Genomic DNA, 144,179 nt, shown 5'->3' with positions numbered 1-144,179 from the left:
AAATTGTGTACAATGATTTTAATATTGCTCATGCAATACACTTTGAAGCTATATAACAAAAAAGTCCCCCGAAAATACGAATAACAAAAAAACATAATTATCCTATGAACGTTAACCCATCCCGCCCCCTCTCCCTATCTAAAATACCGATAAAATATCCATTAACTCTATAGGTAAACTAACAATTAAATCGAAATTATTAAAATCATTTTCACAAATGTATAATGCAAAGCAAATTTATATAAATCCTTGCTGTATGTTTGCATTATACCAACGCATTATTGTTCCCAAGTATTTGTTCTTTGTACACGGAAAAATAATTGTTGCAATAGTCACTAGACAAAATAAGGCTTTATGTTGTAGCGCAATCAACCTTTGAAGTAGTGTTGTCTTTCAAAGTACAGCCATGACACTCATGCCTTTATAGTTTTCAAAATATAGTAAGAGACCAAAATTATATTCCATTCCCTTCCAGTCCCTTTATATCCCCCCCCCCCCCCATTAATATGTCAGTGGCCACAAAAAATTATGATAGTATATCCTTTACATAATGACTTTTGGCATTCTTTCTCTACAAAATAATATCGTATTCTTTCTTTCTGTGAGTTCTCGTTTAAATAAAATTGCTCACCTCCCTTGAGCAGGCACCAGAGGCAAGCTCTGTGTAAAACCGTACGTCAAAGCGATTGTGATGTAGCGTCAAATCCTTCAGTCTAGGGAGGTTGTTCAAGAATCTTGCCAGATTACGTAGTGCATGCTCATCGAATATTTCCATCGATTCAAGTGATAGTCGTTCAATCTATAATGGCGATGAACACATGTCAAACTTTTTTTTCTTTCTTTTCAATAACTCTCATACAGTCATGTACACAAACAATAGAATTATGTATAGGAATTCCAATTAAAATGCAAAATTAATCAACAATAACAATTTGTTTTCTTCTATGAATATCAACTAGAGAATTACTAAATTATATGGAAACGTTTGCTTGGATTTGTCTCATAAAAGAAGTTGACCACGAACTAACTCCCACACAGTGTTGAGTGCAGGGGTCGTGGGCCACTGGCTTCATCGGGCAGGTAGTTCCATAATGTGAATGGGTGAATTCTGACAACAATATGCAACCAATCAAAACAAGTTTAATACCAGAAGAAAGCTAACGATTAGTATATTCATTAGCCGCTCACCCCAAAGCCGCCAGACCACAAATAAACAGTGGGGGTATGCGAGAGCAGCCGAACTGCAATTGAAACTCGCTTTTTTGCCCTTCTCCACGCAAAAAGAGACTGGATTACTATGTTTTTTTTACGACAAAAGTACAGAGAAATTGCATATTATTTCTTTATTTTATATATTTCAAAAAGTTACCAAAGTGACTCCCGGGCATCCTAATGTTAGAAAGTAACGAACTTTTTTTAAACTTCACTTTTTATGCAAAAATGCTCATTTGTTCTACGCACGCAAGTCAGATTGAGCGGATGTCACAATGTTTCCATATGAATATAATATTTCCTTTCGTAAAGAGCGATTTGAACATTAACAACTAAAGTTTGTACTATCCCATTCCATAAATGCGGATAATAAAAGAGAAATATATTGTAAAGATTTGACCAACTAATACATTGTAAGAATGTCTGGAGAGGGCCGTTGGAATCTATGTTTATGGGAACAAAACAATGCCTTGCAACCCCCCCCCCCCCCCCCCCCCATTTTCAATCAACCTTTGAAGTAGTGTTGTCTTTCAAAGTACAGCCATGACACTCATGCCTTTATAGTTTTCAAAATATAGTAAGAGACCAAAATTATATTCCATTCCCTTCCAGTCCCTTTATATCCCCCCCCCCCCCCCCCATTAATATGTCAGTGGCCACAAAAAATTATGATAGTATATCCTTTACATAATGACTTTTGGCATTCTTTCTCTACAAAATAATATCGTATTCTTTCTTTCTGTGAGTTCTCGTTTAAATAAAATTGCTCACCTCCCTTGAGCAGGCACCAGAGGCAAGCTCTGTGTAAAACCGTACGTCAAAGCGATTGTGATGTAGCGTCAAATCCTTCAGTCTAGGGAGGTTGTTCAAGAATCTTGCCAGATTACGTAGTGCATGCTCATCGAATATTTCCATCGATTCAAGTGATAGTCGTTCAATCTATAATGGCGATGAACACATGTCAAACTTTTTTTTTTTCTTTTCAATAACTCTCATACAGTCATGTACACAAACAATAGAATTATGTATAGGAATTCCAATTAAAATGCAAAATTAATCAACAATAACAATTTGTTTTCTTCTATGAATATCAACTAGAGAATTACTAAATTATATGGAAACGTTTGCTTGGATTTGTCTCATAAAAGAAGTTGACCACGAACTAACTCCCACACAGTGTTGAGTGCAGGGGTCGTGGGCCACTGGCTTCATCGGGCAGGTAGTTCCATAATGTGAATGGGTGAATTCTGACAACAATATGCAACCAATCAAAACAAGTTTAATACCAGAAGAAAGCTAACGATTAGTATATTCATTAGCCGCTCACCCCAAAGCCGCCAGACCACAAATAAACAAGTGGGGGTATGCGAGAGCAGCCGAACTGCAATTGAAACTCGCTTTTTTGCCCTTCTCCACGCAAAAAGAGACTGGATTACTATGTTTTTTTACGACAAAAGTACAGAGAAATTGCATATTATTTCTTTATTTTATATATTTCAAAAAGTTACCAAAGTGACTCCCGGGCATCCTAATGTTAGAAAGTAACGAACTTTTTTTAAACTTCACTTTTTCATGCAAAAATGCTCATTTGTTCTACGCACGCAAGTCAGATTGAGCGGATGTCACAATGTTTCCATATGAATATAATATTTCCTTTCGTAAAGAGCGATTTGAACATTAACAACTAAAGTTTGTACTATCCCATTCCATAAATGCGGATAATAAAAGAGAAATATATTGTAAAGATTTGACCAACTAATACATTGTAAGAATGTCTGGAGAGGGCCGTTGGAATCTATGTTTATGGGAACAAAACAATGCCTTGCAACCCCCCCCCCCCCCCCCCCCCCTTTTTCAGATAATCCTCAGTCCAAGTCTCTGTGAGGATTCTTCATACCTTTGACGTCTTGACTTCACTCTCCAAGGTGCCATAGAAGTCGTCATGGAACGCCGTGCCATTGAGTTCCAATGCTGTTAATGCTGTAGATGAGCAGATGACGTCTGCCAGGTCACGGGAAACTGTCGGACCGCATGATCTTCTACTCACTATCAGAGTTTCCTGTGCATAAAATAAAATGTGCTAATACAAGTTCTGTACGTCTAATTATTTTTGCAATAGTTTGTTGGAAAAGTAACATCAACATTTATAACACAGCTAGAGTGTCATTAAACTAAAAGAAAGAATCAATTCCATGTTTTTCCTCATGCATTCATTTCTTCCATGAAGAAGAGGTATAATTTCAGACTCATCAATTAAAATGGGTCGGTTGCATTTCTTTGATTGTTCCCGAACAATGTTCCGGAAGCACATATACAACCAAAATAATATGTTTTTATAAGATGGGTAGAAGAATCCCTGCAATTTGATTGGTCAATTACCATGTAATTATTTTTACTGGATGCACGCGATATCGGCGATCGATACCACCGATATCCTTTTTTTATAATAATTCTCTATTTTTTTTATATTTTTATTTTTTTTAATAATTTTTTTTTTTTTTATAAATTTTTATTTTTTTAATGATTTTTTTGATAATTTTTTTTTTTTTTTTTTTTTTTTTTTTTTTGGGGGGGGGGGGGGGGGGGGGTAATCATTATTTGTTTTTCGAGTTTTTTTATAATTATAATCTGTTAAAAAAAAGAAAAAAATCTATAATTTTTTTTTTTAGTTCAGTTTACAGTTTAATGTGCACTGACAATTTTTTTTTTTTTTTTTAATTTCATGATAAGTTAAAAATCATGCGTCCGGTAAAAAACATCAACGGACGCATGATTTTGCCATGCATCCGGTAAATCTGTAAAATAACCAAATTTCGTATTTTTGACAATTTTTGGGGCCCCATCTTATAAAACAGATGATGCACAGGTTTAATTCGTGGGTCGGTGGAATTGTGTGCACGCGGTACCTTTGAATTTGGTCTAAAACCATTCAAATGTACCTTGTGCACACAATCCCTACCGACGCACTCAAACCTGTACATCATTTGTATAATGGCAAATGGATTTCCAAAGGAAAAAAATCTCGAAAAATGAATCATGTATACATGTAATAAAATATGATGTTTTATTATAATCATGTTACAATACTGTCTCGTTTTAAGTTGTGGCATTCTTGAGCAATTGTTAAAATCTCGACATTATTATCTTCACCATTATGAAGAAATATCCAGACACAGTGTGCGCTGACATGTTGTCGTTGATTTCTAGTGACTTTTGTTTTGCAAATATGTACTATCCGACCATTTTCGTCATTCGTTTTTATTTAAGCAGTTATTTTAATTTTGTTCGTGATTTTTGTATGATACATAAAATGAATTATTTATACAATTAAATATTATTTTTATTATTTCATTTTACATTACTTTTTCGGTTGTGGAATTTTCGAGCAACTAATCAAATCTCACCATTGTTAATTTTTCCATGAGGAAAAGATATCCAGACACAGTGTGCGCTGACATCTCGTCGTCGATTTGTAGTGACTTTTGTTCTGCAAAGAGGTGCTGTCCGACCACTTTTGCCGCATCTCCATCATACGCTTCGAAGGTGACATCCACTAGAATATGTCTATACAAATGTCCAATTTGAATTAGCCGGCTAGTGACATCAGTAGCGACGTTCTTCGTTTGAGATGCAGTAAAGTATAGAAGGTAGCGAAACTCTTCTGCTCTCTGAATCACATAATTCATATCCTGTTCAAACTGCTCGTGATCAGACTCAAAAAGAGAGGCAAGATAAACACCGGCGAGGTATTCCTGGAATAACTTGTGAGGGAAGAAGACATTTGCTTTCACAAGATTCGTCAACTTTGTATGTCTATCTTGTCTACGAACTAACCGAATTTCATGACTGAGTACTCCAACCTTACAGCATGTCTCCATTGATTCTTCACAAGAACTGAAATCAACTTTTTCAAAAACTAATTGCTTGTTCCTGATGCCATGTAATGCAATTTTCCCAATTTGTGAGAAACAAAAGTCGAGCTGCGTATAATGTGTAACAGTTTCTATATCAAGATCTGTGACCTGCTTGGAAACGTAGTGGTCTTTCAGGGATATGATGATTTCTTTGAAAAGCTGAGAAAATGTCTTTAGTCGGCTAATTATTTCTCGTTTCTTGCTATCAGAATCCCGCCATAACATACAAAGCATTGCGATATAAATTGGAAAGGGAGCCATATTTTCTTGAATTACATCATTATCTTCAATGATTTTGATCAAATCCCGACCTGCCGAAGAGTCGTCTGCAAAATATTTGTTGATGTAGATTGAAATATGTTTTTTATCAAATCCGGCCACGGCAATAAAAGCATAAGTTTTCATGAAATTTGCGTTTGATTTGATTTGGTCTGCTTTCCAAGGCCGTGTTGTAACGAGGACCCTACATTCCTTGAACTTGTCCGACCCGATTATCTTAGCAATGTCGTTCCCTTGTTTGACAAGATCACCGTCGTACTCATCCAGCCCATCAAGTATAATGAATACCTTCGAGGGATTAGCCAATATGTATTCATCGATCTGGTGTGGTTGTACCGAGTTACTATCTGAGAGATATGTCTTTGCGATATCCCCTACTGTTTGATTCCTTTCGATGTCACGCAGAGGAATAACAAGAACCCAGACAAACTCTTGAAAATCGTCAGCTTCATTCGTCCAGTCCCATGCCATCTTGGTACAAAATGTTGTTTTACCTGCTCCACCTTCGCCTTCAACCATGAGACGTTTTGGTAGTTCCCCGTTTACCTTTGTTTTGAGAAGTTCCTTGTAGTCTAAGAGTATCTTCTTCATCGTTCCCTGTTCGTTTCTGAGGAGAACTAGGTCAGTATAAATCCTTTCGAATTCTAAAACTAAGCGGAAGTCAAGTGGATCTGTCTTGATCTTGAACAAATTTGTTCGGTAGTGAGTTTTGAAATCATCCCCACAACGGGTAACCTGTTCAGTTGTGAGAGGATCTTTTTCGCTCGCCATGGACACTGGTGGAAAAATTATCATAATGACGCGTTATTTGTCTATACTGTATCACCCAAACAACATTTGATGTTTAGGGTGTGTCTTATGTACGTCTTCGCAGTTCAATTTCGTTTTGTTTTAGTAATGTACAGATCAAAGACAAATGAGGACAAAAATGAACATTTCACAATTTACAAGATCATTTCTTTGAATTAGGATAATATATAGGGTGTAAATAGCAAAATTCACACTGTTTAAAATGTCATACATGAATGTGCAATTTTGCTTTCTGATGTAACTTTTGTTATAAAGGACAGTCTAATCACCATTTTGTTTTAAATGATGGTTTTAGTATCTACTGTTTTTAGTAGCTATCAATAAAGGAAATTCGAAATGCAAACTTTCGGAGTGAACTATCGGTTTGTGTTATTTCACCTGACACGTGATTACATAAATAGGCCCCTGCACATTTAGCGATTAAATACACGATACTCCAGTCTAGTTTTCAGCATACTATATACTAAGAAACCGAAAACGTTGAATCATGTAATTAATTACCACTGATCTGAGACGAATTAAAGTGGAGCAACTTATAATTACAAAGACACTGCCAACATACGAAATCAATGTAACTCAACTCATTCGAGTTATAAGATATTAAAAGTGATGCTTACCAGTTGGAGCTGTTTCTTGCGGGAGATAACCAACTGTTGGAAAAATTGGCACAATCGTGTGTGTTTTTTCTTACTTGTTATTACTTTGTTATTTGATGATGTCCTTGAACAATGTTATAACACTTCAGCGAATATTTTTCCCCCAAATGTTTTAAGAAAATATATGTACTGGGAACTGGGAAGGAAATTCTAAATAATTTAGCTAGTGGTAATACACAATTGTTCTGTAAACATAATACAAACAGCAACGCCGTTACATTCCACTATTCCCATGAAGCCATAAACGTTGCATATTAGATGTTGCTTGTAAGTATCGGTTTGTATGGTGATGTAGATATACAGTAGGCTTGCGGGTGCACCATGTGAGGGGGTAGGATTGGGGAGTCCTGAAATTGACTGTTGGTAATCTTTCTTCAGCTTATATTTCTAATGAGAATTTTAGAGCCGGTAGGAGAGGCTTAGTGTTTCGAATGAGTCGACTATCCTTTTTCAGGACTACACATAGTCAAGAAAGATTACCAACAGTCCTTGTCAGGACTTCCTAATCCCCCCCCCCCCCCCCACCCTCTCTCTCTCTCTCAAGGTGCAACCGTAAGCCTACTGAATATATTGCATATTCTTTGCCGTAAATATCAAGTGCATCTCATTTTCCTTCTCACCTTAAACGTGAATTTGATTCATTTTTACCCATAGTTTAAATGCTCTTTATGTTCTTTAAAAAAAGAGCTTTCGGTTTGGATTTTTTAGAATGCATAAAAAGTAAAATATTAATAGTTGTTTTTCCTGGGAAGTCATATCAAATTTGTAAACAAACAGTCTATACATTTTTTCATTAGGCTACATGCCAAAAGCACGATTATAAAGCGGCAAAACCTACATGAAAGTTTTGAACACTACCCACTACCCACTACACTACTGAAATGTTTCCCTGACCTTTCTATTTCTACACCAATAGGTTAATCATATCATTCATTGGAAAATATGATACATTACGATCAATAGGAGTCTTAAAAAAAGTGAAATCCATGGTAGTTGTGCCTTTGAATTTCCAATTTTCTTCAGGATTTGTAGAGGAAGACACCTGCAGTGTCTTATTCTTGCATTTTGGCTTTAACAGTTACCTTCCCCATTTGTCAGCTTATATAGTATGCTTGCCCCCAAGGAATTGACAATAATGCATGAATAATAAACATAATTTAATTAAATCCCACAGAATATTATTTAATACCATGAAAGAGCCGTTAAAATGCATTTCAATGAAACAATAACTTTACCTCCGGATAATTTGTCACCGAGTGCGTCCAGGTTAACAACACGAAGCGCCGCAGCAATGCCATTACGACAATTTGTGCCATCTCTCTGTTTGTTCTTCCATTGACAGAAGATCTGAATAAGTGATTCTGTGAAATCCCAGTGACGTTTGTCAAGAATGGTTTGGCTCTGATTGTAAGACACACCAAGTGCAATGCACAACTGTGTGTATTTCGATGAAGGAACGTCGTACGCCAGGTTTACCAGTTCTTGTTCTTGAATATTCGCTGATCTGAGTAAATAAGAAATTGGGAAGATAACCTGAATTTGTTTTTGTGTGTCTACTGATCTGTTTAAACAAGAAACCTGTAACAATGAGTACTCTTTAAAAAAATAAACATATGGAAAAATGAACAAAATCATGAAGCGGTATATCTAAGCGTTACGTGCAGCGAGTAGGAAGTGACCCAACTAGTGTTTTCGAATGGTTTCACTCTGCTATCAAAAGTTACTTTAATATAGAAGGGGTGAGATCTCTAGAAGCTAAAACTATTTTTCTTCCAGTCCCATTAGGATCCATTTGGGTCTTTTATGGCCGCTATTTTCTATCTTTGAGCGTTTCATTTTTAACAGATTTTTGAATTTATACTGCAATTTGGCATGGCTGAAAGCCGGAACAATGGAGCCTGTATTATAAGGCCAATAATAATAATTATGATAATGATAACGATGTATTTATATCTAGCAGTTTTCATCTACATTATCGTTTATGTTATTAACAGAAGAGGCGATCTTTGACACATTTTTTGAAGGCATTGAGAGATACCTCTTAAAGAATCACTTTTCATACAAAGAGATGTTTAAGAAAATATGGTATTCCAGTGGATGGACGTTTGCGGTTAACAGAAACCTTCGTTTGATTGTGGTAAATCACCAAGAGAAATGGTACAATAAGAAACCATCGGATGTCTTAAGTCCTGCCCCTCCTCTCCCTCCATCCCCCCCCCCCAACAAAAGAGCAATGCGTCTACCTATCGAATGGACCTGGATTAGACTCTACATCTCCAGCCTTTACCAGGATCATCTCAGGGAGGCAGGTGCTCTCTTGCATGACAGGGTCATCAGTGATTCCTTTCAGGCTGTTTTGAATCTGACTGGAAATACTGTGTTTTCCGTTTGAAAGAACCTATACAAATTCGTGGAATGGTTAAATGAATCTACAATTAGTATGTGCATTTATAGTCTATCGTAACTCAAGAAAGTAAATATGAATATATGGACAACGAAATATATTTCTAATTTTGAAGTAGAAAGTGAAAGTTTGTCTGATCTGATAACATTTCTCAGTACTACAACATACAGTGTAGAAGTTGAGAATTGTTTACATGCATTTCTACATATATTTATTTCTTTACTTGCCTGCAAACATGTATTTGGTGCGGCAAGGGGTGATACAAATGTTTGTTTGTTATTACAAAAGAATGAAATCCGAGTCGATGAATATCACCTCGTGAAAATGGATACATACTCTTTGGATTCCGGATCGTATGGTATATTCTGCCTGTGCGATGTTCACTTTCATGGGTTGATTGTTGTTGTCTTCAGTAGGAGCTCTAGATGGAGTGTTGTTCTCTTTAATACCAGATCCATTTGTAGTTTTGCTGTCTTTGAAAGCAGATTCACTTGTTGAGTTGTTGCCTTTGATTGGAGATTCAGTTGGAGTGATGTTCTCTTTGATGGTACGTTCAGATGGCGTGTTTGTCTCTTTGATGGCGTATTTAATTGTAGTGGTGTAGTCTTTGGTGGTAGGTTCAATTAGAGTCTTGGTGTCTTTGAGGGTAGATTCATTTGAACGGTTGTAATCTTTGATGGTAGATTCAGTTGTGGAGTTTCTGTCTTTGATGGTTGATTCAGTTGGAATGTTGTTTGCTTTGATGGTAGATTCAGTTGGAATGTTTTTCTCTTTGATGGTAGATTCAGATGAAGCGCTGTTCTCTTTCATGGTAGATTGAGTTGGAGTGTTGCTGTTTTTAATGGTACATTCAGTTGTAACGTTACCGCCTTTATTTGCAGATGCATCTGTATAGTTGTTCTTTTTTATGGTCGATTCAGTTGGAGAGTTGATGTCTTGTATAGTAGACTCAGTTGTAGTGGTGTTTCCTATCATTTTAGATTTAGTTGCAGTATTTTTGTATTTAGTGATCTTTCTCTTTGATATTTTTCTCTTTGATAGTTTATCTTTGATGGCGATGCTCTCTTGTAGGGTTGATTCGGTTACAGAGTTGTTGTACTTGATGGTAGATTTAGTTGTGTTCTTTGTTTTAATGGTAGATTCAGTTGATTTGCTGTTGTTTTCGATCGCAGAAGCGCTTTTTTTGTTCATGGTAGATCCAACCGAAGTGTTGTTCTCTTTGATGTGAGATTTGTTTGCGCTGTTTGTTTCTTTGGTGGTTTGACTCCATGATAGCTTTCTCGTTGATGATTTGTCTTTGGGTGTAGATGGAGTGCTGCTTTCTTTGATGATAGATTCAGTTTTAGTATTGTTGTCTTTGATTGTAGATTCAGCTGGAGAGTTGTTATCTTCGATGGTAGATTTAGATCGGGCGTTGTTGTCTGTAATAATGTTCGATTTACTTAGAGTTAAGTTTGCTTTGATGGTAGATTCAATTACAGTCTTTTTCTCTGTGGTTGTTTTTCTCTTTGATGTTTTTCTCGTTGAAGGATTGTCTGTAATGGTAGAGGGAGTGTCGATATGGCATTCTTTTGGAGCGATGTTCTCTTTGGTGTCGGATTCAGTTGGAGTGTTGATGTCGTTGATGGTAGATTTAGCTTTTGCGTTCTCATCCCTGATTAGCACTAGATTTTCTTGCAAGTCCTCATTGTAGTTTATTACGTATGGCAAACCACAGCAGGCCAAACTGCAGCACACGATTATTATTATCATGAGACATATAATCCTCCAGGAAGATTCACTACAGTAACTCCACTTCAGAAAGGCCTTGTAACTCGCTAGCAAATTTGAAAAATCAAATAAAAAGAAGAAGATCAAGGATAACATTAAAGAGAACAACCACAGCAACAGCGTGAAGAAGGCAGGGAATGTATATTCATCTCCAATTGTAGATTCACTTCTACCCGTCTCCTCTGTGTGAGAATCATTTGTGGTGTCGGTATTAATGATATTAGATTCATTTTGGGCATTGTCCACTTCCACACTCAAGTCGTTTGGCCTGGACTCGCATTCATCTTCTAATTTGTCTTTCTTTTCAAGGAGCCTCTTTTGCAATAACTTCAGTCGCCGGATTCTCTCCATCAGCAGCTTTTCTTTTCGCTCTGTTATAACATACTCCCTGACCGAATGTACGAATCTTCCTATCCTCACCCGCCATTCACCAAGTGAAACAGGCATGTTGGATTCGTATGTGAATCAAGCTTCTACTGAAGTGGTATTTCGTTACCTAATGACAAGAAAAGAGATATAAAATACGAGTTAAACTTATCAATTATTTTTTTTTAATGACAAAAGAACAGTGCAATTCCTTTTTCTCACCTATATAACCGACCATATCAGTTTAGTATATATGATGAATGTATTAGTTGATAGCCCTACTAGAGCTTGAATCAGATAAATTTGAAATAAAATGATATATGCATATATAATTCAGCTTCCAGTTAGGATATTAATGTAATACTATAATGCGAAAGGAAATGTGAGAATAATGGCTTTATAGACCTTTGCGTAGACATTTGTTTTACAGCAGTTTCTTTTTACCTCTACAAACATTTCCAAAAGGGAAAACAGTTATTGGCAGCGTGGCCCATTTCGTTTTATTGTGTTACGTTAATGATTTACATGTATTGATCTGAAAAAAAAACAGGTATGATCTTTGTACAACAAGGGTCATGTTTTAATTTTATATGGTTATGTGTGTGTTTTGTAGGAACCCCCCTCCCTCTTTGTTGTTTTGTTTTTATAAAAAAAAAAAAATTAAACAAATTGTGGTAATGGGTGGCCCAAAAAAGCTGACCTTACCCTCCCCTCCCCCCCCCCCCCGAAACGAAATATCGATCGGCCAAATTTTCGGACAAACACACAACAAAAAAAAAAATGTGCTGTTACCCCCCTCCCCCCCCCCCTCCATAGTTGATATGCGTATTGAAATGGAGGGGGGGGGGTAATTAAGCCAACAAATTATTGTTTATATTTACAAGAATTAAACCTTCTTTTTAAATGATCGGGAGTCCTTTCTCACATTTGGTTATAGTAATAGATCTTTAACACGAAACAGGAAATAATATTTGTGCAGATTATGGCTTAGAAGATTGAACTTGTTATAAAGTGTGTGTGTATTCCCATACACCCATTTTTGTGTGCGCGGTGCATGCGATCTTCAGCAAGCTCCGGTTTATTGATAGCCCTAGTTAATTTCTATTCATGTCATTACAAAATGTCAAAGTAAATATCAATAATAATGTAGGCCTACTTCATAATCAGCGTTTTGTCTTCATTTCTTCCAGACAGGTTCTTTAGCAGTGTATTTGCATTTATAAGCTGAACTCAAATTCAACTTGAAGTAATATACAATTTGTATTAGGATTTTTAGTTGGTCAACTTGTATCCAGTATACGTTTTATTTAGATGCTCCATTTGTATGAACATCAATTTTTAAAAGATTATTAGGTCCTTGGTTATGGAGTAACCTTTCAAATCGTTCTCAGAACATTATATTCCGACAAAAAGATGTCCTGGATCATTTACTAACATACATGTGTACATAATCATTTTTAACACGAAAAACGCATCTGCGCGCTGTGTGTGTGTGCGTGTGTGTGTGTGTGTGTGTGTTTGTTTGTATGCGCGGGTTTGAGGAGGGCAAAAGAAATTATCAAAAAAATATTCTGAATGTTTGGTTAAAACTAACGAACGTGGTTATATGTGGACCATGGTCTATATACCTTTATAAATCTTCATAGTTTACCAAACAAAGTGTAAAAAGCGTTTGTAAACGAATATTACTACCACCTATTAGACATTAAGAAAAAAAAGTGCATAACAGTTTATAATAAACCAGCCAAAACGTGATTAAAAAATAGAGTTTGGCCGGCATTATTGGGTAATGCATGGCATCTATACCCCTATCTTATTCTTTAGTTTTAATGCAAGAGTTTGAGCAGGTATTCAATACATGGAACCCAAAATACCATGGATTCTTTTTCCAGAGCCTTTTTTGTTTATGTCTGGCTAGTCTATACTATTAACAATGGATCAATACAAAACCCCTTTGTAAATCCCGATCATTAGATGTTAATTAAAAAAAGGGTACAATCCTTCACATAAAGTGGCCGAGAAGGCTCCTGTACTCCTTCTCCTAATGTATTACATCCTCTGTAATGTAAAAGTCTTAAGAAAAATATATTTTAGGTGGAAATGCAAATGCATAATAAGTTTTAATTTTTCGCAATTGCTGTATAGTTTCCTGCATTGTGATTGGTTAAATCCGTACAGCCATAGAGCTGAATGGATGTATTGTTGTTCGCAATTATGGCATTTCGGCCCGCAAACGTAACAACCGTACATGCGTTCTATAGCTGTATGGTTGCATAGTCGTTTAGTTGTATAGTTGTATAGTTGTACAGTTTCCTGCGTTCTGATAGGTTAAAACCTTACATCCATTAGATGGATGTATAGTTGCATAGTTGTCTTCTTTATGGCACGATCCGCCCGTCATAGGCGCCTACACTGGTACTATACATGCGATGTCGCCGATGTGTATCTGTAATTGAATTCAGAGTGAAAAAGCCGTTGCAATGCTACATTGCTGATCGATGCCGTATCACCCTCCTGAATACTCTCGTTTCCCCTGCAAATATGAAGTATGGGTAAGTCCTAGAAGATTTTATTTACTAAATGTACATAAATCTATAGTCTCGGTTTTCGTTCTGAAATGTATGATCTGATGTCAGTGATAGTGAGCTCGGACTTTCAACACCTGCTGACAAGATTTGAATGGTATGATCCCATCTATGTATTTTTATGTAGGGTCTTGATAGGATGCATGGGGCACCATTTAAAGCAAAAATGTTTACTCATTTGCCTACACATGGGCTACATGGCTTTAAAGGGAGCTAACTCGAACATACAACTGCTCTAAAACTAAAAGAAAGCAGAAAAATAAGAGAAGCAAATTGAGGAAGAGAATATATATATATATATTTGGGGGGGGGGGGCCCAAAAATTTCGCAACGAATTAGCCAGCCGCTGAATAGGCGGGGGGGGGGGGAGGAGTAAGGGGGCATTTATTGTTGTGTGTGTGTGTGGAATAGTTAGAAAATTCGGTCCATCGGTATTGGGGGGTGGGGGGAGGTTTGTCATTTTTTTTTTTTTTTTGGGGGGGGTCCAAAAATTTCGCAATGACTAAGCCAGCCGCAGGGGGGGGGGGGGAGGTAAGAGGGCATTTATTTGTGTGTGTGTCGAATAATTTGAAAATTTGGTCCATCTGTATTGAGGGGGGGGGGAGGTCTGTCATTTTGGGTCCCCAATTAGGTTTTTTTTTTTTTTTTTTTTTTTTTTTTTTGAGCAAAAAATCTCTTCGAGGGATACATTTTATAGGATTTTTGTTAAAGAAACGTAATAGTATTTTTTTTCTTTCTAATCTTCATTTGTGGCTGACGGCTGTGTGACAATTTTGTAAACGAAGCATATAAATGATATACATTAAATATATCATACCAAAAAAAATTGCAGGGGGTGCTGTGCCCCCCCCCCCCCGCTTCCCAGGGCCATGTTTACTGCAGTGCTAAGTCACACCAAAAGACGGATAATACATGCAGTCACGCGCAACACAGTGTGAGAGTGTCTACTTTATTCCAAGCAATACTGTAGATCTACTACTAGTTCAGAATCATATGCAGACTTTTTGACCAGTGACCCGTAAAACGTACCCCAAATAAAGCAAATATTCATGAAATGTTCAAATAATGCTGGTCATGATTTAAAAGTCGTTATGTTTGTAACCTGTTTCTGGTCAATTTTCTTATATCGGGGGGAATATTTTTCGGAAAAAGGTTGTTATGAGTATACACTTTCTCACAGGTTGCACGGCAAACCGCTGCACAATAAAAGTGCATACAGATAGAGGGTTGCGGGGGCACGTAAGTCTGCTTGAAGTTATCTACCTCCTCATTATACGGTAGATAACTTCACACAGGCGTGCGCCCGCCCGCAACCACCATCGGTATGCACTTGTAATTTGCAGTGGTTTGCAGTGAAACCTGTCTACCGGCCCGGGCCCAGATGTCTGGAAATTGAGCATTGCGTGTCGATGCGTAGAGGAATAAAGCAGTGTTGTGTCACATACATGTAACCTTAAACAAGTTGTTTCTATAGTCCTTAGACAGCAAATTTATCGTATAGGCTACCGTATACATACAGAAATCTTTATCTGGAAATAATAGACCCGTAAATGGTAAACAAAATTCTTTTCCCACAGTCTGTTCAAAAAGTTTATAGTATATGTGTTGCACATGCATACATTATCAACCATTCCGTTCGTTTTAACTTTATTTATTTTCTCATTAATTGTAGGCATCCTTTTTTAACATCTCTCGTCAAAGCAGTGGAATCAAAGCACAATGGTTTTTTTTACCCTTTAGCATAGGTCAAAGAGCTTTCATTCAACCCTTATCAGCAAACTACAGGAATGCCAGTTTTCAGGCAATAGCCTGAATTCAGGCCCTGGCGAGTTATTTTCACACCATAGTTTAGTTTTTTTGTGTACAAGCTAGCTCATTCATTATAGGTGATTTTTCAGGCCCTCTGATCAATTCTAACTGGAATCCCTGAAACTAGAATTGTATTGATAATATACCAAACAAAATCCTGAATCACGTTTTGCATTGCCCACAACTGTTTAAAATCCAAAGATGTGTTGACTTTATGTTTGTGAGCAATAAGAAATTATTTCTGATAAATCTTACCAAGCAGTGCTTTTCTGACAGAATTCATTGTTTACATTCCAGTTTTAGAATATGTGAAAGTTTTTCTTAAATTGTATTCCTTTCTTTTTGCTTTATTCATGCATTCGAATTCCTTGCATCTATGTTCCCCGGATCTGAAAGCAGTGCATAATGCAGGAGACTCCACCCAAAAGCTAACCCACGAGTCCAAGGTAAAGAGGAATATTTCCAAAATTAGATCTACACTTACCCGATAGCTTTACTGCTAGAGAAAGATTATTTTTTTCACTTCATTATACTTTATAGAGAGAGATTGGGGGAGGGGGAGGGGTGAGGGTTCCATGACACATGCTCCGCCGACGATTGCTCCGCCGACATTTACTCCGCAAAACGCGACAATTGCTCCGCGACATTTGCTCCGCGACAGTTGCTCCGCCGACAGTTGCTCCGCCGACATTTGCTCAGCCGAGAATTGCTCCGCCGACATTTGCTCCGCCGACAATTGTTCCGCCGACAATTGCTCCGCCGACATTTGCTCCGCCGACAATTGCTCCACCGACAATTGCTCCGCAAAACGCGACAATTGCTCCGGTGACAAATGCTCCTCGAACGACAGTTGCTCCGCCGACAATTGCTCCGCCGACAATTGCTCCGCCGACATTTACTCCGCCTGAAGCGACACTTGCTCCGGTGACACCGACAATTGCTCCGCCGACATTTGCTCCGCTAAAAAAGTGCCCCGTAAAATACAAAGGCTACTACGACAATAATTGTTGCTCCTCCCCAAAAGTACTCCGCAAAAGACAATGCTCCACCGACAATTAAATTGCTCTCTGATCCAAAAGTGCGGCCTCGTGGAAGACATGAATGCTCCTCTGGCAATTAGAGCAATAAATGCTCAGCCGTTTTTTGCTACTCCCCATAATGTTTGATTTAAAAAAACATCAAGTTTTAGCTCCTTATGCAAGTTCTCCGGCGAAAGATAATTACTCCGCTCAAAATCTGTTTCATTTATTACTCATTAGCCGATCCAAATCTCAAGGCTATCTCTCTCTCTCTGTCTCTGTTTTGCTCTTCCTTTTCCTTTTTACACCCTTTTCTTGTCTTCTTAGCTCTTTTCTTTCCTCTCATGCTATTAGTATTCTTTCATTTTCATCAATTCTTCTTTTCTTCCCCTCTCGTGAAATTGTAACGTAATGTAGTACATGTAGTACATTCTTGTTTAGAATAGTATTTTCAATAATATCCAGTCCGTTTTCTATAGGTTTCTTTTCTTCAGTTAAGTGTATGTAGCTTTACTATATATATATATATATAAAACACCCCGTCTCATTCGAATTCTTTGTTTTCACTGACTTTACGGGACTCACGGAACCACCGGAAGAAGAGCAATTGGCTTATCGTGAAGAACTGAAAACAAACTGCAACAAAATGATTTGTATAAATGGGAATAAGCAGGAAGGCTGCCATCTAATTTTCCCGTCTGAAAGGGTTCTCTTCTTTACGTATAAGTGCCCTTCAAAGCTTATTTTGATCCCTCCCCTGTTGCTTTCTAGAACTTTCACGATGACCTAATACATTGTATCAGGGGCGTCGCTAGACCTTTTTAAGTCGGAGGGGGGGGGGGGTGTAGAGGCCAACGATTACCGACAAAACTAGCCACCAATTACCGACAAAATTAAGTGTCTCAATATCTACAAATAACCCTATAAACCCGGGGCCGAAGGCTAAATTGTTTTTCCTATGGACTATCTATAGTACTTGCGAATTAATGATCAATTTCCTCGACGACATAAATATACGAATTATTTTGTCAACTTAGTCAACATCATAGCTATATATTTAAATGCATTTTAATTCTTGTTTGAATCTAGTTTCCCTGAAAATGTTAAATCTCTGATTTCTTTAGCTGATATTATAGGAAAGTGAAACTTCGAGAAAATACAAGTATTGTAGTTGTAGTCACTCTCGAAGTCGTCACAGCGGATACAAAGTCACAGTTCGTAGGGAAAAAAATTGTCGGCCGACCTACAATATACATCTCACCGACTTCAAACTTCTGCATTGATATAGTACACGAGGATCGAGCAAAAATACCGACACAGCTGACCCGACACAGCAACATAATTATTTAACCGTGTCTTTTTGCTTCCTTGACGAGACGACTCCACCCAACGACCCCCCCCCCCCCTTTCTTTTACACCCACTCCTGCTTTCTCAGGCTCTTACCTCCCCCCTCCTCTCTTTCACACCCCCCCCCCCCCGTTTCTTTTGTTTCCCTTTTCTCTTTTTTCCTTTTTTTCCTTTTCTTTCTTTTCTTTCTTTTCCTTTCTTTCCTTTCCCTTTTTTTTTCTTCTCTTTCTTTCTTCTCTTTTCTTTCCTTTCTTTTCCTTTCTTTCCTTTCTTTTCCTTACTTTATTTTCTTTTTCTTTTCTTTTTCTTTTCTCTCCCTTGCCCTCTCTTTTCTCTTTTTTCCCGACGGCAGCGCAATTTTGCCGATAATATCCTGAGAGGTGGGGGGGGGGTGTCGCACCCTCCCCCCCCCCCTTTGGCGACGCTTTACTTAATGCTTTACTTGCAGATGGTTTACCTAGTAAGATGCATGTGCTTGCTTGCATTGAGGTCATTTCAGGTCTTACATATTGATGAGCTGTTTGAAATTAACTAGGAGGTATGCGCGTATTGGGGAATGTGGCTTGCTGCTCTACTTTTTAAAAAAAAACTTCCCACGCCATGGAATGAGTGTTCAGTGTACATCATATGGGACGTAGAGTGATAGATGGACAGTTATTTCAGTATATTCGAAATGACGGGTCAATGTCGCTGTTCATAAGGACCGCTATTCATAAGGTTCGCTATTCATAAGGTCGACTATTCTTAAGGACCGCTATTCATAAGGTCCGCTTTTCATAATTGGAGAAAAGGGTCATTATTCATAAGGGTCATTATTCATAAGGACCGCTATTCATAATCAAAGTAGAGGGTCGCTATTCATAATACGAAATCGGGGTCGTTATTCATAAGGGTCCCTATTCATAATATTACACAAAGGTCGGTATTCATAACACAGAAAGAGGGTCGCTATTCATAATACGAAATGAGTGTTGCTATTCAAAAAATGAAATGAGGGTCGCTATTCATTATTCATAAGGGTCATTGTTCATAATCGATGAAGAGGGTCGCTATTCATAATATAAGAAGAGGGTCGCTATTCATAATAGGAGTAGGGGGTCGCTATTCATAATAGTAGAAGAGGGTCGCTATTCATTACAGGAGTAGAGGGTCGCTATTCATAATACGAAATGAGGATCGCTATTCATAAAAAGAAATTATGAATAGCGACCCTACTCATATTATGAATAGCGACCCTCTTCTCCTATTATGAATAGCGACCCTCTCGTGGTATTATGAATAGCGAACCTCATTTCGTATTATGAATAGCGACCCTCTACCCCTATTATGAATAGCGACCCTCTTCTCCTATTATGAATAGTGACCCTCTTTTCCTATTATGAATAGCGACCCTCTCTTCCTATTATGAATAGCGACCCTCTTCTCCGATTATAAATAGCGACCCTCTCGTGGTATTATGAATAGCGAACCTCATTTCGCACTATGAATAGCGACCCTCTTCTCCTATTAATAATGAACCTTATGAATAATGACCCTTATAATGAACCTTATGAATAATGACCCTTATGAATAGCGACCCTCATTTTGTATTATGAATAGCGACCCTCTACTCCTATTATGAATAGCGACCCTCTTCTCCTATTATGAATAGCGACCCTCTTCTCCTATTATGAATAGCGAACCTCTCGTGGTATTATGAATAGCGAACCTCATTTCGTATTATGAATAGCGACCCTCTTCTCGTGTTATGAATAGCGACCCTTACGAGTATTGAACCTCATTCCGTATTATGAATAGCGACCCTCTTCTTGTATTATGAATAGCGACCCTGATTTCATATTATGAATAGCGACCCTTATGAGTAATGAACCTTATTTCGTATTATGAATAGCGACTCTCTTCTCACGTTATGAATAGCGGTCCTTATGATTAACGAACCTTATTTCTTTATGAATAGTGACCCTCTTTTACCATTATGAATAGCGGACCTGCAGGTATGGGAAGTTACACGTTATGAATAGCGGTCCTTATGAATAGAGGTCCGTATGAGTAACGGTCCTTATGAGTAGCGATTGGACCCCGAAATGACTTCTAGGTAACTTCTTTTTCCTCCCACATCCTTATCCTTTATTCTTTCTCTTGCGTTTAGAAACATTGTGTGAAGCGCATTATAAATGTAATGTATTATCAGGTGGGCTGTATATAATACTGATCACCTTGTGTTTTCGTTAGAATATTTTTCTTATTTCTAACCACTTTTTTGTTAGCACGATAACTTGAAAATGGCTCAATCAAATGCCTTGAAATATGGCACACATATGTATAGGCATGAGGAAAGAGCACAATAAGGTTTTCAACCTTGAACTTGATTGATAACGTCATCCAGGCGCAATTTTGTGAAAATCAAAATATGATCATATCTTCATAACGAAAAGACATTTCTCATTCATATTTACCAGGATCAAGGTCAATATCAGTCCGATCAATTTCACGTCAAAAAACGCGAGCGTACGCCATTATTAGCAAAAGCATTTCATACAGAATTGCGCGCGTTTTCGTTTGTCACGGCCGAACGCAAAATAATTCATCATGAATTTTGTTTTGACACAGTATTCCTCATGTTTTACCAAACAATTTGATACCGTGTTTATCTCTTTATGACCATTAATAAGAGAATGAGCGTCCGTTCAAGATAAACGTCCGAGCACTATCTAGCTTATTTGTGCTCTATGTTCTCCCAAATTTTGGTATGTTATAGCTGAGACTATGGGCTATAAAAGTTGTGTTTTTGTTTGTTTTTTGATCAGATGGTGGGATCATGTCGAAATTTTCAATTGAAAGTTAAATTCGCAAATTTTGTAGAACATTATAGGAATTATGCATATGTCACGTTTGTCCTATTTGTGAAATATAAACGTTAGCAGTTTTCTAGTATTCAAATCAAACAAGAAAACCCCTTTACTTTCTATACTTTACTGTCAGACACTATTGAGTGACTGACCATTTTTTTTCCTCTGGTAATAAAATACATTATATGAGCTTAAAGGGTACATGAGCATTTGTCCACATCAATAACCCACTTCTTGTAATGGCCCAAAATAATCCGATTGAATCTATGCGCAGCACAATCTAGGTAAACATGACGGGTAGAGCATTTTATGGAAGAAGATGAAATTGTAAAATGCATTCTTCGTTTAATATGTCAATTAGGGTCAAAGGTGTAACTGCTTATTGTATGGGGTCAATTGTCATTTATCGTCTCAATATATCTTCCATAGATCCATAATGGTCAATATACTACACAGTTGAAACTTTTCATATGGATAGACCTTAAAGGTAAAGACCAGTTATGGTCATGCGAATGCATTGTGAAAGAAACGTTGTGGAATCGATCAGAAAAGGTTGATCATCTAGCATATAAGTATTGGTGTGTACTGCAAGGTTTTGGAATCATCAAAATGATAAGAAATTTGGCCCAGTCTTCGTAAAATTACAAGCACTGTACACAGAAACATGTATATGGGACTATACGCACACGTGTGCGACACGTGCGTTTATCTCTCACAGACCATGTAGATAAATTTACAAAACATATCAATTAGTAGGCGGTTTCCCGACAAAATTGTTATCATCATGTATTAGTCAAAACATATTCTTTCACATGATTGGTAATAAGAGCTTCCATTTCATTTTTTGAAATTGGGGCGTTTCCAATACTGGTTTTTACCTTTAATAGGAAGAGCATTTTAGAAGGTAATATAAAATCGTGAAAATACATTCTTCATTATTTAAAACATTAGCATACGTATAACCTAAATTGTCAAAGTGACAAATTCAAGTTATTATTATTCCCATTCATTATTCTGCCATTAATTTGTTCGCAGGATATCTCATGAATGAATAAAGCCATGAAACTTGCCATGATGATTAATATTAGCATAACTTAGAATTGTGACACTTTTCAGTAACTCAAAATCATCGTGACGTCATCCAGGCGCTATTTTGTGGAAATCAGCTTTTAATCATCTTCATAACGAGTCAACAAAACTGAACCATATTTAAAACACATGAACTTCAGGTCAAGGTTTGACATAACATCTCATCAAAATCCGCGCGCGTCTGAATTTTTAAATGTTTAAATTCACTTTTTAATCAAAACAGAGATTGTTCTAGGCCATAATAAAGAATTTCGAAAATTTTGCACGCGCGTTTTTGCGTGTAACGCCATTACACAACAAAGAAACGCAATGTTTTGTTCTTTCACGATATTTCATAACGGAATGCGCGTCCGTTTATTAAAGATAAATTGCCGTGCGCACAAGCACATGTAATACATAGCATATATAGGCAAAAACATGATTACACAAAATTAACATGACTACAAACAATATTCACTTTGATTAATTTTGTGTATTATGTTCTTTAGCACTCCATACTTGCTACAGAGTTTGTTTTATGACATATGAACTAATCGGTCTTTATTAATAGATTTGAAGTAATAGGTTTATGCACGTGTTTTGTATTATGTCAGAGTATACCTTAAATGAACTTTGTCCTATTTCTTCCATTCATTGTGCCATTACAATGATAATAAATCAAAATTTGGTTAAAAAAAGATAGAGCCAGAGCCATTGATCAATTATCTTTGAATAATTTGCATGTGAGGATCTAGGTTGTGTTAGTTGGGTCATTTGCGTTCTAGCATACAATACAAGAAATACAATTCAAGATGGCAACATGTCCTAAATGATATACGTCCATGCATCCTGTGTAATCACAGCTCTTTGGATGCACCTAGACCCCTGATTGTTCTTTTATTTTGATAATATGAGTCGGAGATATGATTTCATTTCTCATTTGGCCATTAAGTACATTTTAACGTCATCATAATGGCCTTGGAAGTCAAAATACGAATTTGCATATTATGACGTCAACATATTTACAGAAAATGATTGTATCTCTGCAAATATCGATCAATTTTCTTCTAAATTTTGATACGTTGTAGCTGAGACAATTCTTCACAATATTATTACCAATATTTATTCATTTTGATGACGTTATTAGATTGTTTGCTTAATATGAGTCTCATGCCTATGGGAGGTGAATGATACTACATTCCAGTCTAGACTTGTTCATTATGTTGCGTATGTAGTGCGTCGAAATATCAGTTCAATGATTAGTAGGCTCTGCAATCAGGCAAAAATTTGAGCTTGTTTAGTAAATTAATCATATAACAATTGTCTATCGAATACCTGAAGGGGGCGCTATACCACTTTTAATCATTGTCATCGTCATTTAAAACAAATAAATCATCATCATCAATATCTTTATTATCGTATTTATGAATATTATCATTATAGATCATCATCGGCACACTTTCATGATACAAAAATAGCATACGTATCACCTAATTCGTCAAAGTGACGAATTAAAGTCTAGTTATAATTGTTAATCATATCATTATTATCATCTGTATTATAAGCATATTCTACAATGTCAGTAGTATAGTATAGTCATGTAGAAGTAGGCCTAGTAGTAGAGGTATCATTCTGATCCTTATTATCCTGATTATCTTTTGCAATACGTCTATATAGACGATAAACTCACGACAATTTACAATTGTCATGAATCATTGTCTTTGAGCTTACCATTAAATGCATCTGGTTCGAATTTTGCTTAGGTATTTGGTACGTGATGATTTAAATGGTAGAAATTAACTTGTGTCCTATTCATTCTAGTCTTATTCATTTGCATTATGTTTTATTCATTCAAGTTCTAATGTTTCTGACTGTTTTCAAGACAATATCTTTTGTGTCGATCATAGTTCTATGTAGCTTGATATCTCACAGTAATTTTGAGAGAAAAGCAATGCAGGCAATGATTTCTGAATTGTAGCGACAATCGCGTTCGCCTTTGCTGTTCTTCAATAATATTTGACAAGCAGTATTAATTAATTTTTCAAGAACTCATGATAAATTCGTTTAACAGTTGATTACCCTTGGTTGATTCTTTTGTTCGGATCATTTGGTGGGGAAAATAGAAGTGAATGTATTATTATTCTTCTTTGTTCATTGTATCTATGATGCTCTTTGAATCAAAAACAGCTTTTAGTGTTAGGCTTCCTGAAAGAAATTTCAATTGTTGTTAAGAATTATTTTGGTTGCACTCTGTAGATTATATGATGTGTTTGATCTTTTTTTCAATACAAGATCAAACACATGATGAAAATCTACTGGCTGCATGCCAATAAGTTATTGACAACAATGAGACTGTTCACACCGGCAGAGATAGCGCGCGCTAGCTAGACCGCGCTATCTCTGCGGTTTGGAAGGTACAACGTCGTTTCGGTCCGCCCAACAGCGAGCCACGGCGAGCCAAAACGGCGTGCCACTGGAGCACCTCTTGGGGGTGGTCCACGAGAGATAGCGCGGTCTAGCGCGCGCTAGAAAAAAAGGGGGTGCTACGATAGACCGCGCTATCTCATTGCGGTGTGAACAGCCTCCATAACAAAATGTGAGCTAGTGGTATTCGGTGTGGCGTACACATGGCAATCAAATGGTAGATAAAATTATGATCATCAGTACTGGGTCAAATAAATTAAAGAGAACTGAATTTGAACCCGGGCCACTGGCTACCCCTCTCGTTCTCTCTCCCTCTCTCTCCCTCTTTGTCGCCTTACTTTTCCCTCCCTTACCTCCCTGTGCATTAATTTTGTATGCCTCGATAATACAAACAATAAACAATAAGATTCTTCCTCTTCCCCTCCTTCTTCCTAGTACATGTAGTAGAAGTAGTATTAGAAGCAGTATCACAATTATCACAATAATAATGACAACAATGATTATTATGGTTGGTGGTGTTACTAATGTTATTTTTGTAATTATTATGTTTGTTATTGTGATTATTATCCTTATCATGATTATTATCGTTAAGATAAGTTATTATTTTAATTATTATAATCATTATTATTGTTATCATTATGATGAATATGAACATGATGATTTTGATGACGATATGTATAAGTATATAGTATTATTATAATTGTTATCATATCATTATTATCATCTGTATTATCACCATAATCTACAATGGCAGTAGTGTAGTATAGTACATGTAGAATTAGGCCTTATAGTAGAGGTATCATTCTGATCATTATTATTCTGATTATCTTTTGCAATACGTCTAGACGATAACCTCATGACAATTGACAATTGTCAAGAATCATTGTCTTTAAGCTTACCATTAAATGCATCTGGTTCGAATTTTGCCCAGGTATTTGGAACTGGATGATTTAAATGGTAGAAATTAACGTGTGTCCTATTCATTCTAGTCTTATTCATTTGCAATATGTTTTATTCATTCAAGTTCTAATGTTTCTGACTGTTTTCAAGACAATATCTTTTGTGTCGATCATAGTTCTATGTAGCTTGATATCTCACGGTAATTTTGAGAGAAAAGCAATGCAAGCAATGATTTCTGAATTGTAGCGACAATCGCGTTCGCCTTTGCTGTTCTCCAATAATATTTGACAAGCAGTATTAATTAATTTTTCAAGGACTCATGATAAATTCGTTTAACAGTTGATTACCCTCGGTTGATTCTTTTTGTTAGGATTATTTGGCGGGGAAAATAGAAGTGAATGTATTATTATTCTTATTTGTTCACCGTCTCTACGATGCTCTTTGAATCAAAAACAGCTTTTAGTGTTAGGCTTCCTGAAAGAAATTTCAATTGTTGTTAAGAATTTTTATGGTTGCACTCTGTAGATTATGATGATGTGTTTGATCTTTTTTTTCAATACAAGATCAAACACATGATGAAAATATACTGGCTGCATGCCAATACGTTCTTGACAACAATAACAAAATGTGAGCTAGTGTTAATCGGTGTGGCGTACACATGGCAATCACATGGTAGATAAAATTATGATCATCAGTACTGGGTCAAATAAATTAAAGAGAACTGAATTTGAACCTGGGCCATAGGCTATCCCCTCTCGTTCTCTCTCCCTCTCTCTCTCCCTCTTCGTCGCCTTACTTTTCCCTCTTTTACCTCCCTGTGCATTTGTATGCCTCGATAATACAGAAAATAAACAATAAGATTCTTCCTCTTCCCTCCTTCTTCCTAGTACATGTAGTAGAAGTAGTATTAGAAGCAGTATCACAATAATAATGACAACAATTATTATTATGGTTGGTGGTGTTACTAATGTTATTTTTGTAATTATCAGGTGGGCTGTATATCGTACAGACCACCTTATAATTTCGTTAGAATTGCCTTTGTTTATTTATTTTTTTTATTATCAGGTGGGCTGTAGATCGTACAGACCACCTTATAATTTCGTTAGATTTGCCTTTATTATCAGGTGTGCTGTATCTTATACAGACCACCTTATAATTTTGTTAAAATCGCTTTTATTATTGTTTATTGTTAGGTGGGCCGTATACCGTACAGACCACCTTATAATTTCGTTAGAATTGCCTTTATTATTTATTTATTCATCAAGTGGGCTGTATATCGTACAGACCACCTTATAATTTCGTTAGAATTACCTTTATTTATTTATCAGGTGGGCTGTATATCGTACAGACCACCTTATAATTTCGTTAGAATTGCCTTTATTTATTTATCAGGTGGGCTGTATCTAATACAGACCACCTTATAATTTTGTTAAAATTGCCTTTATTATTAGGTGGGCTGTATCTAATACAGACCACCTTAAAATTTTGTTAAAATTGCCTTTATTATCAGGTGGGCTGTATATCGTACAGACCACCTTATAATTTCGTTAGAATTGCCTTTATTATTTATTTCACTTATTTCAAACCACTTTTTTGTAAGCACGATTACTTGAAGATGGCTAAATCAAATACCTTCAAACTTTGGCACACATATATAGGCATATGTACAAAACACAATAACGTTTTCAACTATGACCTTCACTGATGACGTCATCTAGGCGCCATTTTGTATTTTTTTCTGAAAATCAACTCATGATCATATCTTCATAACCAAAGGCCATTTTTGATTCATATTTATCATGATTAAGGTCAATATTCGTCCGGTCAATTTCAGGTCAAAAAACGCGCGCAAACCGGTCTAAGTTGGTAATAGAGAAAAATTGAGTGAGGTAAATGCAATACAATTCGATTCCATATACGGCATGTGAAGTTCGTGAACCTCCAACAAATTTAAAAAATGATGCAGTTTGGTTTTATGTTTAAAGTGAATGGCAACAAAGGACCTACCGGTACGTGTCTTTGACTGTTTTGGACTGCGCGTATTCAGTGAGCTCTTTTTGATAATATATACTATTTAAAGCATATTGAACTCTATGTCAACATTAAAAAAACTGTGATTTTGACTGTTTTGCAGCATCATATCTGAGCAAGCCTTAAAGTGACTTGGTAACATTGTTCAGATGAGAGAAAATGTTGCTATTAAAGTATTGACTTCAATGCTATATGTACACTTAAAGTTAATCTGAAAGTTTGAGTGAGAAAAGACCATTATTGATGATAAAAATGAAAACAACTGACCTGATCGATTCCTTAATTCTCCAAACTATATTATTATAATTTAATTAAATTTTAGGTGAATGTAAATCATCACAAAGTAAAGAATTGGCTCTAATACCTTAGAGTTTTAAAGGCCTGTTTTATATCTTATTTTCATGGGAAAACGGTTGGGGAAAATTCAAAAATATGCTGGGAGAATTAAGTGTTAAAGAGTGACACACAGTGGCGCCTTCAAAGAAAGCCATGAATATCTTTGTGGTTTGAGAATTTTTTGGTAGTTAAAAGTATTTTATTCTTGGATTGTATCTGTGATTTTGAAAGCACAATATGGCTTACCTTTATTGAATTCGCTATTAAAATTTAACTTAAATTTTAATTTTTTGTGAAACTCCCCCCAGGAGTTTCAAACTTGCCAAATGAATGTTGTGACATTAGCAATGGAATATATCTCTTTGTGCTAAACTTTTTCAGCATGTTTGCTATTTGATCTTAAACTTGGAAATATCTTCCGAATAATTATTGCACAGTCACCTTGGAACTGCCCAACAGAGCCAATCGTACTGGTGGGAATGTTTTTTTGATAGAAATTGTATTTTTATACTTGAACTTCAGCTTCTGTATTTGCAACAAAATGTTTTTTGATGATATTTATAAGTATGAATGTTGCCACTAATGCCTTTTTGTGTTTAAGTCATGTGCCAGTAAGAAGCAGGTTTCTAGCACAGAGAATAGGTATAGTTGAGCTGATTTCTGCACAGTTTTCCAATATACTGTATCGCCAAATGTGAACATAATGGTTTCAACAGGTAAGCAACCATCATCAGAAAACTCTGCAGGTATCAGTGAAGCTCTCCCTGTTCCCCTTGCTGCCAACTTGTTCCTTTTGAGTGTAAGAAATAACTTAGCTAAGCCACGTGTTTATCATTTGTGCCATTTTTCTCTTGTGTGTGATTTAGATTGTATAGTTTTGTACTTTATACTGAATTCTTGCCATAAACTTAGATATTCCCCTTGTATGTAACAACAAGTATTGATCTTTCATGTTCAGGTATTGTTTCCAACAACCTTTTGTTTTATGTGATAGTCTTTATTTGCACTACAGTCTTGGGGTGGTTGTGAGGAGCAGTTTTGCAGCGTGGAGACGAGGTAGAGCTGCACTGATCAATGCCCAGCTTTCCACTATGCTGTTTTGCTGAATATGAGGAACTTCCCCGGTCTGCTGTTTGCTTGTCTACTAAACAACTGCGGGTATCAGTGTAGCTTTACCTTGTCTCTATGCTGCTAACCTGCTTCTCACAACCGCAAGAATTATTAGTTAAGCCAATATATGTTTTAGTTTCCTGTAACCAAATTAAATCTGAAATGAAGCAGCACAATTTAAACAAAAACAAATATCTTTGTGATGGCCTGTTAACTTTCTTAAAATCAATTATGAGACTGACAGAAATACACTAGGTATTTTTATACAGCATGTTTTGGAAGAAGTGTCAGGATGGTGATGGGAAGATTCTGTATGTATAGAAGACAAGTTAGATAGATGACGAAGGTATAAAAATAAGTATTCTATTTTTTTGTTATCCATTTTCATACCATATACATGTACATTAAAAATATGAATGTGTTCATGAAGTGACGTTTACACTTTCTTCCTTGATCAGGTGGTCATATAGGTGTCATTTAGAGGACAAAAAGACGTAAAGATCATGTAAAGATAAAAGGTACATTGAAATGACCTGTAAGATGTAAATATCACGTCAAAATTTGATGTCCATACAACGTATTCACGTTTCTTGGACCAATAAGACCTTAAAAAAAAAGAAAATATGACGTCCATACGACGTCTTCCTATGGTACAAGTTGACGTCTTAAAGCTGTTTTTCTATGACTAACAAGACGTAAAAATCACGTCAAAATACGACGTCTATACTACAAATAATTATGACGTCCATATGACGTCTTCCCGATGTCCTCCACGGTACAAGTTGACGTCTTAAAGACGTCTTTAACTAATAAGACGTAAAAATCACGTCAAAATATGACGTCCTCACGATGACGTAAAGTTATGTCGTCTTAAAGACGCCTTTCTTTAACTATAAGACGTAAATATGACGTCCATACGACGTCTTCCTATGGTACAAGTTGACGTCTTAAAGATGTTTTTCTATGACTAACAAGACGTAAAAATCACGTCAAAATACGACGTCCTCACGATGACGTAAAGTTATGTCGTCTTAAAGACGTCTTTCTTTAACTATAAGACGTAAATATGACGTCCATATGACGTCTTCCCAAGGTACAAGTTGACGTTTCTTTAACTAATAAGACGTAAAAATCACGTCAAAATATGACGTCCTCATGACGACGTACGCGGGTGCAAAATCATGTCTTTTTTGACGTCGTGTTATGTCGTCTTAAAGACGTAAATAAGACGTCAGGGTTGCCCCCTCCCCCGGCCCCATCCATACTCTACCAGCTATTGTCTATGCCAAAAAAGAAAGAAAACGAACTATAATGTCTCAAATTATGCAAATACTAAGTTGCTCAGTTGGAAATACACATAGAAATAAGTTTCAATACAAAATGTCTCTCTGTCTCTCTCTTTCTCACTTTCGGCTCTCTTTCTCTCCACCTTTTAGTATTAACATCATTCTATCCCCCTTATTCTTTTCCCTTATATTAGACACAGGTTAATTAATTAATAAATCAATAACAAAGTATATAATATTATCTTCATCATTATTATTACTTACAGCTACTACAAGATTAATGTGTACAGTATCTTTCTATATGACTCTCAAATACAAATATTTTGTTTTCTAATATAATCATGTAAAACAGTATATGAACTACTCACGTTTTGTGTATATCAGTAGGATTTCCAATCCGTGTTGATATTCGAAGTAATAATAATTGAGGAACAAGAAACTATAAACTACTGGTTGACAAGTCTAACGATATAGTCCCATATAGTCAGTAATGGCGGTCTGTGTAGAAGAATTCCTGCTGAACATGGCGTTGCGTGGGGTTCAAATCTAAATTTAAACAAGAGTCTATTGTAACAATTCTAGTCTTTTGACACAATTCACGTCAATGTTTTACTGTCCAGGTTTGCTCGCATTGGAATCACATAATGCGCTTGATTAACATAATGCTCCATATAGACCAATCTTTAGCAGTCCATGAGAAATAGCATCGTCAGCATATTCGTCAGCGAGTCCGATCAACCGGCGGGATCATATCGATATTTGTGACGGGTTTCACTTTGATGGTGACGTCATGAATCTCGTTACCCAGACAGTAGGTGGCACTTCACTACCTAGAAGGAAAAACCTGTTACCACCAGTTGAAATTTCCAACTGGTTCCAGTTAACTTCAACTGGAACCAGTTAGATTTAACTGGAACCAGTTAGATTCAACTGGAACCAGTTAGATTCAACTGGTTCCAGTTGATTCTAACTGGTCCATGATGCACATCAAGCGGATATTTGGTGCGACTGCATTTCATTTAATTGGAACCAATCCTTATAATGACCAGTTACACCAGTTGATAACTGGTCTGTTTGCATACTTCCAGTTGCACCAGTTGATAACTGGTCTGTGCATGGCATATTTCCAGTTGCGCCAGTTGATAACTGGTCTGTGGGCATATTTCCAGTTGCACCAGTTGATAACTGGTCTGTGGGCATATTTCCAGTTGATAACTGGTCTGTTAATTCCAACTGGACCAGTTAGAATTTGACCAGTTGAATTCTAACTGGACCAAGTAGAATTTGACCAGTTGAATTCCGACTGGACCAGTTAGAATTTAACCAGTTGAATTCCAACTGGACCAGTTAAAAATCTGACCAGTTGAATTCCAACTGGACCAGTTAGAATTTGACCAGTTGAATTCCAACTGGACCAGTTAGAATTCAACTAGTCAAATTCTAACTGGTCCGTGTACATATTTCCAGTTGACACCAGCTAATTTGCATAATGGATATGGGGTGCGTGCATATCTATGTTTCAATACAATTTATCTGAATTTACAGCATATTCCTTAATTACTGCTAATTTAGTTATGTGCAATTCATTTTGAAAATACTACAAATACAAATTGCCAATTATTAGGACATTTGATTACTTCGTGTAAATAACATTTAATTAAACATGAATTTGGGAAAACATTAACTATGAACTAAAATAGATTCGATAAAATACAAGTATATTCAAAATGTTAGTTAGTATAGCATGCAGATGCGCAACTCCAGCTGTAACCCTTTCTTCCTTGCATGTCCCCTCGCATGTGTATCCCTTTCTGCTTGCTCTTTCCCTCTCCTCTCATCTCCTACTCCTAGCTGTATGTACTGGTAGCATCCAATCAGTCTACCTTTCCATAATCGCCTCTCTGTTTGTAACTCAACCCCTACCTCCTCGTGGTACTGACTGGATACCTCAAGCTTTGCGGCCTGAGAAACCAACAGGGGCTCTGGGTAGGGAAGGAAAACCTGAAATAAACCACAAGGTGGAGGGTGGTGGCCTCTACCTTGTTACAGCAGAACATCTTGCTGCACCCGGCTGGGAAGTCAGCGGCCGCGTGCACAGTTTGTATACAGGCCACACCTCTACGAGATATTATTATGATTGTTATGAAAGTTATTCCCCCGTTACGGCCCCGAGTCCCGGTGGCTGCTTGCTGGCAGCAGAGAGGCAGGGGTGCGAAGAATCTGCCGGATGATTTGCTGCCAATTCCACAGGTACACAACGTAGCAGAGAAGAATTCAGGAAAGCGGAGTACATCGACAGAAGAGAACACCATGAAGAAGAAGAAGAAGAAGAAGAAGAAGAACAATGCAAAGGGAGTAACTGCACCCTCTAATAGTGTAAGTACCCAGAAAAAGGATAACCATCGACCTCGAACAGATAAAGTACATGACATGACTAAAGCTGCCACCTCACAGTCCTCTCACAACACAAGGAAATCTGGTGTGCTGAACATCGGAACCTGGAATGTGAGAACACTGAAGAAAGCAGGGCACTGGGATATACTCCTCGAAGAAGCTCGGAGATTTGACCTGGATATTCTAGGTTTGGTGAGACACACCTGACTGGCACAGAGACGCTTATAAACAAAGAGGAGTACTCAATCCTTTTATCAAGCAGGAAAGATAACACGAGTCGGGAGGGAGTCGGCATCATGATTTCCCAGCAAATCCTGCATTGCTTGGTGAGCTACGAAGCAGTCTCACCGAGGATCATCACAGCGAAATTCAACATGAAAGAAGGGATCATGAATACCATCCAGGTTTACGCCCCTACATCTGCACATAGTGAACAAGAAAGTGACCTTTTCTATGATGCACTCCAGTTGCATATCCAGAAGGTACCTAGGAAGGAGAACATAATTGTCATAGGTGACCTTAATGCGAAAGTAGGAGCAGACCATGGAGTATGGGCACCAACTTTGGGCAAGTATGGATTAGGTCAGATCAACAGAAGAGGGGAGAAACTTCTTGAGTTCTGCATGTTACACGGAATGGCAGTGTGTAACACCTACTTCCAACACAAAGAATGTAGAAGGGCAACATGGACATCCCCAGGTGGGCATTACAGAAACCAGATAGACTTCATTATTACCAAATTAGAAAATATAAAGACGTTCCAGAACTGCAGATCGTACTGCTCAGCTGACATGGGGTCAGACCACAATCTAGTACTGGCTAATGTGAAGTTCTCACCCACAAAGACCAAGCGAATGAAGAGCCTCCCGAAAACCTATGACGTGGGCAGATTTAATGACTCTAACATTGTAGAAGCATTCAAAGCCAGGATTGGAGGTGCCTTTGAACCACTACTTCAGCTCCCAGACACAGATGTGGATGAGCTGTGGAAGAAATTCAGAGATACAACCAATAATATCTCAGAGGAAATTGTAGGCTTCAAAAGGTCGAGACAAGTTAAAGGTCTCCCAGAGGAGGTTTGTAAGGCCTGTGAACAAAGGAGGAAAGCCAGAATCATCATGATGAACAATCCCTCGGACTGCAACAAGAAAAGCTACACAAAACTCAATAAAGCAGTTAAGTATGAAGTGAAGAAGTGGAAGAAGAAAATTCTTGACACGGAGGTGGAAGAGATGGAATTAGCTCACGCGAAGAACAACAGCCATGAGCTCTTCAAGAAGGTGAAGAAACTATCTGGTGAGAGACAAAATGCAACCTGCCGTGAAGAACAAGGACGGCATCTTAAAGACTGCTCCCGCAGATGTGTTGAAATGCTGGGAAATACATTTTAGCGTTCACCTCAACACGCAATTTCCAAGGGACGAAAATGCTCTTCTGACCATACCTGACCCACAACCTACAGATAACCCAAGTGAACCTTTCACAATTGAAGAAGTAGAGACGGCAATAAAACTATTGAAGAACAACAAGGCCTGCGGGTGGGACAAAATAGCTGCCGAAACTCTAAAGGCTGGTGGACAACCAATGAGACAACTCCTGCTCAAAATAATAAATGCAGCATGGTCGGAAGGTGTAACCCCGGAAGACTGGAGCAAGGGTCTTATCACTCCAGTGTTTAAGAAAGGAGACAAGCTGGATCCATCCAACTACAGAGCTATAACTCTACTCTCCATACCCGGGAAAGTTTTCTGTAGAATGGTCCTCATTAGAATACAGGGAACCATCGAGAACCATCTGACTGAGGAACAATGTGGATTCAGAAGTTGTAGGGGCACCACAGATGCTGTGTTTGTCGTTAGACAAATCATCGAAAAGGCCAGAGAAAGAAGAATACCAATCCACTTGAACTTAGTTGACTTTAAAGCAGCATTTGATACCATATGGCGAGAAGCTCTCTGGAAATGTCTGCGTTCCATTGGAGTGGACAAGTCCTTAGTTGACCTCATAGAGAGCATGTACAAACAAACCAAATGTTCTGTTATGGTGAATGGAAAGATAACTGAATGGTTTGATGTCATAACTGGGGTAAGACAAGGCTGCCTCCTCTCTCCAAGCCTCTTCAACCTATTCCTGGAATATGTGATGAAGGACATCCAACAACTAGATAGTGGAATACAGATGGGTGACATGCGTATCAACAACATCAGATATGCAGATGACACCACCCTAATGGAACTCGTATTTGAAAACCTCCAAATCTCAACAAATGAACTGGAGAAAGCATGTAGAAGATGGGGTATGAAAATCAATGCAACAAAATGCAAAGTCATGACAGAGGATCAACAAGATATTTCACTTAACAACACCAACATTGAGAAAGTGGAAAAATTTGTCTTTCTCGGCAGCACAGTTCCATCTATAGAAGAGGACGTGAAGAGACGTACAAGACTTGCTGCTTGGGCATTCGGAAGACTGAAAAGTGCCATCTGGTCCAACCAAGATATTTCTAGGAGACTCAAAGTCAGGATCTACAGAGCACTTATCCTCCCTATTGCCACATATGGAGCAGAATCCTGGACTCTCCGAAAGTCTGATAGAAATAAGCTTGAGGTATTTGAAATGAGGTGTCTCCGGACCATCCTTGGAGTTCACCTAATGGACAAGATAAGGAACGATGCGATCAGGCAGAGACTGAATGTCCCAAGCACCATATGCGAGGAAATAACCAAACGTCGCTTGAAATGGTTTGGCCATGTTTTACGCATGACGCATCACCGCCTACCATACCAAGCATTCCAAAATGACTTTCATGGACGCAGACCACGGGGACGCCCTCCAAAGAGATGGAAGGACCAGGTTCAATGCGATGTGGGATTATCCACACAAGAGGCAGAGCAACGAGCCCAGGACAGATCAGACTGGAGCATGATTTCTCGCAGGGGAGCAAGGGGACACACCGTCCTATGCACCTAAGTCAAGTAAGTCATATTCAAAATATTTAGTTAACAAGTCTATCTATAACCAATGCCTTTACATTGGAAATTGCAGACGATCTAGTTATACTGGGTTGTTGCCAATTGGCAAAATTAATTAGTACAAGTGCTACTTATGCCTTTAATTACTAATTACGTTTTCAATTGGTAGTTGATTGGTCCAGTTAGACCAGTTAAATCCAACTGGTAACCCTGGAAATTGAAATGGGCCAGTTGAATTCTAAGTCAAAGTCGAACTCAGTCAAATATAAATACTATAAGCATGCGTGACCAAAAAAAAACGCGTATTTAAAGGGTGCTTTTTGAGATTGGAAGCGGTCCGCTCGGTGCTGCATTTGGGCCATTTTCAGGAAAAAGGGTAGGCCTAATTTTTTTTCAAAATGGTTCAAAATCCAGCTGAATGCGCCGGTATACGCGTTAAGGGGTATTTTGTTTTGCTCTCAGGGCCAGACTGACCGAGGACAAAAAAAAAAAATGGGTAATAACGCCAAGGCGCGGATCCAGGGGGGGGGTGCAAAAAGAGAGAGAGAGAGAAGGAAAAGAGGACAGAAAGTGAAAGAAAGAGGAGGAAGAAGAAAAGAAAAGGGGGAAGAATGAGATTGTGGGAGGGGCTAAAAGGGCCTTTCCTCCTGGGCTGTTGCCTCCCCCCCCCCCCCCCCCCCCCCCCCCCCCCCCCCCCCACCATCACAAAAATAAGAGAGAAGGAAGGAAAGGGAAAGAAAAAAGGAAAAGAGGAGATAAAGGGAAGGAAAAAAGGAGGGAAAAGAAAAGAAAAGGGTGAAAAGAAGGGGAGATCAGTTGCGGTTAATCCCGCCAACATCTGTTACTCGGGGGCCGAAAGGCCCTTGCCTCTGCCCCCCCCCCCCCCCGCGCATACCTAAAAGAGAGAGAAGGAAGGGAATGGAAAGGGAAAGGGGGGGGGGAAAGAGAAAGAAGAAAGGTAGTTTCCCGCCAACAAGATGTAGATGTAGACAGGGGCGTAGACAACGGGGGGGATGAGGGGGATGCATCCCCCCCACCTCACACGGTGGGGGGGATGGCATGTACAATCATCCCCCCCAGGTTTTGGGGAATGATATTTGCTTACTTAATAAGTTATAATGATGATAATAATAGTAATAATAATAATGATAACAATTATAATATTAATAATAATAATAATTATGATGATGATAATAATAATCCTCATCATTATTGTAATTGTGTTTATTGTTATTAGCCGCATTCACAAGGTGAAAGCCAATTCAGACGGTAAGAAAAAGAAAATCTTACAAGTATTTTGTGGTTATCTTGTGGTTTGGAAACCACAAGATAACCACAAGATTAAACAGGCGCGGATCTACGGGGGAGGTTTAGGGGGTTTAAACCCCCCTTGGGCGGCCCAAAAAACAAACAACAAAAAAAAGGGAAAAAAAAGAAAAAAGAAAAAAAAAAAGAAAGAAAAAAGAACGCACGCTGGAGAGAAACCCTTTCAAGTGCAAATATTGTGAGAAGATATTCAACTCATCTGGTAACTTAACCAAACACATGATAACTCTGGATATAACTGTGTATTTAACTGTTACTTGATTTAAAAAGACGTTATCATGCACTGCTTTTTATGGTCTCCATTGTGTTAATAGATGCCAGGAAAACATCACTTACGGGGTTCAAATAAACACCCCCCAAAAAAATCGGCTCGCCGCTTCGCGGCTCGTGGACGATGCTCTGCATCGTCATTATTTTGGTCAACCCCCCCCCCTTAGCAAAAAGCTAGATCCGTCCCTGAGTCATCCCCCCCAGGTGTACAAACCTGTCTACGCCACTGGATGTAGATCGGGGGGGGGGGGCACTGGAGTACAGATAGAGGGAGGGTTTGGGGGGGGGGGTAAAATTCAAATGATTCCATAACAGTGATTTACAAATGTTTGCTGAAATGACCACCCCCCCCCCCTTCCCCCCATTTTTTTTGGAAAAAGTATGTTTAAGAGAAATAGACAGAAAGAGAGCAAGAAAGAAAGAATAGTGAACTGCCAGTGTCACAAAATAATAAAGAATCAAAATATGCTCATCTGACCGTGATTAAATGCCTAAAACCCCTGAGCTTCCGGGGGCTCTACCCCCTGGATTTCACCTAGAGCCATGAATGCTCATCTGACGGTAAAGATTTATTTATCATTTAATTTTGTGTGTGGCTGTCGACCATTCGAGAGATCTGTCGAACCAACATCCCAACAATAACGTAGAGGGCGGTGTTGAAATTCACTGACGTCAAAGTAGATTTTCCTGATTTCATGTTGTTCAACCGCTCTTATTTTATAGAATGGACCAAGGTTTGTCGAAAAAGGATAGCGTGAATCTTACGGGGTATGTTCATCAATCTTCTCATTACGGGGAATAATGATTATATTAGGAGATGGATCTTTATCTAACTCGCCTTACAATTTTAAAAATAACGTTAGTATTCACTTCGCCGGTACAACACGAAAAAGCACGTATGGGACCGAGTAGAGATTTAACACAGATTTTGGTCTTCTTGCCTGCTTGTATCGACGTCTGTCTGCAAGTGCAATTTGATTAGAAATTGTAAGGGTTTTGATTAACTTTCCCAGAGTGCTTCATTTGATAATACTCCTTATGCTCTAAAGAGTAGATCGTGAATCTAGATCTAGTCTCAACTCTCGACAGAACTCAACGATTTCTCTTCCAAAAATCCAATGTCAACGTCAATGACAATGTGAATGTGTGGGGAAATGTGTGAAACTGTGATTGCGTTCACATGTCTAGATCTAGTTTTGTCTAAGTTGTGACCCTTAGCTTTCCACATATAGGTAATTGCATGCTTGAAGTAAGGCTTATGGGTGTTTCATAAATCACTGATGAGCGTCTGAGTCTGAGCCTGTATTCTACTTTTTTTTTCTAGATCTAGGGTCTAGACTACACAAATAGCAGTAATCATGGAAGAATCCTGGATCGATGAACAGGCTATACACCTACAACATCGTGTATTAAAGTAAAGTAAAGTAAAGTACATGTAGACTAGACTAGTCTATGTTAGCCTTAAGGGCTCTCTGGAAATGTTTTTTATGATATGGTATTCCAGTGAGCCTTAACCGGCTCCCATACCACCGCACGGAGAGGCAGGTAAACAAAACCTAAAATGTGTCCCAAATCACACTTTCCCGCACCTGGCCAATATTTGACAGTGGCCTTGATGAATTACAATGTATCCTAGAAGTAGAAATCTATGCATTTAATTTTTTTTTTGTTTAGCTGACTGCTAAGAATGAATGTGTAGGATTGTAACTAAGCAACCAAGGGACTGCCTGCCTTACCGGGTATGTCCTCTCCGCTGGCCTTTCAGGCTATATCAAATAATTAGCGGTCACGAGCAACTACAAACTACAGTGCAGGGTCTGTGAGTTGCCGTCCATAGCCTTGCATTTCACACCCTGTTCTATAAGGGAGTTTACAGATGGCACATTGTACAAATGACCCCAAATATCCACAGATCTTTTACACATGGAGAAGTTCCACTTTGAGCATCTTAGAATAATAACTGCCAAAGTCCTAGATGTGCTTCATGAATACCTTTTGTTTGACCTCTTGAAAAGAATACTTCACCTGCGTATCATAGAATGTACCGTTGGTGCATAAATGAATAATGTTACATAACTTTCATGAGCGCATATCCAGTTTTCATCTTTGTGGGTTTTACCATTTTGGTACAAATGACCTTTATCTGCCCATGCGCAGATTGTATCTGTAAACTCCCTTATTGTATACGAATGACAAGGGTCTGTCTGCAATCTAGACTACCCTGATCTAAATGTAGTTCTAGTCTAAATTTTGCTGTTTCTCTCTTATTTACAGGTTGTTGTGGGATGAAGCCACTACCAATAAATCATTTGAATCCCTCACCCAGGCCTTCCATGCAAGCTTCAACAAACAAGAGCACTTCAAGGTCGGATCCTCACTGGTATGTATGGATATCTTCACTGGAAGGTGTTTCACAAAAACTAAGATCGACTTTAAGTTGGACTTAATTCTGTCAGGCCTTTCATGCCACCGATTGCTCTCACCATTTACTGGTATTGGTCTCTGAAGGGACGTACAAATAGCGGTCACGAATCTACAGAATTTACATTTTTTGATGATTCATTATTGAAGGGAAACAAAATTATCTTAAGATCATAATGGTGAGAGCAACTAGTGGCTGCATGAACAGTCTGCCATAGTTAAGTCCAACTTAAAGTTGATCTTAGTTTTTGTGAAACACTCCCCAGTTCTGACAGTATCTATAGGACCTAGGACAGCTATCCTTATATTAGTACCACTATCTGCCCTCCATCTGACCCTCCATCCGACCTACATAACCGTCTACCACTATTGTCCCTTGGCCCTCTACCTCCAAAGAAAAAATATGAATTGTATTTGTAAAATGGGAACAACTATTTCCTTCTATCAATTCTTTACTATATTCTCATGAAACAGTTTGACCATATCACTCATGAACATTTAAGCCCCTATGCACTTATTTGGCCAGAATGGACTAGACCTCCCTGCAAGGTCACTGGCCGGTGGTTATCTCATCAAATCAGCTCTCAATAAAAAAAAAATAAGAAAAAGAGCATCATGGGGGATTAACGGGTACCGCTTAGCCATTATTGGCTATATAGAGGGCACAAGTAGTTATAAATAGTGCAGTGGGGCTTTAATTAGTCATTCCATTCTTGATTAATATTTCATACTTAGGTTCTACTGTTGAGCAGCCCTGACCTTTTACCCACACCCCCTCAGCGTCTCGCAGCTCTATTCCTACTATGGGAGATGTACCGCTCAGAGGCCATTGGGAACAACCCATTCGCACCACTGTTCTCTCTTGTCTTGGTAAGTATCACTATGGACATGACTGGCAAAGAAACTTCCCTTCACTGCTATTATGTAAAAAAGGTGAATATGCATGTGACACCTGTTCTACACATTTGTCTACCTGAGGAACTGTATAATTTGTCCGCTTTCTTTGTCAGTCATGTTCATAGTGTATATGAATGCATGTGTATAAACTTGTGTTCAGGGGGGTGTTTCACAAAGATCCTAAGTTGAACTTAACTCTAAGTTGTATTTAAAAATTATGGAGAGCCATTCGTAGCCTTAAAATAAAATATATTAAAAAGCAGAAGTATTTTAGACTTTTCATAAACTTCACATCAAGAACATGAAATCTCCTTGATAATAGAAAATATGAATGATTTGAATCAACATTTTATGAAATATTCTCATACATGCTAACGGCTTTCCATAATTGTCAAGTCAAACTTTTTGTGAAACACCCCCCTGGTTAATTTAAAAAAATAAAATTCTCACATAATCCAACAAAATTTACATTGAATGTTCAAGATTACAACTAAATGATGTGTGCCAGACATTTTGTTTAGTTTAGAAAAGGTATAGTGGCTGAGTAATGAGCATAGAAAGATAAGGAAATCTAGGTAAGTAGGCCCTGACACCATGTGTTTAACACAGGGGCAATTCCACGGTAACGGAAGGACACTCAGACAAGATTTTTGAACTTCAGGTTCATACTAAAAGAAATGTTTTATTAGTATGTATTAAACTATGGGGAACAAAATGTGTTTCAGTCAAGTGGAAAGCTTCATCAACTTCACAAAGTTTGGATAAACACTAATTAACTGGAAAAACCATGTCCATTTTTATGTCCTTCCGTTACCGAGATAATTAATATGCACATTCTTAAACTACTTAACTATAATGACAATTTTTTGGGGGAGAATTGAAGGCACTTATATAGGTATTATATCTGTACTGTTTCACATCTTATACTAATAAAACAGTTCTTTTAGTATGAACCTGAAGTTCAAAAATCTTGTCTGAGTGTCCTTCCGTTACCGTGGAATTGCCCACAGGTCACTCTATGCAAATGGAAGCTGTGATGCCATACTAAGTGAAAACTGTTAAACTCATTTCTTGGATAGAGAGAAGTTCTTGGTACTTGTTTGAGTAATCTCTTTAGCAGCTCACTCAGGAAGCTATACTGGGTTGGTAGGTGAGGCGAGTAGCTGCAGTGAGTGCCAAAAAAGTGCAGAAATGGTGTGTGGACAAAGCACTTGTCAATTTACAGTAAAATATGCTAAGTCCAGTCCAAAATAAAAAAAGGTTTTTCTTGCTATTTATAAGGACCGCAATTTTATAAAAGACTGCTATTCATTTAGTCACACGTTATGGATAGCGGTCCTTATGAATAATGGTCCTTATGCATAGCAAGGTAAATTTTCTATGGTTTGCTGGCTATTTACAAGGGCCGCTTTTCATAAAGGTTTGCTATTTATTTTGGCACGCGTTATGGATAGCAGTACTTATGCATAATGGTTATGTTTTGGTTAGTAAGCTTCCCATAAAAATCATGCTAATAAACTATGTGAGAGCCTAACAGGAGGCTGCATCATTCTGATGGAGGGTAGAGCAGGAGGTTATTCCTTTTGCATTGACTGCTGAGCCTGGTAGATGTTTCCAGATCCTTATCGTTTTTAGATAGTGGGAAAACTTGAAGGAGTCAATAGTTTCATCAGGAATTACATACTTCAGTTTGTGATGACATCTTATTTGGAGTACGCATATTTACAATAACCTCACATTGATTAGGCACGGCTCATCACCTCAGCTATATAGGCGAGCCGATCAACTCCAAATGTTAAGGCGTCGCCTTAACTGCTGCAGATTCGACCCATAATTAGGAGGGGTGCAGAAAATGAGGTTTGAATGTACTTATGTGCAATACTAAAAGGGAAATATATTTGTTATTCCTTTATATTTATATTCTATGTTCATTCAGCAGTTTCAGCTTTTCATTGATATAAAGCTGTATTTTCATTGGATAGGGTGCAATGGTAATTATAAACCTTTAGGTCAGTCAGGAACCCCATGACTTTTACAAGCCAATCGCTTGTCTGATTATCAAGATATTTATGATTGAAAATCGAAATCAAATTTTGTGTTTTCCTAATGGTTTTCATAACACCACAGTCTATTGGGGAAAACAAGTATGGTAAAACCGGTCACTGAACGATTTTTAGTTTTTTGAGGCACTTCTTGATCGTTTTGAAGCGCACTTTTTTTAGGGCTTCAATATTACACCATATCACAGACGCTGATAACACATAGGGCCGTGCATCTCAGATTTAACATTGTTAAAGATAAAGACCAGTTATGGTCATGCGATTGCATTGTGAAAGAAACGTTGTGGAATCGATCAGAAAAGGTTGATCATCTAGCATATACATGTAAGTATTGGTGTGTACTGCAAGGTTCTGGAATCATCAAAATGATCAGAAAATTGGCCCAGTCTTCGTAAAGTTACAAGCACTGTACACAGAAAGATGTATATGGGACTACGCACACGTGCGCGACACATGCGTTATGTCTTTCATGTCCAAATAGATAAACTAATTTACCAAATATATCAATTAGTAGGCGGTTTCCCGGCAAAATTTGTATCATCACGTATTAGTCAAAACATATTCTTTCACATGATTGGTAATAAGAACTTCAATTTCATTTTTTGAGAGGAGGAGGGGGGGGGGGGGGGAGGGGGGTGATTCCAAAAATGGTCTATACCGTTAATGGTACTGTGGTATATACAAAAAATTGTTCATTTTCTACTTCTAGACCAGAATGGAGGATGACAAGATCAGTGGACCTATCCTGGTTGGACCGATCGGCAAATCAGAGAGATACTTCCTCTCCCAGCTTATCACCACAACTAACCCGCCTAGAGAGGTAAACATTTCATATTTGAAAAGAAAAGATGCATTATATACTGGGCATCTACTACATATTTCTTTTTTTTACCCTGATGTAACTGGTGATTTTTGTCCATGACCCCAGTTCCTCTGTATATGAAATATGGTAAGCCCAAGTTGGATCACCCTGATTTTTGCTCAATTTTCTCAAAAAATTGTGTCTGACTATTTAAAACCCCTCTGCACTAGTTTTGCATGGACGGATTAGACCTCCCTGCAAGGTCACTGGCAGGTGGTTATCTCATCAAATCAGCTCCCAATTAACATAAGAAAAAGGGCATCATGGGGGAACAACAGGCACCGCTTAGGCAATGTTTGCTGTAAAGAGGTCGCAAGTAGCTATTAGTAGTGCAGTGGGGCTTTAAAGATAAAGTAACCTTCTGCGGCAGTCACTTGGCAGTTGACAATGTTGCAAGAAGAGCATTTACATCCTTATATGAAATCCTGCTTTGGAGTTTGGAAATAAAACCCATTTTCATGACGACATCTTTATAAATTTCTGTTAAGCTTTTCAAGAAATCACCGCGTCAGATTGTTGCTATGGATCCTGGTCCCAACGCCCCTCATATTGACATTACAGGTCTTCAGCTAGCCCTAGCTGAACGCCAGTCAGAGCTCCCGAGTCTCAGCAAGGCAGGTCTCTCATGCATCATGAACGATCCTGATCCTGATGCCAGGTAAAGGAATAATGATACTAATATATATATTTTTTTTTTTTTTGATAAATAATAATACTAATAATATGTCTACTTTACCCAGAGTAGCCTCATCAGTATTCATACTGTTCTCCCCGAGGGCCCTGCAATCATATCATTACCCTGGAATAATGATAATGGGTGTTATTCCGGTAGCGCGTACTACGTTAGCGCTTACTATAAAGTTAGACCATACTTTTATGGAGTGCCTGTTACCAACTCATTCACCCTGTACAGATTATTTTAATCCTTCAATGAAAAGTGTCTAAAAAATAAATTTTGCAATGAAATGGGAAGAAAAAGTTAATATGAGTATGAACTGAATTTCAACAAAGACTTCGGTAGATTATCTTTGTCATGAATATTGAAGGAGGAAGATGAAACCTAGCATTCCATAGAATTTTTTCACTGATGTTAAGTTTTGTGAAATGGGGCCCAGGATGCCATTATACCACGAGCATGACAAATCTGTACATTTCCATCCTACTCCCTCTAGCTCGGTCTTTGACCCTCAAATAGCCCAGCCTGTGGTGGAGGCCCTCATCTGCGGGTCAAAGCCTCCCATGGAAACGACCTTTACCCCCGAGTTTATCCGTCTACCACCCCCGCTACACATATGTGAGGATGAGGTAAGTATCAAATTGGCAACTTTTTCCCAGGAAAGAATAAATGAACAAATTGTACAACATGTAACCCGAGCAAAATAGTTGTTTGTTTTTTTCATTTTTTTATATGTACTTTCCTAGAATTGTATTGCCAGTATCTGGATGTCCATTTTCTCTTTACATTTCTATGTTCCTGAGTTTTCTGAATTGACTTTGAACTTTACATTTGTAATTTTACTCCTTTCCGATATAGATGTTAAATTGTATTTCATCGACCATTAGTCTGTGTTTTATCTTTGGCTTGTTGACAGTTTTGTTTTGAATTTTATTGCATATAGAGTTATATAGAGTTAAAAGTCCATTTTCTTCTCACCGGGTGTTCATTCTCATCAAGTTGATGACACTCTCACTTTATCTTTATCAACCTCCTTCCCAGTTATTATGGATGAACCCTTCAGACGGCAACCATACCATTGCATGGGACTCCACAATGTGCCAGACCAACAGTGCTGGGCAGGAGGTTAAGAGACTCATGGCCAAGGCCTTCAAAGAGACACTCATGCTCCAACAACAGCAGCAGCTGCTTAGCGAACTGGAAAAAGATCCCAAATTGGTGTATCACATAGGATTGACGCCTACAAAGGTAAGGAAACTTATGTTCATTTTCACTACCTTAGACATGCAGGCCCGAATTCACAAAGCAAGGTTTGAGCTCAGACCAAGGTTTGAGCTCAAACCTCCTTTTGTTTCGCCAAACCTCCCTTTGTTATTTACAAACCAGGTTTGTAAATAACAAAAGGAGGTTTGGCGAAACAAAAGGAGGTTTGAGGTCAAACCTTGGTCTGAGCTCAAACCTTGCTTTGTGAATTCGGGCCATCGTGTTTCAACAATAACAGGAGGTGCTTAGTGAACTCAAAAAAGATCCCAAATTGGTTTACCACATAGGATTGATGCCTACAAAGGTAAGGAAACTGTGTTCATTTTCACCACCTTAGACATGCAGTGTTTCAACAATAACAGGAGGTGCTTAGCGAACTGGAAAAAGATCCCAAATTGGTTTACCACATAGGATTGACGCCTACAAAGGTAAGGAAACCATGTACATTTTCACCTCCTTAGACATGAAGTGAAATCAGATTCACTCACGTTGCAATAAAAGCAGCAGCTGCTTTAATAGTGGACTGGAAAAAAGATCCAAAGTTGGTGTATCTCATAGGACCAACGCCTACACATGTGGGAACAGTGTGCTCATTTTAGTGGACTGGAAAAAGATCCCAAATTGGTTTACCACATAGGATTAACACCTACAAAGGTAAGGAATCTTTGTTCATTTTCACTTCCTTAGACATGTACTGAAATCAGATTCACTCACGTTGCAATAAAAGCAGCAGCTGCTTTAATAGTGGACTGGAAAAAAGATCCAAAGTTGGTGTATCTCATAGGACCAACGCCTACACATGTGGGAACAGTGTGCTCATTTTAGTGGACTGGAAAAAGATCCCAAATTGGTTTACCACATAGGATTAACACCTACAAAGGTAAGGAATCTTTGTTCATTTTCACTTCCTTAGACATGTACTGAAATCAGATACACTCATGTTGCAGTATTAGCTGCTTAGTGAATGGGAAAAGATGAAAAATCTTATATGATGGATACCTAATAAGAGCAGTGAACACATTTTGATTGTCTTAGAGGGGCAAGGAAGCCAATATTAGTTTTAATGTTAGTATCATGAATGTTAACAAATTTAATTGAAATACTACATCTGTTTAATTTATCATAAACCCTTTGAATATAGATTAGGTTTTGTATCACATGAAAAGTCAGATTTACCATTTTAATTCTAGTTTTACTTTGCTGCATACAAAGTTACAAACCCACACATACATGTATATATCTGATGTGTTTTCCAAAAACTATAAGTATTGAATAGCTGCAGTCCAGGGGGTGTTCAACAAAGATTCTGAGTCAACCTTAACTCTAAGTTGGACTTAAATATTATGGAGAGCCATTTGTAGCCTTATAATGAAATATATTCAAAATAAAAAATTCAAGTATTTTAGACTTTTCATAAATTCCACATCAAGAACATGAAATCTCCATGATAATAGAAAATATGAATGATTTGAATCAAAGTGTTTTGCCTTTTAAAATTACTTTTACAAAATACTTAAAGTATACTAACGGCTTTCCATAACTGTTAAGTCCAACTTAGAGATAAGTTCAACTTAGGATCTTTGTGAAACACCCCCAGATCTTATATCATTTTATGACTTTCACAAAAATGTTGTGTTTACTAGAATATGTTTGTTTGGGACTATTTCCAAATTACTCCAACATCTTACGAAATGGAAAATACCGGTAATACATTTACCCTATTCTTTTTACACCTTCAGAATGAAGTAAAACATTTTCTATTTCCCTTTCTTATTTTTGCTTCACAGCTACCAGGGTTGGTGGAGAGCAATCCCCTGGTTGCCATAGAGATCTTGCTACGTTTGATTCAGTCCAATCAGATCACGGAATACTTCGCCGTCCTGGTCAATATGGAGATGTCCCTTCACTCGATGGAGGTCGTCAACAGACTCACAACGGTAAACGCTTTTGACTTTCTCAGACGTGCTAATCTTCAAGATAATAATCATAATTGTGTTAGAGGTGTCGTAGTAGAGTGGTTTAAAGGGGCTGTAGCATGGGGAATACTGGTTGACGCAATCTACGTCTTCTTTTGAACAACTGCACGTAAACGAATGGACTTGATTAACTTTCAGCGTGCTAGCGTTTGCGAAAAGGTGCAAAACTGACCAAAGTTCTCCTCCCGCTTCAGTTTTCGCGTATGTTGCATGCACGTGAAAACTGTGATCGCATCGTCCGTAGTCGTATTATACCCGATTGGCCCCGAGTCAGGCCGCGGGAAAGACACATAGTCTCGTCATGCTACAGCCATCGTACATGTACGTGCTTAGGGCATTGTACTTTCAAGACCATAGCACTGTATACTGCCTAGCCCTGCTGTTTAATTAGCACTGCAATGATGTTATACATGTCTTGAACAGTAGACGGCGCTCTTCCAAATAAATCAGGCCTTTTTGTGTACATTGTACAGTTTTTGAACCTTTTTTGTACAGTACAAAAATGCTGTAGCACAGGCAGTATGAACGTGTTTTAAGCCAATAGACTTGTATTGCAAGGATCATGGCTCATGGGTTTAATCCCGGACACAGCACTAATGTACTTTGGCAAGGCATTAATCAACATTTGCCGCTTTATACCCAGGAGAGAGAAATGGGGACCTGGTAGGATGACGAAAGCCTTTGTGTTAGTAAATGATGTGTGCCCTCGCAGTGACTGTATGGTAGGAAAACTCTGCAGGAAGTGGAGATGGTGCACAATGAATCCAATGACGGGGGGTAATAATATCTGCAAAGCGCTTCGAGACGGTATTTCATTTTAAGCGCTACATAAATCCAGATTATTATCCTTATAAAATGCTTTACCATTAAATGACCAAAGTCCTAAATTAGCTCGTTCAAGGGATTCAATCACTATTCTTTTCAGATGAAAAGTGATTTTGTCTGTTTGGTGCCAGAAGGGCGTTAACTCATACTTGACGCACATGCCCTCTTTGCTCCAAACAGATATATACCCCAGGGAAATTTACTTCAGGCTTTATGTTAATCAAAAGTCGGGTTAAAGCACTAATACATGTACAGTCAAAACCTGTTTTAGTGGCCACCTCTCTATAAAGGCCACCAGTCTACACTGGCCATGCATTTGATCTTCCTCTAGGAAGAGATGTGTGTTGTAGAACCTGTCTAGAAAGACCATCTGTCTACAGTGGCCACTTTTCCTGTTTCCCTTGGGTCACCCTTAAAGATATGTTTGGCTTTATATTATCTCAGAAGATATGGTTCCCTCATTGACTAGATTCCTATTTTATTTTCACTTCAGAATATAGCTATGAAACAACTTTAATAACAAAATACAGAGTGAAAGAATGAGACAGTATACAAATAACGCACGTCTCAGAGTGCAATAGCAGTGAATGCAGTACACGCGAGGTTTCTTTAGATTGGTGCCGCTCTGTGAACGAGCCGCTTGCGGCGAGTTCACAGTGCGCACTATCTGAAGAAACCGAGCGTACACTGCATTTACGTTTCGCACAACAGGGTCAAGTGCGTTATTTGTTTTATAAAATAGCGACACAAATAGCAACAAACAAAAGTTTAGATCTTAAGTTGAGAGTCTACGAGAGTTCGATCTAGATCTAGAGTTATGTTGGTTCTAGACTAAGACCTTGCAGGCTTACCAAAAAGTCCACGGGATTCATTGCCTTGATCAAAAATAAAATCCATAGTGGGTCTAGAGACGAGTCTACATCAGACAGCTGAAATTCCTGGTTTCATTATAAAATCCAAAAAGTCAAAACAGGCCTAAATCCAAGGCAAAGGTAAAATATAAATTTGCTTTCTACTAATACCCCGCTCTAGCTAGCTAGCTAGAGCAAAGCTACGCGTACGCTGCGCTGGGGATCATGGTGGAGCGTACAATATTAGCTACGCGTAGCCTACATGCACTCGAGGGAGCGCGTTCCACACGTACGCGCGTGCACTGGATATCCATGGTAACGTGTAATACAACTTTTTTGTGCTTTTTTCTGCAAAATCGTGCTTGCATCAAAAACTTGTGCATGTCAGGTGACGCGTATTGACCAATCACGATGCTTAAAATACTAGAGCCATTTTATAATACAAAATTATTTTATTTGGCCTAATTTGTTTATTTACTTTATCACATATTTATTTTCTTTATAGGGAGTGGCTCATTCCAATTTCAAAGGGTATTTCAATAGGTCCTGTTTTTGTCAACATAATAGAGAAGTGACATTAAACAACTACAACAACAAAGCTAAGAGGGGACAGCAATGCAACAAATAATGGCATAGAACGTGGTACAGCAAAAATAAAATCTTGATCATACTGTCAAAAATCACATAGAATATCTGATTTTAGATTGAACTATAACATTCATGTAAGTAAATTTTGAAGAAATTTTGTATATGATCCGTATTTTTGCAGGCAGTAGACTTGCCCCAGGAGTTTGTTCATCTTTACATTTCCAACTGCATCTCCACCTGTGAGACGATCAAAGACAAGTCAATGCAGAACAGACTGGTCAGGCTGGTGAGTAAACCTATCTCTTGGTTATGTTGCCTGGGACTTTGTCTCTCTTTCACGAGAGCATACACTTTCTCCATCAATCTCTGTCAGTTTATCTCTCTCTCTCTGTGTCTCTGTCCCCCTTCCTAGATATATATCATTCTCTCTATTTCTCTATCACTCAATCTCTGTCGATCTCTCGCTCTCTCTCTCTCTCTCTCTGTCTCTGTCTCTCTGTCTCCATTCCTATATCATTCTCTCTATATGTATCACTCTCTCTCTCTCTCTCTGACTCTCTCTCTCTCCCTCTCTGACTCTCTCTCACTCTCTGTCACTCTCTGTTGACTTGTAGATCTCTATGTCTCCTTTCCAAGATATATATCATTTTCTCTATCACTCTCTGTCGAACTCACTCTCTCTCTCTCTCTCTCTCTCTCTCTCTTACTCACTTTGTCATGTTTTACAAACAAAATGTCAATGACACTTCTCGATCTCCTCCCCTCCCTTTCTCTCTCAATTAAAAAAAAAAAAATCTCTTTCTGACATTAACCTATGTACATGTATATTTGCATACTTCAGGTGTCTTTTCATGCTCATTCCATGTCAATCTCTTATTTCTCCCTCTGCCTCTCCCATATTGTCTGCCCTTCTCTCTCTCTCTGTTGGGCACTCCCTCTCTCCTCCCCCTCCCCCTCTATCTCTCTCCTTTTAAAATACAACCCCCTCTCCCTTCTCCACATCAATCGATAACCTTCCTCTATCTCTCCTGTGCTTTACATAATCAGTTTCTTGCTCTACTAATATTTGTCCTCTTACTCTCTCCTTTGAAGTAAATAATTACCCAGGGAGGCCCTCCAATGCTCTAATATTTAATCAGATGTGATAGACGTGACTTAATAATATTCTCTTTGAAAATCATTGATTTTTTAATGTACGCAATAGGCAACAGATGTTCCATAAAGCACCTGGACGTATGCCTGAGGGTCATATTTGTATTTCTAACCTTTTTAAACTAACAAATCAAAGTTCCACTGGAGCTTTATGCATTAACCCTAAACAATTTGGTATGCACTTAGTTTATGCTGTAACTTACAAGAATGCATGGTTAATTTAATATCATATTTTTCTGGATTATTGGTAATCAAGCAATTTTTTATCAATCTTTTCAAACTAGGCTTGTGATTTTTTTATTGAGATGCGGGGGTTATTTGGGTTGGTTCATTGCATTATTATTTGAACGAGGCTTGAGTTTGCCAGTAACTATTTGTTGATCTTTATTTACAACTTTTTTCTCATCCGTCTCGCCTTCTTTGAACAGGTGTGTGTTTTTCTACAGTCCCTAATACGCAATAAGATCATCAACGTCAAAGTAAGTGCTTTTTGGTTGGATATGAAAAACACATTTATGAACAATAATATGTCTGGAGTTCATGAATATAATTTGCATTTTCAGACAATTATTTTGTGATTGAGTTGAATTGAGTGGAACTGTTTTATTGAAGAGAGCATGTTATACAGCTCAAGAGCCGATGTTTTTTGTTGTACAAAGTAATTGAACAAAGTTAATTACTTCATAATAAAATCATCAATATACTAATGTATTATAATGGTAATAATAATAACATTCTACTAAATAAACTCATACGAAATAGAAATAGATTTCTTTGAAAGATGAGTATTAAGTAACTAATCTTTGTCAATATTTAAGTAAAAGCTATGAATATGGAGTGTTTTTACAGTTCATTTGAGCATGTCAAACTTGTGTAGTCCCATATACATCTTTCTGTGTACAGTGCTTGTAACTTTTTTAAGACTGGGCCAAATTCCTTATCATTTTGATGATTCCAGAACCTTGCAGTATACAATACCTATATGCTACATGATCAATTTTTTCTGATCGATTGCACACCGTTTCTTTCACAATGCAATCGCATGACCAGAACGCAACTTTATCTTTAAGTTTAGCTTGTATTGAATTGCAGTCCAAATTGCAAATTGATCTGTTCACATATAGTCCATATTTTCCTGTTGTCTCTCCATAGGATCTCTTTATAGAGATGCAAGCATTCTGTATTGAGTTCAGCCACATCCGGGAGGCAGCAGGTCTGTTCAGATTACTCAAGACGTTGGACAGCGAACAGCAGAAACAGTTTCAGCCGTCGTCAACATCACCGCTCACAACACAGCAAGGGAACAAGAAATGATTATCTCCGTAAAATTTGGAATTGTACTCTAGTCATACCACTGAACCACCTCAGATTGATTCCAAACCGACGTGTTCTTGGCAGTTTTATTTTACTGCAGTTGGTTGTCTGATCTGTCGTCGGTCTCGTCAGTGTGAGTGCAAGATCATAACAGCATTGGATCAATATTTTTTAAGAATATTAATATTGGACATTTTAATAGTTTGCATATCCACCATGCAAGATGCTCAAAGTACCCCAATATTACCTTGGCTCTGCTACGCTAATGCTTTCGGTGCTCACAGCATTCTTTCTACCGGCAACCATTTAACACCTGGGTGGAGAGTGGCATATGCAGATTAATATCTTGTCAAAGGACATTAGTACCACGGTGGGACTTGAAGCGCTAACCATGTGATTCACAGTCTGAAGACGTATCCACTAGACTACGACACTTCTACATTGCACCTCTATACTACAATGCAATAACAGACTCAAGGGAACAAGAAATGATAAACTTTGGAAGTCCAGAATATATGAGTAATAATTCGTCCCTATTTTCACAAAGTGACATTAGTGAGGAAAATCGTCACGCAAAGTGAATGCAATTTTTTTTCACTACCGTCACTTCGTGAAAACAGCGACGAACTGCAGCTCTTAATGGGTAATGGTGCTTACAGTTCAAGAAAAGGCATACATTTTTTTCCCTTTCTATTGGTTTTCTGACACTGGCTCCTGTGTCAGTGAAAATCAACCCTACCGCAAGTTTACTTGGATTCGAACCCAGGACCTCATAGTTATGAGACCACTGCTCTACAACTGAGCCATCGCGGCTCCTCACTAACCCTTTACCTACCATGAACAACACACCAGACCTGAAAGAATAAGATATTTTAAATAATCATTTCTCAAACTGGAGTAATTTTTCCTGGGATTTCAACTACCCTTATTGTACACACTTGAATGCAGTTTTGTGGTACATTTTTGGGGGTGTGGACATTTTTACATGTATTCTAAAATATTTGTACAGATACACATGTATTTGGAATATGACTTCAATTTAACTGTAATCCATTTTATGTGATATAGCTACTATTAGCTATTAACATATTCCTCCAATTGTGTATTAAAAGATAAGAAAGACTCACAGAATATTTTGCATTTTTAACAATACTGTACCTTTTCTTCAATACCCTTATTGAGGTCAATCACTCCCAGCTCCATACATTTTTAATATAGCCCCATTTCTGTATGATTTATGTTTTCTGCACCAAGAATGTGTCAGCTTTGAATTGGCAAACCTACAATCAGAGCTTTGTAAATATGTATGTGTATATTACTTGGTAATAAAAGGTTTTGAAAAAAGCTAAGTTCTTGACAATGTGATATGATATACATGTGTTTTGAAGGAAAGGTCTGCTTTAAACATTTGAAATTGTTGAAAAATTGAATACAGAGAGAGAGGGGGAGAGAGAGAGAGAGAGAGGGGATGGGGTGAGAGAAAGACAGCAATTAAGATACACAGATGAAGGGAGAGTAGAAAATATGAGAGAGGAAGAAGAATTAAAAGTGGAGAGAGAGGGTAAGAGAGAGAGAGAGAGAGAGATGAAGAGCTGGGACAGAGAAAGAAGTCGAAAAGAGGGAGAGAGGGTGTGTGAAAGAAATAGAGACGGGGAACGAAGTAAAAGAAACTACAGAGAGATAGAGAAAGAAAAAAGAAAATGGAGAGAGAGGGATTTGATTTAAATACAGACAGGAAGAAGTGAAAGAAAACTGGAGAGAGAGAGAGAGAGGTGGTGGTGGGGCGAGGGGGGGGGGGGGGGGGGGGAACCTGGTAGCAAGAAACATGTCATTAGGGAGATCCTACAAACAACCACCAAAAGGGGGGAAGAAGGAGAAGGGAAAAAAAGGTGGAAAATAACTATGACATCGATAATAGCACCGGAGAACAAAATCATATTTGTTTCAGCTGTCTCTAAGGTAAGACAAACAAGAAATCGCTGCATTTCAATCGTTTCCTTTACACTCTTCAAAATAATCTGACATTTGTCAACAATGACACACATGCTGCCATTACGTATTGATCGTATTGATAAAGATCGTTAACATATGTGTGCGGATATGTAAACTTTCAACAGGGGCAGATTCAGGATTTTGCAGAAGAAAGGGGTAAAACAAAATCCCTGTCGAGTAAAGAAGAAATGGTCATCGTGATTTTAAGACGCTTGTACATATGCTATTTTGGTTAAAAAGGGGCGTGCCGGTGAAGAACGAAACCAAATTTTACCCCCAAAATTATAATCAAACCAACTATATTATGTATCTATTATCAAATACCACAGGAATGATATAAGAAGAAGATGCTGATGAAGAAACAGAAGAAGAAGGATAAGAAGAAGATGATGAAGAAGAAGACGGTGAAGAAGAAGAAAAAGATAAAGAAGACGGTGAAGAAGAAGAAGAAGAAGATAAAGAAGATGATGTAAAGGAAGAAGAAGATAGCATATGAAGTGCTAAGAGACCTATCCGTGTTAAACAAATCATTAGGGATGGAGCTGAGGACATTTTGTAAAACATAGTATTACTTTGTGGAACTACAAAAAGGCTGGATGCCAACCAAATATCTTCTTTTGTTATTATTTGCACCAAATGAATACGTCAGAATGAATTAATATATTAATAGCCGTTTTCAGAGGGATCATTTGATTGGCTAACCATAAACATGAATAATCATATCTTCGCTTTGCCACGCCCACTTTAGAATACCAGCACTTGCTCAAAATTGACTAACGCTTTGACTTTAAAGAGGTGGTTCAGTCTATCTGAATCTGTGCGGGAGGGAACCTGCACATCTATTTCTTAACAAGGTTTTTGCTTTGAAGACAAGGACGCAGATAACAACATTAGGAGACAGCTTTTGCAAGACGATCTGATCCAAGATGGCGTTCAAAATTCTGGCCTTCGCAATGTTGGCTACAATCAGCTTCCCGGCTTCAATAAGAGGATACAATCTAGCTGATTTGATGTGCTCGGTGAGAAATCAATCGGAATAATTTGGTTCTTACCTCTTTTCATTCAAGAAACGGTTATAGCAATATGGTTTATTCTTGATAGATTATGTTTATACTTTCTTGAAACCATAATTCTTATGACTCTTTGGATCGGTCGAAAATGTTTTGAGAAGATTTAACTCTATCTATAAATATTAAACCATATTGTCAAAATCATTTCATGCAAATAGGTGAGAATTTTTTGTCCAACTTGGGCAACAGTAATTTATCTACATTATATATATATAATTTGTGTTGCTGTTAAGCGCTACGTTAGGTGTAGCTAAAGCCAGTGTAACTAATATCCAATAATAATAAATATAATACATAAGTGCATGTTCTGTAATATTAACATGGCTTCACAATCATAATAGCGACTTAATCAATATTTTCCTATTGACATTACTGTTGAACTAGGTTAATGATGTTTATTTTGCAAACGAGTATTATTTATTTTTAACTGTTCTGTATAAACGTTATGCTTTATTATGTAAATATGTTCATGTTTATTCAGGGCCCCATGGAAGACCGCTACTTGTTGGTGAATGGGCTACCCTGTCAAAAGATTAGAAATAAATAAATAAATAAATGAATAAAAATTTGTAAGGCGACAAATCAACGTTCAAGGCGCAACGTGTGCATAGGATGCCATCTATAGAAGCGCATAGAGACTTTATATCATATACGCGCTATGCAAGAGCGAATTATTTGTGTTACTATTGTTGTTGCTCTTACGATTGTTATTGTTATTATTATTATCATTATTATTACTATCATACTCTAGTATTCATCATCGCCGTCACCATCATTATCGATATCATCAGTATTTATATCAGTATTAGTATTATCATTATTCCATCAGTTGATATCGTGATTATTAATATCATCAATAATTTAACATTTTCATGATGATTATTGTTATGTGGTGGTGGGTATTTTACCTGACTGCTAAGAAAGCATAAATGCTTGTAAGTAAGCAACCAGACGGCCGACGGCTTTAGGTCCTCTCCGAGGGACCTGGTAATGAGGATTAATGCCTTACCAAAGGGCACTATAGCGCATCGACTTGGTTTCGAACCCGGGTCACCGGATCACGAGACCACTGCTCTACCGACTGAGCTATCGCGCCTCCTAAATTATCATTATAATCATATCGTTAAAATCGTTATATTTCATTATTGTTACTGATACCCTCTCCCCACCCTTTTTTGTTTAAATTCCTCATCAAGGAATGTGATTGCAGCCCCCCGCAAATCAGGCCTATTCTCTTTGAGAACGGTGTTGCGGTGGACACCCAACCGATAGAAACGTCTGTGCTCATCCCAGTCTACCAGACCGTTGGCTCCTATCAATCAGTCTGCTACTGTCTGTGCGGGAAAAAGCTGGGAGAACCGTGCAACGATCGCTACGACTGTCAGGAAGGCTTGTTTTGTACGGACCGTTTTCACAAGGACGCGCAAGGCAAATGCCGAGGTAAGTTTGGCGATATAAGACATTAAGCCTCGGTCACAAATACCATTACGAACTGCTACGAATGCCGTACGACCGATTTTCAGACCATTTCGGATCTTCTTAAGAAGGCCGTACGAAACCTGCGTTCGTAGACCGTCCGTAAGGCAAAGCAACCCGATAAAACATACACAAATTCATAAGATGTTCTTACGAATGACTTGAGAATGCCGTCAGTTACACGTACGACCATCTTGCGAGAACAAAAACTCGAAAGATGACCGTTGGTCTGACGTAAGAAGAACTCGAGGCATTCTTACGAGAGAAAAAAAAGACAATAATCGGCGTTCATACGAACTCCGTAAGAAGGACGTAAAAAGGTATGCCCCATTTACGAATCTCTACGAACTCTGGAATTCGTACAAACGCATCGTTCGTACGAACATTTGTGACCGTAGCTTAAAGACCGTCAATACTACTGGGCCAGAAGGGATTAGACCACACAGCGAGGTCACTGACAGGTGGCTATCTCATTAACTCAGCTCTCAACTAACATAAGAAAAAGAGGATCATGGGGATCAACAGGCACCGATTGGGGAACTTTTCTATATAGAGGGAGCAAGTAGCTACACGTAGAACAGTGGGGCTTTAAATAATTTTGTAGTCAGAAAAGAATTGCCCCTACATCCGGATAAAATTCGACTTCCAAATCAATCCTTCGTGACTTGACACATTGCAAAATGAATCAGTTGACTAATCAAAAAAATTATCAATTTGAAAAAATGAATAAAACAAATTCAAATCTATTATTGAAATAGACTCCACAAATAAATAAATATATATATATATATATATATATATATATATATATATATATATATACATATATATATATATATATATATCGTAATGAGTTATTAAGTAATCATTACAAATGTATTTATTATGCAGAAATCAATATACTATTTCAAAATGAGAAGCGTATAGAAAGTACTTATTGAAGACTCTTTAAATATGCAAACAATCAATATACAATTTCAAAAAAGAAGCAAATATCTTGCTGAAGATTAATTAGTACTTACTTGTAATTACAAACGAATAATCAAAACGAGTTATTGAAAAGTCAAATTCAAGTTCATCGTTGAAACTAACAGATTTGTATCAAATATTTGTAAAAATAGTAGCGTGAAAAGTGTAGAAGGTTGACATCCTGCAAAACTTTAACAAATAAATTATGATTATGTTTTATTTGAAATGTGTATATATAATTATTTAAGTTATTACTATTCATTTTCTCATTTTCGTCTTGTTAAAACAAAATATTGATGTACAAATTGTACATAAAATATGTTTTTATGAAGTTTACTAACATTTACAAAATGTAATTAATAATTCCTTACATGTATGATGGTGATGATACACAAAACATTTAAATTGTATAGGCCATTATATTCATCAATAAGTCAATCCCGTTTCTAAATTCATTTAAAATGAAGCATAAATTATATTTATTATCTTCTTATCAACAATTTATCATTATTTTTTCAGTTGTTTTAATACCCCCAACGCCTTTGTTTTCATTTATTGTTTTTTTTCTCCGCCGAAAATGTAATCTTATAACTTGATCATTCTTGAGACCATCAACCTGTCAAGTCTCAGTTGGCTTTTTAAAATGATGGCCCTTTTATTCTTCTTATTTTATGTGAATTGATTTAATTTACGTTGTATTTAACATTGAGATGCTTTGTATATAGTTTAAAGCCCATCTGCACTAGTTTGGCCAGGGGGATTAGACCTCCCTGCAAGGTCACTGACAGGTGGTTATCTCATCAAATCAGCTCTCTATAAGAAAAAGAGGATCACGGGGGACCACCAAGCACTGATTAAGCATTGTGGCTACATTATAGAGAGGGCGCAAGTAGCTATATAGTGCAGTGGGGATTTAATGTTTTGCATGTGTTTTTTTTTTAATAAACTGAAGAATGATTAAAGAATTGTAAGAAAAAAACTTTCCTTTTTCTCTAAAAGGAAAATGCGGTAAGGATCCCTATTTCAAGGAATGCAAGCTGTACGAACGCTGCGTGCTGACTCGGGACGGTTCCCCGAGCTGTGAGAGAATGGTGAAGCATTGTAAAGAAAATCTCTACTTTCCCGTCTGTGCAACCAACGGGGAACGCAACGTGACGTTTACCAACAGGTATGTTTGTTCACCATTCTCTCTCTCTCTCTCTCTCTCTCTCTCTCTCTCTCTCTCTCTCTCTCTCTCTCTCTCTCTCTCTCTCTCTCTCTCTCTCTCTCTCCCTCCCCCTGTTCGTACTAACTTTTATCAGAGTTAAGATGTACAAAAAGAGAAAAATTCTATACGCGCAAAAGATGTAGAGTGGTTTCCTGATAATACTACGTGCAAGGCAAGATTGATCCTTTGTAATAGCGCCAACAGGCGACAATAATAATTCTTATTCATGATGCATTTCTGAATTTTTAAAGTCCGATACAATATATGTCTGCCGTCTGAGAAGCAAAGAACAATGAATGCAAAATAAAATAACTAGTGTTTAAAAGTTGGGGATTAGCGAAGTGTCAAGACTGACTGATAAATTTAGGGTAGGATTTTAATTAGTACTATAAGTATGGTGGCCCTGAAGGGACATCGCGAATAGACTAAATCGTGAAAAATATGCGATAAAATTCACGATATCGTCAATTTTATTGCATATTTTTCACGAAGAAATTCACGAAATTGACGATATCGTGAACTTTATCGTGAACTTTTCACGATGAAATTGACGATATCGTGAATTTTATCGTGAAAAGTTCACGATATAAAGTTCACGATATCGTCAATTTTATCGTGTACTCTATCGTGTACTCTATCGTGTACTCTCCTGACGGGCGCTTCGTAAACAAAACCAGCCCTAGCTGGGGGAGACAGAGAGAAGGAAAAAAGGGAAAGGGAAAGAGAAGATAAAAGGAAAGAAAGAATAATAAGAAGAAAAGAGGGAAACGGGGGGGGGCGAAGGGCTCTTGCCTCCTCCTCACTCCCCCCCGCCAAAAAATAAATAAGAGAGAGAAGGGAAAGGGAAAGGGAAAGGGAAAGAGAAGATAAAAGGAAAGAAAGAAGAGGAATAAGAAGGAAAGAGGGAAACGGGGGAAGTGCGAAGGGCTCTTGCCTCCTCCCTCCCCACCCCCCGCCAAAAAAATAAATAAGAGATAGAGAGAGAAGGGAAAGGGAAAGGGAAAGAGAAGATAAAAGGAAAGAAAGAAGAGGAAGAAGAAGAAGAAAAGAGGGAAACGGGGGCGAAGGGCTCTTGCATCCCCCCGCCCAAAAAATAAATAAGAGAGAGAGAGAGAGAAGGGAAAGGGAAAGAGAATAAAAAAGGAAAGGAAGAAGAATAAGAAGAAAAGAGGGGCTCTTGCCTCCTCCCCCCTCCCGCGCCAACAAATAAATAGGAGAGAGAGAGAGAGAGATAGAGAGAAGGGAAAGGGAAAGGGAAAGAAAATATAAAAGGAAAGAAAGAAGAAGAAGACGGAAAGAGGGAAACGGGGGAAGGGCGTAAGGCTCTTACCTCCCCCTCCCCCCTCCCGCCATAAAGGGAAAGAGAAGGGAGAGGGAAAGAAAATATAAAAGGAAAGAAAGAAGAGGAAAAAGAATAAGAAAAGAGGGAAACAGGGGCGAAGGGCTCTTGCCTCCTTTATTTTCTTTTTTTTTCCTTTCTTTCCTATTCTCCCTCTTTTTCGTTTTTCTCTTTCTTTCTTCTCTTTTCCTTTCCTTCTCTCTCTCTCTCTTATTTATTTTTTGGCGGGGGGCGGGGGGACGAGGCAAAAGCCCTTTGCCCCCGTTTCCCTCTTTTCTTCTTCTTCCTCTTCTTCCTTTCCTTTTATCTTCTCATTCCCTTTCCCTTTCCCTTCTCTCTCTCCCTCTGATTTATTTTTTGGCTGGGGGGGGGGGGAGGGGGGGCAAGAGTCCTTCGCCCTTCCCCCGTTTTCCTCTTTTCTTCTTCTTCCTCTTCTTTCTTTCCTTTTATCTTCTCATTCCCTTTCCCTTTCCCTTCTCTCTCTCTCTCTCTGATTTATTTTTTGGCGGGGAGGGGGGGGGAGTGAGGAGGAGGCAAGAGCCCTTCGCCCCCCCCCCCCGTTTCCCTCTTTTCTTCTTATTATTCTTTCTTTCCTTTTATCTTCTCTTTCCCTTTCCCTTTTTTCCTTCTCTCTGTCTCCCCCAGCTAGGGCTGGTTTTGTTTACGAAGCGCCCGTCAGGAGAGTACACGATAGAGTACACGATAGAGTACACGATAAAATTGACGATATCGTGAACTTTATATCGTGAACTTTTCACGATAAAATTCACGATATCGTCAATTTCATCGTGAAAAGTTCACGATAAAGTTCACGATATCGTCAATTTCGTGAATTTCTTCGTGAAAAATATGCGATAAAATTGACGATATCGTGAATTTTATCGCATATTTTTCACGATTTAGTCTATTCGCGATGTCCCTTCAGGGCCACCATATATAAGTGTACCTATAATTATCATTAGAGCAGTGGTCTCGTACCAGAAAGGTCCCGGGTTCGAAACCAACTCAATGCTATCAGGCGTTAATCCTAAATAACAAGTCCCTCAGATATGCATTTAAGCCGTCGTCCCCTGGATGTTAACTTACAAGCATAAACATGCTTTCTTAGAAGTCAAGTTCAAAACAAATATTTCAAACAAAATTAGTACTCAATAGCTGGATATGAAGCTTTTGGGTGGAAAGACTCTTACAGACTGGTTCTCTCAGACTATGATAAAACTTTAGCCTCGAGTTTTTAAAAAAAGTCACTAACGAACATACAAGGCATTTTTAAAAAAAATGTTGTAGTGCCCTTTGCGACCGACCCCAACATTTTGAAATCTACCGTCGGCTTTTTAATTTTAAACTGAAAAATATCAGCCCAAAGGGAGAGAGTAAGAAGAAGAAAAAAAAAAAAAAGATTTCCGACCGACCGACCCATGTTTTGGGAACATCTTTTTTTAGGCCTAATAGTTAGTAATTACTATTTAATTTGTAGGTGTTTCATGGAGCTTCATAACATCGAACTTCGAGACACAGACGTGACCGAATACAGGCATCAAACAAAAGGAGCTTGTCCAGGTATGTATGATCACATTGATAACCTAAACCCGTTGTACACGTACGATGCGTCATTATTGTGTCTGACGTAGAAGTGCGCCAATGAATGATGCGCTCTGTGACGCGACACCATTTAGTGATATCTTAACCCAACAAATAATGATATGTGCAAAATGAATAGTGCAAACGTTGCTGTGAATTATTGGCGCATGCAGTGCAACGATTACCTTTGTCGAACATTATTAGCATTGTTAGGCCCTTGCACGCGAAGCGTTATTTGACTAACGTTGCACTGCGTCATTGACTGATCCGGTCTTGGACGTGACATGTTTGAGTGGTATATCGTGCAAGAAAAAAGGGATGCAAAGTAAACTGTGCAAAGGATCGGGCGCATGCACTGATTGCCTTTATGCGCTTCATTAGCATAGCTTGGCCCATTGCGTCATTTTCCTGACGTAGGACTGTGCGTCAGTGACTGGTCAAGTTTTCGACCATTCTGAAAGTGACATCGTACAGGAATTGAATGCAAAATAAACAGTGCAAACATTGTTTTTAATCGATGAGTATAGGTATTACGAGCTTGTAGCTTGTGATGTTTTGAATGATAAAAATGAAAACTATTTCACCTAATCTTCCTGGAACAATCTCAAAAATATCATGTATATATAGGATGATTTTAAATATAGGGTATGGTGGTTGGCTCCACGTCAGCTCGTTTATGTCATTTATCGACGATGGGGGCGTTCAAAAGCATACATTTATAGGGCACGTTTACACTATGGTATTCTTCCAATCCGACGTAAATCAAAATAGTGTCAACGCCCCGGTTACGGACCTCGCAATGTATTTGTTACATGCAAACAATGAGAAAGCCCATTGATATCCATTTTGTATTGGATAATAGAAACATTAAAACATCTATTTTGTATATGTAGAACTACCTTATTTATTTATTTGTTTGTTTATTTGTTAGTTTGTTTGTTTATTTGTTTGACATCTACAGGAGATGCTGGGAGATTCATCATGGGAGCCCCGGCTACTTAAACGGTGAACGTTCGGCATGATCTAGGAAACAGGGACTTTTAGATTCGCACAAAGACAATGGGGATTGCTACGGTCGACGTCCTTTTAATGCACTGCCTTGAATGGACGTCACACGTATCAGTCCACGCAAATCTAAAAGTCCCTAATAATGTCTGCTCATCGACGAAGCAGCTATTCTTCATAAATTTTCCCCACTTTTCTATAGCGCTAAAATTGTCCTCTCGTCACAAAAACAATACAGCTCAAAACGTACCAGTTTTTTGTTTGTTTTAAGATTACTAGCCTCGGTGGTATTCTGAATATTATGTTATCCTTTTCTTTTAGTATACATAATCTACCATAACAAATCTGAATTCATGACCAAGTGATTTGGCGTGAGTTCATCTATTGAGGGCGCACTTCACGATTTGGGTCACCGTTACATCAACAAAATAACAATTAAAAGTGAAGAAGATAAAAAAAAGCTCCTTATTAAATGAAGGGTTCGGGATGTTATCCAAATTCCATACGTATTCTGTTCTCGTTCTTTTCCCTTGCCCTTTTTTCCTTTTCTCACGTTTCTCTTTATTTTTCCTTATTCTGTAGTTGTAATGATTTTCAGTTTGTGTTATGGCAATTCTATCTTATCACTCAAATATAAAAAATATGATGATTTTCAGAATACCACCCTTACAGGCATAATACATATATCTCATTCTATCAAAGGACTCATTGTAAAATAGTTTAATGTATGGGAACAAGAATGGATTGAAATAGTCGTATTTAACTAAAACCTGTAGATCTTTATTGTAAATCGGTTAGAAATTGAAATTATAATGATAATATTTTCGAATGTTTACCGTATAACAACCGCATGTTAGCAATATCATATCAAATATTTTTTTTATGTTTATATCATTATTATCATTATCATTGTTGCCATTATCAGTGTTGTTATTTTTATTGTCATTATTTAACATCATTATTATTTATCTTTCTTATTTTGTGTATTATCAATTTCATCATCATCATCCCCATTGCTGTTATTATCATTATCATGATTGTTATCTTGTATTATTTTTCCTATCATGGATTTATCCTATTATTTTACTTATTATTATTATTCTTACCATTATTATTAATATGATTATCTTAATTATTATCATCATTATTACTACAAAAATTAATTTTTGATATCGTCAAGAATAACATTATAATTACAGTTGTCATGATTTTTGTTGTTTCCTGTAATCAATTTTTTTTTTGGTTGTTGATTATGAAATATCAAACATTGTTAAAAGTACTGGTATCGATGTTTGACAATTTTGATGGTGATAAAATTGTCACTTTTACCTTTTTTCATCATCATCTTCATAAACGTCATTATTATTGTTATTATTATTATCATTATTATTATGATTGTTACCAATTGTATTATTCTTGTATTACTGATATTGTTAGTATCATTACTATTATTATCATCATCATTATAATCATCATCGTTGATGTTATCAGACTCATTGTGATTATTCTTCTAATATTCCTTTAGCTCGAAGACTTGTAATTACTTTAGAGGAAGTATCGACCACTCTGTATACTTTCTCATCACAACGCACCAGTTATTTGTTACAACCGCATACTGTAAAGCTAATCTTGGGCCCCGGTATTGGAATCGTTTGTCGAGAGAACATGGCTATAATTCATTCTGGATTGTTTATTCGCGGCAGCAGATTGATTGTTTGAACCAGTAAAGTAAAAACAAATTCACCAATACTTGCTGGAAATCATCTTCAATAAAAACCACAATTATCCAAAAATAGTGACCTGTGTTTAAAAATGAGCACAATGGCGTAGGTCATCTTACCTTGAATTCCTTATCTTGAGATGCTCATTACTCAGCCCTCATACATTTCTACCAAAATCGTTTGGCACATTTAATTTATTTGTAATCTTAAACATGTTTTGATTCTGTGAGAATACATTTTCTATCATTACCAGAACTCAACGTTTTCTTTAACTTAATCGACATACACCATCCACCCCCCCCCCCTACAAAAAAATGGAACGTAAATTACAAATTGTCTGAACTGTTCATTGATAAAATTACATGATTATTATTGTTATTGCTGGTTTTTATGTTTTTATCATCATTTTTATCATCGTCATTATCATGTCGTCATTTATATCATTATTATTATCATCATCATTTGCTATTATTGTAATCAGAAGTATAATTTTTATTATTATTATTTTTATTACTATTATTTTTTGTTATTATTATCATATTACTTTTATTCTTATTTTATTATTGTATTACTATTATTATCATCATTATTAGGACTGCTATAATTGTTTATTTACATTATTGTTATCATTATTTGTATTATTATTATTAAACATTATCTGTATCATCATCATCATCTTCATCATCATCATCATCATCATCATCATAATCATTGAAATTACCATTATTATTTGTTATTACCATTATTGTAAATTTCTTTCAATTTCAGCCTTGATTGAATTCATAGCTCATGTCACTAAAACCTTAATGAGATTCTATACAATTAAAAGAAATAAATCTATGGTTATTTCCGCTATATATTATCGTCATCAGTATTTATTTGTTTTAATTGTGTTATTATTTTTTAGTGGTTTTCATTACAGTTGTTGTTGTTGCTATCATGCATTTGTTATTACTCTTGATATCATTATTATCGCTGTTTTATGGTTTCCATTATGAATATCAATTACCATCTAGTTTTTTACTTGTATTATTGTTGTTATTTCATCATTATCGTAAAAATTAATACTATTTAATTAAGCGTTCGCTAGATGTAATTATTTTACAATATACGTGAGTGGTGTTGATACTACAAATTTTGACGCTCTTATTAATGTTCATATCGCAAAGCCTAGTAGGGATGTCTAATATATTTATTTTAATCTTTTTTTAAAAATAAATATGTGTTATTTACTGTTTGACGAATAGTTCATACCATATGAAATCTTAACTAAGAATGTTAACATGTTATCACGCTAATATCTTCCCAAGCTAGTTAAGAACACCCAGGATTATTTTTAAAAGTTGATTTGAAAACACCAACCGATTCCTGTCGGAAATAGGCCTACAATTAGTTGAATATCACGAATAAAAATAGAGTCAATCTCTTTCCGCTGAAGAGCTGCGTTTATATTTTCCCCCTCATTTTTGTCGTTTAACAATCGTGTTAATTTGTGTGTACAGACAGTAGGGGCATTAACTTGCTTACTTGCTGTAGGATGAAAGCCTGACACAATGGCCCACGCTATAGAGACTTGAGTGGGACTGCACTACTTGTAGCTACTTGCGCCCTCTATATAGCAAACAATGCCTATAAGCGGTACCCGTTGGTCCCCCATGACCCCCTTTTTCTTATGTTAATTTAGAGCTGATTTGATGAGATATCCACCTGTCAGTGACCAAGCTGGGAGGTATAATCCATGCTGACCAAATTATATAGTGCAGCCAACCAGGCTTTAAGTGTGAAAAACTGTATATTTGATGTATGTATATGTGTGTGAGTGTGTGTGTGTGGGGGGGGGGGGGGGGAGGGGGGTTAAAGAGAGATAGGTTTACATGTACTTTTCAGCAGTATTACTGCTTTTCCCCTTTCGTGGGGTATTTAAAAAAAACCGTGGGCTATTGGAAAATAAGCAAAGTTAAATAAGTATACAAATTTCTCAAATCTACGACATGAATCGGGCAAAAAATTGCTTGGTTATTAAATAGAGCGAGATAACAAAAGGCATTGCCCCGGGGAACGAAGACAATACCAAATATTGTACCCCCTGGAAATATATTATACGGAGCCCTTTTATAGTTGTTCTTCTAAAATCTATTTGACCCGATCAGTGATAAGCCTTTATTAGAAATATGAAAGAAAAAAGGTTGAATGCAAGTGAGAGCATCATATTCTTTGCTATTGTCACCGATTGTTAGGTGGGTTTCTAACGGACTATTTGAACTGTAGAGATATGCCGTTGCCAGGGAGAAGACATAAACAAATATGAAAATATCCATGAGAGAGAAAGAGAAAGAGAGAGAGAGAGAGAGAGAGAGAGAGAGAGAGAGTGGGTGGGGTTAGGAGAGAAAGGGATTAATCTTCATTTATTTCATATCATTAAAGATATATTTTAAAATATATAAAAGCATTTGTGTTGGTGCGTGTACGTGTATGAGCGAGTGGAGAAAGAGAGACTGTAAGATGAGTGAGAGAGAGAGAGAGAGAGAGAGAGAGACAGAGAGAGAGAGAGAGAGGGGGAGTGAGAGAGAGGGAGAGAGAGAGAGAGAGACAGGGGGATATAGCGAGTGAGTGAGAGAGATAGATAATCAGAGATCGATGGGAGGAAGAGAGAGAGAGAGAGAGAGAGAGAGAGAGAGAGAGCGAGAGACAGGGAGACGGAGAGACATGGAAAGCTGAGAGAGACGGGGGGGGGGGGGGGTGAGGAGAAAGTGAGAGAGACACATACAGAGACAGAAAGGCCTTTGTGAGAAAGTGAGATGGAGGGAGAGAGAGAGAGAGAGAGAGAGAGATTGGAGGTATATATATATATATATATACACATATATATATATAGAGAGAGAGACAGAGAGACAGAGAGAGAGAGAGAAAGGGGAAAACATAACAAAACCATCAATAAACATGACGTGGAAAGGGGGGGGGGTGTCAAAGAGTTTTATTTTTTTAATTTTTACGTTGTCTTCCCATCTATATCCATTTCCGTGGAATGAAATGATGATGAGATTGCGTAACCCGAACATATTTTCTATAGGATTACACCAGGGTATGTGAGTTAATGTCTCACCTCCCTGATTACACATAATGTCCTGAAATTGACTTTGAGTTGATTTCTCGAAAGTCTTAACATTCAATCTACACTGTACGTTTCCCATTCCGAATATAAACAAATTCTGACCTCTATTCACGAAATGGCTGTGCACTGCCCTTATTCTTCACGGATAAAGTTGAAATTTTACTCGGGAGTTTATTCACCAATCTCTATTACTCTTTCGATTGATCAAAAAACTTATGAGAACATGTAATATTTTTATTCCGTCAGTATTATAGTGGTCATGAAAAGACCTAACAAAAGACTATTCCAGCTTTGTTGGCAACAGTGGACTAGGGAGATATAAGAATGTTAAAGGAATACGATATGCCCATAATAAGGACAAACGATGCAGGCTTAAATGTCAACAATACACATTCGAGGTTAATAATCTGCCACGGAGCTCACTTTTAAATCCCTCTTCGCGACCAAAGAAGCCCCTCTCGAAGTAAATTATACCCCGCCTCTGTTACCCCTAATGTACTTATAACTCCGAACGGTTTATATGTTTCGCTGCTAATACCCGATTTTCTTTTGATCAGCACAACAAACCTTCGAGTGCTGTGTATACCATTCTGTTTACAATGCGCACACACTCGACCGTGTCAAACACCCTACTACACGTGCGAAGTAAGCGGGATATAAGCATATCGATTTATGTTGTCTCAAAGTGTCGGATCGCAGGTTTGTAGTCGATATAAGCTCAAGGTTCTAGGTCATTACATTAAACACGTCTAATTTCTAGCCAAAGTCGTCTACCTTTCTTGACTCTTGGCCTAAAGTACGACAATTTCAGTTGCTGTGCATTGCGTGGAATATATTTGGAGAGTCTGCGGAGTTTTGCAAAGTTCGTCGCTGCATGAATGAAAATCCGTGATTTTTTTTTCGAGATACGCTTATTATACACACAGGCACCAGTGTATGAGTGCTGGTGAACTAGTTCGGTTGCTGAAAGTTATAAAAAGCTTGTTACAGGTTTTCATGTAAGCAACAATTTGAACCACTTATCAACAGACTTTGCTTTGGATATTTAGAAATTTTGATGGAGTAATGGGTGCATTATGTCTGCGTTCGGCGGAATCTTGCAACAATACTCTGTGAACCTCGCCAGCAAGACTGGCAGTGTCGTCGGCTGCACCGTCCCGCTAGAGGTTTCGCCCCGCGACAGTATGGGCGACCCGCGCCCTAGCAACCGACTCCGTGGACCAGACGGTCACGTCAGATTTTATTCCGAATCTGCGGTGGAGTTTTACAGGCGGAATTCGTACAGTGAAAGATCGTCGTGGAGTTATGGCAGAAAGGTTTGTGAAATCAAGTTTTTGAGAACGTGTGATATGGTGTTAGTTTTGTAAGTGCGTGAAGTTTGTTGGGGTGGGTAAATAAAAACGCGCACGAACAACACGTGGTATAGATAGATCGGTGTCAAATCATGTGAAATTCATAACGAACAGCTAATACGTTTATTGTTTATAAAAAATAATAATATAGGACTCTATTGACATAATGGAAAAACTTTATTATTCATTTTGTTTATACACTAAACTAAGTGCATATATATGAGCAAAATAGTACGTGTTCCTAAAAGAACCTTTTTACACTCGGACTGTTTTTCATTTTTTCGGCCTTTTTTTTTTAAAAGACGACACAGACAAGCAATATTTAAACAAATCGATCCTTTCTTATTAACATTGAATTGAAACATAATGATCGACATGACATGTTGTAAAAACGCTTGAACTTCAGACCTAGCTACATGTCATTTGGGGTTTCTTTGAACCATCCCGTCAAATGAGATTCGGCATTTTGTTTAGAGAGAGAGAGAGAGAGAGAGAGAGGGGGGGGGGGGGTTGAGAGGGTCGTATTTCATTTTCTTGGACTTGAAATTAATTTAAAGTGTCATTGCCCTCGGCTAAATGTATTTTCACCAAGCACCCTAACAAACACCAGATCTGTGTGTTTCTACAAAACATGAGTATTATTCATCTTATAAACCTTTGTTTTTTAATTATGTTTGTTGCTAATCGAGAAAAATATAATCATGGTCACTTCGCGTGTTAAATTCGTGAGAGTTGCGAGAGACGTGCAAAACGATTCTGGAAAAAGTCTCTCATAGAAATTGATAGACAAAAGTGTGAAAGCAACAATGTTACAGGCTACACTGTAATATGATTGTGAATGTTCCCTCAAATTTACCGTTATCACATCGTCCATGACTCATTGCTTTAGAATTAAGATGTATACAAAGTTATCAAGCAGTATGAGTTCAATGAATTTGTAATGTTTTAAGAATATAGATCTGTCTTCAAACTCCGTTTGAATTGTTCTTTTGTTGGTGATCAATTCAGTTAAAGCTCCTCTATAAATATTTGGGACCCCCAACAATTTGATGGCGAAATTTCACTTATGGCAACAAAATATCTTGTCTGCCGATATAGAAAAAGGTATAAGCTTGGAAAAAGATGTCATTTAAGATACATTTCTGCAAGGATTTTCAAAACAAATGTGTTTAAAGTCAACTATGGATGAAAGAATACACAAATTAAGTTTCCTGCGTACAACAGAAAACCCAAATTGATATAATTATTAAATTGATTTTGCACGGAAAAATGCACCAATCAATATTGAACTGTTTCTCTCGAACACAACCACAATTATCTCAACTAACCACCAAGGGCATTGACAAAACCAAGCGCAATTGATTGTTTATAACTGTTCTATTATTTATGTATACAGTGGACACTTAATTAATTGTGCAAAACGTCCGGGCTATTAATGATACCGATACCAATACTACTACTAATAATACTGATAATAATTGATAATAATATTAATAATAATACAAATGAAAAGAAAAAGAAAAAGAAGAAGAAGAAGAAGAAGAAGAAGAAGAAGGAGAAGAACAAGAAGAAGAACAAGAAGAAAAACAAGAAGAACAAGAACAAAAATAACAAGAAAAAGAAAAAGAATAACAAGACCAAGAAGAAGAAGAAGAAGAAGAAGAAGAAGAAGAAGAAGAAGAAGAAGAAGAAGAGCAAGAAGAAGAACAACAAGAAGAACAACAAGAAGAACAGCAAGAAGAAGGAGCAGAAGAAGAAGAAGAAGAAGAAGAAGAAGAAGAAGAAGAAGAAGAAGAAGGAGAAGAAGAAGAAGAAGAAGAAGACAGAAGAAAAACGGTCCTCTCGAGTTTTTCCGATCTATGTGCCCACTTGAAATTAATCAAATAGTTACGATTAGGAATCAATCTTGTTTTACATTGGGAGGTACCATCGGGCATTGTCTTAGTTATCTTGTTCTTAATTATCAGTTCTTGTTCAAACATCCAACTTCTTAATCTTAACCCTCGAAACCTTTTCGCACCTACTTCAAGTTGGTATCGGTTATTATTCAATTACACACGTTCAGAATGTATAATGTGTATGTAGCAAGTGCCAGGCCGTCTATGTTATGTTATCAACTGAAATGTGATAAACCATAAACGCAAACGAGAATATCATATGTCAGCAAATAAAGACGAATGTGACTTTGACTTTATAAAGTGGCAGGTGGCAAGTGACTTGATAATAGAATTGCCCACTGTACCAAGTTTTTCATTATTTTGCTATCTCTGATTTAGCTTCAGTTTCATTTGTTTGAGAGAAAAATGAATACTGCAAAAATGTGGACAATGTAAATAGGTCGACCGAATACATATTGACTTACCAAAATAGCAATGGATATTGTGTATAATAATTATGTGCGGTTCTCTCGTATATTTTACGCTTCTAGACATAATGTAATGAGTTTGGTTTGAGGAAATTTTTGGGTAACTAAAGAACTTTGAGTGATACTGATAGAGAGACAATATTAAAACGGTGAAGAGAGAAAGAAAGGGGAAGGGGGGGGGGTAGATTCAAAGCTTGATACTTCTGCACACATGCTCCTGCTGTCATGTTCTATCTGCTCCATCTGTCTCCTTTCCACACCATCTCACTCAAACTCAATTTTCCTCACGTGGAAACTATATTCCCAGAACCGAGATATCAACTTTACAGTCGTTTTGTCGACGGTATAGTCTTTGACGTTTATTTAGTACATCTTACAAATCATTTTTTGTCGTGGTATTATAGATATTTTAATATCCAAATTACTATTCGTCCCTTGGTGAATATTCGAGGATTAAAAAAAGAAAGAAGGGATATTTGTTGAAAGCTTTCACCTGCGTGATTTGCATATATATGGATAAAAATCGCCTCTTGTTTGTTGATCGGATGATTTTTTTTTGGGAGTGATTTCGACGATGTGATAAAGTTTATATCTTCTCAGAAGTTATGTAAGTGATCAAACTTTACGACTCTTCAACTGTATAAATAAAGTTCTGAGAAGATCTACATGTACGTATATTTATCTCTCGAGAATAAATGATAATTTACCACAATCACTTCATGAAAAGGAGAAAAGAACATTATTCCGACTTCGGGGCTACAGTGTATTAGCGTGTAATAGTGGTGGCCCGCATACTATAGCGCAGTAATACACCGGGCTGTGTTTTCGAATGCAATATAGCGTATTCGCAGTAAATTAAAGAAAAATATATACTGATTTTATTTTAAAATGACTGATTTTGAGTCTTTTGAAATGCTCTGACAGAATTCCACAGCTCTCAGAATAACACGCTATAATTCGAGATGTCCCCCTGAATTATTCCAGCTGACACGGATGTTTGTCATGTCCCGATCAAATTTCGGGTATCTTCGCGTCCCACCCGATTCGGGGTCGTGATCCGAGATGTACACATAACCATGGCAACGCTGTAAACAATTTGCTCTCCGAAGATAATAAACGACCTTCGCGGTCATCAAGAATTGACCCCCATATCAACCGCGGGTACTTACTCGTTGTCATGTTCGGGCAACGCCAAAGGGCCAATGTGGGACTAACAAAAGATAATGATTGTGGTTTTAGCAGATAGACTGGTGCCCGCTGTAATGCGGCCTTCTTGTTTTAAGTAATCAATAAATAGACATACATTTGTTTAATTCATGTGCTTCTCAGAATGTGTTACTGTATACTGGCATATGAAAGGCATTGCCCTCTCCATAGATCATACGCATTACCTCATAATGACTAATTCTTGTTCTGTGTATTTGTATGTTTATATTTAAATGTACAATGTAGGCTTAAAGGCCCACTGCACTACTTGTAGCTACTTGCGCCCTCTATATAACAAACAATGCATAATCGGTGACCATTGGTCCCCCATGATCCTCTTTTTCTTATGTTAACTGAGAACTGAGTTGATGAGATAACCACCTGTCTAGTGACCTTGCAGGGTAGTCTAATCCCTCCTGTAAACTACGGCAGATAAGCTTTAATTTGTTCGAAGTCAAAGGTGTGTGTATACTATCATTATCATTCTGCTTAAACACATCGCCCCGAATCGTTTTCGATATTTAAATGTACAAGTCTGTTTTGCTAACTATTACTGTTGATTTTAAATTGCTTGAATTCAAATATTTGTCTCCTTGTTCATATTATTTTATGACCCCGCCCCCATAAATGGTCTTCAAATTCTTGCACGTCTCCTACATTGTATATAGACGTCATGAACGATATCGCACTTTGTTCGGTAGAATTTGTGTTTGTTATCGTAGGATGTTCCAGCCATTTCAACCATGTTTGTCCGTGTTGATTTACGATTCGTAGGAAAGTTTAGTTAAAAAAGTCTCTCGATCAATCATTCCCAGGCCCAGTCGTAACTAGGGCACGAGAATTAACAATACAAATTCGATGATAGTAAGACAAAAGTGTCACAAATATTCGAACCAATACATTTATGATTACAAAAATCACTTTGCAGTCATGCATATAGCGTTTCGTTGTTTACGCATTTTAAAGTCGGTATCTAGGGCCAGTGTCGAAGTTTCACCAAAAACGATTATCACAGGCATACATGTATATGCCTGGCTTGTTTTGTTTAGGTAGTTCGTATGGCCCATGAACAAGTAACATAAAGACAATTTCAAGGTCAATGCATCGAATACGACAAGTCAATGGATTTACCTTTTTGGTTTAATTACAGTAGAATAAACATGAAAGGTCGCCAAGGGCCCGTGTAATGGGGGAGTTTAGAGTGTCATTGGCCATTTAATAGCCACCCCCATGCATGCACTCCGTTGGGACTTTGGTCATAAAATGGAGTGAGAATTAACAATACCATGACAAGAAAAAAATACAATATCATGTCTGTTGGCACTGGTTGGCTTACTAAATGAAAGAGAGACAGAAAGAAAGAGAGAGAGATGGAAAGAGACAGACAGACATACAAAGACATACATGAGAGAAAGAGAGAGAGAGAGAGAGAGAGAGAGAGAGGGGGGGGGGGGGAGGGGGGGGGGGGCAAAGGCGGAGAGGCAAAATATCATAGTTTTAAAAAAGGCGTGTCAATGGGCTTAAATCACAACATGCAAATTATTATACATGTAGAAAATGTGTCCAAATTTCATGTTCCATTATTTCGTTGCAAAACAAAAAATGAAAAGATGTAGCCCCGCCCCCTTCCCGCGCGAGAATTGGTGATCAGTTATATTTGGACATCCGGTGATTTTTGTTGATACTTTTCAATCATGTCTGATCTAGGGGGTACTTTTTAATGTTCGTTTTAGCATATTTTGTTGAAGAAATTACTATAATAAAGAAGCCTGGGGATACTAAAATTAATCGAAATGATATTAATAGGGGCGGTTGTACATACGAGCAGGCCAGGAAACATTATCTTCAATTTGGATGTTATGATTAGTGAGGTTGTCAAATCTGCAACCCATGCAGCCAAGCCAGAGGGAATAACGCCCCATTACCCCGGGCAAGCTTTTCAGGTTGTCAAGAACAACCTTTATTTGCATAGTATGAATAAAATCTGAATATGATTGTAAACCGACCTGTTATATATCATATCTTCCTCGTTTGTTATGATTCACGACATTTTACATCGAGTCTTTGTGACATGAATAGATTACTGATGGATTAAGGTTGTGCTTTTGAATGCATGGGCAAACTTCTTTATTCGTAAAGACCTATTAAACGTTTTATGTAGATGATGTATAGTATTGTAGAGACTATAACGGATTAAGGTTGTGCCTCAATGCATGGGCAAATAACTACAATTCGCGAAGACCTTTTAGACGTTATGTACATGTACGTGTAGATGGAATACGGGCACCCATGGTCACGGCAGATTTAAAGGTAAAGACCAGTATTGGAAACGCCCCAATTTCAAACAATGAAATGGAAGCTCTCATTACCAATCATGGGAAAGAATATGTTTTGACTAATACATGATGATAACAAAATTTGCCGGGAAACCGCCTGCTAATTCATATATTTGGTAAATTTGTTTCTCTCATGGTCTGTGAGAGATATAGCGTAGTCCCATATACATCTTTCTGTGCATAGTGCTTGTAACTTTACGAAGAATGGGCCAAATTTCTTATCATTTTCATGATTCCAAAACCTTGCAGATGCTAGATGCTAGATGATCAACCTTTTCTGATCGATTCCACAACGTTTCTTTCACAATGCAATCGCATGACCATAACTCGTCTTTACCTTTAATAAGGGGCAGAGAGACCTTTCCCTCCTCTGAAAACTTATGTGGCGTACCGCGAGAAACCTGCTTGATTTTGTTTTCGCTCCAGCGAAGAAATGAACGAATATAACATTCAGTGGGAAAACTTCACGATGTTTGAAAATGATAACGATCCTGAGAAATCATCCCAATCAGTAAGCTCACGCGAAAACTACAACATAAACAGATTGTGTATCTACAATGTTTATCTGATTCTTGTTATCCTGAATAAATATATTTCAATGAAATAAATAACAATAAATAAGACCTCGAGCACAATAATTCTTCTTCTTTTTCACCGTCCTCTTCTCCGCCTTTCCCCTCCTCCGCCTTCTTCGCATTTTTCTTTCTTTGTTCTTCTTCTCCGTATTCTAAGTTATTTCCCTTCTTCTCCTTCTTCTCCTTATTTTTCTTCTTTTTCTTCTTCTTCTTCTTCTTCTTCTTCTTCTTCTTCTTCTTCTTCTTCTTCTCCTACTTCTCCTTCTTCTCCTTCTTCTCCCTCTTCTCCACCTTCTCTTTCTCCTTCTTCGTCTTCTTCTTCTTCTTCTTCTTGGGGAGCATCTGCCTTGATATTCCTGTCACTCCACCGATGGTAACAATGAGGACATTTTCTTAATCAAGTTAATTGTGACGTAACAAAGCACTGTAGGGGCAGTTACACTGTCATCCAAACACGCCAAAAAATGCCAAACCGGAGCCTGGCCGCGATGTTACCAAGGGCAACTACGCTTTACCGGCAGACATGCCAAGCCCCAAACATTCCAAAACGAAGTGTGATCTTTTGGCGTGTTTTGGCGTGTTTTGGCGTGTTAGTGCGGTATGGTATGTAATCCCGTAGGATTTTTTTGCCAAAATTGATTTTTTGGCTGTTTTGGCTTCAAAAGGGTCCGAATTGGCCAAAAATGATGGGGTTCAAATTTTGAGACCCCTCCTTCACTTCCTGGGGGGTCCATTTTGGGCGCCAAAATTGCATATATAAAGCGCAATAGGGAAATTTGGTGTCTTCCACCCTAATTCATATATTTTTTCGCCAATTTCACTGTGAAGTTGTCTGAGGTATATACGGATTCATTTTTAATGATATCGCGTCATAAAACTTTTTCACTTTGACCTTATGGGGGCGCAATTTGCGAAAAATTGTGAAAAACTGGGAAATATTTCCTAAAAAATGTGCCCTTCTTCTTTCTTTTGGGCTAGAATTTTGAAATAATAAGTGGAAATGGCATTATTGTGTGTTGTGTGTTATTATACAGTGTAATAATTGTGAATCCTATCACATGTCATTAACACTGTTATTGTAGGCTGTTAATATAAAAATCACAGTATTCTATCAAATGAATAACTTACTGAAACACCAGATGGCGCCAAATACCTTCAGATGATAATATAACAAAATTCTCAAATATCAACTTCTAGGCACTGTAATTGCATCAGTCAATCAGAAAGTTGACAAATTATATATGTAATATTTTTTTCAAATGCAAAATAATACGAAAATGTTGATATGGTCCCCCCGCCCCGGAGAAAAAAAACGACAGAAACAAGTTGAGCTATTTTGTTTCCAAATACTTGTAAATATGGCACAATCTTGATCTAAATCAAAGAATTATTTGGAAATATTTTCCAGTTATAAACAAAACATGAAATAAAATCGGGAAAGGGGTAACCACCTACTTCGTGGTAACCGTGACAACAGGAAAGTTAATCAGACTTCCAGTAAAAGTCAATCGCTGTCACTATATGGAGCATCCTCCCTTGTCCGGTTTTCACAGTCTCCACTATAGCATTTACAGAGAGGAGTGCAGGGCAAATCGTTGTTGGAGCAGCTACACCGTCCCTTGCATCCTGATTTGCAGCCACATTTGATGAGTTCAATTACTGCCCATGGTGCAGGGAGCGCAAGACACTTGACTGGAAGACATCCTTGATTATCTGAATACCATCCATTCTCTTCGATAGGAGGAAGCACTGGGTAGTTAGTCTTGTATGATTTATCTCTCATCGTGATGTAATTGGCACGGAGGATGTGAGGTAGTAATGCGGCACGAGTTGGAGGTAACATCTTACCTTCCAGGTTCTTTGATCGGAACAGTTCCCATCTGAGCGATGGTAGGGTTGTTGGACCTGATGAACAGTATACACAACATATAAAATGCTCTAGTGCCTTCACCTGTGTTGGAAGCTCTCCATTGCTAAGCTCAGTTGGAATGGAACCCTCACCCAGTTCTTTGAAGTAGATAATGGCAGGATCATCATCATCAAGCTTTAAGTAGGCATTGATCCATGTCTTCTTGGATATCCCAACAAACTTTCCTCCCCAGTCAGCACCAGAAAAATTATGAAATCCAAGGAGGCCTTGACATTTTTGATGTCCAATGACTTGAACCCGCTCCAGCACATCTATTTCTCGTTTCTTTGTACCCTTGCCTGTAGAAAATCGTAGAGAAGTGGGCACTGCATTGTTTCCACAAGATGCTAGATGAACTAAGAGAAGGAGGACATCAGTGTCAGGGGACCAGACAGTAATTTCATGCAAAGCACCACTAGCAGTAGAGGCAAGGACTTGATTAGGAATCAGGGTATCAGCCTCTTCATGTGTGTGCGCCTCTTCAAAATCATGTCCCTTGATGAAGGTATCATACACAACCTCTAGCTTGAAAGGGCTGTCCGTGTTCTGTGAAAAGTTATCAAGCAGCCCCTGACCTAACAGGCACGTCCGCTTTTTCTTGGTTGACGATGAAGATAGAAGCTCCTTGATGGACATTGTGAGCTTCATTTCTGGGTGTATCTCGTATTCTACTGATGTAGTTGCTCTCTTTTGTCGAGTCTTGTTCTTTAATGACTCTTCCATATATCGATCAAACACAACTCGACCTTCATCATAGCTAGCCATCATTCCTTCGATGCGCCTGTTGAATGCATTCTGCAGGTCTGACATCTTTTGCATGGCAGGTGTCTTTTTCATGCCTTGAAGTACACCCATGACATTATCAGCACCTTGACAGGAAGATCATGCATGAGGTTAGGTTGTTGGGCTGCTCCAGAAGGAACCTGCGTTATCTCATGTTCTACGGTAACCGGAACCTCTTCCTGCATCATTTCAACCTGTGGGGAAGTTGAATGATTATCCTCCACGACATCAGGCTGTTTTACAGCATCGGGAGGTTCTGCCTTTGCATCTTCAACTGCATGCATCAGACTTGCTTTGTCTGTTGGGATGTACGAAGAACCATCGACAGCACATAGTGAACGGGGAACCACTGACATTTCATATTCACCTATTGTTTCCGCAAGTTTAGGATCTAAGCTTGGGCGGCTGCCTTGGATGATAAGGAATCTTCCCAGCAATTCACGTTCCTCCCGCAACTTGATGACCTTGTCTCCAACACGCACTTTCATTTTCTCCATCCAGTTCGAAAAGGATTTCAGCTTCAGTTTCTTCATTTTGTCCCACACCGAGAGGGTTGATGATGAAAGCAAACGATCAGATACAAACTCCTCAAAGCGCTTCTGGCCCTTTTATGCAAATTGGAGAATGTCACTTTTCGCCTCATTTGACACAAGTGCCGATGAAACCAGACTCTTCAATTGTTTCTTCTCCTTGAAAGGATTGACTCCGCAGTGCAGCTCGATTAGGTGGCGTAGTTTCAGAGCATTCTTCTTTGACCTCACTGCAATGTCTCCTGAGAGCTGATGATGCTCCTTCCTCACCGAAGCTCCAGTAGCTTTTGGGAAGTCATTGAAGTAGTGATTTACCAGAGCAACATGGTGAGGTGTGGTAGTGATTAGTCGGTCCAGAGCGGCTTCATTTCTTGTGAGTCCAACCATCTCTGGGTCACGTCCATGAAGTTTTTCTTTGAGAGAATTGCACTGGATGCGAATTGGACCCTTGGGAAGATCCGATAGTATGGCATCAAAACGAAACATCATGATTGCAAGGCTTGCAGTAATGTGGAATTCAAGGCCACGCTTATAAGCTTTACCACCAAAGATCCTGCGAAGAGATGCTGAGGTGTACGCACCACATTCGATAGCACATGTGTCAAGACCGCTACCGTCGATGGTTTTGCCAAGGGCATCTAAGGCAGCGAAAGCAATGTGGAGAGCTCCCGCTCTTAAGATCCAGTTGGCGTTTCCCACCGACTGCTGAATCTTCAACGCTCGGGAGTAAAGATCGAGATCTAGTGTTATCAATGTCTTTCTGTGAGGGCCAACAACAGTCGCGGATATTCCCTGGGATAATCGAAGAACAGTATAGAGGGTCCCATAATCAGTTGGCGATGTCTTGAATAATGGGGCAACCACCGCTGTGTTTGTAGGCGTGCTAGCGGGAGAGGATTGAGACAACAATAAGGACCTAGTTGCAGCCCATGTTGGAAGAACATCATTCTTTGCTAGTTTATCTGATTTCTTCACCTGCTTTTTGATGATCACGACAGAGTCTGTTTCCTCTCTGTCCTTTGAAGACCCAGCTTCCCCCTTGTTGCTAGAAGGCTCAGTTTCCTCATCATTTGTAGACTCTGCGTCACTTGGCATCTCTTCACTGCGCTGGGTTTCTTCATCGTGCAGCTGAGGTTCAGTTTGGATGATTTCTCTGTTGTCATCTGCTGTAAGGTAGTTCACAAGAGCCCAGGTATGAGTGAATTCTTGAGAAATGAGATTGTGTTTCCTCTTCTTGTAGGCCTGAAATCTCAGTGGGCTAGTTCTGATGACTGGCTCTGGAAGCACATACATCTCAAATGCTAGAAGGTCTTGCGAAGAAAGTTTCTCGGGTATGACAAGTGGTTGATTCACTGGCTCTCCATCTACAGCCTGTTGGTTGATTACAACCACTGTCCCGTGAAAGGTTCCTTGCCCTGTAGGTGTGTCTTCCAAGAGATCAATGTTGTCAATGGCAAACCAGATGTTCACACCCTTGACAAAATCAGGAAGACAAAACCCCCAGCATCCTTCATTCGTTGAAGAACTGACTGCTCAACTCTCTCTTCTAGATCAAGTATCTTGTGAAAGTCACTTCCAACGTAGACTTCTGAAAGGTTTTAAACAAGGTTCTTGTCACGAACTCGAGAGTTTTCCCCAATTTCCTCATAATATTCCAGAATTACAACGCACATGGCTTATAAAGATCATGGCCTTCTAATTGTTTTATAAGGTCATTGGTGCGTGCGAAAGTGTACGAATCAGTAATAATAAATTTTATATCACCAAAATCGTCTGCTTTTCAACTTTGCTGCTCCCCATTGGTAATTCTTTTTATTTAATACACACTCTTACAGAGCACACCATCCACACAAAACCCAAGAGAGGGATACTGCTCCTTTGTTAATGACCGAAAAAGCTTGAGCACATCACAAATTTTAAAATCTAGATTTGCCATTGGCTATATGTTTATGCTTACCTTGGAAAATCTGGCAATATACTGCAAAATAGGGGTCTTTATTCTGTCAAACTTGCGAAGACCAAGGAACAAAACAACTTTTACCACAGAAGAGCTGGAAACAGTGATCACAGAGCAGCATAATTATGTAGGAATGTGTGCGCGCTGTGTGCGCGCGAGTGCACTTGCCTGTGAATGTTTGGGTGTGGGTGTGTATGTGCGTGTGGGAGGAAGGGTGTGTGTGTGTGCATGAACGTGCGTGTGTGTGTGTGGGGAGGTTGATGGGAATTAATACATGAAGGTTGTCTGTAGTCTCTGTTGTCTCTTTGTGTTTAGAAATGGGCTAGTAAATAATGGTAATAAAAATTACTACACCTTAAAACAGCTGGCCGAACAATGACAAAGGTACGCAATTTGGGCTGACGGGGGTGGGGTAGGGATGGGGATGGGTTGGTTAGAGGGTTTATCCAACTAAAAGTCTTCAAATTACCTTTCTCGCTGTTGAGGGATAATCATAGTTCTAGAAAACAACTCAAGTTTTGTGAAACCAGTCATTAGATGAATGACAAACCCAATTTTAGGGGGTCTCATGATAGGAAACTACCCCCCCCCCCCCCAGAGAGGGGTTGAGGGTCGGGAAAATTTGAACCCCATCAATTTCTGATAGCTTAGACCCCAATCAATCCAAAAATGCCAAAAAATCAATTTTGGCACAAAAGTCCTACGGGAGCTGTTTCAGTGACATACCGTACCACACTATGTTTGGCAAGTATAACCGCTCGCAGTTGTAACATCGCGATGTTAGGCACGTGACTTCCGGCACTTCCGGATTGTTACCCGCGCTCTTTTAAACCACGTTCTTCCCGTGTGATATTTATAGCATTTCCATCGTCGCGCGTGTTATCCGTTCATTCAGCTCCGTTTGTTCCAATTCCGTTAACTCATCCTTTATTCAATCTTCGTTATTCCCGTCTGGCCATATCTGTCTAGTAGTAGTATTTGAGTGTTTTGTTAGATTAATTAATATCACCATGGAAGTGAACAATTCCCATTGGACTGAGGTTGGTGAGCTCTTGCTGTCGCCTCATAAAGTACCTAAAAAAACGAGCACGACGATCACTTTCCCTACGACGTCGGCGAATTCTCATAATTCCAATTAACAACGATGATTTTCTTAACCTTCCCATATCGTTTTTACTACTAGATTTCGATTGAATTTGGGAAAACTGAATCAGCAGCCGTAGTCCGTACTTCGTAACTTATCCACTCTTGCCTCAAATAACATACCGTGCTTTCCAAAAGTGGGCCAGATTGATTTCAAAACAAATAAAACATCAAATGGTTCTGCGAGTAAGACCAGACGGTCCGATGTGACCTTATTTGCGTACACTTTTCACTATTGCCTCAAATACTACACGCGAGATAAACAAAACATATCGCATGCATGCGCATAGGATGTATCGCTATTTAGCTAGCTATAGCGCTAGCTGGAAATTGCGCGCGCTAAAAATCTTATAGCAGGCCGGGGTCAAAGGTCGGGAAGACTGCACATGCGCATTAACAACCGAAACACGCCAAAACATCGCTGAACAGCTCCGTCGGTGATGTTTCAGCACAAGTGTAACCGGGTGCACGAAACATCGCGACTTTTCAAAATGAGGTATTTGACAGTATAAATGCGCCTTGTGTGATTGATCGATTGCTGAAACCAGTTTCGCTGATACTTGTGATAACAATAGAAGATAGCGTCAGGGTGAGATGAGGAGATAAAATGAATCTGAATTGACGCCATTTTATCGATTTGATCATCGATCGCTAGTGACTGATTTATATCATTCATCAAGCGATCGATGCTTTTAGCTTTCATCATGTCCATTAAAGCGCCTTAAGTGAGAAATAGCGTGTATCTCTGTGCTGTGGGATAATTGATACGAAATTGGCTACGAATGTTTTTGTTTTCTCAGTTATGACAACTATTGGCAGAGTGAGAAATAAATCGGTTTGTGATTGTACCTGCGAGATGGCCTAAAGACCGCGCATACCCGAGTCCGATTTGTTGTTTCTTCTCAAAATTGCATGCCTTCTTGCAGCTATTAGGGACTTTTAGATTTGCACGTCGACATAGTGGACTGCTACGTGTGACATTGCCTTAAAAGGACATCACACGTAGCAGTCCACTATGTCGACATGCAAATCTAAAAGTCCCTGTTTATAAGGTTCTTAAGACGGATTGAATAACAGTTGGTCGAAGCAGGGGTCGAGATTTTGTCCCCCAAATCTCACTGACGCAGAATTGTATGCATTACATTTTGTAATTATTAATGATAGCATAAATTGTATATTTTGGGGTTCAGGCTGCGAGCCTCTTGGTTCTAAAGAAAACCTTATTCTACGCATGTTTCAAATAAATATTGAATACGACGTCTAAATTATGGCGGGGGCGTTGGATGATTTTGTTTGCTAGCAACAAATTAGATAAACCGTATCAACAGTGGGAAACCTTCACGATGTTGGAAATGATAACGAACCTGAGAAATCATCCCAATCAGTAAGCTTAAGCGAAAACTACAAAATAAAAATCAATTTTCCATGCTAGAATGACAATGGAAGAATATCCTTCCATGGTAGAATGACCTCCTGAAGTCGATTCAAATATTTGCACTATTGTGACCTATTATCCATTCATGGCGTATTGATTAATTGCCAAAGATGGCGTCCTGCGCAATTGTTGCGCCGTGCGAAGGCCGATTAATGGAACAAAAGAAATGCCCGCGATCGGTTTCTTTGCTATCACAGTAATTGCTTGTCAATGTCGGACTTCGGCTGTGATGAGTCTGACCAAGAAGTTAGTCTGACTATAGACGGAACAATCCATCGACTTGGAGACGTTCTCTTTCCTTTCGTTGGAACACTCCTTTTGACTTTTTGACACTGCCCTCTTAGGAAAGGGATTCGGTGAAGCCAGATGTAGTCTTATCGAAACATATCCCCGAACGAAAAGACTGATTTTTCGTTCTAGGCTGTGTTTTTCAACTCATCTATGAATTCAGTATGAATGCAGTCGTATTGGGGAACGGTATTTTGCTTTGGTTTGGCCAAAAATCACCTTAAATAATAACGAAGGACAAAGCGGGACATTTCGTCATAAAATAGAAAATGTCGTCTGCACTTGAAACTTAATATGGACGAAGCTTAGGTTACGTCCACGCATGCTTCATATCAAGCTCCCCTAAAATAACCTCCTCGATATTTATATAAATCGAATTAACGGATAGGAACTCCCGGGGGTGTTTCACAAAAACTAAGATCGACGTTAAGTCCAACTTAAATAGAAGGCCAATCATGCCAATCAGGCGCGTACCCAGGATTTTTTCAAGGGGGGGGGGGGGGGGGGGGGGGTTAACATTTATAAATCGGGCCGAAAATTTCGCAACGACTCAGCCAGCGGGGGGGGGGGGGGGGGGGGGGGAAGAGGTCACTTTTTTTATTTTTTTGGTCCCAAAAAAAATCGCAACGACTCAGGGGAAGAGGACACTTTTTTTTTCTTTTTTTTTCGATATCGAAATTTGAAAATTTGACATTTTGCTCCGTTGGGGGGGGGGGGGGGGTAAGGTCATCTTTTTGAGGTCAGCCATGGGAATTTTTTTTTTTTTTTTTTTTTTTAATAAATAAAAAAAAAAAAAGTTAAGTCCAACCCAAAGTCGATCTTAGTCTTTGTGAAACACCCCAAGGGAGGGTGGAAAGCTAGGAAAATACATAGTTTTAGTTTTCCTTGAATAGTTTAATTTATAATTAATTTGTTTTAAAACAAGGGTACGACTGTATAATTATGCAATCATTCAGGCTGTACATGTTGGTGACATTTTAAAAACGTCATTATGTGCAGTTTACCGTACCTTACTACCTTGTGAAGTGGTAATGTTTGCCGTAACTAACTCTTTTTGAAGAAAAAAAAGTGATCCTTTGACCAGGGCCTTTGACTTGCGCAACTGAACCCCACCTAAAAGCCTACAGTGGTGTGATCCTTGTGCACTTTGTTCTAGCCATTCAGAAATGGCTGATAACAACAAACCATTCTCCTCGTTACTAGCATTAGTTTCTATTTCTGTATTTAAATTCTAAAATGCCCCCAGTCAGCGTGTTTGGGGATAAAGGGATGACCCAGAAGCCTAGCAAACGCAAGGACTTTTGGAGCAACTGTTTTTTGTTTTGGGCAAAACAGGTCATTGTGTAATAAAAGACTTTTTTCGTTTATTGATAACTGTTAAATGAGCTGTGTGCCAAACAGATACTTATCACTGCAGGTGATATAGCGCATCCTATGGTTTCAACGCGGATCAGGACCCTGTTTCATGAAACCTGTTATCAATAACAAGATGCCATCATTGTTATAAGCCACTGAAATCCTTAGCTTTGATTGGCTATGCGCAGATTTATTATAGATCTCTCGCAGTTGTTATTGATACAAAAGTTTAATGAAACAGGGCTCACGGGCTTTTCTGTTTTCTATCGATCAAAGAGGATGTTCTCTATTGGTTAGTTAAAAAAAGAAAACAATAATGACGATGCATTTTTAGTACGAGAGGGAAAATAATAGGGAAGGCTTTGTCATAATTTGTGTAACTTTTGTCTATGAAAGTGAAATTGATATTGGTCCTTAGTATTTTGATTTCTATTGATACATTAAAGGTAAAGACCAGTGTTGGAAACGCCCCAATTTCAAAAAATGAAATGGAAGCTCTCATTACCAATCATGTGAAAGAATATGTTTTGACTAATACATGATGATAACAAATTTGCCGGGAAACCGCCTACTAATTCATATATTTGGTAAATTTGTTTCTCTCATGGTCTGTGAGAGATATAGGGTAGTCCCATATACATCTTTCTGTGTATAGTGCTTGTAACTTTACGAAGAATGGGCCAAATTTCTTATCATTTTGATGATTCCAGAACCTTGCAGATGCTAGATGCTAGATGATCAACCTTTTCTGATCGATTCCACAACGTTTCTTTCACAATGCAATCGCATGACCATAACTGGTCTTTACCTTTAAAGTAATTAAGAATGTTCTTGCATTGAGAATATGGACACTATTAAGATACAGTTAACAATTCCATTATTCATACAGTACCTTACCAAGTTTGATAATTTTTTTAAGTATGTGAACAATTATTTGTCCCGATTTATGTTTCTTGAGAATGTGACATATTAAAGATTACATCTAGTATTCAACAAAAGGCCGTAATTAACCAGTCGATTTCATACTTGAGTTACGGAAAACACACAAGAAACATGATGTTTACTAGGGGTAAGAATAATTTATTTGTTAACTGTATTTCCTTGTTGGCCTATTCTAGGACACTCACTGATTCATTCCAAAATATTCCAAGGTCATGCTTGTCAATATCTATACCAATTATACCTCTTGTCCTCTTCGAAATTAAATATGAAAATTGTGAATATTATAATTCATATCATCTTGTATTTGTTACTCTGTATTTCTCATTGCAGACTGACCAAACATCGTCTTCTGTGGAATCCACGACGGATACCAAAACGGACGATCAGGCGTCAAAGTTCATATCAGCATCATATGCTGGGCCTGACACTAATGGGGTAAGTTCTCAAATCGGCCCATCCGGGCATCGCCAGAATATTTTGGATATGATCAGACTTGCCTTCATAAAAGCAAATGTTTCAACTGACTATATAACCCCCTACATTTTCTCACCTTAAAATATATTTAACAACAATACTATTTAACAAATTCAGACTGGTGTAGTAAAAACAAATCAATTAAACGTTTTGCTATTTTCTGCGACAGGTTCAGAGACATAAAGACAAACTATGTCACTTGTATTGCTGACTTAGGTCCATTCTTTCCAATTTCTTATAAAACTGTTCTTGTGATGATGTTTAAGGATTGCTCTACCTGTCTGCATACAGAAAAAGAATGATGTTTATGCGTGTAAGTAAACAACCAAGTAACCCACAGCTTTACATTCTCTCTGAGGGACTTGATAATGAGGATTAAAGCCTTATGAAAAGTCACAAGTGTATTGGCTTGGTTTCGAACCCAGGACCTCATGGTTATGAGACCCCTGAGCCATCACGCCTCCTCTGGATAATCTTAACCAACTTTTTATGTCTATGATTTTCAGAGCACAAGCCAACGGTACTCAAGACGTAAAGCGTTGAAGAAAATGAGACTAAACAATGACAGGAAGATCATCTCCTATTTGAGGGTGAGTTATTTTTGGTTTTTCCAAAATTTATTATAAAAAGAATACCATATATTGATGACAGAATTACAGAAACAATACATATATCCAGCTGCAATTCTTTTAAAGAATCCATTTAGCTAGTTCTATTACATGAATTGGATTTATTTCAACTATTTTCTCTTGTTCAAATTCAATTTAAATCATTTTAAACCATCACCACAAAACTGATAGTGATGAACAGGGTGAATATTTATGATTATATACCTCATACATAGATTGTCATTCACTGATTGGTCAAGACTATATCACATGTCAAGGAGCATTTCGATCTATCAAGTATCATTACGTCAGAGGGGTTGATAGCTACTATCAAACCCTGGGATAGGACCCCTAACCCCTCCCGCGACTTAGTTGCGCACACAAATTTTCTGAGTTGCTAGGCTACCGCAATCGCGCGGTTACGCGCAGCGCGTAGGAATTCAATACTCTTGCCTTGGACTTGATGTTGGATTTTTCTTATTTGGGTTAGTAAATTCCTCTTGATCTCGTTTCCTGTTTTTAGAGCTAGATCTAGACCTACAGCTACACCTAATCATGAATCAATAAAAAGGATGAGGTATATAAAACAAATATGGACTGCTCTGTAATCGGATGATGGTGGGAACTACCACTCCCTCGGTGGTGTTCACACCGGCCCTTCTATCACCCCCTCGGCTTCGCCTCGGGGGTAATAGAAGGGCCGGTGTAAACACCACCTTGGGAGTGATATTTCCCACCATCATCCTCATGATCAGTCAATATTTGTATATTATATACCTCATACATAGATTGTCATTCACTGATTGGTCAAGACTATATCACATGTCAAGGAGCATTTCGATCTATCAAGTATCATTACGTCAGAGGGGTTGATAGCTACTATCAAACCCTGGGATAGGACCCCTAACCCCTCCCGCGACTTAGTTGCGCACACAAATTTTCTGAGTTGCTAGGCTACCGCAATCGCGCGGTTACGCGCAGCGCGTAGGAATTCAATACTCTTGCCTTGGACTTGATGTTGGATTTTTCTTATTTGGGTTAGTAAATTCCTCTTGATCTCGTTTCCTGTTTTTAGAGCTAGATCTAGACCTACAGCTACACCTAATCATGAATCAATAAAAAGGATGAGGTATATAAAACAAATATGGACTGCTCTGTAATCGGATGATGGTGGGAACTACCACTCCCTCGGTGGTGTTCACACCGGCCCTTCTATCACCCCCTCGGCTTCGCCTCGGGGGTAATAGAAGGGCCGGTGTAAACACCACCTTGGGAGTGATATTTCCCACCATCATCCTCATGATCAGTCAATATTTGTATACTATATGTACTTACTCTAAGTCAAAAATAATATCGCTAGTGACATTCGTTTGTCTCGCAATGTATGGTCAACAAGAGATCTAAAAGATCACAACGTTTTGTGTGCCGCTGCTAAATTTCATCAGGCGATAAAATTAAAGCTTTCTTTTTTCTTTCATTTCTCAGCAACGTTTTCGGGAGCGACCTGAACCATGGATGGATAATGAGACTATAGATTCTGAGGGCCAGGGAGATAAAGTTTACAAGTTTAAGCCCAAGGTTTGAATATACAATTTAACAATTTCCATGTTTTCAAAAAGAAATTAAAATATCATTATGAAGTTGAAGAAACAATCTATGCACAACAAGATTAGTTTATTTTGTTTCTTGATGGATGGAGGCACGTCAAACTTTTCTAAATACTAGAATCTTGTTTGTTCATTCTACCTTTCATTGTCAAATGTATGACGGTCCTTTTTATTCTTCTTATTTTCTATGAATTTTTGTAATATACCTTGTATTTGACCTTTGAAATGCTTTGTATATTAGTATTTGCATGTTTTTTAAACTGAAGAATGAAAAAAGACTGAACTGAGTCAGCTAAGTTAACATTTTACTGAAAGTAATTTTGTAAAAAGGTAACTTAGAATCAAATGAATGTTTAATACAAACCATGCGATTTCAGACGTATGATACTGCAAAATAAATAAAATGCTCATGCATAAACTGCCAATTTCCGCTTCATCTCCTGTTGTACAGACACCAGGTCGGGTTGATATCTTCACCAAATACAATGAAATTGGAGGTCGTGTCAGCAAGGAGGGTCACGTCCTGGATGGTTTATATCCTGGAGCCTTTTCCTTCACCCCTCTGCCGAAAGATCACCCTCCAAGCCCTGAATGTGATGAATCTGTTCTGGTAGATGGAGCAGAGGACAAAGCTCCAGAGACATCACAGGAGGAAGTCCACAGAACTGTTGAAACCAGGGCCAGCTCAATCCTTGAACCATTGACCATCCCGGGAGTAGGAGCCAGTGGGGAACAACCTTTGTTTCAGAAGGGGAGTCCTGCAGCAACAGCTCTAAGCCACGACAGGGCTCCTTCTGAAAGACTTGAACTTCAGTCCATCACTGGCTTATCAGACAGTTTGTCCTCGATGGGATCTAGGAACTCCTCGGGTAGGTCACGCTTGTCAAGTGGCATGAGTCGTGACGGAAGTGTGGCGAACACTTTGGTCAGTTCTTCAAGAAGCCCAAAGCCTCCAGACTTAGCGATCAAGCCCGAGAAAGCAGTAGGCAAAAGTAAACCCGTGTCTCCTCTCGTCAGATCGCCAAGTCAGTTGTCACATTTGCCTTCAATCAGTACTAGTAGAGTATCATCACCACTTGCCTTGCACTCCGGCAAGGACCTGAAACTTCCTGCCCTTGGAGCGGACACCAGATGTCATTCAACAGTATCGCTGGAATCTCCAAAAAGTGGACACCAAGGGCCAGTCGAAGATGCACACTCTTGTGTATCTCCTGTACCTACTCCTTATCCAGACCATGATGATGGGCTGGACTCGAAGAAGTCTCTGGAATACCAGCAGATTGTTGACAGGGTTCTGAAGAGCAAGGTGGATGTCCACTGTACCTGGGTGTCCAATACATTTAGACTCTATGTGTCATCTACCTTCACCGGTATGGAATCTCTATTTTTAGATATATATCATTAATGTATGTGATTTATTAGCAAGCTGTTTTTTTTTTAAATATAGAATGCAATTTAGATCAATCAACATTGCTTTGGCATATACTAGTAGAGGATCTTTATAACTATGGTAGGCATGCACCCAGGGTGGGGATTTGTACTTAAAAAGCCCAATACACTACTTTTAGCTACTTGCTCCCTCTATATAATAAACAATGCCTAATCGGTGCCTGTTGGTCACCCATAATCCTCTTTTTCTTATGTTAATTGAGAGCTGATTTGATGAGATAAGCACCTGTCAGTGACCTTGTATGGAGGCCCAATCCCTCCTGGCCAAACTAGTACAGACAGGCTTTAAAATACATGGTTTCATGTGCCACTAAGGTAAATGGTCGAAAGCAATGGAGGTACTTTTACACTAAGATTAATACAATTCTGATCATGCATTTTTCATAGATTTTGGAGCTGAGCGCACTGTCCTCATAGCCAAGGCCTACCCCAGGCTGCGGGCATTCTGTCGTGAAAGGGGTTTTGAGTTCCAGGTGTGTGACTTGAACTGGGGCTTGAAGGACTACTCCACAGACGATCATTCCTTCGCTAGTGGCTGCTTGGCAGAGCTGCAGGAATGTGAGAAGGTGTCAAAAGGGCCATTCTTTGTGGTGAGTAAAATTGGATAGTTGGGATACTGGCTTCAGTGACAGTTGACTTCAACGCTTGACTAAACACCTTTCACACTCTCATTTAGGATGTATATCAGGGATCACTTTGTCTCAGAGCTGAATCTTCTCCTCATTAGTGGTTTAAAGCCCCACTGTCCTACTTGTAGCTACTTGCTCCCTCTATATAGAAAACTTTCCCAATCTGTGCCTGTTCGTCCCCCATGATCCTCTTTTTCTTATGTTAGTTGAGAGCTGAGTTAATGAAATAGCCACCCGTCAGTGATCTTGCTGTGTGGTCTAATCCCTTCTGGCCCAGTAGTATTGACGGTCTTTAAAGTACATTTGGAGAGTGGAGTTCACTGTTTTTGAGCATGGCCTGAAGTGATCCCTAATGTGACTTCTGTACATTTCTTATAGTAACCGTTATTAACCCTGACCCTTACCCTATCCCTTGCCATAAACCTAAGTGACCCCAGTCAGAACCATAACTCTAACCCTATTTGTGATCTATTTAGTTTGTAGTGATTGTCACCAGACCTTGTCAGGTCACCAGTTTATAGGTCTAGTGGTCTTTTCAAAGAATTTGAAAGTCCTTGCATTTATGTATGAACATTTTTTTTTAGAAACTGACAGAAATGTGATTTATATTTTGTAAGATGTTTATTCAGCTTATACCTGTAGCAATAACCCAGTCAATTAGATCTCTTCCATTTCTTGCATCAGCAGTTAATATCTTACTCAGTGGAGAATCATTTTTGTTGTTTTCTCCCTGGAGACATTTGTATTAAGCGCTTTATTGTATTGTATTGTATTGTATTGGTTTATTGAGATAAAAATCATCGGACATGCAGCTAAAAGCTGAAATTGTTCAATTTACAGAGTAAAAAAGTACATAGCATAACATTGCATTGATAACACATTAAAATATATAGCCCACTTAACAAATATTGTGTATATTTAAATAGGATTTACAGTTTCATTGATGATATAAAATTGTCATTCGTTTTACATGAGATAGAAAATTGATAATTAACAATTTACAGGTTCATTGCAACAGTGATACGTAGGTGGGATAACATTTAGATGTTTATACAGATAAAATACGATAAAATATAAGATATTAAAGCTAAGTTTCAATATTGGTTAAACAAGGTGATGTTCCTGAATTAAGCGAAATTGGCAAATTAATATTACATCAGAAAGTATAAAGTGAAGAAACCTTGAATGAATTAAATATAGTGATGATAAAGATGTAATGTTGACATCGACAAAGATAAATATTAACAAGATGATGGTCCTGAATACAGCGAAATTGGCAGATTAATATTACATCAGAGAGTATAAAGTGAAGAAACCTTGAATTAATTAAATATAGTTATGATAAAGATGTAATGTTGAAAGCGACAAAGATAAATATTAACAAGTAAAAAGGCTATTTCACATTGATTGAAACATTCTCAAGTTCTGTTATTAATTGATATTACACATAGAAGAGGAGATACAAAAGTAGCAATCAGTAGATGAATATGCATGTGGGAATATAATCAAATACATTGTTTTGTTTACTCGATCTTTGTTAGCTTTAGTTCAAAGATTCAAGGTGAATTAAGCAGTCTAACAATAGTGGGTATCGTTGAGGAATAATACCGGGTAGTCCGACAGAGGGGGGTGTTGAGAAGATGTGAAGAGCGTAAGCGACGAGAGGACATATCACTACGTAAGGGAGGGAGAAGATCACGGTGCCGGGGAGATTTCAACAGACTACGAGCAAAGGAATCCAGTAGTTGTTCATGACGCTCAGACATACAACAGATGGAGAGGTGCTCTAGAGCATGGTCGTAAGAGACATACTGGTCCTTCATAATGATGCGGCAGACACGTTTCTGGATTTTCTCAATATCATTGTACTGATTTGCAGTGATGCTTGGGGACCAAAGGGGAGATGAATACTCCAAAAGAGGACGTATGTAGGATAAGTAGATGTTGACTAGGTCACAACTTGGGACGGATGCCTTTCGAAGACGACTTATCATAAATACTTGCTTTCCCGCTCTTGATACCATATCACCAACTTGTTTGTCCCACTTGAGATTGGATTGTAAGTGCACGCCCAGTATTTTCTGGGATTCCGTTGTTTTCAGAGGCTCATCATTGAGACGCAAACAAGGAGTGTTGATGGGACGTTTCGTGAAGTTGACAGACATGGCATTGCTCTTGGTGGTATTGAATTTCATGTCATTGTCTTTACTCCAATTTTCTAATTCGTCAAGATGGTCCTGTAGTTTTGATAATGATAATATTATTATTATCATTATCATACCTTTTTCTTAGACCCTCATGGGACAGAAGATGGGATTCCAAGCTCTTCCGGATTCTTTCCCAGAAGAAGACTTCTCATCGCTGGTATCAGCGATCGAGAGGGAGAAGGCTCACTATGTCGCTACAAGAAGACCGTCTGCGTTCCCTGCACAAAGGTAAAATAATTGTCACAGAGGTTGAATGGAACCTATAATATGAATGTTGTGATATGATAACGTAGCTCAGGTAGCTGTAGCAACATGCAGGGAGACAGTAAGCACAATCCATGTGGGACCAGGGCCGTATTTCACAAAACTTGTCATCAGTGACTGGATTTAGTTCATGCTGCAATCATAATTATAAACCTTTAGGTCAGTCAGGAATACCATGACATTTACAATCCGATCGCCTGTCCGATTATCAAGATATTTATGATTGGAAATCAAAATTTAAAAATTTGTTTTCCTAATGGTTTTTATAACACTACAGATTGGTGGGGAATATGAGTATGGTGAAACCTGTCACTCAAAGATTTTTCCATTTTTGAGGCACTACATGATTATTTTGAAGTGTTATTTATTTTAGAGCTTCGATATTACACCATATCACAGGGCCATGCATCTCAGATTCAACATTGTTAAACGATACCTTTAATGGAATGTAATGGCATAAATATTTATTTAAAAAAAAAAAATCATCTGGCCAATTAGTCACAACCTTTCTTGGATGTAGGCCTGCACCAGACATACAGTAGTAATGTAGATGACAGCATAAAGAATCCCAGATAAGGGCAAAACAAACATTACTTGGCCAAAGTTTTCCTTGGTTTAAAGCCAGAGTTTTTATGCGCCACTATCTTCCTTTTAACAACTAGGCTGACTGTTGGACAGTTGACATTGTACTTGGAAATCTAAAACTTACTAATTACTAACGGGAATATCTGTGTTTCAAATGGTAAATTGATTGTTTGTGACGAAGAGTGAGGTATACTGGTACAAGAATTCAATTAATCAAGGGAATTTATGATATCTTGAAGGTGTCTAGCTTTCTTTTCAATGTATGTGTTTGTGGGATTCTTCTTCCATGTTGTATGTTTGCGTTTTTATTACCATACTGCAGTATTGAGGAGCAACTGAACAGTCGACCCATCACAGTAGAGTCAAAGAAAGATGGAACAAGGTAACTAGATAAAATCTCGCACTTCGCACATAGATGTATAGACTTTCTGTAAGAGATAAAGTTAGAGTAGTAACCCTTGATACTCAGTGAACAAATTAGCCCATCTTGTATAGTGCATGCCAAGATCATTACCACTCATAACTTAAAGTGAATCCATTGCCATAAGAGGAGTTGAACTTACTATCAACCATTACTCACAGTTACTTTCAATCCAGTTGTTACATTAAGATCACAAAACATCAAAACATATGTATTTTTCTCCTACAATGAATTCAAACATATTTCTTTGTCTTGATACCTGTGTATTATATGTAATATATTTTGTGCAGATTTTCATATTGTTGTTTGCTTGCTTAATAATGTTATTCATGTGCATGATTTTAACCTTGTTTGCATGTAAAAGGTGATGATGCTGTTACTAAAAAGTGTCAACTGCAAAAATGTTTTGTGGCGATGTAGTAGATTGTTATGAGAAAAGAATTGCTGTACATTTTATATGTATCGATTTCATTTCGTAATTAATCAGTTTCATTTTGTAATTAATAAGTTATTTTGCCTTTGATGTTATAGTCTAATGTTTGCCCAATGTTTTACTTCAAATGAAGTGTATGCTAACCTTTTGCCTGTTTATGCTTTGTGTTTTATAACAAAGTGAGCTTCTTTTGTTTTCCCTTTTATTACCATAATACCATTCCGAATTTGCTGGAGTTTTACCTTTTGGACCCCATCTTCATAATATGCCATTCAATACCAATGATTCATGTAATGCAAATCTGGTCCCTCTCATAAAAGCATTATTAATTAAATTTAATGAACATATATGTGTTTTTCTCCAGATTTAAGCTCATCAGAGGAACCCGTTTTATGATGTAAAAATGATTAAAGTCTATTCAAAGCTTTAGGCACAGTTTTCCTTCACGCAACAGTTATTTAGCAAACACATGGACCCTTTTTACAAGCAATTCTTTTGTCTATTTGCACATTGCAGTGAATGATTTAAATGTGATGCACACAAGGTTTCAGGGCTTAAAATGCAACAACATTTGCAATTGTTAAGGGGAACATATACTCTAAGAGGGATTATGTGGATGCAATCACTCTTTATCTGGAGATAAATGGAATCTTATGCCTAGACAAAATTCCTCTTTGTCACCAACTTCATATTATTATTTTCCAAAGGTATCACTGCATTGACATCATTCCAGAATTGTTATTAATTTGTGAAAAATAAAAAGAAGCTGCTGCTTACAATCACCTGCATGACTTCATTGCCATTCCTACCATCACCCCTTTTACATATCCCCCTTTCCTTCTCATTTAAATGCATGTGACCCTTCTCTCTCCACCAATAAGCACAAAGCGTTCTTTCCTGTCTGGTGTTAATCGCATGATGCTTACCATGAGGGTGTTTGGAGGGATGACTCGACGGTAACACGCCTATGTTTCTATCGGGCAAGTCCAAGCCATTTTGTCCCATACGTTACCGACCACACCTTTGATTTAATATTAAATCTAATATCAGTATGTGGGTAATTGGGTTTATTTACCCATGGTTGGCACATACTGCTTTTCCTGCTGGCACTGCTATTTGAATTTGATTTAATTTTATTTTATTTATTTATTTCACATAGGGTTGAATGTATACAGAAAACAAACAATATTACAAAACAGAGGATATAAAATCTGGAAACAATATTATAAAAATTGAATTAGTAATAGTTACATTATTGACAGTTGAACAAACTTGACACTAGTTTGAAGATTATTGAAGGGTCAAAAAACCATGTACAAACACCAAGCAAGGGTCAAATCCCAGGATATTTCATATGAGAGTCAATAGCCTTCACTATACCGTCCTGCTCCCACAATGGTGACCGTATCAAGTTGAAAACATTACCAGATAGACCTTGAAAGGGATCATACATCAAATCAAATGATATTCTTATAATAATAATAATCACATTTGTATAACGCTTAATACTACTTTTATAAGCGCTTTACATTGTAATTACTATCACCCTGGTCATTGGATTCAAGTGCTCATCTGTACATGATAGTGCACATTCTCTGCTCCCTTGGGAGCATTCACATTTTAAAAAGACACACATGCCAATCCAACCACACCAAAGTTCACAGCCTACCGGGTACCCATTTAACACCTGACAAATATAGATTAAAGTCGTGCCAAAGGATATATTTTTCTGTCAATTTTCTATTCACAATTCAATGGTGCTTGGTAACGTATGGGATATAGCTTGGACATGCCCTGTTTGTTTTGATAGTGAGGGAATTTTACAGGAATTTCTGTTTGTTAATTTGTTTTGGTGGAAGGAAACGTTCTCTGTTAGTAGTTATTATTGTTGAAGCAAGAGAAAGGTATACAACTTAGAGAAGTTATTAAACGTACCGGCCTGGTAATGTTTGAATTGAGTTACCTGGGAATATTGTTATTCTTTGTATGCATACAAAATGAGAAAATTTATGAGAAAAAAAAATTCATTTAATTGTTTATAAATTACTAGTGTTTACTGATTACTTAACAACAAAATATTTATGTGCATTTATAACAAAGGATTTTTATGACATTCCCTGAATGATGCATTCTCTGAAATGATTAGTTAAGGTTTAAAATCAAATTAAATTTATTCTTAAATTTGTATGGATATCATTCGACATATCTAAAGAAGTTTAAAGAACATGTTAGCTTCAATAAATAATAATAATAAAATAGCTTTTATATAGCGCTTAATACAAATGTCTCTAAGCGCTTTACAAATATAGGAGAAATCATGAAATCATGAAATTCTTTGTTAGAAATAGAAATCACCATTGTATTCACCTTGCATGCCTTTTCATCGTTTTCACTTAACACTTTCTAACTTTCACCTGCTTTTTCCATTATGTGCATGCTTCATTCATGATAGTCGGAATTCAGTATGGCGGTAAGTCGGTGTTCCTCATTCTGTGTTTATGATGAAAGTTTCTCCCTTTCAACTCTCATCAGAATAATTTTTCTTATTCAGTTTTGTGTTCCATGCTCTCTGCTCTTTCTTAACAACCCTCCAAGAAATGTGTAGATATACATTTTTGATTAATGGTCAACTGTGCATGAGTTGATGTTAAGATCAATTGTGGTTGTGAAAATTTATGTTATAACCAAATATTTGATGAATATATATACTTCTTTTTTTTTGGGGGGGGGGGGGGGTAGCAGCTTGCAAATTCCTCACTTCAGTTCAGTTCACTTTATTCAAGCATTTTTAATCAAATATACAAAGCATGTACACATGTAATAGGAATAAAGAGTGGGTTTTCCCGGATTCTGAGCATATTAATGGAGTTTTTTTATCTTGTAATAGGTAAAACCCATCATTTGGAATATTCACTGATAACATATCAGCTAAGCATAAATTTTACATCACACCTCAAAATTACAATAGGGGACACGATGGCTCAGTGGTAGAGCAGTGGTCTTGTAACCGGGAGGTCCCAGGTTCGAAACCAAGTCAATGCGTTAGTGCCCTTTCGTAAGGCATAATCCTCATTACCAAGTCCCGTCTGTCCTCTGTTTGCCTACTTATACTAGCGTACAAATGCTTTCTTAGCAGTCTGATAAAACAAAACATCCAACCAAACCAAACCAAACCAAAAAAATCAAACCAAATCAAATCAAATCAAACCAAATCAAACCAAATCAAACCAAATCAAACCAAATCAAACCAAACTAAACCAAATTAAATCAAATCAAACCAAACCAAATTAAATCAAACCAAATCAAACCAAATCAAACCATATCAAACCAAATCAAACCAAACTAAACCAAATCAAATCAAATCAAATCAAACCAAATCAAATCAAATCAAACCAAATCAAAGCGAATCACCCCCACTGTATCAGGGTTCCTTGTCCTTACAACTAGATTTCTCTTCTTTTAACGTATCCCACCACTGCCACCATTTGAATTTAAAACGATATTTCTTTTAATGATGGCTATAAATGTATCACTAAATCACTTTGTGATATTGATGATGATAATAATAATAGGTAATAGTAATGATAATGATGATAATAATGATAGGTAATAGTAATGATAATGATGATAATAGAATGATAATAATGATAACAATGGTAATATACATATTTTTATGTTTATGTTTATACATAGATATTCTTCTTTAGCCTGCAGATTAAACATTATGATATGATATTAACACTCATGTAATTTCTTTAAAAAGATGTTTCATGTCAACTTATCAGTGCTTTCTTGTTCCATTTAGTGAGGTCGAAAGGTTGCCAGCGGAAGGCCAGGAAGACCTGGAGAAGGGCCCTGTTGAGAAGGAGTTTGAGGCGGATCTGAACGCCCTCCAGACCTGGTACAAGCTAGATGAGAATAATGTTCCACCTGTCTACATCTTGCAACCAATCAGGTGAGAAGGGTCACGAGGTCATAGGGTCATTCAAAGCTGATAGATAATATTGTGGATACATTGTACAATTCAAATGATAATCAAATTAAATACAGACAGCAAAACGTGGTACAAAGTGGATGAGAACAGTCTTCGGCCTGTCTACGTCTTACAACCAATCAGGTAAGAAGGGTCACAGGGTCATAAGGTAATTAGGTGAAAGGTGATATTGTGGATACATTGTACAATTCAAATGATAAGCAAATTAAAAATAGACTGCAACAATTATTTTACATTGAAGCCCTCACACATATCAACCGCATATAACTTAAGAGCATCCAGAATTTGTGCATTTGTGTGTGTCCACCCTTGAATCCTACTTACTTTGATGTAGAGGGCAATTTCTTTAATACAAATTAGATATCTGTTTACATCAGCAAGACTTAATTCTGATGGGAATGCAATTATATTTTTGAGAATTGAATACCTCTTACACAGCAAGAAATAATGCTGTTAGTCAGAATATAAAGAAAATCCCCCTTACAAATTCATTTCACTTTATTTTAGGGTGCAATTGTGTTATTTAGAATTGACACATCTCCTTACATCAGCAAGAATTAATGCTGAAACATAGGAATTTGAAACTCGAAATACACAGAACAGTATAATTTATTGATTGGCGCCATTAAATTCTTGATTTTCCCAATTCCACTCAGCTCCCAGTTCCGAGAGATACTGAGCAATGACAAGCAGAAGAGACTGAGAGCAAAGAACCAATGGCTGGTGATGTATAAGAGACTCATCAAGACTCTCACAAAGTATGTTCCCATGGCCATCAAGGATACCAAGAGAGCAGAGACGTATCTACAAACAGGTGGGAAGTGAACATTTTCCTTAGGGAGAATAAGCATTGCCAGCTTAACTTCTGTCTTATGTGTCTTGTTTTAGGCCTTTAACACTTAACGTGAAACGCTCATGCATGTATCCTCGCATATATACTCCTTTCTAGGCCTTTTACAGCAGTTTTAATGAGCATTGCTCTAAGGGGTCGTTTCCAAGCCGATTAGATGTACAAACATCGATATTCCTGAGTGAAAACAGTTGTGTGAAGAAGAAGAAGAAAAAATGTTATGGAGAAACTAATCCAGCCAAATAAAATGGGTCACGGAGAGTTTTGTAGACTACCAAGACTATATGTAAAATGTAGTTAGGATAAATCTAAAATGTAGCTTAGTGAACAGGTAGAAAGACCTTGGAGAGTATTTCATAAAAAACAGAAAACAGGAAAAGTTTGAAAATTCTAGAGCACAGAAAGAAATGGAGAAAAATTGGGATGGAGAAGAAATTCTTAGAAGAGAATCTTGAGTAATAGTATCGATGTGTATAAATAAGAGCAAGATGCACAAAATTATGAATTATCTTGGCCAATAATACAACAGCAGGATAGTCGACATTATATCCCTCATGTATAGATGTTTGCATTGCGATTGTACAGAGCACGAAAAAGGTATAGACAAGTACTATCTACCTGAGATAGTACTTATTGTAAAGTAATTTTTTGCTGCTACCCCACTTGCCCACCCTTGCCCATTGAATACGCATAGCAAAGTAGGTTAAGCGAAATGTCAAAGTCAATGTCAATGTCAAATGAGCGTGCATCGACTGTATTACATGTGTATGCATGTTGCGCTTTGTAAAATCTAGCTGAAGCTAAACTGTCTGCAGAATCAGTTCTTATTATTATGTAAAATTCACTTTAGATAGACCTTATTGCCGATGTGGGATATAAAACAAATATTAACCTCCTTTACTCGGGCAATGGATACAAATTATCATCGCCTCGGTGATCTCGGGGCTACCATCAGTTCCCTCGCCTTGCGGCTCGGGAAAATAGTAGCCCCGAGATCACCTCGGCGATGATAGTTTGCACCATTACCCTCGTAGTCGATTAATATTTGCTTAATATGAACAGAAAATTTTTGTTTCTCAGCTTGAATAAAACTGATTATTCCTCTCTTTTAACACTACAGTAAATGAAAGAGAGTTGGACCATGCAGTGTTTTCTGCCGAGCCAGAGAAAAGCAAAAAGGTTGCCAGCTTTGTGCGGCACATCAAGGACCTCAGGAAGAACCTTCAAGACTACAACTCCAAAGACTTCATCGACCTGCAGAACCTGAAGCCAGAGATTGACTTTCCCAAGTTTGAAAGAGTTGAAGACCTTCGAGATGTGAAAGTACCACAGAGTGTAGGTTTTTAGTCTTTAGCATGTAATTATTCAAATAAAAGTGGGGGAAAGAACCTTTGCTCATGCATGGCCATTGCACCTGAAATTGTTGCTTAGGGGCAAAGTTGAAAAAGGTACAGCTGACTAGTTGACATTATTTGCTTACTGGATTGAAAAACGCCGCCATCAGTGCCCATTACAGAACGATGTATATTGACCTATAGTCAGCATACATATCATTATTTATTTGTATTTAAATCATATTTTTCTCTGACCATCAGTGTTGGAATGGGAAACTCATATGACCTGATAAAAGACTGATTCCCAGTTTCTGCAATAAGATCTTTAATTTGCTCCTCATTCTTTCACTCAATGCAGCTAGCTCAGAGAAATTCATGAAAACCAAGATTGATATGCATACATACCCATTTAAAACTAAATTGATGTAAGCTATACAGTATAAGAAAAGAGCACCTTAACACATCAGCTTGATAAAAACAGATGTATAGGCTATGAAAGTATGTTATTCCTTCGTGACAAGGGAAAAGCTAATTATAGTAATAATAATAATAATAATAGTGGGTTCTTGTATAGCGCCCATGTCTGTCAGACTTGACACTCCTGGCGCTCCCGATTATTACCCTGGCTTTAGTATGGCTACCATTACGGCGCTCTAGCATTTCAAGGAATTAATTTCTGTCAGGTACTCATTTACATCGATCACCTGGGTTGAGTGTGGCAAATGTAGATCATTGTCTTGCCAAAGGACATTTGTGCCGCGGTGGGACTTGAACCGCGGACCTTGTGATTGACAGTCCGGTGACTTACCCACTTGACCATGGCACCTCTAATGATGAAGATATCCCACCGCTGCCACTGGTTTATGGCTTAGCCTGTTGTGGTCTAGTGGATTAATTTCTGGCCAATGGATTGCAAATGTATATGGTGTTAAACGATCCCATTGTTTGGCTGGACAGTAATAATAGTGAATTACCACACTCATCCCAGGTTAATATAAACAAAAGTGGAATGACTCAGCAAAATATGAAGAGCTCTGTTCCAAAAGGTACTACATCCATAAATCCAAGTTCTGAGAAAAACAAAAAAATGTCAAGTATCATGGTTAGCAACGTCACTTTGGAATTATACTCTGGCTGATTATACTATTGCATGATACAAGTATAGAAACACTCTTTAAAAAGATCAAAGTCTGCACAAATAATTTTCATGAATTTATGGGTTTTTTTTTTGTGTGTATGAGGCTACTGGGATTGTGTACATTACGCAAAAAACAAAAAATCTATTTGATAAAAATGGATGTACACCTTTTGAAACCTAGCTCTTCATATATCTTTGTGATATTTCCGTCTCATAGATCGGCTTCAGTAACGTCCATGAGCATAGCATCATATGGCACAAAGATGGCGTCAATCCTACCCATGTGCGGGTGCACTCTCAATATCTAGACGGACTTGCCAATGAGTTCTTTGATACCATGAAAGTCAAACTAGAGAGGGCGATGTACGAAGATACATCTCTTACTACTGCACCATCATACAGTCTTTATGAGGAGGTCGCCCAGCATGTCAACTTCTTACAAGATAGGTAAGTATATATATATATATAAACAAAACGATATGAAGGAAAAAGAAAGATGTGCATATACATTGGAAAACGAAAATAAGGTTTAACAGGAAATAGAGCAAATTTTATTTTCTCATTACTATTTTCATAATTATTTCTGCTGATAAGAGCAGTAGACTTATAATCAAGATGTATTTATAACATTGAAATAATAGTAAATAAGATTAAAAAAGAAGAAGAATTAGGAGGAGAAAAAAGAGGAAAAACATGAGGATAGAGGAGAGGTTCCACTATCAAAAGTCTTTGGAGTTACAAAATATCACATTAACATAGAAATTATATTGGAAAAGAGAAGAAAATTTATAAAAGATGGTTTTGGAAAAAACAGACTTTCACTGAAGCACAGAAATCTTTCTATTAGGAAAAGTAGTAGACAAGAACAGCACATAGGCATAAATTCCAAAATTAGAAACAGTTTGACTTTACCAGCACCTATAATCATGATTGCAATCATCTCCTGGAGGGTGTTTCACACAGATTCTAAGTCAAACCTAACTCTAAGTTGGACTTGAATATTATGGAGAGCTATTTGTAGACTGATAATGAAATATATTCAAAAGCAAAGATTGAAGTATTTTAGACTTTTCATAGATTCCACATCAAGAACATAAAATCTCATATGATAATAGAAAATGTGAATGATTTGAATCAACATTTTATGCCTTAAAATAACTTTTACAAAATATTTTCAAGGATGCTAACGGCTTTCCATAATTGTTAGGTCCAACATAGAGATAAGTTCAACTTAGAATCTTTGTGAAACACCCCCAGGTCGAGACGTTTCTATGGTAGGAAGGAGCCCCTGCAGTACATCAAGCAGTATCTTCTAGGAGACAGTCGGACACCCCTTGTGCTCTGTGGACTAGATGGGAGAGGCAAGACATCACTGATTGCCAAAGCTTGCCAACTCACCAACTCATGGTTAAAAGAGTAAGTAAAAAGTTAAACATTTTTAAGGACAAAAAAGTATAATATAAAAATACTTAGTTAGAATCTCATTAATGAAATAATTCGATTTTAGTTAATTAATGCTGGAGCCATACAAATCCATCTACGTAATGTGTTTTTAATAATTCGTCAGGGCTGTATTTGTATGTGGCAAAGCATATACTACATAATGTATTGCTTTGTTTCCCTCGATATCTACTTTTCCTATATTCTTTTATTCACCAGTGACAACAAACTATTATTCAAAATGTCTTACTCTGTATGTGTTACATGTTCTATTTGGCCACATGGATTGATTTGATATATAAATCTTGGTTTATGTGCGAGTTCAATGTTCTAAACGCATCAGATAAATGTTTTGTTTTATTCCAGGCAAGAAGCTGCCACAGTGGTGAGGTTTGTAGGCCTAACTGCTGAATCAGAGAACATCCGCTGTCTACTTCAAGGAATCTGTCAACAGATCAGCCACACCTACAGCCTGGATCTTACTGCAGTCCCTGAGGTAGGTTCAATAAATTTTTGTTCTTGTTTTAATTGAATTGAATTCGCATATATTTCATGCTCGATTAAAAATTACATTGATACAAAAAAAAAAAAAATTATTCATGAACAAATTTAGAAATGAAATGGGAAACTACATAAATAAAGCCCTTAGGCCTTGTACAAGCATAGTTCCCAAAGCATTCATAGCATAATGTAAAGCAAAGACTTAAAAAACAAAGATAAAACAATGTAACGTTTAAAAAAAACAAAAAACAAACATATAACACAAATATAAACATAAGATAAGTAACTATACATATTTAAGATAAAGAAACTGCTTCAACTTTTTTTTGAAGGAATTAACTGACTTGTAATCATAAACATTGATTTTTTTAAAGTAAATCATTTTGAAAAATGTGGAAGACAATTTTGGGCATAAGTTGAAGATTGGGATCTGCCCACCAAGAAAATTTGGGGCTAGTAGGTCAGGATCATAGTCGTCAGTTGACATTTGATTATAGACTTTTTTTCATCCTGATATGTCATGAATAGTTTTATCCATTTCCTATACTGAATTTAGGGCGGAGGCATTTAAGAGATGCTGTTGTATTTGTCTTGTTCTGGTGTGGGAGAAAGATGGAATAAACATCAATGTGTGGGTATTCTTAGTTTGATACAAAGCCATAACTTAAACTAGTTTGTATGATTTTCATTTAAGGAATAGAATGAAAGTGAATAAGGGAAGGGTAACAAAGCACTTCACAAGAAAAATCAAGAGAGTGAATGGGAGAAATGCACTGGAACTTGTTGGAAAAAAACAATTTACAAGCTGATAGGGCTAGAAACAAAATAGTTAAGACGAACCATATTGTTTCATGTCAGTGTTTTTTAAATTGAAAGAATAGAGTTAGAATAGAATGGACAGAAGCTCCTTTAATATTCATTATCAATTAATATAATTTATCCAAAGAAACATGTCTTCTTGTTCTTCCCTAACTCAGGACTTCCATGCACTGATCAACGACCTTGAGGGGCGTATCACCATAGCAACAACTCAATGTCCTCTCATCATCTTCATTGACGGCCCTGATAAACTGAGCGATGATTACAAGGCCAGGTCTATGGTCTGGTTGCCTAGCAACCTACCTGAGAATGTGAAGATAGTGGTATCATGTACTACTCTGGAAGAGGAGAAGACAGACAGTTTCAAAGCTTTGAAGGTATTAACCCTGTTTCTGGTACTTAGTTGACTTTCAATAGCACAATATTAGCTTAAAGGGATCGTTTAACAATGTTAAATCTGAGATACATGGCCCTACGTGTTATCAGTGTCTGTGATATGGTGTAATATTGAAGCCCTAAACAAGTACAAATACTCGTTTTCCCTAATAGACTGTAGTGTTATGAAAACCGTTAGACAAACGCAACATTTGGTTTCGATTTCCAATCATAAATATCTTGATAATCAGACAGGCGACCAGCTTGTAAATGTCATGGGGTTCCTGACTGACCTAAAGGTTTATAATTATCTCCTCGCCGAAGAAGTCGGAGGGGATATAGTAACGCCGCCGATCGATAACTTTATTAATGTTTGACGGATTTTAATAACATTTGATATGAAGGTACATGATATCAAAATACAGGCTAAGTTCAATTCTGGAGTACGTAGGTCAAAGGTCAAATCTCATTAAATATGCAAAAAAATACACATCTGGTTTCCGATCGATAACTTTAGTAATGTCTGACGGATTTTAATGAAATTTAATGTGAAGGTTCATGGTATCAAAACACAGCCTAAGTTTGATTTCGGAGTATGTAGGTCAAAGGTCATAGCTCATTGAATATGCGAATCTGGTTTCCATTCAATGACTTGAGTAATGTTTGACAAATTTTAATGAAATTTGATATGAAGTTTTATGGTATCAAAACACAGCCTAAGTTTGTTTTCAGAGTATGTAGGTCAAAGGTCATAGCTCATTGAATATGGGAATCTTGTTTCCATTTGATAACTTGAGTAATATATTTGACAAATTTTAATGAAATTTAATATGAAGGTACATGGTATCAAAATAAATGTACAGCCTGAATTTGATTTCTGAGTATGTAGGTCAAAGGTGAAAGGTCATAGCTCATTAAATATGCAAAAACACCTACTTATATATGTGAAAATGTGGTTAACTTCCTTGCCTAGTGATATAATAGTATAGTCCAATGGAGGTAACTTGTTCTGACGTACATGTATATAGGCCATTTGTACCCTGTGAGGGGATGCTACGCTTTGCGTTGACTTGTTATCATTGCAGCATGAGCTAAATCCAGAATTTTGTTTCAGAATCTAAGACAAAGTATGCCGTGTCCCTTTAAGTAAGTGTTTGATTGTCATATGTCTTATATATTTCATTTCCAACAAAATACAATACATAATAACGAATACAATGTAAAATGTATACAAAACATGGTAATAAACAAATCTTAATAATAATTTATACATTTTAGGAAGACAAAAAAATGAATTTTAAAACTTAATTGCATTTATATTTTGAGAAAATGGAGAGGTCCACTGAAAAGCAAAGCTTGTAAATTGTGGACCCCTCATTATTATGATGATCTTTATTATATTATGATCTTCTTTGTAAGAAAATAAATCATAACCCGTTGCCTATGTGGACATGGGGATTCGTGTGTTCAGCCTACGCAAAGGAGATCATTCAGTGGTCAACAGGTTAATTGTGAATGTACTCTGTCCTTTCTAACCTTAAAGAATTGCGAAGAAAATAAAGGTATAATGTATTCGTAAATCGCCCTATAAGGTATTCTTTATAGATAACTTTTAGTTTCAACTTTTGAAAAGTAGAGGTTCAGTTAGTTGGAAAAGAAGGAGACCGATGGCTTAGTGGTAGACCAGTGGTCTTGTAGCCTGGAGGTCCCGGGTTCAAAAGCAAGTAAATGCGCTAGTGCCCTTGGTAAGGCATCAATCCTCATTACCAAGTCCCTCAGAGAGGTCTTAAAGCCGTTGGCACCCTGGTTGCTTACTTGCAAGCATACACCCGCTTTCTTAGCAGTCAGGTAAATCAAACCATCAAACCAAGTGTCTCTAGAAATATTTGATATAATCTATTATCACATTCCTGGTATATTCCATCCATTTTATTTCCCAGAAACAATGTCCTGATGCAGACTTCTACACCCTCCCTGACCTGACGCAACTCGAGGCCAAGTACATCCTCAACTATCTACTGGAACAAGAAGGTCGACGTATCACCCAGGACCAACATGAGACAGTGATGAAGGCAATGGAGGAGGTGTCATCACCGCTGTACCTGAGGCTGATCTGCGACCAGGCCGTTGGGTGGAAGAGTTTCTCAGAGAAGAGAGAGACGTACATAGCAACGGATCTGAGGAAGATGATTAGTGGTAGGTTGGTGCACTAAAGCGATGTGTGCATGGCCAATATTCCTTCAAGCAGAAAAGTCGCAAGATTGGTAAAAAGCTGTCAAAGGGTTTTGATTTAGGATGTTGCATGGTAGAACTTCTTGGGGAAGAGAAAAAGGTAGGTGGCGACAGACTTGTGAAAGATGATCAGTCGTATGACATTGCAAGAGCGAAGAGGAACAATTTGTTGGGGGGTCATGGTTACAACTGTAGCTCCTCGGTGATCTCGTCGCTGCACTATGCCCCTCAACTTTGGCTCTGGTCACAGTACAATTTGAACCTTTGGGATATCTATCCCATGATATAATGTGGCTTAGGGATAATTTTTATGTAGCATAATAAAGAATGAAACATTAGAATGCTCTTTACTTTCTATTAAGGTGTCCTGATGTCGCTTGAATCCAAACACGGTGAACCTCTGGTTCGACGATGCCTTGGCTACCTGACAGCGGCACGAAGTGGGCTGTCCTGGACAGAACTCAACGACATCCTCTCCTGCGATGAACATGCCATGACAGATGTCGCCAGGAACCACTCACCAGCCCTGAGACGCATGCCGCCCGCCCTCTGGTGTCGACTCAAGACTGACCTGAGGAAGCTGTTCAGGGTGTGGAAGGTTGATGGGGTGTGGGTGTGGAGGTGGGCAGATCAGCAGTTCAGAGAAGCAGCAACAGAGAGGTTGGTAGTCTGGCAAATGTGTGGTGCATATTTTGGTGATATCTGAAACATGGTGTGGTCAATGTAGAGCATAATTATGGTGATTGTGGCTTGTATTAAAGGCATATGCAGCGTAGGCCTACAATGTCATGAATTGCATTAAAAAAAAGCTCTGTATTAGATTGAATATGGAGTGTTAAAATGTATAAGAATAGAGATCAAGTCACTATCCAGTCATCTATATTTGAATGAAATAAAATTCAATATACTTTCATGCTTTAGTTAATGTACATCATAATATTATTTTATTAATTTTTACAGGTATCTAAATCAAAAGGACAAAGCCCCTTCCTATCACAGCGCCCTTGCTGAGTACTTCATGGGCAGGTGGGGTGAGCGGAAGAAACCGTTCCCTGGCAACGAGGGTGGAGCTGACCGGTTCGTTAACCCTCAGCCTCTTATGATGACCCGACTTAAGCCTTCAGGTATGTAGGAGTGTTTTTGATTGTCATGTTTGGTGTTATGGTTTTGAACGCAGGTTGTGGCTTTTAACAAGTTTTTTGTTTACACAATCAAATTTTTAATTTTTATACCTCATGAGTACTTCACCCACAAACTACTTTAGATGACTTAGATATAGAACATTGGTCTCACTACCAGGGGTGTGTTTCACAAAGACTAAGCTTGACTTTAAGTTGGACTTAACTATGGCAGGCTGTTCATGCCACTTTTTCCTTTAACCTTTTCTGGCATTTGTTTCTTAAGGGACGTATAAATCGTGGTCTCAAATCTACAGAATTTATATGTTGTGATAGTTCATTATTGAAGGAAAAAGTATTATCCAAAGATCATAATTGAGAGACCAATAATGGGAGCAACCAGTGGCATGAACGACCTGCCAAAGTTAGGTCCAACTTAAAGTCGATCTTAGTCTTTGTGAAACACTCCACAGGATGTCCAAGTCGATGCTCTTGTGCCTTTTGGTAAGGCAATGGGCCTAATCCTCATTACTAAAATTTCTCAGCGAGGACTTTTACAAAGCTGTTGTTTACCTGTCTTGCTTAGATTCAAGCATATACATGATTTGTTAGTAATCAGGTTAAACAAAAACCAATAAAAAGTCCCAAATATCTCCCATTTGGGATTGCTGGTTCCACATTATCAGCTATTCTTTATTCCCAATTCTCTGACAAATTCTTCTATAGTTCTTAGGCCTAAAGGTATTTAACACAAAATGATTGTGTAAACATAAAATATGTACTAACTTGTATCACTAGCTTGTTTTCAAATTTGAATTTACTGCTTTCTACTTAAATGTGTTGTACTTTAGTGCTCTGTATGAAAAATTAGTTGCACAGTGTTTAGCATATATAGACTAATTCCCTGCAATGTAGTCTGTTTGAAGACTATCGATTAGTACCTTCTGTAGACCCAGTAACTCTAACTATCATTTAGAAAAGTGGGCCTGATTTAAACTTGTCCAAAGAACAATATTACTTCAAAAGCTTAAATTCTTTTAAAAAAAATTCTTTAATGCTTGATCAACTTTGATCAACTGGAATATGCATTTTTGTTTGATGCCAAACAATTCTATACAAAAAAGCTATATTTATTCTGCATCACTTCAAATTTCCTTCCCTATTTATAACAAGCATCTTTTTTCATTTTGCATGGCTTTCTTTAGAGTGTCCTATAATTTCTCCAGTTTTATAAATAAAGATTTTGTATTCTTATCCTTTTTTTCATTTGCTGTGTGTTATTACACTTTCAATGCAGTACCCTTTCAAAATGTAGTATACTTGCTGATTTATTAACATGTTATATGTGTATGAACTAACTAATTGTAAAACCAGAAACGTCTTGTGTACATGAAGGTTCGATGAACTCAAGATGGGTCTATAGTCCAGATATACCAAACTTTCCTGCTTAGAATCAGAATACACTGTTGCCTACAAAGTTAGAACAACTTTTACTTACCTCTTTTCATGAAAGGATTGGGACCATATGGAATATTCTTGATAGCTGTAGTTCATTACCTTCTCAAAATGTTATTGATCAATCTCTTTAACTTTTTTATATCGACCAATAAAACTCTGAGAAGATATAAACTTTTTCTGCCAAGGATGAATCATATTGTCACAATAATTTTGTGAAAAAAGGTAAACAAAATGTATTCAAACATTAATAGCAACAGTGCATGTATACAACATCTTAGTTTGCAATTGCTAAAGTTTCTCTAGTGATGAGCTAAGGTGTCATGTTACAAAGTTTGATGGTTTTACAGTGTTTTTGTTGGATTTTTTTCAAATAATATCGCACTTATGCACTTCCTTGGCTGTGGCTACTGACTGTTTCTAAATGCATGCCTTTTGCACACTAAAGATCGTCCGTATAAAAGGGGTAAGTACTGGCTCACTAATATAATCTCAATTTGTTTCTTAATCATTGCCTATCATTAACTCCTTGAAAAGAGCTCTGCAACTCAAGTTTGAGTGTTAATGATAATGATATGTTAATGTTAATGTTAATGATATCGATATTGTTACGACATCTGTTTATTTGTTCTAGAATGATCGTGACCCCATCTTTAATGATTATGTAATCATGGAATGTGCAGTACAGCTGAATATGGGGCCAAGTCAAAAGTGAAATGTTTTAAAATGCATTGTTAGTGTCAGCAGTGACTGCCTCAACATCATTCAAGAGACAATCCATTCTCCAAACAAATGTAGAAAACACTGTTGACAATATTATACACAAAGGTGTGACTTTTTGTGACGTTGTGTCATTATGACGTTGATTAATAATCAATAGTTTGGAGAAAGAAATAAGCGATGATGTGTGGTATTATTCTTGTGTTATCAAAATAATTGAATAATTAACGAATAGGAAAAGAAGCATCAATACATGTATAATGCCGTTACATGGAATGGAAAAGTTGAAGTAATTCACTTTCAGATACAGGGCAGTTGAAAATACAAAGTACTCTGAGTAATAAATAACCAACAGACTTCAATACTAACATGTATATGATATTTAGGAGTTGCAACAAAGGAGTACAACATGCGTAAGCTGAACGAGCTACCCTACCACCTCCTCCACGCAAGTCAACTTGACAAGCTGAAGTCAGAGGCTCTCATCAACTATGAATGGACCCTTGCCAAGCTAAGGGCGGTTTCTCTGCGTGCCATCCAGGATGACCTCCAGAGCGCCCTTACTGTTCACCCTGATGACCTTGAGGTCAGACTGATGAGCAGCACCCTCCATCTCTCAACGAGCGCATTGCTGAAGGTAAATATATGTAAAGGATGTATAAAAGTTCCAGTTAAAGTTCAGTCAAATTCATAAAGTAGATCAATAGAATGGTGTATTGATTGGCCTGCACCTATTTTAACACCAAGTATCTGGGATTGATAGTAACTGGCCAATTTGAAAAATCCATGTCATTGTCATACATACATTCATTGTTATTTTCTCTATTGCTTTGCAGGATCCGAACCAGCTTGCCTCCCAACTGGTCGGGCGCCTCTACAACATCATCAGCAACGACAAACCCATGTCAATTGGCGACCCTAAGAAGTACTCCACCGTCGCTTCAATGCTCAACCAAGCCCAGCGGTCCTCCGTCCCCGCCCTCATCCCCTCAGTGTCATGCCTCGCCCAGCCAGGGGGCGTGCTCTACGACCTCCTGGCAGGTCACACAGAGGTCATCACCGCGGTGACGGTGTCGAGGTTGACGATGGGCGTGGCTGCGACGGCCTCGAGGGATGGGTCGGTGAAGCTCTGGGATTTGAAGAACAGGAAGGTCATGAAGACAGTTGAAGGTGTAGGGAAAGAGGTGAGCTGAACTTAGCAAAACCTACTGGTTTGAAAGGTTGCATCTGGTATGGTTGAGGGTTACCGTAAGATTAGTTTTTGACGGTGCCTTCGTTAGGCAACTAGATATTGGAGCTTTATGATACCTGGATTGGATTTTGGATTGGACTGACAGCTAGAATAGTGTACATTGAGATAAGACCTTCATGCTCCAGGCTATTTCATTTCAATCTAATCAAGTCGTTGGTCACTTTTGTTGGAAGACTACTTTGACATTCCCTTGGGCTGTAAAATGTTGAGATGTTTATGATGTTGCCGTATCAGGTTCTAATTAACTTATCAAGGTGCTTCAAGGATTCTATCTATAGTAGATGTACTGAGATATGATAGGCATATATCGTTCGTTTTGAGAAATGTAAGAGAGAAGTGTACTTGTTCAGTGATTACCGATACTTTTTTGTGAATCTTTGAATTAGAATTTCTTTTCTTTTCCAGTAGCTCGATACCAAATCTATAAACAACTAGATGGAACTTCGACTGCGCGCAGTCGAAAATGATGCCTCCGTCATAGAGCAATTTTACAAACCAAAACAGAAGAAATTTTTCAAATTCAAGTTCAATTGTAATCCATTAACAGGTTTTCAGAATATTGTGATTACAAGCTATTTTTGCATACATAATGAGCCCATGACCTTTGACCTTATGAACCAAGAATCTACTCAGTTCATTGGCTCTGCAAGAAACATACATGACCTAAGTTGGCAGGAATCCATCAATCGGTTCTTGAGATAACGCGATCACGAGCTGTTTTTGCATACATAATGTGCCCTGTGATCTTTGAACTTTGACCTTGACCCCTACATCTAATCAGTTCATCGGCTCTGCAAGTAACATACATGACCTAAGTTTGGCAGCAATCCATCAATCGGTTCTTCAGATAACGCGATCACAAGCTCGTTTTGCATACATAATGAGCCCTGTGGCCTTTGACCTTTGACCTCGTGACCTCAAAATCTAATCAGTTTTTTGGCTTTGCAAGTAACATACATGACCTAAGTTTGGCAGCAATCCATCAATCGGTTCTTCAGATAATGCGATCACGAGCTCGTTTTGCATACATAATGAGCCCTGTGACCTTTGACCTTTGACCTCGTGACCCCAAAATCTAATCAGTTCATCGGCTCTACAAGATACATACATGACCAAAGTTTGGCAGGAATCCATCAACCAGTTCTTCAGATAACGCGATCACGAGCTCGTTTTGCATACATAATGAGCCCTGTGACCTTTGACCTTTGACCTCGTAACCCCAAAATCTAATCAGTTCATCGGCTCTACAAGATACATACATGACCAAAGTTTGGCAGGAATCCATCAACCAGTTCTTCAGATAACGCGATCACGAGAACGGGACGTACGTACGTACAGACGTACGTACGTACGTACGTACGGACGTACGGACGGACGGACAACCCGAAAACATAATGCCTCCGGCTACTTCGTAACGGAGGCATAAAAAATTAAATATGCTCTACCTATTTTTGGCCATACAAGAACAAATTTTGAATCATTTTGTTTACCTGTTCCTTTTCATTCCACAGATTTCATCAATAAGGCTATGTAAGAATGACTCCATAGCCGTCACTGTGGAATCAAGCCGCATCAAGTTCAACTCCTTCAGCAACGGCAGTTGCCTCTTGGAGATCACCCAGTACATCGACCCCCCTGTCATCACGACGGCCAGCGAGAACGATAACCTCGTGGTGGCGCTATTCACCGGGTCAAATGTGATGCGTACCTGGGACGTGTCGGGGGAGAACGTGCAGGTTCTGGTAGAGGTCGATATCGGAGGTCAAGGTATTCACCAGGACGAGTCTTTGAGTGTGTCCTTTAGCCCCTTCGGTGAGAGAGTGCTGTATGCATACAGGAGCAGTAATACAGCTTTTGTGGTGAATGCCAAAACAGGGAACAAGGTAGGTGAAATTCCAAATGTATCTTTCATGGTAGGGAGAACCTTTCATCTATGAATTGTAAATTATGCATATGTGTGAGCCATTTGTTTTATTAGCCATGTATGCAAATGCCTCTGGGATTCTAGTCTAATCATGTCTCTTTTGCAAAAGTAATTTCTGGTTGTTTATTAGGCTACTTTCATTAATATGTTTGCATGGATTGAAAACATCTTAATATTTTTCTTATGGTTCATCATTTGCAGATCCACAACCTAACACCCCCTAAACAATCAGCCTCCATCACTGCTCTAGGTGTATCGAAGGATTACTACGTGGTGGCGTGTCGGTACATGTTCCAGAAGGTCTCTGAGATTCATCAACTTGAGCTCTTTGATATCAAGAGTGGAGCCTATCTCAGGGCAATACAAGGTAATGGAAGAGATGGAATTAGTTTTCAAGGGATAGGGTATCTTTGCCTCAGATTCAAAACAAAATCCTGGATTGAGCTCATGCTGCAAACATAATTATAATCTTTTGGGTCAGTCAGGAATCCCATGACTTTTACAAGCCGATTGCTTGTCTGATTTATCAAGATATTTTTTATTGGAAATCTAAATCAAATATCGTTTTCCCAACAGTTTTTATAACACTAAAGTCTATTGGGGAGAATGAGTATATGGTAAACCGGTCACTCAAAGTTTTTTAATTTTTTGAGGCACTTCATGATCATTTTGAAACACAATTTTTGTAGGGTTTAATGTCACAGACACTGATAACACTTAAGGCCATGCATCTCAGATTTAATATTGTTAAATGATGCCTTTAATTGAGAGCTGGTTTTATGAGATAACCACCTGCCAGTGACCTCACAGGGAGGTCTAATCCCTCCTGGCCAAACTATTGTAGATAGGCTCTAAAGGGGTAGTCTAGCCTGATATCTAGCCAGGACATTGTGAAGACGTGTTTTACACTGAATGTTTTGCTACTCCATTAGGGAAAATCAGGAGAAAATCAGGTAATTTTGATTTTTCTGAAATTGCTACATATTCTGATTTTGTAGATTGCATAGTGCAAAAAATAGATAATGTTATCATTTCAAAATGAATCTGCCTAACACCTGTGTCATTCCCTTGGATTTCTTTTTCCTTACACTTTCTCCTCCCATCTCTCCACAATCATGCAGGCTGCACAACGGACATCGTGAATGAGTTGTACGTCAACCGCCTGGGGTCCCATGCTCTCACAGTGTGCCCTAACCCACATACAAACACAACAACGCTCGCCGTATGGAATCTAGAAACAGAAGATCACAAGCATCTTGCCAAGCATGCACAGGTAAAGATCAAGATTTTCTATGAATAATTTGCTACAGTGATCAACTCAATATACATGTCGATGCTTAAAAAGGCAAGTCCACTCCAAAAGGCTAGGAAAACATATATTGTATTTATTTTCTGTCAATTAAAAAACATCAACAAATATTCAATTACAATCATACATGCACACTTATGAATGGAAGATGGAGGGATAGCCCTACTCAGCGTTGTTAGCAGAGGGGTCCCTATAGACAAAGAAAGTAAATAGATAAGACAGGAGTAAGGAAAACTTGCAACTAAAATAAGAACTTACAATAATTATAAGAGCAAATTGGAATAAAACAAGAGGATGATGAGAAATATTAAATAGTTACATGAAAATATATTAATAATGAAGATGATCCTATATGTATAAACACCAGGCGCGTAAAAAACCAACCCCCCCCCCCCCCCCCTCCCCTTTTGTTATTTTTTTAATTTATTTTTTTAATAATAAAATAATAAAAATTAAAAAAAATAAAAAAATAAAAAAAAAGTTATTCCCATGGCTGACGTAAAAAAGGCGACCTTAACCCCCCCCCCCCCCATCGGAGCAAAATGTCGAATTTTCAAATTTCGAGACCCCCCCCCCCCCCCCCCCCCCCCCCGCTTATTCAGCGGCTGGCTGAGTCAATGCGAAATTTTCGGCCCGATTTAAAAATGTTAAAACCCCCCCCTTGAAAAAATCCTGCGTACGCGCCTGATAAACACAATATAGTCCCCATAAAAATGTTTTTGAAAGTTATAGAGGAAGATCTGGGCCAAATATCACAAAATTGTCATCAGTGACAAATGAAATGTCAGTGAATTCTTTGCTTCTGATTGGTTATCAGCAGATTTGTCACTGTTTTTTGTCATTTAAATATCATTTAAAAAAGGCTTTGTGAAATGGGTCCCTGTATTGGATCATACATAATTTTGCTTTTTGGGTGGAGGAAGTGGGGCACTTGAAACACCTGCTAGTGCTCATTCTGTGAGAATCTTAGAACTGAAAAATGAGCTGTTACATAGCTCCCAGCTATCGAAGAAATCAAAGAAAAACCTAGAAAATGAGTTCCTCTTTTTCCAGATAGGAAACATAAGTTAATTCACTTATAATGGACAAAATGAGGGAATTACATAGGCCCCAATGAAAGATGTTCACATTTTGTCTTGTGAAATACAGCTTATTCATTGGATGATAGGCTATATAGTCACTGTGTAAAAAGTCTTCTTTAAAGATCTTGCAAGTTTGAGACTCTTATCAGGAAAATATCTTGGAATTTTGTCATTGTGGTCATGCAGGGAACGCCTTTGTCAACAGGAAGACAATAATAATAGTGGGTTCTTATACAGTGCTCATCTCTGTCAGACTTGACACTCGTGGCGCTCCCGATTATTACCCTGCCTTTAGCATGGCTGCCATTAAGGCATGCTATCATTTCAAGGAATCCCTGCCAGGTACCCAGATACTATTGCCTGTAACTCTTTTTTCTGTCCAGATGTCCAAATTCGGTGCCTGCATGGACCTGCTGTACTTCCTGACCGCATCACAGACGAGCAAGTCCCTGCGCATCTGGAATATCAGCCGGAAGGTCAACGAGCGGGACAACGATGCCGCCAAGTCCAAGAAGACCTTGGGAGTGACCGGTCTGGTGCCCATGATCAACAACCCGCGCTACGTCGTCGCCAAGTCGGTCAAGAACGGCCCGCTGAGCGTGTGGAACGTGGTGAAGGGGAAGTGTGCCGGGAACGCAGTGAGGATCGAGAGGGGGCTTGTGGACTCCCATGATGTGGTCTTGATCAGGAATCATCAGGTGGTTATTCTCTCGGATCTGGGAATGTCAAGCGTGAGCGAGAAACCCTCTCAGGTCAGTCTTGTCTTGAAATTTTAATTTTAAGGGTTCTTGATACTTTCATTGACAATTGATTGGATAATCAGAATAAGAACAATATATTTCACGATCTCTTTACTAGTTTAAAGGTTTGCTTTTTTCTGTTTGTATTCTGTTTTACAAATAGCAATTCAAGTGTGTTCTGCCAATTATGTAATTATTGGAAGTGCTTTAGACTTCTCTTTAGTTGACTCTGTTGCATTTCATTGTTCCATTATCATATCAATAATAATAATAATAATAGTGAACGTTTATTATGCGCAATGTCCGTCAAAATTGACACTCCTGGCACAGTTGTGTGAAAATAGTGTAGTAGTAGTAGTAATAGTAGTAGTGGTAGTAATAGTAGTAGTAGTAGTAGTAGTAATAGTAGTAGTAGTAGTAGTAGTAGTAGTAATAGTAGTAGTGGTAGTAATAGTAGTAGTAGTAGTAGTAGTAATAGTAGTAGTAGTAGTAGTAGTAGTAGTAATAGTAGTAGTAGTAGTATGAATAGTAGTAGTAGTAGTAGCAATAGTAGTAGTAGTAGTAGTAGTAGTAGTAGTATTAGTAGTAGTAGTAGTAGTAGTAGTAGTAGTAGTAGAAGTAGTAGTAGTAGTAGTAGCAATAGTAGTAGTAGTAGTAGTAGTAGTAGTAGTAGTAGTAGTAGTAGTAGTAGTATTAGTATTAGTAGTAGTAATAGTAGTAGTAGTAGTAGTAGTAGTAGTAGTATTAGTAGTAGTAGTTTAAATCCCACCGCTGCCACCATGTCAAACAAACAATTCAACTTTGAAGTTAGTGTAGTAGATAAGTCAACAGACTTTAATGATTGGAGGGCCTATAGAAGAACAGTAGTAAAACAAGATTAATCATGATGATAATTATTGTTATGTTATCAATATTTTGATTATAAATATAACTATTATTACTATATCATTATTATATCTTTCATATATATCAGGTGTTTCAGACTGTTTTCATGTATGATCTTGGGACTAAGAAGTACATTAGGAAACTGACTGGGGTCTTTATAGTGCCCTCTCCAGCCCATGAATACAGACTACTTGATGGGGAACTACTACTAGGGTAGGTATTGTATTCAAGCAGGGGGGATGTTTCTGTGATGTCCCTGTGATGTATTGTATTTACCATAGAAAGATAAACCAAAGGCTTCCAGGTTATTCAATTCAGTTCATTTCAATTTCGGTTTCATAGTAAAAGAGAAACGGGCAAAAGTCTGGAGACTAAAAGTATCATAAATACAGTAAAATACAAGAAAACATGAAATAGGTTTATAAACTGTACATTTACATATACTAGTTCTACTGTGTCTAGTTAAGACTAATCTATATCAGTGTTGCAAGAGTTGTCATGGAGCTAATCAATACTGAAGATTGGTCATTTTACAAAGCCATTTTGTTGCCAAAAGCAACCTCTCCGTCAATAGGTGCATATATATTGTTATGTACACAATTTTAAATGTGGCTAGCGAGCGACTGTGCTTGAGAGGTGAAGAAAGCACTCAAAGTATTAAGGCCACCCAATGCAAGAAAAACAGGAAAAGTGACTGCTGTAGACTACTGTCTCCCTTGCATATAAAGGCTACGAATTAAATGCTTAATTCATGCTTTACTTTGATCTGGGTGTTGGTTTACAGAAATCTGGGCCTTGTTTCGTAAAACTTGTTATCAATAGTATGTGTCACATTTTTATAACGAATTTGCTGTCGGACAATCAAGTGCTTATAACAGATATTGCAACTTGTTATTGATAACAAGTTTGATAAAACAGGGTCCAGACCAACGATTGAAAAGAGTCCAGTAATATCATTTTGATACTCAATTCTGCTCACATCAATTTTAAAATGGCAAGCTAATTGAAAGAAATGTGAACTCTATCACCGGTTCGTCTTTTTTCAATACTGTTGAAAGGAGTAATCTAAATCTGGCCTTTTTTAAAATAAATCAGGCTTTCGGAGACAAGGGATCACTTCATCGCATGGAACCTTGAGTCAGGTCACATCAAGTTTAGGATCAAGACGGGATTCAAGACGGATCGACTCCAGGTGAAGAAGGAGGTGGAGGAACTTCGTTCCAGACTCAAGAGACAGAACACTGCCGATATGATGCCATGGGAACGGAGGTATGATCATAACGTTTTAAAAGATTGATGATAACGTTTTAAAAGATAGATGATAACGTTTTAAAAGATTGATAACAACGTTTTAAAAGATAGATGATAACGTTTTAAAAGATTGATAACAACGTTTTAAAAGATGGATGATAACGTTTTAAAAGATTGATAAAAACGTTTTAAAAGATTAATGACAACGTCTTAAAAGGTTGATGATAATGATATCACAATGATGATACTATACATAGAGAACATGATAATAACAAATATTTAAAAAATTGTTATTATTTAAAATAAAAAAGGTACCTTTTATAATGAGGTTCCACTGTTTTCATTACTCACTTGTTTATAGATCAGAGAGTCAGGAGGAGCGACAGAAGAGGAAAGAGATGGAGTTGGAGAAGGAGAGGAAGAGATTGGAAGATCTAAGAAAGGAAAAGGAGAATGCCATTCAGCATTACTTGATGAGTCAGGATGAGAAGGTCCTGGTGTGTTCCTACTTTGGCCACCACCTCTGTGTCTTCAACGTAGAGACACAGCAGCACATGCAGACTGTTGAGAATGAGAGCTCCATGCTCCAGCTCTACGTCGCTGCTCTCTCGCCCGAGGGAAAGTACCTCGCCCATGTCAACTATGACGACAACGACAAGGTCAGCTACGTCACGGTGTGGAACCTCCACAAAGGCGAGGTCCGGAAGCGTCTGAAGCGAGAGTCGAACGTCTGCTGCATCGGGATGAATGACAATGCTTCGCGGGTGCTGTTTGGGAACGAACGCCACCAACTGAAGGTATGGGACATCCAGAGAGGCAGGAGCACCTTGCGCAGGCTGCGGACATCGACGCAAGCACTAGAGTTCACCACTAGCACCAAGATCTTCATGATAGATAATGGCTCGCGTGCTGTCATCGTCGCCAGTGACATCACGCTGTGGGATCTTGATCACGCCACGCAGCTAGCCATGTTCACCCCTGACCTACGGATCTCCTGCGTCGAGGTGGTCATGTCTGGACAGATGATTCTTCTAGGTCTCCAGGACTCTTCGGACGTTGTGACCCTGAGGCTAAAGGGTCGGGACATCAAGCCACCAGACTTTCTGACTGGTGAAGCAGGAGGGAAGGAACTGTTTGGAGAAACTACGGGAGATACCTCGCCAGAAGAAGAGGAAGAAGAGGAGGAGGAAGAGGAGGAGGATAATTAGGTCATCATGTCACATGACCTTTAGTACTTGTGTGGATTTTTCCTTACTTTGGGAAATTCATTCATTTACTCTTATCCTTATAGCCAAGCCAAACGAACACAAAGATGAAAATCGTGATGGTTCTGATTTTGATGCTCATCACACCCCTTAAAATTATCCAGATTTTTATCCATTTTGTTGGAATAAAGATCAAAGATCCTTTTAGTAAGCTTTCAATGTAAGGGGCCTATAACTCACAAGCATGGCTTTCAACATTGGCTCCTCCATATTTCACTCTTTTTTTCTTCGTCAGACTTTTAATTTAATGCTTTTGAACAAAATGATATGAGGCACATGCACTTTCTCTTTTTGTCTCTGTTATAATCCACATTTATTTATACTATTTTTTGTGAAATCACTGCAAAATTTGTAATTTATTTGAAATATGAAACAATAAAAAGTCACAATGCATGTAGTAATAGATCTCAGGCTAAAACAATGGTCTGTGTGCCACAACATTATAATGTTGTTCACATGTTTTTCTTTGTAGAATCTGTCTCGGAAAGCCTCATCGGCACAGTAAAGTTTAATTCCTTACACCAGTCCTTTACAATTACCTGGTGGATTATCTGAGTTATATGTCAAGAATACATGATTACTGTTTCCAACATCTTTGTGCATCTTAACCAGTCGTCAATTTCATTTTGTTTTCAATTTTTTTTCTTAGGAAGCCATTTCTCAATTTTAAACAAATTAATTCAGTGTATAATCATTGTGGATATTGTTTTCTCATATACAATAACTCTTAAATGTGTTAAGCTAAATCCCAGCACTAATTTAATACACATTCCTCATATGTAAGTTCGTTTGTCATGTTCATGTTATACTCTTATAATATTTGATTTTAAGTATATACGTAATATTGTATATTTTCAATACTTGTATGGCTTTATTATTGTACATCGTTCTCAATTCAGCAACTGGCTCCGATGAAAAGATAATAAAGCCTTTAATTCAATTCAATTAAAATTTACTTTAATTATTTGTCCATACCTTAGCAAAAACTAAAGAATACCTGCGTGCCATATTATGCGTTAAACATTATGTAGAGGGCTAGAGGTCTACCTGTTATGTTTGTATTTGCATGCCTATTTTTTCCCAAGATGCACATTATAATCATGTAGGAGATGACTACATATATTTGTGTTAGGCTTGTATTCATAATTTTTCACCCAACATGTCTTGCTTATATTCTTGCCAAAATGTATAAATTGGCCAGTTAGACAAGCTTAATATGACATCATATGTATAGCCTTTCATTTCTAATTATGCAATTATAATGTCATGACAATCCCCATTGCATATTATTTTCCTCAGTACATGTGTAATATATTAATTTATATCCATCTACTATTTCATGTCTTTACACCATTTTATGTCCGTCATGTCCTGTAATTAATTGTTTTTCTATTTTTCTTCACAATTTTAATTGTATACTCTATATTTAGCGTAAAATGAAAATATATTGTGCTGGATAGCAATGTACACTGTTGGGATGATAAAGATGTTGTCATTGTTTAAAAAAAAAACTCTTGATAAAGACCTAAATTGAGTATAAATTTTATCTGAAGCATATAATTAAAATGTTGTGATTGTGAAACTTCCCATGATACCATGTAGTTTGAAATTCTATTTAGTGTCAGCATGGAAATTACTTATAGGCTTGCAGTAATTGAAGTGCAGCCATTGGAAAAAATGCAGAAATAAAATCAAAAATCAAAATTTCTTTAGATATTTAGAAGCATAGTTTTAAAGGCTAATTTTTATAATTTGATATCTTTGTAACTTCTGAAGTTTATCAGAGACATGTTATCCTTTGAAATTATTTTATGTACAAATTTTGCATTACTTGTATTCTCTTATCACAATTTAAATTGATTCAATAATACCGCATACATGTATTTGTTCACCGTATACTGTGCCTCTTGTTTGGTATTAATGCCAAAAACCTCATTTTGAGTCGCCATATATTGTTACAAAATGTATTTATTTTGGTATGAGGCATCTTACCCAAAGATATTTTTAATTGTAAAATGATATCCATGATATATGTTGTATTCCTTTTTACCTTTGCCATAACTGAAATAAACTTGCTTGCGTATATATCAACTACAGCACTGATCTCTGCTTAATGTGTCAACTTGCAATGCTTTCCAAGTAAACCGTTTATTCAACCTCTTTAATTTTCCATGTGTGTGAGAGCGTGGGATGTGTGTGAGTGTGTGAGTGTGTGTAATCATATATATACTTGGTACTACATACATCTTACAGCGTCATAGACGGACATATGTAGTGACAAAATGAGTCATTAAGTAGACACGGTCATTAGCAGGACATTTTCGTTTCCTGTTAACGATTGAACAAAAGAAGTACTGCCCTCTATGTATGTTTGCAGTCAGAGGAAACTTAAAGGCCTCCCAAGAAACAAAAGGTTTAATCATTAGTCATTAGTTTTATTGTTTTGAATTTAGTGTTATAGTTAGGGGTATCCTACCGGGTACGCATTTAACACCTGGGTGGAGAGTGGCAAATGCAAATTGATGTCTCACAGAGATTCAACGCCTCAAGAGTCAAGTAAATGAACCACCAGACCACGACACTGGATTATCATGTTCTGTTTATTTTTTCCCATCAAAAGTTCGTTCCAAATTTTCGAGGCGAATTCATATCGGTCTACCCGACTCACGATTGAAAGAAATAATTTTCTTAGAGGATCATTGACGGTGCATTGACAGTACACATTGTGATCAAATTTTTCTTTCAAAACTCTAATACTTCGCGATTTCATAAAGACCTATGTATCACCTTATAATTTAAGCAAATAAAGTTGTAGGATTATTGCGTAAGTGTAAGCATTTACTCATCTTTTTCTCTCTCTTCCTCTCTTACCCCCCCCCCTCTCTCTCTCTCTCTCTCTCTCTCACACACACACACACACCCTCTCTCTTTCCCAGTGGCGGATCCAGGGGGAGGGGGGCCGGGGGGCCCGCCCCCCCCCCCCCTTGAGAAAAAAAAATCATGTAAAAACACGTGATTTTTACCTTTTTTGGGGGGTTGCCCCCCCCCCCCCTGGCGCTCAAGGGGGGGGGGGGGCGGCGCGATTTTCAAATTTTCGGGAGGCAAAAAAAAAAAGTTGGGCCCCCTCCCCTAAGAAATCCAGGATCCGCGCCTGCTCTTTCCCCCTCTCTCTCTCTTACTCTCTCACTCTCTCCCCATCTCTCTCTCTCTCTCTCTCTCTCACACACACACACACACACACACACCCTCTCTCTTTCCCTCTCTCTCTCTCTCTCTTACTCTCTCACTCTCTTCCTCTCTCTGTCTCTTCCTCTTTTCTTCGCTTTCTATCCATCTCTCTCATCATCTTTTTCTCTCCCTCTCTTTCTGTTTAAATAATCACGATACGAATGCATATACTATTATTAATAAGACGCTGTTAATTTACATATAAACAAGCTTTAATGGAGTATTAATCATAACCAACGAATATACCCATATTTAAATCTACCTCCCTCTTATCATTGTTGATAATGGGAGTCTCTGATCCAGATTAACCTCTTGTGTTGCGCCTAGAAACAAAGTATTTAGGGGCATTATAAATGTGAGCTATTATTTTTGTTTGCCACCAGTAATATGCTCTGTCGCTCGTTTGTACGTGGAGATCGACTCAAATCAACATGTACTGATTGAAAGCATGATTGCTTTGTGCAACACATTGGCTTTGCAAAATAACCCATTAAAAAACAAATTGATGAGCTCCTTGAAACCTTTTTACCCCTATATAGATTATTCCTGCCAGACTGCCTGCACTGGAAACAGTAAACAAATCTTGAAGCTTTTGGTAGATCTATTCCATGATAAACATGACAAGAATACAATGTGGCAAAGGGTGAACATTTGTGAGGCATATAAATAGTTAAATACCCCTTTTGCAATGGGTAAGAATATCAATCCCTTTTTGCAAGAAAATTAAGGTGAAAATAGGCATCACAAAATTGACATTTTCCGCATTTCCCCCACAATCTAATACTAATAGGGACTTCTCGAACGGCGAGACAAGTGATGACTTTGGGGTATTTGAATGAGCTCCCCACCCCGTACTAGCTCGACTCCCGACGTTAATACGGCTGAATACCGTCGGAGATTTGGACGCGGACATTTTCGCTCTGAGTGCGACACCCCGCGAAGATTTGCGTTATAGAAGGCCGCGTCGCCGGTTGCGAAAACTCGCTATTATTCTCATATGACGAACGCTTTCACTGCATTTCACTTGATCAGGGTTCATGATTGTTTTGCCTCATTAGAAGATTTTGTTCACATTCAAATCTTCCAAATCAATCTAACAGTTATCATAGACAAACAGCGCAATAGGTAACAACAACTTCAAATTTTACTTCCACAGATCAGTCAAATTTTTTTAAATGAATTTCAACAGTTTTTTTTAGTAAATCATCTTTTCGTTTTGTTTTGTACGTATTCCTTCCTTTCTTCTACATTGCATTTTTTTCTTCTTCGATTTATGTTTTAAATACGAGTTTCACCACAGAATAATTTGTTGATATTTTCCCGTTTTCTTGCGTTCCATAATGACTTGATATACCCTCCAGAATGCTATTGTCAGAATAACCGCTGTCTTGGCATATTATAAAGACACACCATTTTGAAAACAATTTTGTCATGGCATGTATGTGTACGTACACATACTTTTATGTAATAGCAAATCCCATAAAATAAAGAATTCGTGTAGACTGTTAAAGACGCAATATGTGTGTTCGTGAATGCCCCTTGGGTAAAACAAGTCATCTGCCATCACTGTACATCTTCAATCAAATTTTCACTTTAAATATTCGATTTTAAGCTGATTTACAAGCAAAGAATGTATAATGACAATAGTAACATATCAATCATTAATTCGAACAAATGTGCTGCAAAGTTCTTAATGTAGCCTTGCTGCAGGCAGTATGTACGCATAAGAATCACTGAATATTTACTCGTCTTCAGATGAGACAGTAGCCAGTTTTCGAACGAAGTCTTCCATATGAGATGTGCTTTTTATAACACAACTCTTCGAACAAAATTATTTCCTTTTTTTGTTTTGGCTCGTTAGAAGATTTATTTCACATTCAAATCTTACAAATCAATTGAACAGTTACCATAAAAAACAGCACAATAGGTAACAACGACTTTAAATTTGACTTACACATATCAGTCAAATTTTAAGATGAATTTCAACAGTTTCTTTAGTAATTCATCTTTTCGTTTTGATTGTATTCCTGATTCCTTTCTTCTTCATTGTATTCTATTTCTTTTTTTCGATTTATCAGTCAAATACAAGTTTCAATACAGAATATTTTGTTTATCCTTTCCAGTTTTTTTGTGTTCCAAAATGACTTGATAAACCCTCCAGAATGCTATCGTCAGAATAACCGCTGTTTTTGGCATATAGAGACATAACATTTTGAAAAAAATTGTCTCTAATAACCGTTGTCATGGCATGTATATGTACATACACATACTTGTATGTGATAGCAAATCCCATAAAATAAAGAATTCGTGTAGACTGTTAAAGACGCAATATATGTGTTCGTGAATGCCCCTTGGGTAAAACAAGTCATCTGCCATCACTGTACATCTTCAATCAAATTTTCATGTTAAATATTGGGTTTTAAGCTGCGCACCGCATGGTTTCAAATTTACAAGCAAATGATTTATAATGATTTTCTTTTCTTTGCCTTATCGGAGGATTTATTAGGTATACATAGTTTACATTCAAAGATACAATGATACAAACCAAGCTTACATAATCACACAAGTGGCATAACAAAGAATTGAGATTAAGTTTTGTTTTGCAAAGCATTTGAATCATCAATGACATAATAAATTATACTGATAGTTTTGTTCCCACCCCCCCCCCTTTTTTTTTGTCTAAATATAAATAACACGTAACAGCTCTTTTGGTTAAAATAATAATAATAACATATCATTCATTTCAACGAAATGTGCATCAAAGTTCTAAATGTAGCCTTTCTGCAGGCTGTATGTATACACAAGCATACGGAAATATGACCTCGTCTTCAGATGAGACAGCCTTAGCCACTTCTCGAAAGAAGTCTTCCACGTGATATGTGCTTTTAATAAAACGACTCTTTGAAAGAAAGGATTTTCCTTTTTTGTGTAGCCTCATTTGAAGATTTATTTTACATTCAAATCTTCCAAATCAATTGAATAGTTACCGTAGGCAAACATCACAATATGAAAAAACAACTTCAAATGTTACTTATACATATCAGTCAAATTTTAAGATGAATTTCAAAAGTTTCTTTAGTAAATCATTTTCCTTTTCGTTTCGTTTCTTCCTTTCTTTAACATTGTATTTTATTCATTTTTATGCCTCCGCCACCGAAGGTGGTGCCGGAGGCATCATGTTTTCGGGTTGTCCGTCCGTACGTCCGTCCGTCCGTACGTCCGTCCGTCCGTACGTCCGTCCGTCCGTCCGTCCCGTTTGACCGTTATCACAATATCTCAAGAACCATTTAAGATTTAAACTTAAGACTCGGGAATAGTATTTATCACCATAGGAAGACGATCTGATTAGATTTTGGAGTACGTAGGTCAAAGGTCACAGGTCACAGAGGTCAACTTATGAAATTCCTTGTATTGAGTTTGTTAGCGCGATATCTCAAGAACCATTTGAGATTTAAACTTCAAACTTAAGGATAGTATGTATCACCATAGGAAGACGATCTGATTAGATTTTGGAGCACGTATGTCAAAGGTCAAGGGTCACAGAGGTCAACTTATGAAATTCCATACATTGAGATTGTTATCATGATATCTCAAGAACCACTGGAGATTTAAACTTCAAACTTAGTGATAGTGTGTATCACTATAGGAAAACAATCTGATTACATTTTGGAGCACGTAGGTCAAAGGTCAAGGGTCATAGAGGTCAACTTATGAAATTCCATACATTGAGATTGTTATCATGATATCTCAAGAACCACTGGAGATGTAAAAACTTCAAACTTAAGGATAGTATGTATCACCATAGGAAGACGATCTGATTAGATTTTGGAGCACGTAGGTCAAAGGTCAAGGGTCACAGAGGTCAACTTATGAAATTCCATACATTGAGATTGTTATCATAATATCTCAAGAACCACTGGAGATTTAAACTTCAAACTTAATGATAGTGTGTATCACCATAGGAAGACAATCTGATTAGATTTTGGAGCACGTAGGTCAAAGGTCAAGGGTCACAGAGGTCAACTTATGAAATTCCATACATTGAGATCGTTATCGCGATATCTCAAGAACCACTGGAGAATTTTCACTTCAAACTTAATGATAGTATGTATCACCATATCATAATATCTCAAGAACCACTGGAGATTTAAACTTCAAACTTAATGATAGTGTGTATCACCATAGGAAGACAATCTGATTAGATTTTGGAGCACGTAGGTCAAAGGTCAAGGGTCACAGAGGTCAACTTATGAAATTCCATACATTGCGATTGTTATCATGATATCTCAAGAACCACTGGAGATTTAAACTCCAAACTTGTTTAAATTGCTCTATGGCGGAGGCATCATTTTCGACTGCGCGCAGTCAAAATTCCATCTAGTTTCGATTTATCTTTTAAGTACGAGTTTCAATACAGATAATTTGTTTATCTTTTCCAGTTTTGTTGCGTTTCAAAATGACTTTATGTACCCTCCAGAAGGATACGGTCAAAATAACCGTTGTCTCAGCACTTAAAGACATTTTGAAAATAATTTGTTTCCAATAACCGTTGTCATAGCATGTATGTTCACATAATTGTATGTGAAAGCAAATCCCATAAAATAAACAATTCATGTAGAATGTTAATACGAAGTGATTCGCGAAAGCCCCTTGGGTAAGCCAGTCAGCTCCTATCACTGTACATCTTCAATCAAATTTTCACTTTGCACATTGGGTAAGCTGAGCGCCGCATGGTTTCAAATTTTCAATCAAATAATTTATCAGTCGTTCGAATGAAATATGCAGCAAAGTTGTGAATGTAGCTTTTCCGCAGGCTGTATTTATGCATATAAGCATCAGTAAATATGACCTCGTCTTCAGATAAGACAGTAGCCAGTTCTCGAAAGAAGTCTCCCATGTGAGATGTGCTTTTAATAACACCACTCTTTGAAAGAAATTGCCAAATTTGGTGTAGTATTGAATTATATTTTGCCTTAATGCATAAGAGAGTGGAATCTTAATTTTCAATTACATTCATTATTTTTGTCTTCGTCATATAGACTATTTAAGTACATCGAAAGCTGTCATTTATTTATTTACGGGCCACTCTTACCCGACTAACATAGCCTTTCAAAACATGAATACACCTCTACTTATTAATATTCCAGTCTCTGATTTTTCCAAAAAAGGATAATAACCATCCATTTTCACAGTTCTCACGCTTGCTCGAAAAAAGGTAATACGGTCACGTGGCCTTGATGTCATTGCGGGCATGTCCGATTTGTCCTACAACTAAGGATCTTACAATATAATATTATCGTATAATTGCTTTTATCATGTATATACATTGTAAACTGTTGTAACCATTGCAATTCAGTCTTAGGAAATTGCCAGAAACGTACTGGGATTATCAAGTGCATATTATTTTTCGGATATTTTTTTTCTTTAATTAATATCATAGTTTGCCTTTTTAAAGACATTTTAATACCTAAATCACCCTCCTTTTCACCGGACAGGTGCCTGCGGTGACGTCTTAAACAGTTCCGCAATACAGCTTCGAAACTGGGCTTTTTTCTGAGCGTTCTGAGTCGGCATTTTTAAAGCTAGATTCCAGAATTATTGATGATTTCTAAGTAAAATCATTGTCATTTTCGGAATCTCCGTCAAAGATCATTCTACATGTCTTGTTTTCATTTCTGTAGGCAGTTTTGGTTAGAGTGGCCCTTTAAGGGAGACAAAGAAAAGAAAAGTGAAGCTCCCCTGAGCGAGAAAGGCGCGGGAGACATAAATCATCCGACTCGAAAGTAATATAATAGGTGAACAAGATTAAAACAATTATTAACTGTAATCGTTACAATGATGATGGTGATAATGATAATGATCATAGTAATACTACTACTACTACTACTTCTACTACTACTACTACTACTTCTAATACTACTACTACTACTACTACTAATACTACTACTAATTAAAATGATAATGATATTGATAATAATAATATTGAAATAGTAATATTAAACAATGATAAATATAATAATGATATTAAACAATGATGAATATAATAAAAATATTAAACAATGATAAATAAAATAATGATGATACTTATAATGACATTAATAATAATAATATTGGGAGTAATGATAACAATGATACATATACTAATGATGATAATAATAACAATATAACAATAAGAATAACAAGGACAAAGAAGAGGGAGAAGGAATGTCGTATAATAACAGGGAGATTGAGACTGCAGGGCTAGGAATAAAGAGGATGAAAAATTACAGACGTAGAACGATTTGGGGGCGTTTCACTAAACTTGGTCATCAGTGACAAATGACAATTTGTGTTATAAGCTACTGAAATCCTTGCTTCTGGTTGGTTATCAGCAGATTTGTCACTGATTTTTGTTATTTGTCATTGAAAAAAACTTTGTGAAATGCCCCCCTGGCATGGGAGCTAAAAGGGTATGGAAGGCGGCAAACAAGGATAATTCCAATAATTTGATCGGAGCTTTGGGAACAATAAAAACAGGAGATGAAGCTTCCTGACTGATCTAGAAGTCGACATGTCATTTAAAACAAAACAAAAAGCGGCATTTTATGCCAAAGGTTACGGAATACTCGGAAAAGGAGGCCATTGACGATTTACAAGAAGACTAGTTGTTGAAATCATTTATTTTTTGTAATAGTGACCCTAGATTTCTGAATGCTATCCGGTTTCTATATTATATACCAACTGAACATTTAGGTTGTGGACAAATTGAAAATAAGGATGATAACAATTAAAAAAAAGTAACACATACTTACAACAATAACAGCTACAGCAATAATAACACCAAGGATAATAATGATTATATTGATATAAATAAAATTAAAAATAATAATTAGACTTTAATTCGTCACTTTGACGAATTAGGTGATACGTATGCTAATGTTTTACCAAATCAAGAATGCATGTTCACTTTTAATATGAGCTTCATGTAGATTCATGATGTGAACGAAATTTACCTTCCATAGGCTTAACACGCAAATTAAGAAAATGCTGACATATGGCCTTTAATTGAATTTTGTACTATGATAATGTCATCAAAAAGAAAATTATGTGTACTGATCGTGTAGAAGATTGTCTTATCTACAACTACTTTATCAAACTTTAGAAGAAAATTGATATTTACAGAGACAATCATTTTCCATAAATATGCTGACGTCATAATATGCAGATTCGTATTTTGAGTTCCAAGGCCACTATGATGATGTCATGATATTTATAACGGCCCAATGAGACATGAAATCATATCTGCGACTTATGCTCTATCTAAATATGAAAAAAAAAATTGAGGGTTCCTGTCTAACAAAAGAGATATGAATTTTGTATAGGCATGTTTTTGCCCATATTTGCTATGTATTACAAGAGCTCGCGCGTATGGACATTTATCTTGAACGGACGCTCATTCCATTATTAATGGTCATAAAGAGATAAACATGGTATCAAATTGTTCGGAAAAATATGAGGAATATCCTGTCAAAAATATTGAGGGGGTAATTACTTTGCGTCCGGCCGTGACGAACGAGAACGCGCGAACATGCGCGTGTGCGTGATTTTTTTGGCAAATGCTCATAATGGCCTGAAACGTATATATGCAAACAAAATTTAAGACGATTTTGAGCAATTTGAATTTTTATGCGCGTGTTAACGCGCATGTTTGCGCGCATTTATTGACCTGAAATTGACCGTGCAGATATTGACCTTGATCATGATAAATATGAATGAGAAATGAATTTCTGTTATGAAGATAAGATCATGAGTTGATTTTCACAAAATGGCGCCTGGATGACGTCACGATGATTTTGAGTCACTGAAAAGTCACGCAGTTCTAGGTTAGACAGGGAACTATCATCATGGCAAGTTTTATAAGATAAGATAAGATGAGATTTTATTTGAATCTATCGACCCCCTTCAGGGGTATTAGAGCACAACACATTTACAACACAATACAGAAAGATATATAAAACAAAGTAAGATATGATAATAAAATACATAGACTTGATATATACATTTCTATATTTCTAAAACACAATAAACATGAGATAATTGAGACTGGGAACCTCTTTCCATAAGTAACTTTAAAATATTATAGAATCTAAATGAATATTTACAATGACTTCCTAATGTCTTCCTTTAACTACTTTTAGCCAAAAACCTACCATTCTACATTCTTTTAGTACGGCCTATCTCACTATAAATCATACAGTCAGGTGTATATTTATTGACATTCAGTATGGCCCTTAAGAATTTGCGATGAGAAATTTCAATCTGACTGAATTCATCATAACACAGCCATATAATAGTATTGGCAGGATTAATTGATCAAATAACTCACACTGCATTGCATCATTGCAAATGACGCTTTTCTTGCCTGAATCACCCGTTTTGATATTTCCTTTTTAAAGTTACCATTTTAATTAAATTTAACCCCAAGATACACATAGTCATGTACCACATGGATAGTATCGTTCCCATACTTAAAAACTGGGTATCTTTGTTTTTTCATTATTCACACGCAATTTCCTTCCAAAGTCAATTTGAGCTCCTCTGGATTTTCTGCCAAGATAATAGTATCATCTGCATATAAGTAATGAATGTAAATTAATAAATAAGTCATGATGATGGCTTTATCCAGTCTTGAGATATCGTGCGAACAAATTTGAGGAAGAATAAATGAAGAAAGAAAGAAAAATCTTGACGAAATCAGTAGGTGATACGTACGAAGTATACGATGTTTGTACATGGGTGTATAAAACAACCTGCTCGTGTAGCGTTTAAAATGTATATACATGTTATATGATAAATATATCAATCGTAGCTCGGAGAAGAAGACAAATATTCTGTTGCCTTTTGAATGTAAATATATTAACATGTATACTATTTCTCGATTTGAGCATGGAATTTTGTTCCAAGTTCTATAAACGGTCACATGGTGTTTGTTAGCAAAGAGAGAAAGCTAGGGTAGTAGAGAGAGAGAGACAAAAAATTCAGAGAGAGAAAGCAGGGAACACTGGAAGGGGGGGGGGAGGGAATGAGAAAAGAAGATTAAAGGGCCGCTTTTCATACCTTCGCCTTAATAGTTGGCGTTGTTCATCCTGCTTTGTCGCTCGTAAGACTGGTCCTTCTCCCTCTCTTCCCCATTGTCAAAAGCACTCCTGTAATAGTTCTACTCATGCTAAGCCACTTCTACCATTCAATAATCATCACGGTCACACGTTTCATGTTATTTTATATTTTTTTAAAGCTATTATGCAAATGCCATGAAGTTAATATATTTCCCATCTTAATTAATAAAAAGATCGAGGCATTTTTATTTAAATATTTCTTGGCAGATTCTCCATGTTTGTGTTTATAGGAATAACATTTTTTCCCCCCACAAAACAAAATAATTTGTTATCCTATTTTACAATCATCACACATTATAAAGAGATGTTTAGTATTACAGAGAACAGAATTGGGCATAATCATTAGTAAATATTTATGAACTTCTTCAGATTTGAGACAAGCAACGAAAACAGACATACTAAAGCTTGTCGTCTTTCACACATCGGAGTAAGTCGCAAGAAAGAACAGGGGAAAAAGCCAAAATGAATAACAGCCCGTTATTTTTTTTTCTCGCAAAGTTTGTTCCTTTTTATTTTTCGCTCATATTGTCTTATACCGGCTTTCTGTTCATTCTTAAGGGTTACTCCAACGAGAGCAAGACGAAGAGCTTTTTGCCTGTTTTCGTACACTTTTTGAAACTATTTCAAAGTTAAGACATTAATGGTGTTACGAGATCGAGAAGTATAAATGAAAATGAGTTGGCATAGTATACTAATTATAACGTGTTACATGGGTTGATGGGAATATGCGGACGTGTCTCTGGCGCTCGGAACGGCTCTAAAGATTATGTGTGCCCGAACCTTGGAAAGCGCATTACTTTGTGTGAAAAATTTGAACATAGAAAATGTTCTGTCGCTTAGCTGTCCACATAGGTTCTTCTGGAGCGCGTAATTTTACGCATAAAATATTGGGTCGTATTTATTTTAATGTTAAACCTCCCTGCCCTAATACGTTTTAATTTTTCAAGAATATGTCTAAAGGGAGCTTAGGGTCTTTTTTCTCATCTCTGTAGAAACAGAGAGAGAAACCTCCTTTTTCTTGGCGCAGCAGCGCATCTTTTCCGCCAGATATTTCCGAAACTGCGGAGCGCACAGCGCGTACACAAGCGGATCGACCACACTGTGTAGCTGTTCAAGTACCATGAACGCCAACAACACTATGCGATCTGTGAACCAGTTAACACTGGACCAACCGACTATATACTTGTAGAGAACGAACGTAGCCCGCGGCGCGCGGAACAGAAAGAACATCAGCAGAATGAGCACGACCATCCGGGTCAGTTTAGCTTGACCTTTCGGTACCGCGCGTACCTTGCACGTTGCGGAGAGTTGCTTGTTGCGGAATGTGTTACGCATCACCCGCCAGAGTATGCGCGAGTAGCAGAATAAGAGAAGGAGAGAAGGAAGGAAAAACGCGATGCTGTAGATGTAAATTTGTTGGATGAATTCCAAAGGAGTGGTCAGAGAGCAAACCTGGTAGTAAGATGGTATGTGAAGAAGGAACGACACTGTGTAGAAAGAAAAAAAATGGGAAGAAAACTTGTATTACCTTCAGTGCAGGGACAAACAATTGAAACAAGATCGCAACTCAGTTTTCCCGAAAAATTATCTCAAGGGCCATTTTTAGTTTCCCCAATGTACATCCAATAGAAACCATGTTCGGATTACACTAATACCTCATTGCCATGTTTAGACATTTTAATAAGTGACGTAAAGGCTATCATGAAATTGCGTAGAGTTGATTTTTCGAAAATTCGACAAAGTGCATTTAGGGTGCGTTGCAGCTTAAATTTTGAAGGCAGAATGAGTGATTTGTAACGCTCATCGTAAACGCTCATCGTAATCGCAGTTCCACGGTGTACTGTTTATGCCTACTTCTCTGGCTTTTCCAGGCAATTCTCCTTGGGTGGCCTTAATTGGCCTAGCAGCTGGATTCGCAAACCTGCACTGTGCATGCTACGTAGACCCACTAGAGGTCAGTGCGTTGACCCCATTTAAACGCGTTTACAAATTGTAAACGCATCTTTTTGTGAGTTTACGATCGGCGATCGTGATCGCCGTTTTTCCGTGATTCTACAAAAGTGAGATAGGACGCAACCGTGTTTTTAACTAAACGCGTAACAGATGCCTGATTCTGGCCAGAAAGAGTTAAGCATAAACACGCCCCAAGACACTGCACAGGCTTTATGTCTTTAATAAAAGACTTTGATATATACACGAGAGCAACTTGTAAAGATAACGAATTGACGAGCCCCTTTATTTTAATTTTAAAGCCATACTGTATTAGCCATGAAGGGATAATTAAAACTGGGAAGTCTTAATGCTTTTTTGGAAGAATTGATCATAAATCATTTTTTCGTGAATAATTTTCAATTTTATTCAGTAAGGGATTAATACCAAAAAGTCTGAAAAAGCTTTTAGTCTGTGTTTAATTGTCGTAAGTATCGGCAGAATGAAAGAACACAATACGCGTTGCAGCTATATTAGCAGCTTCAGCCATGGTTTTAGTTTCTCTTAGTATAGGCTTATAATATAAGCCTATACTAAGATGATATAATATAAGCCTAGCTGTACTAAGAGTAAAAAAGATTAAAATAGCTGGGGCTATTGTATGCTAGGTCTTAAGATCACCATCTAAGACGCAAGAATGTAATTATACATAAAACGCACTCACGCACAAACACACTACTTCATGATTATCTCTATACCTTTCCTTGTTTTCGATCGTATTCTAATAGATGATTTTTGTATGAAACTAGGTTTTTTAATAATCCAAATTTAAAGTTTTTAGTGTATTTTCCCAGCGTTTTTCGAAAAGCAGAATTTTGAACAAAATAATTAATTTCCTGAGTAATTCATTGTACATATAAATATAAATGTGAATTCTTTAACAAAGACCACTCTAAATTTGAATCATAAGCATTATTTATCGCCAAAAAATATAATGCGAAAGGAAATGCAAGAATATCAAAGTCCCCCATCGGTCTATCTGTCGTTTTAACCGCTTTCACGTGATGCATTATGTGAAGGAGGATTTAATCAGAACTTTTGGTGGGGGTGGAGGAAATTTGAATAGCTTAAAAGAGGTAATTTTTTGCGCTGATTCCAAATATGTCAGTTTAATTGACCCTTCTCACGACGTTCATGGAGGCAACCTTTGTCCAAAACTGTTCGTAAATGTTTTAAGCAAAAGATAGTCATGTTTTGTGGAAAACATAACTTGGCGCCAAAGAGCGGGCGTTACACCGTAAAAAAGGCGTGAATTATGTACTGACAACAATCGGGAGATACGTACGGAACCAACTGAGGCCGATGGCGGAACCAATGCGGAACTTGTTCCACCGGTTGATCGATTGCAGTGGATTGAGTATCGCATCGTATCGTGTGAGGGTCAGGAGAATGAGCGTGCTACATGAAACTTGGTACGCCACCTGTTTGAAACGTAACGGAATTCATAATGAGGTTAAAGACAAACTTGAGTTTTTTTCCATGTGTCAAACGATTTTGGTAGAAAATTTATAGGGGGCTGAGTATAGCATAGCAAGATAAGGAAATCAGGGGCACCACAAAAGTATAATTATGCTTAATTAACATAGGTCACTATTTGCAAATGAGACTTATCGTTTATAATTATTGAAGATGATTTCAAGCAAGTTTATGTGAGGTTGTTTTTATTTTACTGGTTTAAACATTTACTTATAGCCATCTTTTTCTCGACATTCCATGCTTATATCAGCAGGCACGTAGCCAGAGTTTGATGTTTTTTTTTTTTTTTTTTTTTTGTTGTTGTTGTTGTTGTTTTTTTTTGGGGGGGGGGGCACAAAGATGTAATCGATCGAGGTCCAAAAAAGGGTCTAAAAAATTTCAACCGATCTTGAAAATTTGTTTGGGGGGGGGGGGAGGGCACGTGCCCCCCCCCCCCCCGTGGCTACGTGCCTGTTTATCAGAGCTTAAGATTAGCTTTAAGTTCAATTAGAGACGAGTAATGAATTGTATACTTTCTCATCCTTTCTTATGCTTTCTCGCCCTTCGAGTCTGGTGCGCGCATCTAAGACAATTCAACGATGGGTCCGTACGCGCACGCCAGGAAAGGGAGGTGTGCAGTCTAATAAACTTTAGTACGCGTTACCGTGCAAAACATATTGTTATTTTGCACGCTAATGTGCATGTAACGGATACACCCTTTCACGGTTACAAGAATGCGCATGCGCTGACATTGGCTTAATTTTAAATACACCCTTTCACGGTTAAGGCGGCCATTTTATTTGCGCATAAACATTGCGTCATCAATGTTTTCAGATGCGCATATATTGTTGCGTCACTGCCTGCGATATGCGCTCATATCATGTTTACATGGGCGCCATTTTTAATTACGGGTATATGAACAAAGTTGTTTACCGGCACGCGTTATTTTTTTCTGCGGCACAGATTGGGGTTAGGTGCGTGTTGAGCCTATGGGAAAGTTTAGGGTTAGGGTTAGGGTTAAATCAATACCTCTTTTAAAAAAAAAACCCCAATCTGTGCCGCAGATTAAAAAATGACGCTACCCGTAAATCCACAAGTTGAAAACTTTTGGCTCTAAACGCGCATAAGGTCCGTGTGTGTGTGTGCCACGGAACAGACCTAACAATTAGCATACCACACACAACACAGGCCGCGTGGCCACATACGCGCATAAGGTCCGTGTATGTGTGTGTGTTCCCACGGAACAGACCTAACAACTAGCATATCACACACAACACAGGGCGCGTAGCCACAAACCGGGTGACCTTCGTAACAATTTTGCTATTATACGAAAACTTTGAAGAAAAAATGATCACTGAATATTTAACCGATACCATGGATCTTATATGAGTGGACGGGGAGTGTCATCTGCTTTCCAAAACCGTTCACCCCTCTGCGACATGACATCGACTTATCCTGTCACGTTCGGATAAACAACGCGGGGTAGCAAATTTAGGGTCAAATTGTCATCGAATGCCCAAGTTTGAAATAAAAATTATCACTGGTTTCGTGACTTTACTTAGTAAAGCATACATGATCACAAAGCTAGAATAATGAATTTTGAGAATCCGTTCACCCCTTTTTGCGGCGATAACCCATTCTAAAGATACATGTGTTTTAGTGGGAAAAACGAGCTAAAAACATTATGATTTACGTGTTAAAGCCTCTGTGGACGTTTCTGGGCGAGCAGATGCGCGCTAGTTTTCATTATGGAGTGCGCATGTGCAGACATGGGCGCCATTTTAATTTACGGGTAAACAAAGTTGTTTACCCCACTGACCTCTAGAGGTCAGTGGTTTACGCGTAAATTAAGATGGCGCCCATGCAAATTTGATGCGGCCTTATCCGTAAAAGGGTGTATTAAAATGGGGCCCATGTCTGCGCATGCGCACTCTTGTAACCGTAAAAGGGTGTATTACGAGTAAACAAAGGTGTTTTCGCAATATGGTGTAAGCGCACAGCGCGGGCAGTGACGCAACAATACATGCGCGTCTGAAAACATTAATAACGCAATTAATGTTTACTCGCAAATTAGAATGACGGCCTTAACCGTGAAAGGGTGTACACAGTTAAAATTTTCGTGAACAAGTTGTTTAAAAGTTTAAACAACTCTTGATTAACGGGTGACCTGATCTAAGAGTTGTTTAAAGTGTTAAGCAACTCGAGTTGTTTAAAGTTTAAACACTTAGTTGATCAACATTTTGAACAACTTGTTTAAAATCACAATTTAAACAACCGGTGTTGTTTAAAGACGGTTGTTTAAAACGGAGCTGTTGTTCAGTGGAGGTTGTTTACACCAACTGGGTTGTTTAAAGAAAGTTGTTTAAAAAGGAGCTGTTGTTCAGTGGGGGTTGTTTACACCAACTGGGTTGTTTAAAGAAAGTTGTTTAAAACGGAGCTGTTGTTCAGTGGGGGTTGTTTACACCAACTGGGTTGTTTAAAGAAAGTTGGTTAAAAAGGAGCTGTTGTTCAGTGGGGGTTGTTTACACCAACTGGGTTGCTTAAAGAAAGTTGTTTAAAATGGAGCTGTTGTTCAGTTGGGGTTGTTTAAACCAACTGGGTTGTTTAAAGAAAGTTGTTTAAAAAGGAGCTGTTGTTCAGTGGCGGTTGTTTACAACAAAAGGGTTGTATAATGGGGTATAATTTGGGTTTGATACTCTGAATAAGTGCACCACTACTTTTGGGTCTCTATATAGGTATATGAAGACTAGGGTAATTCTGCAATTCATGAATTAGCGCCAAAACAGTGCCCATTTTGCATGAGCGCGCATGCACGCACGTATAAACTGCATATATAGGAATGCATGCAATCTCTATGGCAAGGAATTTAGCACACGTTATAACCGAGTGCGCGATCAGTGCCGCACTGCATGACGCGACGATTTTAAGTCTACCTATATTCTGACATTTGCGTACAGATACCGAAAATTTTAACTGTGAACTTACGCTAAAAGTTAAAAACTTCAAAGTGGTTAATAGAAAAGTGATTTCAATTAAGCCATTGAATCCCCAGTCACTTAGAAGCGCGTCGGTAGCTTGGTCGGCCATGATGTTGTGATGTGGGTTGGAAAGTAATAACTATTAAGCTAAATAAATGTAAGTATAGAGACAAACAAGATGGAGCCTGCAGAAACACGTGTGGTTGCTTTGGTAGTTTGATCCAGACTCAATGTCCATGTGCTTTTACATATGTATCAATCTGTGTAGTCAACAATTAAAGACCCTTGCATACACTTGCATTGTGTGTATGCATCTAATATGAATAACAATGAGCTATGCCTTAACAGCTGCACTGCATTTCTAAGTGGCATGTCAATTTCAATTGAATGTTAGTTTCAAGGAACCTGTTTCTAAACATAACAATGTGAAATAAAGCCTTTAGCAACACGCACTTAACTGGCACGAGGCACATGACGTCATATGTAAACAACACTGTCTAAAAGCTCTCGTATACACCGATACGGGCGAATTTTCATGGATGTGAGCCCTCTACGTTTATCATTACACGCTGGGGGGCTTCTATCAGCTTGCGCTTTCATCTTGCATGCAACGATCATTGCTTTCTCACAGACAAACCACTTATTATTCCTTGCCGCTTTCGGACATTTCAACTTCATTTTGTCTAAATTTATTTCATTTACGATGGATGAATGGGTAGATGATGTCCGTCATTGGCGAGTTTTGCGTGCGTTTTCGGCAATCGAAGTTTGGGAGACGCCGTTGTAACGGTGTCCCACATATTCATTATCGTGTATGTTAACATGCAGATGATTTTATTGAATTGAAGAGAGTGAGAGACGGAATGATTTAGAGTTAGAATGTAAATAATTCAAGGAATTTTAGCTAGCTGGAGCAGAGTTGTGAGTTCGATCTTACGGTACGGAGGCACTCTCACCACACCGCCAGTAGATGCGGGCCTAAGTACGAACGAGCTCTCGCTCATTCAACTTTCCCATTCAGGTGCTATCCAGAAGCCCCCCAGCTGCCCCCAACTGTAGCGCCACTTACGGCGGCTTGCGTGGAAGGTCGCCCAAAGTGTATTTGTGTATAGTAAATATAGCAGTCGTTAAATTTTAAACAACGAATGTTTAACAAAATTACTTCTGTTTCGAGCAACATTGTTTACAATTTGATCAACTGTTGTTTAAGATAGTGTACAACTGTAAGTGAACATCACTTTTTTAAACAGCGTTTTTACTGTGTATACACCAGTTTACGGTTCTGTGTGCCATTTTAATTGACGAGTAAAAAAATTCAATGACCTCTAGAGGTCAGTGGTTTGTGCATAATTAAGATTGCGCCCATGCAAATTATGATAACATCACTGCCTGCGCGCTGCGCTGTGCGCTCACATCAGAATTTGCATGGGCGCAATCTTAATTTACGCACAAACCAAATGACCTCTAGGTCATTGGCTTTGTTTACTCACCAATTAAAAAGGCGCCCATGTCTGCGCATGCGCACTGATGTAACCGTAAACTGGTGTATTGTTGATGGTCACGTGACAACTTTTTAGCCAATAGGATACTCGCTATTAAACATTCTAGTTTATTATAATGACATTACAGATATATCTCAAATTACAATGGTCTACTAACACACCTGATGGGGTAGCTAGGCCTACTATATGCAAAACTCGGTGACCCCAAGTGAAATTTCCGAATTTTTTCTGGCACACCTATTAATGAATTAGGAACTACGCATGAGGAATTGTTCAAACTTCCTTAGGTTATTTTTGTTTCCATTAAAAAATAAAAACGTTAAACTTAAAGGTAAGATTTTGGGAAGGGTTGGAAAAAAAATTGATTAGATTTGCTCACATGTTGTAGGTATCTGTTCAGACCACCGCACCTTGATATGTGTATACGAGTTGCTAAGTAGCTGCCACCGTCCGCTATGACACAAAGGGCCATTCCACAATCCGACACCATTAGGTTCGCGATGAAATAATGAGTGGCGTTGTGAAATGATCTCTTGGTGATGATGACGAAGAGGACAACGGATGCGAAGACGATGGCGAGGACGCCCAGGACGATCTCCATGTGCGCATACCATTTCAGGAGGGTTAATATCTTCCTGTAGATCAGTACCCAGTCCAAATCGTCGCCCTCTTCGTTGTCGGGAAGGGTAGCGTTAGGATGGGCGAAGGCGGCCGAGTCGTCGACGAGTGAAGGAGTATTCATGCTGTTCGGAGGGACTCTTCGGAAAAAAAATATATGTGTGGGACCGACAGACGATGTGTTGGTGCCGCTGATATGCCTCTAGATTGTGGCGAAATGGGTTTTTGCAGTCAGTGATATAAGCGCGGGAAGGCGGGGGGGGGGGGGGAGGTGGAGGTTTTCAGTGGGTAAAAAAAATGCGTATTATACTTAGTCTCATCTTTCTGGTTTGGTTTGGAAATATGGTGATTAGGATTAGCGGATAGAATCCGTAAATAAGGCCGAGTGAGGATCGAGGTGATAGAGAAAGTGAAGGAAGGAGAGACAGATAGACGAAAGGAAAGAGAGAGAGAGAGAGATGGACAGTCAGACAGACAGACAAACAAACAGACATAGTCAGGACTGTCAAAAGCATTTGACAGCTATAAAGGCTGAAAGCAGTGAATAAGTAAGCTTAGTATACTAAAAGATATAAGGAAGCCAATGAATGTGGAAAAATAGATATTTGTTTCTTCCCCGTTTGTGCGTGTTCGTAATTTCATGCGGTAAAATGTACTACTCCTGGGGGGCGTTTCACAAAACTTGTCATCAGTGACAAATGACAATTTGTGTTATAAGCTACTGAAATCCTCGCTTCTGATTGGTTATCAGCAGATTTGTCACTGATTTTCGTTATTTTTCATTGAAAAAAAGGCTTTGTGAAACGCCCTCCAGGATTCAGAGAGTCAACTGCCTATGAAATGCTTTGTTTGAGTATAATGCATGGGTGAGAATTAAAAAAAACATGCATCAAATGCGAAATCGAGGATACAGATAAGAGACAGAGAGCGAGAGAACGATAGAGGAGGAAAGAGGAATGAAAAGATGTGGAGAGAGGGTGAGCGAGAAAAGATGTGGAGAGAGGGAGAGAGGAAGAGAGAGAAGAGATGTGGAGAAAGGGAGAGAGAGAAAAAAAAAAGAACGAGAGATGAAAAAGAAAACTGAAATGATGAGGAGAAGTCAAACATGTCAACAGGGGGATTGGGGGAACAAGAGAGGAGGGAAGATAAAGGGAGGCAAAATGAAATGGGAGAGAGAGAGAGAGAAAGAAAGGTAGGGGAAGAGGAACGAAATGAGGAAAGAAAATAAGTTGAGGAAGAGGGAGAGGGGGGGGGGGGGGGTAGAACAAACCAGATAAACGATGAATTAATTAATTAATTCCTTGAAATGCTAGAGCATAAAGGCCGCCTTGTTAAAGCTAGGGTAATAATCGGGCAGCGCCTGGAGCCTCACGATTTGGCGGACATGTGCGCTAGATAAGAAGCCATTATTATTATCATTATTATTATTATTATTATAAAGGTGGACACCAGGAAAATGGAGATTGTCTCGAATTATATATTCATGGAAACTCGCATCAAAGGTATTTCACCGTAATCCTTGTTTATTTCACATTTTGTTAATCCTAAAATCTAAAACTCTTAGGTAATGGAGGCCTACAGGTCAAGTTTTTATAATGCCGTCTCAAATCCTCGCAATAGGGACTTTTAGATTTGCGTGGACTGATACGTGTGACGTCCATTCAAGGCAGTACATTAAAAGGACGTCGACCGTAGAAATCCCCATTGTCTTCGTGCGAATCTAAAAGTCCTTATTAAGCCTTAACGCAAGTACAAGCAATGCACGTTTTAGATGCGGTGTAAACATCAATATGAAGTCAAACCTACTGAGTGGCTACCTCTCTGTAAAGACCACCTGTTTTATATTATAATGGTCATGCATTTTTCTCCCTATACAGATTGAAATGTGTGCTGAATATTTTTTTTATACTTTTTTTTTTTTTTTTTTTTTTTTTTTTTGGGGGGGGGGGGGGGGTGTCCAAATTGTGAGAAAATATTTAGCAATGACTCAGCCAGCCGTTAGTTATGAGGGGGAGGGAGGGAGGGGAGAAACAGATATTTTTCACGGGGCAGAATTTTTTTTTTTTTTTTTTTTTTTTGCTTGGGGGTGGGCGCTTTGTTTTGTTGATAATCCGTTGCAGCAGCTCCTGCAAGCGATACTTGGGGAGGGTTTCACAAAGACTGAGATCGACTTTAAGTTGGACTTAACTATGGCAGGCTGTTCACGCCAATGTTTGCTCTCACCATTTAGAGTCATTGGTCTTCCAATCATAGTCTCTAATCTACAGAATTTACATATTTTGATAATCCATTATTGAAGGAAAAAATGATATCTAAAGATCATAATGGTGAGAACAACCAGTGGCATGAATGACCTGCCCTAGTTAAGTCAGTGCGTCAGTGTGAGGTGCCATAATGAAGTTATAAACTCGATATTATTTTATCTGAACCTAAGGCGCAAAGCAAGAACAAATCTTGTTCCCTATATCGAAATAAATAATTTTGTTGCGAATTAAATCAGACCGATTGCTTTCATGAACGAAATTCATCCCAAGACAATGTTTACGGAGTAAATCGAGGATAAAAAGGTCTTGCTAAAAAAGTTTTTTCTTTGAAAATGTGTGATTTAAATATGTAAAATATTATAAGGGTTACACGTGACTTCGCAAATTAAAATCAAATAAAAAGTGTCCTTCTATTTATGTTGTGTGTTCTTTGGGTTTGAGTGTGCGCGTGTGTGAGCATGCCTGTGCGTGTGCGAGTCTGTGAGTGTTATTAACTATGTGCGTAATGCTTTAAATTTATTGAACAGATGTCGTACATCCACCCTCCCCTGACAGATATCGGACAATCTCTCACACAAACATGCATGCCCACACACACACATATATCCACACTCTCAATAACATTCACCACCTATTATATACCTCGATTCCTCGAAGTCGAGCAGAACTCTTACATTTCTCTCTCTCTCTCTCTCTCTCTGTGTCTCTCTGGTCGAGTGGTTTAAGGCGCTTGACCTTGGAGATGCGAAGGTCGAGGGTTCGAATCCCGACACCGGCATTAATAATATTAGTGCCGGTGATCCTTTGGCAAGATATTAACCTGCACTTGCTACTCTCCACCCAGGTGTTAAATGGGTACCCGGTAGGATACGACCGTCATTGTTGGTCAAACAGTTTTTGAGCGTCATGTAACGCCTGGCTGGAATGCTCCCCAGGGAGTGGAGATTATGCACA

At 37.9% G+C, this 144,179-nt stretch overlaps 3 protein-coding genes across 6 annotated transcripts; all 3 read left to right on the top strand.

The window, feature by feature from the left end:
• The first annotated feature begins 37,783 nt into the window (after nucleotides 1-37,783).
• On the top strand, nucleotides 37,784-53,375 carry LOC592272 (CCR4-NOT transcription complex subunit 11). Its single transcript, XM_030993260.1, has 11 exons — nucleotides 37,784-37,909; nucleotides 39,416-39,521; nucleotides 40,298-40,432; nucleotides 43,229-43,339; nucleotides 43,870-44,039; nucleotides 44,554-44,686; nucleotides 45,099-45,305; nucleotides 47,108-47,257; nucleotides 49,742-49,846; nucleotides 51,141-51,191; nucleotides 51,865-53,375. Exons 1-11 carry the CDS (start codon nucleotides 37,866-37,868, stop codon nucleotides 52,024-52,026), a joined length of 1,374 nt encoding a protein of 457 aa, XP_030849120.1. The 5' UTR covers nucleotides 37,784-37,865; the 3' UTR covers nucleotides 52,027-53,375.
• Nucleotides 53,376-54,811: 1,436 nt separating this feature from the next.
• On the top strand, nucleotides 54,812-62,744 carry LOC115927112. Its single transcript, XM_030992586.1, has 5 exons — nucleotides 54,812-55,037; nucleotides 56,285-56,528; nucleotides 58,533-58,701; nucleotides 61,557-61,639; nucleotides 62,622-62,744. Exons 1-5 carry the CDS (start codon nucleotides 54,945-54,947, stop codon nucleotides 62,660-62,662), a joined length of 630 nt encoding a protein of 209 aa, XP_030848446.1. The 5' UTR covers nucleotides 54,812-54,944; the 3' UTR covers nucleotides 62,663-62,744.
• Nucleotides 62,745-68,135: 5,391 nt separating this feature from the next.
• On the top strand, nucleotides 68,136-122,128 carry LOC763845. Of its 4 annotated transcripts, XM_011679346.2 has the most exons (30): nucleotides 68,136-68,814; nucleotides 86,006-86,110; nucleotides 86,656-86,739; nucleotides 88,243-88,335; nucleotides 88,816-89,734; nucleotides 90,201-90,403; nucleotides 92,735-92,877; nucleotides 93,821-93,880; nucleotides 95,234-95,308; nucleotides 96,805-96,822; nucleotides 98,158-98,307; nucleotides 99,003-99,160; nucleotides 100,317-100,531; nucleotides 101,886-102,115; nucleotides 102,926-103,084; nucleotides 103,475-103,604; nucleotides 104,587-104,805; nucleotides 106,744-106,999; nucleotides 107,398-107,695; nucleotides 107,996-108,159; nucleotides 110,057-110,074; nucleotides 110,715-110,965; nucleotides 111,165-111,512; nucleotides 113,092-113,463; nucleotides 113,706-113,871; nucleotides 114,626-114,777; nucleotides 116,279-116,647; nucleotides 117,609-117,733; nucleotides 118,616-118,789; nucleotides 119,133-122,128. In XM_011679346.2, exons 1-30 carry the CDS (start codon nucleotides 68,575-68,577, stop codon nucleotides 119,977-119,979), a joined length of 6,741 nt encoding a protein of 2,246 aa, XP_011677648.1. In that variant the 5' UTR covers nucleotides 68,136-68,574; the 3' UTR covers nucleotides 119,980-122,128. The 4 variants fall into 4 exon arrangements, with proteins under 4 accessions (XP_011677648.1, XP_030849119.1, XP_011677649.1 ...); XM_011679347.2 differs by lacking the exon at nucleotides 110,057-110,074 and having other exon boundaries at nucleotides 68,137-68,814; XM_011679351.2 differs by lacking the exons at nucleotides 95,234-95,308; nucleotides 96,805-96,822 and having other exon boundaries at nucleotides 68,137-68,814.
• Nucleotides 122,129-144,179: the final 22,051 nt, after the last annotated feature.

The sequence above is a fragment of the Strongylocentrotus purpuratus genome, unplaced genomic scaffold (assembly GCF_000002235.5).
Source record: "Strongylocentrotus purpuratus isolate Spur 01 unplaced genomic scaffold, Spur_5.0 spur5_scaffold_20, whole genome shotgun sequence".
NCBI lineage: Eukaryota > Metazoa > Echinodermata > Echinoidea > Camarodonta > Strongylocentrotidae > Strongylocentrotus > Strongylocentrotus purpuratus.
This window is presented reverse-complemented; position numbering and strand designations above follow the sequence as displayed.

What these genes read in the sequence shown, in the direction of transcription:
- LOC592272 (XM_030993260.1), top strand. Translation starts at nt 37,866, where the DNA reads ATGGACCAAGGTTTGTCGAAAAAGGATAGCGTGAATCTTACGGG. An exon ending in GATAGCGTGAATCTTACGGG is followed by an intron (nt 37,910 to 39,415) that starts GTATGTTCATCA and finishes TCTTATTTACAG; the next exon opens with GTTGTTGTGGGATGAAGCCA. An exon ending in CACTGTTCTCTCTTGTCTTG is followed by an intron (nt 40,433 to 43,228) that starts GTAAGTATCACT and finishes TTCTACTTCTAG; the next exon opens with ACCAGAATGGAGGATGACAA.
- LOC115927112 (XM_030992586.1), top strand. Translation starts at nt 54,945, where the DNA reads ATGGCGTTCAAAATTCTGGCCTTCGCAATGTTGGCTACAATCAGCTTC. An exon ending in CGCGCAAGGCAAATGCCGAG is followed by an intron (nt 56,529 to 58,532) that starts GTAAGTTTGGCG and finishes TTTCTCTAAAAG; the next exon opens with GAAAATGCGGTAAGGATCCC. An exon ending in AACAAAAGGAGCTTGTCCAG is followed by an intron (nt 61,640 to 62,621) that starts GTATGTATGATC and finishes TGACATCTACAG; the next exon opens with GAGATGCTGGGAGATTCATC.
- LOC763845 (XM_011679346.2), top strand. Translation starts at nt 68,575, where the DNA reads ATGTCTGCGTTCGGCGGAATCTTGCAACAATACTCTGTGAACCTCGCC. An exon ending in TTTACAAGTTTAAGCCCAAG is followed by an intron (nt 88,336 to 88,815) that starts GTTTGAATATAC and finishes CCTGTTGTACAG; the next exon opens with ACACCAGGTCGGGTTGATAT. An exon ending in ATGCCAAAACAGGGAACAAG is followed by an intron (nt 113,464 to 113,705) that starts GTAGGTGAAATT and finishes CATCATTTGCAG; the next exon opens with ATCCACAACCTAACACCCCC.